This window comes from Salvelinus namaycush, chromosome 28 (assembly GCF_016432855.1).
Source record: "Salvelinus namaycush isolate Seneca chromosome 28, SaNama_1.0, whole genome shotgun sequence".
NCBI classification, from domain to species: domain Eukaryota; kingdom Metazoa; phylum Chordata; class Actinopteri; order Salmoniformes; family Salmonidae; genus Salvelinus; species Salvelinus namaycush.
In genome coordinates this window covers 12,253,522-12,397,700 of record NC_052334.1, presented here as the reverse complement: position 1 = coordinate 12,397,700, position 144,179 = coordinate 12,253,522, and the positions used below count along the sequence as shown (strand labels likewise).

The following is a 144,179-nucleotide window of genomic DNA, read 5'->3' as shown; positions in this document are numbered from 1 at the left end:
GTTGAATATCGCGGGAACTATTCGATGCTAGTGCAGTCCGCCACAGGATGTTTTTGTGCTGGTCGAGGGCAGTCAGGTCTGGAGTGAACCAAGGGCTATATCTGTTCTTAGTTCAATTTTTTTTTGAAAGGGGCATGCTTATTGTGTCAGCTGGAGTGGTGTAAAGCTCGCTGCCATTGGAGTCTGGAGCAGTGGAAACACGTCCTCTGGAGTTATGAATCACATTTCACCATCTGGCAGTCCATCAGACGAATCTGGGTTTGGCGGATACCAGGAGAACGCTACCTGCCCCAATGCATAGTGCCAACTATAAAGTTTGGTGGAGGAAGAATACTGGTCTATGGCTGTTTTTCATGGTTCAGGCTAGGCCTCTTAGTTCCAGTGAAGGGAAATCTTAACTCTTCAGCATACAATGATACTAGACGATTCTGTGCTTCCAACTTTGTGGCAACAGTACGGGGAAGGCCCTTTCCTGTTTCAGCATGACAATGCCCTTGTGCACAAAGCGAGGTCCATACAGAAATGGTTTGTTGAGATTGGTGTGGAAGAACTTGACCGGCCTGCACAGAGCTCTGACCTCAACCCCATCAAACACCTTTAGGATGAATTGGAATGCCGACTGCGAGCCAGGCAAATCGCCCAACATCAGTGCCTGACCTCATTAATACTCTTGTGGCTGAATGGAAGAAATTCCCCGCAGCAATGTTCCAACATCTAGTGAAAAGCCTTCCCAGAAGAGTGGAGGCTGTTATAGCAGCAAAGGGGGCACCAACTCAATATTAATGGCCATAATTTTGGAATGAGATGCTCGAGTAGGTGTCCACATACTTTTGGGCATGTAGTGTAAATCCGAGGCCCCCCAGCTTAGTCAGGGCACGTTGTGAGAGAGATTAGTCAAACACAGTAATCTGGGAAGCGTATGACCTGCTTCATTTGTCCCATAAAACCCTTGCGAGGAAGTTAGTGAAGTCTCAAACAGTTAAGCTGAACTGGTCTGGGGTGCTTTTCTTAGAACAGAATGCATGGAACCCAGAGGAGATTCTAACATTGTAATTTGTTAATTCTAATTAATTCCAAGGGAGAGTTGCTGCTCTGAGAGAGAAGAGGAACTCAGTCTGTCATGGACACACAGCAAGGAACTCAAGCTCTCTCGTTGATATGTACAAAGGTGAATAAAAACAGTCTACTCTGTATTCTGGTTATTAAGCTGCTGTTACACATCAGATACTATTTCCTCTGTAGTTATTGTTGACTTTTTGTGAGGGTGGATGTGTAGCAGTTGTATCAGAATGTTCAAGTAGGATAAACCAGGCTAGAAACTATGCAATATGTTGATTTATGCATATTAAATTGTTGTTAAGATGAGGTGTAAGACAACCAGAGTGTTTATAGTGAGTCCACTCCATAAGGGAGTCAAGAACACATTCGGAAGTTGTTATGAATAAATTCAAATGATTTATATGTTTAATGACTAAATGATTTATACGTTTAAAGTACAATAACTAGCAGTATTCTACCCTGTCTCTGTATAATGGCTTAAATGTTTGTGCATAGGAAAAGAGGAACTGTTAACAGACAGCTTGTGACAGACAACTTGTGACCACTGTGAAACTGATAACAGGAAGAAAGTCTCCCCACCCAGGGAGGGGAGAAACCGTTAGGCTTGCAGTAGATTATGTAATATGTTGCAGAATATGATAAGCAATGTATGTGTTGGAATAAACTTGGAAACTGCATTGTCATTGTTAGAGAGGAGGAGGGACATTTATGACGAAATGTGAGATATATAAACCTATGGGCATGGTATGATTTCCAGAGCTCTTCGAGAATAAACGCTATTGGCTAAGTAGAGGACTGGTCTCTGTCTATTTCATGTAAATAAGAACCTTACAAATTCTTAGAAACGGACAGAGCGTTTTAATTGAATTGGTTAATGAACACATAGGAACTAAATTCCTCTAACAGAAGTGTAGCCTAATAAGACCTCAACTCAGCCAATGTGCATTTTGTATTTCACCACTGAGTTTCAAAGACTCCTGACGATGCCATACTTTCCGTTTTACACTAGAGACCAATTTGAGTAAGAATTGTATCTTGTGTGGCTGTTTTTGGTGTTTTGGTGTAATTCATTCAGAAGAGAGTGTGATGGGGTTGGAAGGAATGACTAAAAAGCAGTTTTAGAGAAAAAATAAATGTATTTGAAATGTTAGGCCTAAATCTCTCCTCAAGAGGGCGCACTTGCCTTTTCAAAAGAATAAATAGAACATGTTTTCTATCATCACTGAGGGTGACTGACAGGTTTTACTGAACTGGCCTATTGCATTCATCAACAATTATATAAACTCTCTCTACAAACAGGAAAACCTTGCATTGTCCTTGATTTGCTGCTAATCTTTAAAATAAATGTAATTGAAACTGGGAGCCCATTGGTTCATAGGCAGTTACTTTGAACTTCTTAACAAATAGGTTTGCCAAAAACATGAATTTATTACCATTTATTTGACTTAATTTTAATATTTTTCCAAACTTATTTTAATCATTATTGCAGATTGTATTAATCCATAGAGATGTGATAGTGGTGGTAGAGTCCTCCTTTAACAGTGTGACGTGTTTAACAAGGTAATTTGAATAATTAAATGTATTTCTTAAGAGATGAAACCATCAGTGGTTGTCACGCATAGGGGATTGCTGCATGGCAGATGGTGACAAAAACAGGTATTAGATATTGCAGCAATCAAGAACTGTGACCAGGTATGCGTTTACCTTGTAACAGTGGAGGCTACAGCGGAATATGGCAATTCCCAACAGTATCCACTCTGTTAATTTGAGTTGCCTCAGTCTACCAGCGTGTTTGTTGTGTTAGTGACATGCGGATGTATCCTGCTCCAACTCTGCTTGTTCTACCACATCCTAGTGCAGGAGGGTGGAGCCCAATGACTGGAGCAGGATGTAGCGGCTCACATATCCTTATATTAGCTAATATAAAGAGGAGGACGGTGTCAGCTTGTCTGTAACAGGCACCTTGTCTAGAGTACACATGGAGGCATCGTAGCTCACATTAATGTCAGCTGTCTGTCAGTCCTGAGCCCCTGCGGGTACCCAGTCACACCCCCCAGACCCTGGTGGACATAGAGTGAACACACACGGCAGACAGGAAGATTTGCTCCTAGGTCCCAGCCTCTTCAACCTCTGAGACATCACACTGTCTCAATCAAGTCTAATCTGGCTTTGAGTTCATTTAATCTTTAGTTAGTAACCTTTTCTACAGAGTCTGTGTCTGCAAGCCGTGATGAGCTCTGTCAGATCATACTGGCAGCCGTTGGTCATCAGTAAGCCTACGATCAAGTCCCCAATTCTCTTTAAAAAACAAGAAGTGCTTTGCAGGCGTGGTGTCTGCATTTGTCTGACTCACTTTAATGAGGCTGACTCACGCAGGTGGTAGAATAGGTGTCAAATATCCTAACTTGTCTGAATGTTGGGACATGAATATGCTTTGAGGATTATCCTGTGTTCTATTCAAATGATTGTGTCCATCCATAGTTAAGCAACAGTCAGAAATAATGAAGACTGGTTCCTACGTGTCCAAAAAAGTTTAACTTAACGTGTTCTGTTTTGCAAATGGTGAGAATCTGCTGTATAAATACTGCAATAGAAGTCATATGGTTTATCAGAGATCAAAATAATTGTGACTTAAAGATATGTATGCTGCTTAGGGTAGACCTATTTATTATTATATGTAAATTGATTTAATATTTGTTTGCCTTGACCACTAAAAACTGGATGTTCAATATGAAATCATAGCTCTGTCTATTCATTTGAGTGGTTCATTTCCCAACGAAGCAGCTAGTCTGTTCTGTTCCATATAAAGTGTCAGGGCTACTGTTGCATTGGGCTGAAATTGTGATAGATTGTGGCTTTAACACACAGAATCCAAAAGACAGCTTTTAGAACTCTGGTCTGGTATGTTTAATTCCTGGGTAAATTGATTGATGAACCATCGAGTCTGCTGACTTTTATTTTATTTTTTTTCACCAGAGAATTCAAAGTACCTTCAAGAACAGGCCAAATAACAAACAATGTAAAGTTTCCTAGGGAGTTGAATTGAACAGGGAGAGAAAAGCTACAGTCCCAGAGAGCTTTGTTCTTAGCAGGTGGATTGACCTTTGCCCTAAACCTTACTCCCTCCTACTCCCTCACTCTTAGCATCAGTCTCACAGGCAGGAAATGTAGTGGCAGTGATACTAACAGAAGAAACATGGGCTCTAGTCTTCCCCCATCACTCCTGACCCTCTGCGAGGTCCCTCCAACACCCAGCCAGCCTCTCACTAACTCACCCGCTCCACTGGGGCACTTCACAGGGACAAGAGGCAGGCTATCAGCACTTTTGGGCTTCCATGTGGGTCTGATTGAAGTCCTGAAATCCTTGGAATTGAGTGTGGTGTGGCCTAACAGTCCATCCCACTCCCTAAGTGGGTGGTCTCACTCTGAGCAGTAGACAGGCACACAGGCACAGGGATTCCTCAGCCTCTGTCCCTCTTTGTCTCCCTGTGTTGGTTTAGGGAATAGACACAGGGTGGGCACTGTTAAAACGTGACTGGGGTGATTATTCTGATCTGGGAGAGACCACAACACACAGACAGACGCTCTCACACACACACACAGACAGACAGACAGACAGACAGACAGACAGACAGACAGACAGACAGACAGACAGACAGACACAGACAGACACAGACAGACACAGACAGACACAGACAGACAGACAGACAGACAGACAGACAGACAGACAGACAGACAGACAGACAGACAGACAGACAGACCAGACCAGACCAGACCAGACCAGACCAGACCAGACCAGACCAGACCAGACCAGACTCTCTCTCTCTCTCTCTCTCTCTCTCTCTCTCTCTCTCTCTCTCTCTCTCTCTCTCTCTCTCTCTCTCTCTCTCTCTCTCTCTCTCTCTCTCTCTCTCTCTCTCTCTCTCACTCTCTCTCTCACTCTCACACTCTCTCTCTCACACACTCTCTCTCTCTCTCTCACACACTCTCACACTCACACTCCAATGCCCTGTGAAGGAGTTGGAAGAAATTCACCAAGCAAGCGGCCTATTGTTTAGTCCCTACTGGGTCTCTCAATAACATTGCAGCAGTATTGTGCAAATTCTGCATTGCAAGTCAACCCCAACCGCCAGCAACCCTGGGTTGGGGTTTCTGGCGATACACCCGATGACAGCCTATGAACCATCGAGCAAAACAAACAGGGCTGGCCATGCACTGAACCACAGATGCTTTGAGAACTGTTTGAACAGGGGAGCAATTAAAATGGTCACTGCTGTGGCCCATGCTCAAACATCAAGTGCTAATGAGAACCGCTTGGTTATGCTGCTGCTGTCGGACCTGGGTTCAAATAGTATTGGTTTTCTTTCACATACTTACTGTAGTTGATTAAGCTTGCCTGAAGTACCAGAATGAATGTGTTTACATTTTTGGGACTATTCCATTCTGTCAGGCTAGCTCAATCAAGCAATGTGAAGTTAAAATCAATACTATTTGAACCCAGGTGGGATTGGTTGGTTGTGCTAGATGTGATCACCCCCTAGCCCAGTGGTTCCCAACCAGGGGTACTAGGGACCCCTGGGGGTACTTGGCCAATCCATAGGAGGTACTTGAGAACACTCATGATACCAAAGGCCTACTGGTAAAATACATAAGGGGGTACTACTGGCAGAGCAAAATTCAGTTGGTACGGTAACTGAAAAAGGTTGGAAACAACTGCCCTAGCCCTCAGACACGTTCACCCCCCAGAGGAGCCCTGCAAAGAACAATGGTTCTGCAAGGCAGCTTATTTAATGTCTTCAAATCCATACAACTTTGAAAACGTTTGTAAACCTTAACCCACCTCCCTAAATCTCTTTCACACTTATTAGCTACAACTTATAGCAAGGCATCTTAGTCACTGAAACGTTTTTCCTATAGAAAGAAGCCTGGAATGTTTGAGGTTGAGCGTCCCAAATGGCACCCTATTCCCTACATAATGGACTACCCTATGGTCCCTGGTCAAAAGTAGTGCACTAAATAGGTAATAGGGTGCCGTTTGGGACGAAGACTGTGTGTTGACTCTAGAGCTGGGCAACTTGTCTCCTGCTGGTCGTTCTAAAGGACAGGTCGATGCCAGAGCATCGCTCATCCTTTGCGAAGCGCTTCATTTTGGATTCAGTCCTAGCGCATAGCAAAAGTTAATGTTTAAAAGCATGTTAGTAGAGGGATTTTCTCATCAAAAAACAACACCCCAGTATAGAGTCCTCCTTAACACTAAAATAATAATTGCGTGCGTGTGTGTACACATTGTGAATCCTCACATTGAAATGTAGTACCTAATGGATTCTGGGCCTAAAAGCAGATGAGTTAGGCTAAAACTTGTATAGTCTGAATTATGTTCAATTAGGGTGCTGCTGACTTTGTCCTTCACTACTGAGTAGCCTAACAGTTACATAAAGAAGACTGTGTACGGTTACATGCACACAATAATGTGATTATTGTGGATAATCAGATTAATATAATAGTTTGATTTAACTTTTACATGCTTTGCAATAACATTTTCCCTAATAGTCACGTTTACATGGACACATCTGAAATCAGTGCATGTAAACATACTCACTGAGTATGTTTACACGCACACTAATAATTCGATATTAAACTCATTATGTCAGTAGGCAGATTATGCAATAAACAGAGTAAGGGGTTTAAATGACTATCTTAATCGGCGTACGGTCAAAATCGAAGTAAGCATACGCCGATTAAACACCTGGTTTTCTGAGCAACCTTTCGAATTATTAGAACACGTAAACACCTTAATCGGCGTTCCGAACTCAGAATTAAATACCAGTCTCAACGTCAACAGTGAAGAGGCAACTCCGAGATGCTGGCCTTCTAGGTAGAGTTCCTCTGTCCAGTGTCTGTGTTCTTTTTCCCATCTTAATCTTTTCTTTTTATTGGCCAGTCTGAGATATGGCTTTTTCTTTGCAACTCTGCCTATAAGGCCAGCATCCCGGAGTCGCCTCTTCACTGTTGACGTTGAGACTGGTGTTTTGCCTGTACTATTTAATGAAGCTGCCAGTTGAGGACTTGTGAGGCGTCTGTTTCTCAAACTAGACACTCTAATGTACTTGTCCTCTTGCTCAGTTGTGCACCGGGGCCTCCCAATCATCTTTCTATTCTGGTTAGAGCCAGTTTACGCTGTTCTGTGAAGGGAGTAGTACACAGCATTGTACGAGATCTTCAGTTTCTTGGCAATTTCTCGAAAAAAAATTGTCCATTAAAATAACATAAATTTATCAGAAATACAGTGTTGACATTGTTAATGTTGTAAATGACTACTGTGGCTTTTCTTTCAAAAACAAGGACATTTCTAAGTGACCCCAAACTTTTGAACGGTAGTGTATAATATCAGATTCCATATTGATTTTGATTATTCAATTCATTAATTACGCGAAACAAGCAGTCTAATACGGTATGTGAAGGAAAAATGACATTTTCTTTTCCAAACAAGAACTAATGTAGCCAAATATGCCTGAACTTATTATTTACTTAGGGATGAGCCGAGGTTGGTCTCCTCCTGTGGAAAAATAATTGGAAGATTACAATATTATTCATCATTTGTATAGGATGCTAAACAAACAACTGTCTTATAACTGAAATAATTTAACATGTTGCATAGAACAGTATGCAGTTGATTTGAATGCGTAGTAAGTTCTGATATAAGGAGGAGAGGAATACAGAGTGAGTTGGTTAGGGGGATACCTAGTCAGTTGTACAACTGAATTCCTTCAACTGAAATGTGTCTTCCGCATTTAACCCAACCCCTCTGAATCAGAGAGGTGCAGGGGGGCTGCCTTAATCGACATCCACGTCTTCAGCGCCCGGGGAACAGTGGGTTAACTGCCTTGCTCAGGGGCAGAATGACAGATTTGTACCTTGTCAGTTCAGGGGTTCGATCCAGCCACCTTCCGGTTACTGGCCCAACACTCTAACCACTAGGCTAGCTGCCGCTCCTTACTGCAGCGTTCTTCAACCTCTGGTCCCCAAGCTGGCACCGGTCCCTGGGATGTTGCTGACCAGTCCCTCAGTTGGTTAGCTGACACAGATTTAGTCCGTCTTGCAGTGCTAGTGTTAATATAATGAAGGATGGATGAGGGGTGTCCCAAATGTCACCATATTCCCCTTAAAATACATAACTTTTGACAAGAGCCCAAGTCAAAAGTACACGCTTAGAAAAAAAAGGTGCTATTTAGAACCTAAAAGGATTCTTCGGCTGTCCCCATAAGAGAACCCTTTTGAAAAAACGTTTGGTTCCAGGTAGAACCCTTTACACAGAGGGTTCTACCTGGAACCAAAAAGGGTTCTACCTGGAACCAAAAAGGGTTATACCTGGAACCAAAAAGGGCTCTCCTGTAGGGACAGCCAACTAACCCTTTTGGAACCCTTTTTAGTAGTGCACTATAATGTGAATATGGTACCATTTGTAAAGCTGGTTTGCAGGTTTCTGGAATAAAAGAGTGAGCAATCCTGGGTTACTAGATCGGGACATAGAAGGGAGTGTATCTGTCTGCTGATGAGTAGTTAGCCCTCTGGTTGATAGATCCAGTCATTATTCAGGCATTACATTCCCATTAAAGCCTCTGTTAAACTCAAAGCATTGGCTGTATAATTGCATGATCGCTTTAATTCAGAGATAGTATATTGGATGATGTGAGTGACACTAATTAGAAATCTGATTATATGCACTGTATTTGCTCTCTTGTTTGCTTAGCTGATAAAGATTTGTCATCTCTATTCATCCAACATTATTAAGAATTAAAACAATTCCTTTATAGTGACTAAGGCCATACACATTGTGAGGGGTTGTTTTACAGGTACTTTTAGCCAAGCTTAATTCACTTTGTAAACGGTGTGTTTGGATAAATGGTGTTAGACAGCACTACTGTAGTACAAACAGGTTTGACATTCAAAATGCAACCGCTTTAACCAATATATTTTTTGAGTACTGGTAAAGCGGTGACTATTTTCACTGTTACTCAAATAGATTTGATTTGAAATTGTAGCTATTCATATAGATAGCCATACTTTTACATTTCAATTTACCATCTGTGTGATTCCACAAAAACTCTGTAACTCTTAGTTAGGCCTAATGTACAGTGCCTTTGGAAAGTACACATTTTGTTACGTTACGGCCTAATTCTAAAATAGATTTTTTTTAAATTATCTTCAGCAATCTACACACAGTACCCCATAATGACAAAGCCAAAACAGGTTGTAAAATGTTTTGCAAATGTATTAAAATGTAAAAACGGATACCTTATTTACATAAGTATTCAGACCCTTTGCTGTGAGACTTGAAACATCCTTGAGATGTTTCTACAACTTGGTTGGAGTCCACCTGTGCTAAGTTCAATTGATTGGACATGATTTGGAAAGGCACACACCTGTCTATATAAGGTCACACAGTTGACCAGTGTATGTTAGAGCAAAAAGATTTATGAGGTTGAAGAAATTGTCCGTAGAGCTCCGAGACAGGATTGTGTCGAGGCAAAGATCTGGTGAAGGGTACCAAAAAATGTCTACAGCATTGAAAATACCCAAGAACACAGTGGCCTCCATCATTCTTAAATGGAAGAAGTTTGATACCACCAAGAGTCTTCCCAGAGCTGGCCGCCCAGACAAACTGAGCAACCGGGGGAGAAGGGCCTTGGTCAGGGAGGTGACCAAGAACCCGATGGTCACTCTGACAGAGCTCTAGAGTTCCTCTGTGGAGATGGGAGAACCTTCCAGAAGGACAATCATCTCTGCAGCACTCCCCCAATCAGGCCTTTATGGTAGAGTGACCAGACGGAAGCCACTCCTCAGTAAAAGGCACATGACAGCCCGCTTGGAGTTTGCCAAAAGGCACCTAAAGACTCTCCGACCATGAGAAACAAGATTCTCTGGTCTGATGAAACCAAGATTGAACTCTTTGGCCTGAATGCCAAGCGTCATGTCTGGTGGAAACCTGGCTCCATCCCTACGGTGAAGCATGGTGGTGGCAGCATCATGCTGTGGGGGTATTTTTCAGCGGCAGGGAGTGGGAGTCTAGTCAGGATTGAGGCAAAGATGAACGGAGCAAAGTACAGAGAGATCCTTGATGAAAACCTGCTCCAGAGCATTCAGGACCCTAAGCACACAGCCAATGCAGGAGTGGCTTCGGGACAAGTCTCAATGTCCTTGAGTGGCCCAGCCAGAGCCCGGACTTGAACCCGATCGAACATCTCTGTAGAGACCTGAAAATAGCTGTGCAGCAACATTCCCTGTCCAACCTGACAGAGCTTGGGAGGATCTGCAGAGAAGAATGGGAGAAACTCTCCAAATACAGGTGCGCCAAGCTTGTAGAGTCATACCCAAGAAGGTTTGAGGCTCTAATTGCTGCCTAAGGTGCTTTTTATAAATTAGCAAAACATTTCTAAAAACCTGTTTTTGCTTCGTCATTATGGGGTATCGTGTGTAGATTGGTGAGGGGAAAAAAACATTTAATCAATTTAATAATAAGGCTGTAAACTAACAATGTGGAAAAAGTCAAGGGGTCTGAATACTTTCCGACGGCACTGTACATATTGAGGCTATGCATCATTTTGAAAAGGGGTTTACTAAAAGTGCTTGTGAAAAGGTGTTTACTATTTCTCCTAGTCACTTTATTTGCAGAGGATTTGGAATCACAACTACTTTTTCAAACAGGGATATTATCATTTATATCCTGATTAACAATAGAAGCAATGCAGCAAGTAAAATCACATTTTTTTTCTCCTGAGTGTGATAAGATATTCAGGGGTTTATCTAGCAGAGTCTGTGAGAGGGCTTCATGCTCTAAGTTATTCGCTCTGCACAGCTGTCACACCTCCAAGGGATTGGGAAGGGTGGGCTTGCTTTCTACACAGCTGTCACACCTACAAGGGATTGGGAAGGGTGGTCTTGCTTCCCTTGGCTCTCCACAAGCCTCCCGGCTGCTGGCTTTTCCTCGCCGAAAGTTTGCTGGATCTTTCTGAAAATGAGGCACTCATGCCAGCTGATTCTACAGGTCATTCCTCCTGGCCCCCCCTTAATGCTGGGAGATCAGAGCTACTAGTCCTGATGACAGACAGACTGCAACCCAGAAGGGATCCACCCAACAGAGGATCTGCAGTGGTGCAGCTTTCACCATGCTTTCTCCTCTTCCCCAGGGCTCAATTCAATGATCAATATCACTGAGGCTGAGCCTCCGATAGTTAGAGATCTCATGGTCCAATTCCTCCCTCTCAGGGCTCCCAGTCTCCCATCAGAAAGGCACTAAGTCCAAGTATAGACCTAATCAAGGTGAAGGCACACATTCACCGACCATGATAATGCCACTTTTAAGAATGTTTACATATCTCGCATTACTCATCTCATATCTGTGTACTGTATCCTTCACTATCTATTCTTTACTATCTATTGCATCTCAGCCGGTCTGTCACTGTTCATCCATATATTTTATACTTACACTACTGTTCAAAAGTTTGGGTTCACTTAGAAATTTCCTTGTACCCGCAAAACATCAGTCTCAACGTCAACAGTGAAGAGGCGACTCCGGGATACTGGCCTTCTAGGCAGAGTTGCAAAGAAAAAGCCATATCTCAGACTGGCCAATAAAAATAAAAGATTAAGATGGGCAAAAGAACACAGACACTGGACAGAGGAACTCTGCCTAGAAGGCCAGCATCCCGGGATCGCCTCTTCACTGTTGACGTTGAGACTGGTGTTTTGAGTGTACTACTTAATGAAGCTGCCAGTTGAGGACTTGTGAGGCGTCTGTTTCTCAAACTAGACACTCTAATGTACTTGTCCTCTTGCTCAGTTGTGCACCGGGGCCTCCCAATCATCTTTCTATTCTGGTTAGAGACAGTTTACGCTGTTCTGTGAAGGGAGTAGTACACAGCATTGTACGAGATCTTCAGTTTCTTGGCAATTTCTCGCATGGAAAACCTTCATTTCTCAGAACAAGAATAGACTGATGAGTTTCAGAAGAAAGTTCTTTGTTTCTGACCATTTTGAGCCTGTAATCGAACCTACAAATGCTGATGCTCCAGATACTCAACTAGTCTAAAGAAGGCCAGTTTTATTGTTTCTTTAATTAGCTAACATAATTGCAAAAGGGTTTTCTAATGCTCAATTAGCCTTTTTAAAATGATAAACTTGGATTAGCTAACACAACATGCCATTAGAACACAGGAGTGATGGTTGCTGATAATGGACCTATGTACGCCTATGTAGATATTCCATAAAAAATCTACCGTTTCCAGCTACAATAGTCATTTACAACATTAACCATGTCTACACTGTATTTCTGATCAATTTGATGTTAATTTAATGGACAAAAATTAGCTTTTCTTTAAAAAACAAGGACATTTGTGAACCCAAACTTTTGAACGGTAGTGTATATATTCTCATTCCTTTAGTAGATTGTGTGTATTAGGTTTTGTTGTGGAATTGTTAGATATTACCTTTTTAGATACTGCTGCTCTATTTCACTAGTCTGGCCTTTGAAACCCTTGAGATTAAGTTTATCATGAGTTGATGAGCTATGATATGACCTGTCTCTGCCTTCACCATGGTAGTGATGTCTGAGGTTTACATTTCTTTGTCAACTTTGCAAATATGCATTGTCCTCCAAGTGGTGTCATCACTCCTATGCGACACTCCCTCAAACGAAGTTACGATGTCTGACGTAAGACAATGTTGAATCAGTATTTTGCTCGGCAATCATTGGTTCTCTGTCTAGCGTAAAACAGTTTGTTTTCAATTGTAAACATAGCAGTTCGAGCCCTGAATGCTGATTGGCTGAAAGCTTTGGTATACCACAGGTATGACAAAACATTACTTTTTACTGTTCTAATTACGTTGGTAACCAGTTTATGATAGCAGTAAGGCACCCCGGGGGTTTGTGATATATGGCCAATCTATCCTCGTTGCATCGTACCTAACAACATCCCTTAGACGTTGTATATTGGCCACATACCACACCCCCTCCGGCCTTATTGCTTAAAGGTATGTCACTTAAAACATAATACATTTTCCCTATTGAACAAGTATAGCTAGCTATGTCACAGTCTCAGGCAGGACACTGGGCGGCTGTCACCTATTGTGGCTGAGAAATGACTTTCACAAAGCTCTGCGTCACTCCTTATGGCCGGCCTTTGTTTTCCCTCTTTGATCCTCTCACACACCTCCTGCTCCCTCTTTGCCCTCCATTTATAATGGTTAATGTTACACGCAGATCAATATTTGTCCCTTCAGAGGTATTTTTGCCTGTCTATTCAGCATTTTGTCAGTTTTGACGCTGAATGAAATATGGAACAGAAAAGTGCAAAGTTCAGTTATTGTACAAAGGCTGAAATGTGTCCTGGCTGGCTCTATGCTCCATAGATTTAATGTAATGGAATTCAACCCCGTACACACCTTTCTTTTAAAAGATTTGATTTGAAATACCCTTTAGAAATTATCTGTTTGCTTTCTTTTATGAATAGCACCATGTCCAAAAAAGTAGCACTGGCATGTAAAACTAGGCTATGTAAGAAGCCTCTGTGGACAAGTTTGTGTGTAATGTTGTTGAAAGTATGTCTCAGAAAGAATCAGTTGGCGGTGACTTATTTGGGAATGGTAAACATGAAACTTGTGATTCCATATCAGTTGATTCAAATAAGAAATGTTGTTACTACTTTTTAGCAGTAATAATACATGTTATTACAATGTTACCACACTGTTATTGCAATAGTCGAACCAATAAACTACAAATGAACGTGTAATAAACTTAATAAAGCAATTCCACGTGCCATAGGTGGGCCTTTTGTGGAGCAACGTAGGAACAATGTATCCAAATCTTTTGATCCTAGTCAAGTCCCTCCCACGCCTTCCAACAGGCAACCAATGACAATCATCTGTCTCAGCAGGTGCCCTCTCCAGGTGTTAGTGTTTCATCCCGTAAGATGTCTGTTTACCTAAACCACCAAATAGGCCTACATCCTCCATCCATCTGCATTTTACTGGACGGAAAACCATAAGCACGCCGCCACACAATTAAACCTGCTTTAAGTTCCTCTCCAGATTAATGTCCGTATCAAAATTCATAAAGAATAGTGAGAAGATGTGAGGCCTGAGCTGGAAGATTCACAGGGATTTTGTATGAAGCCCATTTAATCAGGATAACGCTGTTATTAATATTCATCAAGTCAGCTGGAATACCAATGACAAGACTGTGGAATCTGGAAACTTTTACTGCAGTAAATGTATTAAATGCAGCTTAAAAAATGTATGGAATTTTGTTTATATTAGGGGGTGGGTGGGGGGATGCAAAACCCGGTATTGGTCGACTGAGATTGGGTTTAGATATTTCCTTTTGAAGAATTCCATCTTTGACAGACTTCAAAAGAATTTTCAATGAATGCGACGCATGACTGGTCACTTAAAAGGATTTAAAGACATTACACTGCAATAATTGTACATTAATAATAAGTAGCCCACAGAGGCAATTAGCTCAAAGTCTACAATGAAAGAATATGAAGATCACAGAAAGACAGTAAAGGACAAAGAAAAGTTTGAAATGAGGGATAAAGCAGGTTTCATAGTTCAATTGTCATTGATTTTAGTTGAGATCATTTTATTAGGCTACTGATTTTTTTTAAACAGCCCTCACAATTGTTTCCATTGTTGCATCATCTGTTTCTCTTGAAATAATAGTTTATGATTTCTAGGGTTCTCTTGAAATGCATCCAATTAGGTTCTGTTAACAATACCAGTCTCTTGTAGCATGATTGATCAGCATGCATACTATTTATGAAAGCCAGACAGTGCCCAACTTTCCTTGTGGGAAGTAATGATCTTGACAAAGAATGACAAAAATATAACGGCCAATCACCATGAATGGATTTACTGTGGTGGTTATAGGGTGATTGGATTGATTGGTTCACATGTATTCATTGATAAGCAAGTCTGTATTTCCCTCAAATTGCAACTTGAAGATTTGAAAGAGCAACTCCCTGACTTTCATGTCGTGGTGCCAAACTTCAATGAAAGGAGATAAATAAAGCATATTTTTGGGGGGATGGATTATTGGATCATATTCATTTTATTAGGCCTAAGTCGTTGATGATTAACTGTGTGGAAACCCACGTCAATCAATGTGTAAAATGTTTATTTTGTCGTCATGTGCCCTTTCTTGTTCCAATCCCATCTCAGTTCCTTCCTCCCTCTAAATAAAAATGATCAGAACATCAAAAGGTCAGGTTTATATGCTGTGTTTTTCTGCTTTTCCTTTATCAAAGCTACTTTCTCATGTTCACGTTAAAGGATTACCAATCTGGTGAGCCATATCTACCACTGCTACCATACCTACCAGCTCAAAAGTCCCTCTCTTTCGATCAAATCCTCCCCCAAAACACTAGCTTTTGCCCAGAGTCTATCACTGGGATTAATGGAGCCCCGTGGTTTCTCCCACAAAAAGCCAGTTGTCCGTTCACGCCTCACTGTGTCAGAGCTGAATAGCCTGTGAGCAGTGTGTGAGCAGTGTGTGCTGGCTTACAACTCAGGGATAACGTTCCACTGGCATCTGCCCTAGAGGGCACCCACCCGCCTAGCACCCAACCTCCCAAGCGCTTTCTTCTCCTCCTTCTCACTCGCTCAATCTCTATTTCTCCCTCTTCTCCTGGGCCTGTCTCTAGGTCTCCTTCACCCAAACTCTTGGTTGTATGTGGATCCACAAACTTCCTCCTAACCCAAAGCTTTTTTGTAACAGCTGAAATGTTACATACAATTGTTTATTTCTGTCCTTCAAAAAACATAGCCCTCTTCTAGAAACATTGTTTGTGCCATCTGTATACCCAAAAGCGAAAGAGAGAGACACTTCTGCTTTCAATAGCCCTTTCTGGAGATTCTTAATTGATTGTATCTCAATTAGGCTAATTGTTAGTAAGACATAACCTTATCTATATGGCTCAAACAATAGAAACCACAGTGTGCCTCTGAAGTTACCCCACCTTCAGAATGCTAAACCAGTTCCCACACTGCATCTGGTAGTGTTCTGTTCAAGTCGCTTGCTGCAGTCAGTGTGTATTCTAATAGTCTTTTGTCTTAGCCCCTTCACCACTAGATGGTAGCCCTCTCCTACAGTACATACACACACACACACACACACACACACATACACATACACATACACACACTGCCTTAGAGCAACAGGCTCTTTTCTGCTCCCTCCGCCTGACAGTGAATGTCAATGTTTCCCTTAATTGCTTCCAGTCAGTGTATTTGTTGCTTGCTTATGAATTAACTTGCATTTATGGGAACCAATTTAGCAGCCATCATTTAATTACACCTTAGTAGAGGCTGAACTTTAATTGGTTGGGCTTCCTAACGAGTAAGGAGGATCTGATATGGGGCTTGAGCAGTATTAAACGCCTGTTTACTTTCCTCATAGCTAAAAGCATTAAATTATATCTGCGTGACAGGATTATGATTTGTTAATTGCCGGTATTCATTAGGCCCTGATCAACTGTTAGGTAGAGTAATGGTACACGGTGGAGTGATCAGGGGATAGGTGAGATGACATATGACTTAAATAAAGCACCATTTCCCTCTGCAAATTAAGCTTCCGGTCTTGTTTTGCTATACTCAGGGAGGTTATTAAAGATCCTCTTTCTGCCTCTGAGGTTCCCCTGAGATCATATTGACAGGCTATAATTAATACTAACCTTTCCTCTAGGCTAACGTACTGGAAAGTGCCTTTTCTCACTGCTTCCACCTAAATGCATTTTTCCTTTGAAATGGGTAAATTAATGAAAAATTAATCATATATTTTTCTATATTATTTTCAGCTAATCCTAAAGTCAATGAGGACTGGGGAGTACTGCACCAAAGCTCAGAGACCATGCTGCTGCCACAAGTTGGGTAAAGATGCCTTTGAATTATTGTCATCCGCTCATACGTGCTTACATTGTATGGCTTTTCACCCCCATGTGACAATTAAAAATGAGTTGTAATATAATGGGACGTTTATCACTGTAATAATGACTTATTCTTTGAGTTGTGCATTGTAAATCCTAAGCGAATGTTATCTACAATGGTTAAAAGTTAAATGCAAAAACTAAATTGGCTACGAATACAATTACGTGGATTGTGTACACTGTACACTATGTCAATGTGTATTTTTTTCATCGCAACAAAGGGCATTTTATTTAACATAGTTCTTTCATCCCTCATTCAGACTCAAATCTGTTTTTAATTGGCTAGAAATAGACCTACCATGTCCTATCAAATTACGCTATGAGCCTTTTTCCAGTTAAAAGATGGTTGAAAAGTTAACAGTTGCTTGGTTTAGCACTGGAGAGGTCATGCTGCTGTGACAGGCTGCCCTGACCCACGACTCACCTGTCAAATCCCTAGCTGTGTCAAATGCTTACTTACCCGCCCTTAACCAAAAATGCAGTTCAAGAAATGAGTTAAGAAAATATTTACTAAATTGCCTAAAGTAATTTTTTTTTAAAAAGGTAACACAAGAAAATTACATAGCATAATTATATAACAATAACGGCATCTCTGTATACCCGTCGCAAGACCCACTGGTTGATGCTTATTTATAAAACCCTTTTAGGCCTCACTCCTCCTATCTGAGATACCTACTGCAGCCCTCATCCTCCACATACAACACCCGTTCTGCCAGTCACATTCTGTTCAAGGTTCCCAAAGCACACACATCCCACATCTTTTCAGTTCGCTGCAGCTAGGGACTGGAACGAGATGCAAAACACACTCAAACTGGACCGTTTTATCTCCATCTCTTCATTCAAAGACTCGATCATGGACACTCTTACTGACAGTTGTGGCTGCTTTGTGTGATGTATTGTTGTCTCTACCATCTTGCCCTCTGTGCTGTTGTCTGTGCCCAATAATGTTTGTACCATGTTTTGTGCTGCTACCATGTTGTGCTTCTGCCATGTTGTGTTGATACCATGTTGTTGTCATATTGTGTTGCTACCATGCTATGTTGATGTCTTAGGTCTCACTTCATGTAGTGTTGTGGTGTGTGTTTTGTCATATATATAATATTATTATTTCTTTATATATATATATACATCCCACCACACGTCCCCGCAGGAGGCCTTTTGCCTTTTGGTAGGCCGTCATTGTAAATAAGAATTTGTTCTTAACTGACTTGTCTAGTTAAATAAATAATAAAAAAAAATTTTTTTTATAAAAGGCTATATACAGGGTGTACCGGCACCGAGTCAATGTGCGGGGGTACAGGTTAGTCAAGGTAATTTGTAAAGTGACTATGCATAGATAATAAACAGCGAGTAGCAGCAGTGTAAAATCAAAGGGGGTGGTCAATGTAAATAGTCCCGGTGGCCATTTGATTCATTGTTCAGCAGTCTTATGGCTTGGGGATAGAAGCTGTTAAGGAGCTTGGTCCTAGACGTGGCGCTCCGATACCGCTTGCCATGCTGTAGCAAAGAGAACAGTCTATGACTTGGGTGACTGGAGTCTTTGACATTTTTTGGGCCTTCCTCTGACACCGCCTAATATAGGTCCTGGATATCAGGAAGCTTGGCCCCTAATATAAAAAGGTGCTTTTATCTCATATCACTACCCTCTGTAGCGAGCAGTTGCCATACCAGGCGGTGATGCAACCGGTCAGGATGCTCTCGATGGTGCAGCTGTAGAACCTTTTGAGGATCTGAGGACTCATGCCATCTTTTCAGTCTTTTGAGGAAGAAAAGGTGTTGTCATCGCCTCTTCACAACTGTCTTGCTGTGTTTGGACCATGATAGTTTGTTGGTGATGTGGACACCAAGGAACTTGAAACTCTCGACCTGCTCCACTTCAGCCCCGTCAATGTTAATGGGGGCCTGTTCGGCCCTCCTTTTCCTATAGTCCACAATCAGTTCCTTTGTCTTGCACACATTGAGGGAGAGGTTGTTGTCCTGGCACCACAGTGCCAGGTCTCTGACCTCCTCCCTATAGACTGTCTTGTCGGTGATCAGACCTACCACTGTTGTGTCGTCAGCAAACTTAATGAAGTTGTTGGAGTCTTGCTTGGCCACGCAGTCGTGGGTGAACAGGGAGTACTGGAGGGGACTAAACACGCATCCCTGAGGATCAGCGTGGCAGATGTGTTGTTACCTACCCTTACCACCTGGGGGGGTGGCCCGTTAGGAAGTTCAGGATCCAGTTGCAGAGGGAGGTGTTTGGTTCCAGAGTCCTTAGCTTAGTGATGAGCTTTGAGGGCACTATGGTGTTGAACGCTGAGCTGTAGTCAATGAACAGCATTCTCACATAGGTGTTCTTTTTGTCCAGGTGGGAAAGGGCAGTGTGGAGTGCGATTGAGCATCTGAGCTCAGGCCACACTCAACTATAGACTCACTACCAAACCCATCCATGCACTGTAATATAAATGGATTTTATCAGTAGATTCTAAATCATGTTGAATTCATTTGAGTTAATGTTGAATTTATGTGAAATATTTCATGGAATTTTCAGTTGTCCAAATTGTCAATAAGTTCCTTTCGTTTTTATGTTACTTTATTTCAGTACTGACTCGGCAGCCATTTTGGGAACAACATCAAATAATTTTGTACCAGAGGTGCCAGACAAAGACTAGCCATAAGGTATCTGATGTCTTGAATTTGATTATTCATCTTCCAGTCTTCCTGTCTGTCAAGACATACGATAATAGATATACATTTTTTGAATGGATATCTTTCTTCAGTGCTCGAGTACTGGGCTGGCTGTACGTACATTGTTGTAATAGCACATGATAGGCCTTTCTTGTCCACTGGCACTTCAATATTTGGCAGCCTGTGTAAATGACTGCAGAAATCCAAGTGGCCGGGTCACTCTGCCTGTTTACACGCTTGCTTTAGTGTAAATGCTGTTCCATGCGATACATAAACATTTATCTACGTGTGTAAATCACCTCCAGCCATGGTGTCACTCTGCCATCTAATAACCGATACCTAGACCGTACGCAATCATATGGCACTGCCACTATTTAGATAAACTGGTTGGAATGACAATGACAGATAAGCAGAGTATTTACTCACCCTTCACCAAACACTGATATATAAATGTATTCAGCTCCTCTGCTCAAATATACATTTGGGCTGTAGCTAAAACACTTCAAACCCTGCCAGCCAAACGGCTACTAATGACGGTTATTAGCAGATTACATTTGACGGCGAGCAGAGTTGTGTTTTGCTGTGATATCAGCAGCGAGCTGGGAGGAACTCCAAAAGGATAGCTTTTTGCAAGCAAGAGCCCCGCCCCTCCTCATCATATGTCTTCTTGACTTTTCCACTATATACCAGATAAAACACATCTACTCCTTTCCGTCCAGTCTTTTTGAGTTGATATTGCTCTGGCTTGAAAGGAGAATCTTCCTCAGGTTTTCTCATAGGAAATGGACCAGGGCCATCCACTGTCAGATTAAAAAACACCGTCCCTCATGATTTCTTTAAGTGGAACAATATTGTCATGGACGGTGTTGAGGATGCACTTTGATGTTTTATCTATTCACACGCCGCTAATGTTTGTCCGTTTTCTTTTCTTACCACATGTAATTTAATCAGTGAATGAAATTCTACCTTAAACAGACGGTTATACTTGGTATGGGCAGTTATCTTTGTGGGGGGGGGGGGGGGGGGGTTTCAAGAAGCAACCCAGGTTTAGGACCAATGTATCCCGAAAAGTCCCATATTTGCAGTGCGACAAAGGGGTTATATAACCTCATTTGGTGTTATTATTCATGGTTGAATTTACTGTTTGCATTGGTGAGTCTTAAAGAGAATACTCATAATTGTCTGCAACAATCCAGGGAGAAGGACCCTAGCAACAGAGCTACAACGAGGAGGCAGACCTCCCTGTTCCTGACTTCAAAACCTGACCTTTCACAAAATAATTGTCACTGCTAAGCTGTAGCTTCTTTTGGACATAGTGGTAGACTGGCGGGGCAATGCTGCGGCCCGGGATCCTTCATCACAACGCATGCTTTTAAAAAAGAAAAACATTTGATGCAACATTTGATGCTCTTTAAACCAGTTTATTTTGTATTCGACGCCATTTGAATTGCATTGATGCTAAAGCAATCAATCTGTTTTATTCTTTAATGTATATTTCATAATAGTAAAGAGAGGTAATTTGTCATGCAACACTTGTAGCTTGTAAGGCAATCATACTTTAAAGAGGTTTCTTTGACGTTATGTAAAGCTGACAATCACAAATTGACCTCTTGTAATATGACTTTTAAATAAAATCATTTTAGCTTATCTTTTTATGGCTGCAGGGGCAGTATTGAGTAGCTCTGATTAAGGGTGCCCATTTCAAACGGCCTCGTACTCAATTCTTGCTCGTACAATATGCATATTATTATTATTATTGGATAGAAAACACTCTCTAGTTTCTATAGCCGTTGGAATTTTGTCTCTGAGTGAAACACAGCTCCTTCTACAGCACTTTTCCTGACAGGGAGTCAGATTTCAGAAATCTTGGCCCCTGATCTGGGGTCGGTTTTAAGGTCCCTGTAAATGCTATGAGGATACAAACACTGCTTACGTCTTCCCCTGGATGTCAGTACGTGGTGACGCTTTGAATGGAGTCGATTGCGCAATCATGGCCTGTATAAAACAAGAAATACCGGAAGTACCGTTCTTTTCCTGCTGCGCCTGACGCACGATGTACGTTGGACCTGCTCTCTTTCCAAGCTTGGGTTTAGCCAGTAATATTTCGCCGGTCATGTTTTTACTCGTTAGAGGTGTTAAAAACATCATAAGGTAGTTAATTTAAACCGTTTTATAGCAATTTATATCCGTTTAGTGCGATTTTGAGGCAGTTCTATGTGATGCTCTTTGAAGCTTTGGGCACGTTTCGGGGTCCCGGTCGAACGTTAGTGGGCATTTCGACGGACAGAGGACATCTTTCGACCAAAAGAAGATTAGACCCAAGAAAGGATACATTGCCCAAGATTCTGATGGAAGATCACCTCACAGTAAGAAATATTTAATATGATAAATCGTTGTTCTGTCGAAAAATTTTAAACGCATATTCCGCCATTTTGTTTGGTATAGCTTCGCTTGGCGAACCCTGTATTGCACAGTAAGGATAATTTTAGAAATGTAATTCAGCGATTGCATTAAGAACTAATTTGTCTTTCGATTCCTGTCAACCCTGTATTTTTTAGTCAAGTATATGATTAGCTATTGATTAAACTAGATCACTCTGAAAGATGGCGACCGACATTTCCAGGCTTGTTTTGCTACTATTTTCATTGTATAACCACGGTTTTTTATGGCTAAATATGCACATTTTCGAACAAACTCTATATGTATGTTGTAATATGATGTTACAGGAGTGTCATCGGAAGAATTCTGAGAAGGTTAGTGAAAAAATTAATATATTTTGGCGATGATAACGATATCGCTCTCTTTGGCTTGAATTCATGCTGGGGTAACGTTTGCATATGTGGTATGCTAATATAACGATTTATTGTGTTTTCGCTGTAAAACACTTAGAACATCTGAAATATTGTCTGAATTCACAAGATCTGTGTCTTTCCATTGCTGTGAGCTGTATATTTTTATGAAATGTTTTATGATGAGTAAATTGGTAAAACACGTTGCTCTCTGTAGTAATTCTAGTTGAGTTGTGATGGTGGGTGCAATTGTAAACTATGATTTCTACCTGAAATATGCACATTTTTCTAACAAAACCTATCCTATACAATAAATATGTTATCAGACTGTCATCTGATGAGGTTTTTTCTTGGTTAGTGGCTATCAATATCTTTATTTGGCCGAATTGGTGATAGCTAGTGGTGGAGAGAAAAAATGGTGGACAAAGAAAAATGGTGTATTTTGCTAACGTGGTTAGCTAATAGATTTACATATTGTGTCTTCCCTGTAAAACATTTTAAAAAACAGAAATGATGGGTTTATTCACAAGATCTGTATCTTTCTTCTGGTGTCTTGGACTTGTGATTTAATGATATTTAGATGCTACTATTTAATTGTGACGCTATGCTAGCGATGCTAATCAGTGTGGGGGGGGTGGGGGGATGTTGTCATAGGTGTACCGATATCGGGCTTGCAGCCATAACAGGTTATTTTCCATCAGGCTTGGGAATTAGAATTTGACTTGAAAGCATTGATTGTTACTTTACCATGCTGGTTACTGAACAGTTACTTGTGATCACTAGCCTAAAGATCCTAGCAGACCGGCCCTAGTATTTGTCTGATGCATACACTGTATGTTACTCTCTCTCTCTTTGTTCTTTCTCTCCCTCTTCCCTCTCTCCCCCTGCCTCTGTTTTCTTTCTCTGTTCTCTCTCTCTCTTCTCCCCTTTCTCTCTGTTCTCTCTCTCATCTCTCCCTCTCTCTCTGGCTCAGCTCTCAACGGAAACATTGACAGAGCATCATGTAGTTCTCTGCCAGCACCAGTCACTCAGCTTCTCTGCATTCCCTTGTGGAAGATAGCCAGCCCGTTTCCTCAAGAAGCCCCCTCACCCCTCCCCAAAAGAACAGAAAAGAGCTATTCCACCAGCTCATAATTCACTGGGACTTTAAGTGGAACAATATTGTCATGGACGGTGTTGAGGATGCGCTTTGATGTTTTATTTCTATTCAAACGCCGCTAATGTTTGTCCGTTTTTCTTTTCTTACCACATGTAATTTAAACATTTTATCGTAATTTGCAGTGGACTGTCACGCCCTGACCATAGAGAGCCCTCGGGGTTCTCTATGGTGCTTTAGGTCAGGGCGTGACTTGGGGGTGTTCTAGTCGTTATATTTCTATGTTGGTGTTTTAGTATGGTTCCCAATTAGAGGCAGCTGATTATCGTTGTCTCTAATTGGGGATCATACTTAAGTTGTGTCTAAGTGTGCTCTATACTGGACGTTCGTTTATTCTTTGTTGGTTTTTTGAAGTTTCACTTTGTACTAAAGTATGTGGAACTCTACGCACGCTGCGCCTTGGTCCGCTCCTTTCGACGAACGTGACATGGACAATGTGTTACCATTTTCCCACAACTTGCGAAAGCTATTGAACCAGAAGTGGCCCAACATTACTTGTATTTTCAGCATTTGTACCCTATTAGCTTCATGGTTCTGTCATCTCGTTAACTTTAGTCCTACAGTATTTAAGACCCATAGTGGAACAGAGTCGGACATCCACATCACCATCACCTCAGACTCACCACAGGAGATCTCCTTCACCCCAGGCCCACCACAGGAGATCTCCTTCACCCCAGGCCCACCACAGGAGATCTCCTTCACCCCAGGCCCACCACAGGAGATCTCCTTCACCCCAGGCCCACCACAGGAGATCTGCTTCACCCCAGGCCCACCACAGGAGATCTGCTTCACCCCAGGACCTCCACAGGAGATCTCCTTCACCCCAGGACCTCCACAGGAGATCTCCTTCACCCCAGGACCACCACAGGAGATCTCCTTCACCCCATGCCCACCACAGGAGATCTGCTTCACCCCATGCCCACCACAGGAGATCTAATGTGGCCTCTTTGTGTGTGTGTGTGTGGGGGGGGGTCTGGTAACGAGCGGTTCCAGACTGATTTACCTATTTCTACAACATAAAGATGTACCACTGTGTCTTTGTCCTCTTGTCAAGATCTTCAGTTATGGTCACATGATATGGCATCAGATCTGACAGTCTTATGATAGATAGATAGATAGATAGATAGATAGATAGATAGATAGATAGATAGATAGATAGATAGATAGATAGATAGATAGATAAAGGGTATAATACATTATGAGGCATTGCTGCATTCTCAGCTTTAATAAGAACTGAATCATACTCCTGGCTACAAGAGGGAAGTAATTTACATGGCAATACACTTCCGTAATAACTTAATATTACCTTAAAGGTCAACTGCATGATTTGCCTAATATAACTAAGTAAATAAAGACACTTTAATATGCCTGAAAGAGGGGAAGTTGCATCCCCTGTGTATTTCATAATTGAGTGTCTGTTTCGTAGGAGACGAGGCTAAAACTCATTTGTGTTGCTGTTCACTCAAGTTTTAATACTGTTGTTTCTCTCTAATCACATGTTCTATCTCATAATGCAGTATGCAAGAGGACCACGGAAACACTAACGTTAACAGCAGTTCCTTTGACTCCAAAAAGCAAAGCCTCGTCCTGGACAGAGAGAAGAATATTACCTTCCTGCTGAAGGAGCTGGATTCACTCAGAGATCTCCAATAAGAAGGTAAGCAGAAATGTACAAGGATTCTTGCCCAGCTAGGTACAGGTCCTAGCTAAATGCAAAACATTTTGCATAGTTTTTTCCCAGTTTTTACTGGGAAACAAATATCCTTTGTCTGATGTTCTGTATTTCCTCAGTATAAAGTACACAAATTGATTTCACACAAGGAAATATCTTGGAGTATGAAAACCCTCAATTTCAAGACTATTTAGCTCTTTGGAAAGCTAAATTAATTGGAAAAATGCTGCTTTCATAGCCCAGTTAGTTCTGACATCACATTAGCCTTGTATGTTCTCCTGGTTCCTGTATTAGGTAGGTACTCCTGCTCTCCTCTTCCTCCTCTTTAAATATATTATTGTGTTGTCTGTCACAGCTTCCAACTACTGAGTGTCCACTCCTCTTGTCTGTCCACAAGCTTTTTCACAACACCACCACTGTTTCCATGTCCAAGGCACAGGCCTATGACTAGCTGGTTATTGCTGTCCTTTCCTGTGTTTGGTCTGGAGCGTGCTGAGTGTCCCTCTGTGCACAGTCTCCTCTGCAGCTGAGCGGCTGTTAGAGAGGCTGTAGCCACAGAGAGGCCCTCTGAAACGGCTATAATTGATGCCTTTGGTTTGCAAGTAGCTGTGACTTCTGACAGAAAGTCAGGAACATTTCCCAAGGGTCTGTTTTTGCTGGCAGAGCCGTGAGAGCCGACTCTGAGGACTGTGAGGCATGTTTTCAAAGTGTGGGGGGCAGGGGAAACAACAACTCAGATTTAAATATTTTGCTCCATCACTATCACTAAACCTTGTAAAATATCACTCCCACAAGATTTATAGGAGTTCAATAGCATCTGGCATCTGAAATATTGGCATCTAAAATAATGTCATGTAGAGGCTCCATTGTATAATTTGTTACGAAATGCCTGAGAGATCATATAATCTATATACTATTTATATTTATCACCGCCCAGGAAACTGCCCGGGAAACCACAACAGTTATTTAGTATGTCGTCAAGAATACAGGATGGAGTCAGGTGTCTATCGGGTGTTTTGCATGAGGTTTCTGCTACTGTCTGTGCGTGAGGATAGTTAGTGAATATGTCTGGACACGTACTGACAGGCACGTCTCAGCATTGGTTGGGGTTTTTTCCATTTTCAATTCATTAAACCAATTCATGAATGCAAAAATTGTAGGTGACAAGATATTTTTAAATTCATGAATGTGAATTTAAAATTATACTTAGCATAGAAATGACCCTGGCCAACTTTGGTGTATGGCTTCTCCGGGAGCTCCAGGACAAGTTGGTCATGAGGGAGAAGGAGCGGGAGAACAGGTTGGTGAACGCTGAACTGCTGGAGACTGAACTGGAGGCCCGGCCTGTGAGAAGGCCGGAGGTACGGTATGGAGGGGGGAGAGGCTAGGAGAGGGACAAACCCCAGGCCTGAGAGAAGGCTGGAGGTACGTTATGGAGGGGGGACAAACCCCAGGCCTGCGAGAAGGCTGGAGGTACGTTATGGAGGGGGGACAAACCCCAGGCCTGAGAGAAGGCTGAGGGTACAGAATGGGGGTGCAACAAACCCCAGGCCTGAGAGAAGGCTGGAGGTACGTTATGGAGGGGGGACAAACCCCAGGCCTGAGAGAAGGCTGGAGGTACGTTATGGAGGGGGTACAAACCCCAGGCCCGAGAGAAGGCTGGAGGTACGTTATGGAGGGGGGACAAACCCCAGGCCTGAGAGAAGGCTGAGGGTACAGAATGGGGGTGCGACAAACCCCAGGCCTGAGAGAAGGCTGGAGGTACGTTATGGAGGGGGGACAAACCCCAGGCCTGAAAGAAGGCTGAGGGTACAGAATGGGGGTGCGACAAACCCCAGGCCTGAGAGAAGGCTGGAGGTACGTTATGGAGGGGGGACAAACCCCAGGCCTGCGAGAAGGCTGGAGGTAGGAGTGGTCAGGGTGAAGAGGCTAGGGGAGAGGAATGACAAATGATGGGTCATTCAGTACAGACAATACAGTACAGACAGTGAGGATGAAAGCGTCTCAAAGAAAGCCTATTATCTGATCATTGATTGTCATTTTAACCCTGATGAACTTGTTATTAAAAAACGAAGATATTGACTGTGGCAAGCAATTATCAATTTGTTTTACATGCAACTTGAGTATCAAAACGAATTAGATTACATTGTAACGAACAAATCCTATTTGTTAATGTGATTTAACTGTTCCCAGCCTTCACAGAACAAATATTTGAATTTTGCTCAGCAAACTTTTTTTGACAATTGTTTTTTGGGGGGGGTGAGAGTCCTCTCCTCAACCCACCTAATAATTAAAGAAAATAGCAGACGTATATCGAGCAACAAGTCCAGCAGCCCCAATTGCATTTAATAAAATGTACTTGTGTGTTGTGTAGCCTATTTGCCATCCTCATTTCAATATGATTTGCATGGCTCAGGGAAGGGGATGTTTAATGAGCAAATTCCAGCTAAAATGCTATATTGATTTTCTTACTGAACTTTGTAATGGCTTATGGCGAGGCTCACTGTTTATCATTAAGCCATCTCAGTGAGAGAAGAGAGGAATTAGCTGTTGATGGATCTCTGGGCTCCTTCGTAGTGGGATTAACAAAGGGATCTGAAGACAGTGGTAACCCCACAATCTGCTGGTTTTCAGTCAGACAGCATACAGCGCAGGAATGTAGGATCCTGGGTCAGGTGTAAAATGAAAGAAAATCTGTCCCTGCCAGTCTACAGAGTCTGTGTCAATAAGAAAAGTTGTATCTTCAACAGTGGGACAGACAGAATTACACAGTCATCATAAAAGCACTCATGGATGGCCAATTTTTATTTTTTTATTCGGTATGATGTAGGGCTGACCCAATTTAGTCAACTGGTCGATGTTTGGGCGATAGGCTGTTGGTCGATCGATAATTCTTTAGGCGAGCAGCTGCAATTAAAAAAAAAAAAAATGTATGGCACGTCTTGTTAACGCTTGTCTCAGTGGAGTAATCCATTGCAGAGGCCACGAGGGTGGCACACCAGTATTACCAGTAGTACATTTACCTTAATTCCCATCATTTCTAATCTACAATGTTTGTTTGGTTACCGTAATTTCTGTTAATGCATATTTTTATTCCAGTCTTTTACAGTTCTCATTGTCGGAGTGGACACTTTGCTTGCAGAGAGCACAACCTAGGCTACACTTCTGACAAACAAGTTTTGGATTTAATTAAATGAACAAGTTGTCAATTTAGTTATTGTCTTTTGTTTGGAGCGCTCCTATCAATGTTGAGTAAGGACCTGATGACGCATAGAAGTAGGCCTACGGGCCTCCCGGGTGGCGCAGTGGTCTAGGGCACTGCATCACAGCGCTAGCTGCGCCACCAGAGTCTCTGGGTTCGCGCCCAGGCTCTGTCGCAGCCGGCCGCGACCGGGAGGTCCGTGGGGCGACGCACAATTGGCCTAGCGTCGTCCGGGTTAGGGAGGGTTTGGCCGGTAGGGATATCCTTGTCTCATCGCGCTCCAGCGACTCCTGTGGCGGGCCGGGCACAGTGCGCGCTAACCGAGGGGGCCAGGTGCATGGTGTTTCCTCCGCCACATTGGTGTGGCTGGCTTCCGGGTTGGAGGCGAGCTGTGTTAAGAAGCAGTGCGGCTTGGTTGGGTTGTGCTTCGGAGGACGCATGGCTTTTGACCTTCGTCTCTCCCGAGCCCGTACGGGAGTTGTAGCGATAAGACAAGATAGTAATTACTAGCGATTGGATACCACGAAAATTGGGGAGAAAAGGGGGTAAAAATGTAAAAAATACCTGGCTACCTGGCCTGCGCGCAAATGTAGGCCTGTAAATGTGTCCATTTGGGGATCTGATAGTATTTCTGATTGTCTTAACTCACTACCACTAATGAGCAGTGGAGCTTCTCAAAGTAATTTTTCTTCACCTCAAACAGCAAGTTAACAAAGTCTGTTTTTACATCCATTGAGAATTACACAAGTTTCTCAATGTAGCCTATTTGATAAATCTTTCCAGCTCTCTCGATTTCTACCTGCAGGCTGCAATGTTTGTATTTGTTGGCTTTATGTAGGCTATTTTTACATAGTTGGCAATGGAAATATAAATTACTTTTACATTTGTACAATTTAGATTTAGATATAATTTTTATTAATCACATGTCAATGATTTTGAGATACAAAGACTTTATTATAAAAGAAATTAAACGAAAAATTGCGACCAGTCGACTCTTGGTCGAGCAATATTTTTTGGGGGTCGGGGACAGCCCTAGTATGATGTAATCAAAACTCATACTCATTTTGGCAACACATTAGACAAATCATTTCTCAGCTCACTCTCAATAAAACCTGTCCAGTTTTCAAACATTACAAGAACACAATGTGTTTTGGCTTGAAAAGGTTTGTTCACCCTTGTATTGAGTTAGGGTTAAGGACCGGCCAATCTCTTAACCATTCTAAGATGATAAGTACTTGGTAATGTGACAAAATGTAAACTGTTTCTTTATTGCTTGGGGCACCTATATGTCTAGCATGTGTGGAGACCACCACTTCACTTCCCCACTAAATGAGTTTGACTGGAGTTAATACCAGTGCCGATGTGTATCAGTGGCAATAACCTCCTTCCACAAGGAGCTTAGCATTGTTATTGAGCAGAAACTAATAACAATGCTTCCTCTTTCTATCTCTCGCTTTCACTTTCCCTCCCTCTCTCTCTCTTTCTCTCCCTCTATCTCTATTTCTTTCTTACAATTTTTTTCTGTCTTTCTATTACTATTTCTCTCTCACTTTCTCTTCCCCCCACCATCTCCTCTCGCTCTCTCTCTTCATCCCTCAGCCCTAGTGGAGGAGATCTACCAGTCTCAGAGGGATAGGGACCAGGCGGCGATGGCCTGGCTGTGTCTGTCAAATGAAGAGCGGGACGAGGCCCTGCACCGGGCCAAGCGGCTGCAGCAGGCGGCAGCTGAGTAGTACGTACTAAATCACCCCAACACACCACAACATAGCATACCCTAACAGACCACAGAACAGAGTTGGGGTCGATTCCGTGTCAATTCAGGAATTAAACATAAATTACATTTTCACGTTTCTTCTTTCCTCAGCCCTGGCACAGAAACCCATTCTGCTTAACTAACTCGCCATTCTCTCTCCCTCTTCTCTGACTGCATTTCAATTCAGTCAATTTAGAATGTAATTTACATTTCAATTCCAAATTGCAATTGCTTTTCAATAAGGAAAATTGGCATTGATTTCCTGAAATTAATGAATTAAAACGGCATGGTTGACCCCAACCCTGCCACACAGAGCCACTCTGATTAGCTAACAGACCTCTCTCCCTCTGCTCTCACGGTCACTCACAACATCAGCAGTATGTAGAAAAGTTGGGAAATAGATTGTAGAAGTGAGTAGCATTCAATAAGCATTTTCAATGAGATGCCTGTGAAAAGCATTCCATTCTCTCTCTCTGCTAAACTGTTATTTCCTCACTCTTTCCCCTTTTTCTTCTTCTTCCCTTTCTATGGAAATGGTGATGGAGAATTTTCTGACATCTATAATGGTCCAGTTTGTTTACTTGCCATTGCTTAGGCAACTCCGCTTTGTTCTTCAGGCTGGTCGACAAGGTGAATGAATGGAATGGAATGGGGGTGGTTGTAAAACCGGCAGGGGGGATGACAAAAAATCCAATATCCAATGGTTTGGAAATATATTGGAGAGTCCCCTCGCCCTCCGTGCGAGGTTGTCAGTCAAGAGTTGCACTGTATAGGAAATCAATCAAGTCCTTCAGACCAGCAGATATTTACCTGCCTGTCTGAAGAGGGCTAATTAATGTGATTTTTGTTTTGTTTAGGTGGTTGTTGGATGGGGGTTGGTTGGGTGGTGGGGTCAGTTCTTAACTACCAGAACCTTTCAAATGAAAACTGCATTGTCCACTAGGATGGAGGCAGGCAGGCAATATTTGCTGGTGAAGTTTAGAAGTAATTACATTTCTACTTAAGGGAATATCTAACTTTCTGTCGGAAGCAAATCTATATTTCAATAAGCCTTGGTATGTTGGTTGGTGTGAACTCCACACTCCACTTGAAAAATAAATTCTGTTGTTTTTTGTTTCCAATGCATTTTTTACTATAAAACGTTTGTCAAACAAATGTTTTTATCTTATTATATTTATTTGATATGACCTTTTATTCTAATTATTTAAATTGTTTAAATTGACTGGACTTATTGGTTGGCATGAAGAGCATTCAGTTAGCCTTGTTTTATGCCAAATAGCCTGGCAATCTAATTAGAAAAACATCCCCTTTCATCTCTTCATGCTTTTCAAGGCGCCGCCCAGCTTTCCTCTTAGTAAGGAAAGGGTAATTGATAGCCAAGCACAATCCCATTATCTGAGCTGGAATATGGAAAGGCATGTTCTGAACCTTTATTTTCCCAGGCAGGCAGGTCAGTGGCAGGCCCACTATGATTGAGTATGTACCTTTATAATGGGAGGTGATCCGTGTAATGCCTTTGTCAATGAGCTGAGGAGTTGTTGTGTTTTCCCTGAGAGGAGAAGACTGACTGACTGGCTGGCTGCTGGGGAAATCACAAGATGTGCATACCAAATGCCACCCTAACCCTATATTAGTAAAAGTAGTACACTATATAGGGAATAGGATTACCTTTGGGACCCATCTATTGGCACTTTAAGGAGAATGACAGGGGTTGAGAGAGCGCCAAAATGTGTTATTTTAGTACCTAACTGAAGATTCCACTTCACCTAGATTTAACAAGCGATATCAGTTCATTGTGGGAGGGAGAGGGAGAGCGAGAGAGACTGGCTTGATATCCATGAATCTCGTCACACACTGCTGTAATTACAGTAGTCTTTTCTCTGTAAAGGTGCTCAATCCTGCTACACACCTACAGATGATTCAACCCCTCACCTCAGCACATATGGACAATTGATCCCAGTAGTTATATATAGCAGTAAACATTAATAACTTAACAGTCCTCCTCCCTCCGTGGCAAATATACTGGGTATTATCGGGGGAATAATGGCTGGGGTCTGGTGGCACTTTTAATATGTCGAGGGTGTCTTCTGTTCTTGATCATCGACTCTGAAAACCCCCAGAACAGAACGCAATTATTGGATGTGAGGAAGATTTGGGAAGTGATCTCATTTTGCCGTTCTAAGGAAAGGAAACTGATGGAGCTAACCGGCATGTATTTTTTCTCTCCCTCAATTCCCTATTTCTCTCTCCTCCTCCTCTCTCTGTCTGTCTGTCCTCTCTCCATCTCTCTCTCTCTCTCTTTCCCCTCTTCTTAGGCGAGATAATATTAACCCTGAAGGAGGTGATATGGTAAGCCCCCCTAGGAGCTCATGTGGGCTCACATTTCTCTCACCAGAATTTCCTCAATTAAAAGGTATCAGGAAACAAAGGAACAAAGGACAGCTAAGCACATTTCAACACTATGATTATTTTAAGGAGGTTGATATCATCTCCTTAAAAAAACGATTAAAAGAAAGATATTGCTATTACTAATATTCAGATCTATCCTATACACATGTGCACCACTTATGTGAATGTGAGAACTGATATATTTGGTACACATCACCTGCAGCATCTGCATATTGCTTTGTTTTGTGTTTTGTGTGTTTTTCATATTCATACAGTACCAGTGAAAAAGTTTGGACACACCTACTCATTCAAGGGTTTTTCTTTATTTTTACTATTTTCTACATTGTAGAATCATAGTGAAGACATCAAAACTATGAAATAACACATATGGAATCATGTAGTAACCAAAAAAGTGTTGAACAAATTTAGATTCTTCAAAGTAGCCCCCCTTTGCCTTGATGACAGCTTTGCACACTCTTGGCATTCTCTCAACCAGCTTCGTGAGGGATTTTAGCTTTCATTCTTTGAATATTCTTAAACGTAATATTATATTTACTGTGGTAAATGAAATGGCTTCGAGAGCACGCATAGCTTTATAGCTGAATGGTCAAAGTATGTACAGTTGAAGTCTGAAGTTTACATACACTTAGGTTGGAGTCATTAAAACTCATTTTTCAACCACTCCACAAATTTTTTGTTAACAACTATAGTTTTGGCAGTCGGTAAGGACATCTACTTTGTGCATGACGCAAGTAATTTTTCCAACAATTGTTTACAGACAGATTATTTCACTGATAATTCACTGTATCACAATTCCAGTGGGTCAGAAGTTTACACACACTAAGTTGACTGTGCCTTTAAACAGCTTGGAAAATTCCAGAAAATGATGTCATGGCTTTAGAAGCTTCTGATAGGCTAATTGACATCATTTGAGTGAATTGGAGGTGTACCTGTGGATGTATTTCAAGGCCTACCTTCAAACTCAGTGTCTCTTTGCTTGACATCATGGGAAAATCCAAAGAAATCAGCCAAGACCTCAGAAAATAAATTGTAGACCTCCACAAGTCTGGTTCATCCTTGGGAGCAATTTCTAAATGCCTGAAGGTATCGCGTTCATCTGTACAAACAATAGTACGCAAGTATAAACACCATGGGACCACGCAGCCGTCATACCGCTCAGGAAGGAGATGCGTTCTTTCTCCTAGAGATGAACGTACTTTGGTGCGAAAAGTGCAAATCAATCCCAGAACAACAGCAAAGGACCTTGTGAAGATGCTGGAGGAAACCGGTACAAAAGTATCTATATCCACAGTAAAAATGAGTCCTATATCGACATAACCTGAAAGGCCGCTCAGCAAGGAAGAAGCCTCTGCTCCAAAACCGCCATTAAAAAAGCCAGACTACGGTTTGAAACTGCACATGGGGAGAAAGATTGTGCTTTTTGGAGAAATGTCCTCTGGTCTGATGATTTTTTTTTTTGAATTGTTCGGCCATAATAACCATTGTTATGTTTGGAGGAAAAATTGGGAGGCTTGCAAGCCGAAGAACACCATCCCAACCGTGATGCACGGGGGTGGCAGCATCATGTTGTGGGGGTGCTTTGCTGCAGGAGGGACTGGTGCACTTCACAAAATAGATGGCATAATGAGGAAGGAAAATTGTGGATATATTCAAGCAACATCTCAAGACATCAGTCAGGAAGTTAAAGCTTGGTCGCAAATGGGTCTTCCAAATGGACAATGACCCCAAGCATACTTTCAAAGTTGCGGCAAAATGGCTTAAGGGCAACAAAGTCAAGGTATTTGAGTGGCCATCACAAAGCCCTGACCTCAATCCTATAGAAAATGTGTGGGCAGAACTGAAAAAGTGTGTGCGAGCAAGGAGGCCTACAAACCTGACTCAGTTACACCAGCTCTGTCAGGAGGAATGGGCCAAAATTCACCCAACTTATTGTGGGAAGCTTGTGGAAGGCTACCCAAAACGTTTGACCCAAGTTATACAATTTAAAGGCAATGCTACCAAATACTAATTGAGTGTATGTAAACTTCTGACCCACTGGGAATGTGATGAAAGAAATAAAAGCTGAAATAAATAATTCTCTCTACTATTATTCCGACATTTCACATTCTTAAAATAAAGTGGTGATCCTAACTGACCTAAGACAGATAATTTTTACTAGGATTAAATGTCAGGAATTGTGAAAAACTAAGTTTAAATGTATTTGTTTAAGGTGTATGTAAACTTCCGACTTCAGCTGTATGTATGAGATGAGTAATGTAAGATATGTAAGCATTATTAAAGTGCCATTATTTAGAGGCATTGTATAACGTGACTAGTGATCAAATCATTAAAGTGGCCAGTGAATCCGAGCAAGGGTTGCCTTCCAGAGAGACATCAGAGACTGCAACGTTCTTTGTTTCATGGAAACATGGCTCACTCGAGACACGCAATCAGAGTCGGTACAGCCACCTGGTTTCTTCACGCATCACGCCGACAGAAACAAGCATCTCTCTGGTAATAAGAAGGGAGGGGGTGTATGCCTTATGATTAACGAGACGTGGTGTGATCATAACAACATACAGTGGGGCAAAAAAGTATTTAGTCAGCCACCAATTGTGCAAGTTCTCCCACTTAAAAAGATGAGAGAGGCCTGTAATTTTCATCATAGGTACACTTCAACTATGACAGACAAAATGAGAAAAGAAAATCCAGAAAATCACATTGTAGGATTTTTAATGAATTTATTTGCAAATTATGGTGGAAAATAAGTATTTGGTCAATAACAAAAGTTTCTCTCAATACTTTGTTATATACCCTTTGTTGGCAATGACAGAGGTCAAACGTTTTTTGTAAGTCTTCACAAGGTTTTCACACACTGTTGCTGGTATTTTGGCCCATTCCTCCATGCAGATCTCCTCTAGAGCAGTGATGTTTTGGGGCTGTTGCTGGGCAACACGGACTTTCAACTCCCTCCAAAGATGTTCTATGGGGTTGAGATCTGGAGACTGGCTAGGCCACTCCAGGACCTTGAAATGCTTCTTACGAAGCCACTCCTTCGTTGCGCGGGCGGTGTGTTTGGGATCATTGTCATGCTGAAAGACCCAGCCACGTTTCATCTTCAATGCCCTTGCTGATGGAAGGAGGTTTTCACTCAAAATCTCCATTCATTCTTTCCTTTACACGGATCAGTCGTCCTGGTCCCTTTGCAGAAAAACAGCCCCAAAGCATGATGTTTCCACCCCCATGCTTCACAGTAGGTATGGTGTTCTTTGGATGCAACTCAGCATTCTTTGTCCTCCAAACACGACGAGTTGAGTTTTTACCAAAAAATTATATTTTGGTTTCATCTGACCATATGACATTCTCCCAATCTTCTTCTGGATAATCCAAATGCTCTCTAGCAAACTTCAGACGGGCCTGGACATGTACTGGCTTAAGCAGGGGGACACGTCTGTCACTGCAGGATTTGAGTCCCTGGCGGCGTAGTGTGTTACTGATGGTAGGCTTTGTTACTTTGGTCCCAGCTCTCTGCAGGTCATTCACTAGGTCCCCCCGTGTGGTTCTGGTATTTTTGCTCACCGTTCTTGTGATCATTTTGACCCCACGGGGTGAGATCTTGCGTGGGGCCCCAGATCGAGGGAGATTATCAGTGGTCTTGTATGTCTTCCATTTACTAATAATTGCTCCCACAGTTGATTTCTTCAAACCAAGCTGCTTACCTATTGCAGATTCAGTCTTCCCAGCCTGGTGCAGGTCTACAATTTTGTTTCTGGTGTCCTTTGACAGCTCTTTGGTCTTGGCCATAGTGGAGTTTGGAGTGTGACTGTTTGAGGTTGTGGACAGGTGTCTTTTATACTGATAACAAGTTCAAACAGGTGCCATTAATACAGGTAACGAGTGGAGGACAGAGGAGCCTCTTAAAGAAGAAGTTACAGGTCTGTGAGAGCCAGAAATCTTGCTTGTTTGTAGGTGACCAAATACTTATTTCCCACCATAATTTGTAAATAAATTCATTAAAAATCCTACAATGTGATTTTCTGGAATTTTTTTTCTCATTTTGTCTGTCATAGTTGAAGTGTACCTATGATGAAAATTACAGGCCTCTCTCATCTTTTTAAGTGGGAGAACTTGCACAATTGGTGGCTGACTAAATACTTTTTTGCCCCACTGTACAGGAACTCAAGTCCTTTTGTTCACCTGACTTAGAATTCCTCACAATCAAATGCCGACCGCATTATCTACCAAGAGAATTCTCTTCGATCATAATCATGTCGTGTATATTCTCCCCCAAGCAGACACATCGACGGCCCTCAAAGAACTTCATTTGACTCTATGTAAACTGGAAACCACATATCCTGAGGCTGCATTTATTGTAGCTGGGGATTTTAACAAGGCTAATCTGAAAACAAGGCTCCCTAAATTTTATCAGCATATTGATTGCGCGACCCGGGCTGGCAAAACCCTGGATCATTGTTATTCTAACTTCCACGGCGCAAAAAAGGCCCTCCCCCGCCCTCCTTTCGGAAAAGCTGACCACGACTCCATTTTGTTGCGCCCAGCCTATACACAGAAACTAAAACAGGAAGCACCCGTGCTCAGGTCTGTTCAACGCTGGTCCGACCAATCGGATTCTACACTGATTCGGTGAGCGAGGTTATTAGCAAGTGCATCGGTGATGTTGTACCCACAGCGTCTATTAAAACATTCCCCAACCAGAAACCGTGAATTGATGGCAGCATTCGCGCAAAACTGAAAGTGTGAACCACTGCTTTTAATCAGGGCAAGGTGACCGGAAACATGACCGAATACAAACAGTGTAGCTATTCCCTCCGCAAGGCAATTAAACAAGCTAAGCATCAGTATAGAAACAAAGTAGAGTCGCAATTCATTGCCTCCGACACGAGAGGTATGTGGCAGGGTCTACAGTCAATCACGGACTACAAAAGAAAAACCAGCCCCGTCGCGGACCACGATGTCTTGCTCCCAGACAGACTAAACAACTTCTTTGCTCGCTTTGAGGACAATACAGTGCCACTGACACGGCCCGCTACCAAAACCTGCGGGCTCTCCTTCACTGCATCCAACGTGAGTCAAACATTTAAACGTGTTAACCCTCGCAGGGCTGCAGGCCCAGACGGCATCCCCAGCCGCCTCCTCAGATCATGCGCAGAACAGCTGGCTGGTGTGTTTACGGACATATTCAATCAATCCTTATCCCAGTCTGCTGTTCTCACATGCTTCAAGTGGGCCACCATTGTTCCTGTTCCCAAGAAAGCTAAGGTAACTGAGCTAAATGACTACCGCCCCGTAGCACTCACTTCCGTCATCATGAAGTGCTTTGAGAGACTAGTCAAGGACCATATCACCTCCACCCTACCTGACACCCTAGACCCACTCCAATTTGCTTACCGCCCCAATAGGTCCACAGACGACGCAATCGCAATCAAATTGCACACTGCCCTAACCCATCTGGACAAGAAGAATATCTATGTAAGAATGCTGTTCATCGACTACAGCTCAGCATTTAACACCATAGGTCCCTCCAAACTCGTCATTAAGCTCGAGACCCTGGGTCTCGACCCCGCACTGTGCAACTGGGTCCTGGACTTCCTGATGGGCCGCCCCCAGGTGGTGAGGGTAGGTAACAACATCTCCACCCCGCTGATCCTCAACACTGGGGCCCCACAAGGGTGCTTTCTCAGCCCTCTCCTGTATTCCCTGTTCACCCATGACTGCCTGGCCATGCACGCCTCCAACTCAATCATCAAGTTTGCAGACGACACTACAGTGGTAGGCTTGATTACCAACAAAGACGAGATGGCCTACAGGGAGGAGGTGAGGGCCCTCGGAGTGTGGTGTCAGGAAAATAACCTCACACTCAATGTCAACAAAACAAAGATGATCGTGAACTTCAGGAAACAGCAGAGGGAGCAGCCCCCTATCCACATCGACGGGACAGTTATGGAGAGGGTGGAAAGTTTTAAGTTCTTCGGCGTACACCTCACGGACAAACTTAAATGGTCCACCCACACAGACAGCGTGGTGAAGAAGGCGCAGCAGCGCCAAAACCTGCGGGCTCTCACCTCCTCCCTGAAGTCCACGATCATCTCCTTTGTTTTGTTGACATTGAGTGTGAGGTACCTATACTGACCTCGCCTTTTGGATGGTAGCGGTGTGAACAGGCAGTGGCTCGGGTGGTTGATGTCCTTGATGATCTTTTTGGCCTTCCTGTGACATCGGGTGGTGTAGGTGTCCTGGAGGGCAGGTAGTTTGCCCCCGGTGATGCGTTGTGCAGACCTCACTACCCTCTGGAGAGCCTTGCGGTTGAGGGCGGTGCAGTTGCCGCACCAGGCTGTGATACAGCCCGACAGGATGCTCTCGATTGTGCATCTGTAAAAGTTTGTCAGGGTTTTGAGTGACAAGCCAAGTTTCTTCATTCTCCTGAGGTTGAAGAGGCGCTTTTTACGCCTTCTTCACCACACAATCTGTAACTTATAACTTATAACTTTCCACACAGAAGTGAGTGCTACGGGGCGGTAGTCATTTAGTTCAGGTGTCTTTGCCTTCTTGGGTACATGAACAATGGTAGCAATCTTGAAGCATGTGGGGACAGCGGACTGGGCGGGCAATGATGGTGTTTAGTTTGTATGGAAGCGTGACGTCTGTCTCCGTGACGTGGCTGGTTTTCTTTTTGTAGTCCATGATTTCCTGTAGACCCTGCTACATGCGTCTTGTGTCTGAGGCATTGAATTGCGACTCCACCTTGTCCCTGTACCGGCATTTCGCTTGTTTGATTTCCTTGCAGAGGGAATAACTACACTGTTTATATTCAGTCATATTCCCAGACCTCTTTCCATGGTTAAATGCGGTGGATCGTGTTTTGCGCGAATGCCGCCATCCATCCACGGTTTCTGGTTAGGGTAGGTTTTAATAGTCACAGTGGGTACAACATCTTCAATGCACTTCTTTATAAACGCACTCACCGAGTCAGGGTATACGTCGATGTTATTGTCTGAGGCTGACCGGAACACATTCCAGTCCAGGTGATCAAAACAATCCTGTAGCGTGGCTTCCAATTGGTCGGACCAGCGTTGAATGGTTCTTGTCACTGGTACATCCTGCTTGAGTTTCTGCCTATAAGACGGTAGGAGCAAGATGGCATCGTGGTCGGATTTGCAGAAGGGGAGGTCTTTGTATGCATTGCGGATATTAGAGTAGCAGTGGTCAAGGGTATTGCACATGCGTGTAGTGCTATCAATATGCTGGTAGAATTTAGCCTTCTCAAATTTGCTTTGTTAAAATCCCCAGGTACAATAAATGCAGCCTCAGGATATATGGTTTCCAGTTTGCCCTTTGATCGAAAGTCTGTTTAGTCACACACAAACACACACCGTGAATTTGTCTGAAGCTATCTGTTTGATTTAGTAAACCAACAAACTACTTGATTTGCATTTGAGCTTATGGTAGCATAACCTCAAATATTTGATACATAAATCTTACGTAAATATGTTCAACGATTTAAAAATAAACAAGCAGTCGGACAAATATTGGCATCCAGATATTATACCTCTACATTAAAAAGTGGGCCCAGTATTTGCTTGGAAACCTGGGTTTTGATATAGACTTGAAGCTCTCATGTAGCGATTTGTTAGTGTCCGGTTTTACAACTGGGTTTGTTTGAGGAGAGTTATGCAGACAGGCCAACATCTTGTGCCGATGTGCAAAACAGATCCATGTATTAGAATATGTTCATAGGAGAGAGTGTCACAGCCCCACAGTATTAGTGTTGACCAAATGATCACTTTAGGGAAAGGTTAATAGTTGAAGTTCACTTATTCTATCTGTATTTTAGCCATTTAGTCACAACCCTTTTGCTAATTGTTTCAGATATAATGATATTTACTGGATGTTTGATTAATACAGACGGTAACATTGCCCAATATATTCTTATTTAGCTTTCACATATGCCTTTCCTGGTCTGCATAAAGAAAATCTGCACATTTTCAGTGGTGTTTCTACCAAACGGACTTGTTGTGGATACAAATTAGAGCATGATGGTGTAGTGCGCACACATACTTTTTCACGTAAGTTTTCATGTACCAAATAAAAATCTCAAGTTCGATGTGTTTCCATCGCATTGTCAACTCTACCAATAGTTTTGTCACAAAGACTGTTGCATTAAATAGCAAATGTGCCTACTTTGGTCTTGGTGTCACGACTTCCACCGAAGGTGGCTCCTTTTCGTCACCGGTCTACTAGCTGCCACCGATCGATCCCCTTTTCCTTTTCTGTTGGTTTTGTCTTATTGGTTACACCTGTTTCTTGTTTGGGGTTTGTTTAGGGCTATTTAAGCCGGTTATGCCTGCCTGCTTTTGTACGGGCTTGTTTCTCTGTTCGGTTTTGTGGATGTGTTATTTTTGTATTTCTCCGGACTGTTTGTGTCCTGTTTTTGGGCCGGTCATTTTATGCGCCTGGTGTTTTGGCGTGGCCTGACTCCGCACCCACTACTCCTAGTCACGTAACACTTGGCACCTGCGCTTTAGCCAACAGCTGGCAGATAGTGCGGGTATACTAGTCTACATGATGAGATTATTATGGATAAGAGTGAGAATATTTTGTTGTTGTTGTCAAACACCAGTCGAGCATCAATCATCATGTCACCAGAATAAGACCCTCAATATTTATTGGAAAAGCAGCATCAATTTCATCACTGTTCACTTTCACCAACCTGTGAAGTTCATCATCATTTATTTCAAATGTAGCCTAGTAAACTGCATGGTTTCCGAAGTCGTAGCGGGAGGACTAGGGCTGTTGCGGTGACCATATTATACAGTATTATGAGTCATGACCGCAGTAAAATTCCAGGTGACCTTTGAGTCATGTTAATCTCTTCTTATGCACTCTGCACATGTGTTGGTAGTACCCAACTCACTAACGAGCATCAGGTTCTAATGGCCTGGTACTCAGGGCTCTATTGTCCCTCCATCAGGTTCTAATGGCCTGGTACTCAGGGCTCTATTGTCCCTCCATCAGGTCCTAATGACCTGGTACTCAGGGCTCTATTGTTCCTCTAACCACTCTGACATCAATGCAAATGCTATGGAAAATCACATTAAACACTTATCGTCAACAGTATCACACTTTTAATACTCACCTCACTGTGATGACCCATTAGAATAAAGCAGTTCAACAGCAGGTTGAAACTGAGTAGAAAACATGGTCATTGTGGATGTTGTTTCAAAGCCAAACACAATGAAATGGACAGCACTTTCTAAGGTGAATAATTATTCATAACACCCATATGCATATTAGAGCTTATGTATATGTATAGGTTTATGAGCCCAAGCCTGGAAAAAAAACATGAATAAAAATGAATATGGTGCTGTTATACAATAAAATAGCCTACCGCATAGTACGCAAGACAGAAAAACATAAAACAAAACTGATTTAAGATGTCTTTTACACATAATTGGTCTAACTCCAAAATGAAACAAATTCGAGTAATTTCCTTTGAGTGTGGACTGTATTATTATGCATACTGGATTGCATATTTTACCTTATGCTATGCTCCAATATGTCTATCTATGAGTCTAGGAGAGAACGTGATTCTGTTAGTTCATTGATTGTGCAGGACAGCTTACAGTTAGCCTACAATTATAGTGAATTTGATTTTGAATAGCCTAATAATAGGGAATTGTATATATTTTCTTAATTAATTGGGTTATGTCGTGGACAATCGGTTCAAATATAACGCTGACAAGAACTTGTGAAATCAATTAGGCTTTTAATACAAAGTATATCAAAGCCGGAATGGTCCGCGGAACACACACCCCGCTTCCCAGCCCCGCCTCCAGCATTTATACCCATATAGCATATGGGTCCAACCCATATGCAAATAAACATTATTCCCCTAATTTCTCTGCCACTATTATCTTTTTAGTTCAGGCTTCCTGCTTGTTCACGCCTACTAACGCCCATATCTGCTTTCAGTTAGATTATAATGGTGGTCAGACCCTTGCTTGTCCTAAAAATAATATATGTCTATCTATCCTATAGGCCTACGTCTTTTTAGAAGCAGCTGACTATGGGTCCCTCTATCATTAGTGTGTCAGCAGACCATGTGTCTCTTCCTTTCATTAATGTGTCAATGTACTCTTTGTTTGGTTTGCCTTTATAGGAATCAGCAGACTCTGTGTTTCCCCTATCCTTAGTGTGTCCAATTGTTTTAGGCGCCTATGTGTCTCCCTGTCTTCCTGTGGTCTGTTTTTAATGATCAGCTGTCCTATACGTCTATGTGTTATATATGTGTCTCATTTACTCCTACAAATCCCTCCTCTGGGGCTAATTAGCCACATAAATTATGCAAATATGACTTTGGAATGGTAAATGAGAATACCTATGATGGACAATAAAATAAACAAACAAAGTAAAGCATATAAACCAACTGGACCAAACATCTCCAACTTGTTAATGTTAAATAGGAGTAAAAGATCCAATCAGAAACATTAAAGAAAACCTAACTAGACCAAACATTTCAACATTATCCTCCCTTGCAGACACCTACCAACCTTTGTTAGATGATTAAAGACATGGTCCGTAGACACTTGTAACCGGAATACCCTCTGTCACCTAGCATGTTTTTGAAATTAACCTAGTTTTTAGAAGGCAAAACAAAATTTCATTAAAAGAAAACATATATATTCATCAATATATATATCTAAAAATTCAATCAGACAAACAAAAAACACAAAGCATTAGGCAAAATAAAAATGCTAAAACCACATTATCTAGGAGCACAGTCCTCATCCTTACAAATAAGACAATCTCCTCTTTGACACTTGGCACAGAAAAAAGGTTCCGGGTGATGGTTATGACCATCCTCATGAATTTTTGTACACCACTTGCAATTGTGACGCAAATGACACTTTTTGTGGACATGTATAAGTAAACATTCATCTGAACTGGGTAATTGAACATATACATGGAAACCATCCTTACGAAAATCGTGACACGCATGACCACCCCCCCCCCCCCCCCCCCCCCAATCACTTCATAGAGACAGTTAGGGTTACCAAAGGGACAGTCAAGAGGTCCTCCAACCGCATTGCAAGGCTTTCCATACTTATTGGTATAATTGCCTGGGCTTCCCGGTACAGGATCAATCACCACAGGAGGGTCATCTCTCCTTACAGACATCTTTTTAACTGTTGTCTGAACCACAATTGACTTTACCAGGGGTATAACACAACAAAATGCAATACCCAGAGCCAATAACCCTCCTCCCAACATGATGGCCATCCTAGCAAACATGGCTCCCCACTTTCCTAACGCTAGGTCCAACCAATCCCATACATGAGAGTCTAAACCAGCATTAGCCTTTACTTCTGCTCGTAATCCTTTGAGTTTGGCCATAGCAATATTGGGAATAAAGGTGCAACAGTCATCCCCAAACATGACACAAACTCCACCCTTCTCCGCTAAGAGCCAATTGAGAGCCTGTCTATTTTGCCAAGTCATTTTACTGGTAGCCTGTACCTGTTCCCCCAACGCCGTTAGATCCGAGTCAGTATAGTTAATGAATCTCTGTTGGTTGTAGTATATATAATTAATCCACTCTAAGTTCTTATTTGGTGTTATCCACAAGAATATAGATTCAAATCCTGATTTAACCTCATCTCTGGCCTTGTAATCCCGAGGTACACCTCTAAGCAGTCCAATGGCATTAAGGTATACCTCAGGATCCTTCTCATAAGCCCTTTTAACTCTAGGTTTAACATAGTCATCATGGGGTGATTTAATAATAGTAACCTATTTAATTGCTCTAACTAAGGCACAAAGACCAATCCATTCATCAGACAATACATTCAACAGTTAGTTTCTGGATGTGTGGAAAGAACAATCAGCAATACCTCTGTCTTGATTTTTCAACATAGTAAGAGATGGCGCAACCTGAGTTATGTGACCACACAACCCTTTTCTATTCATAATCAACCCTTTATCATTACTTTTACGAACTCCCACATTCTCTAACACCCAAATAGTATCACATTCTACAGTGGTGTTTCCTACATCAATTCCTTCGGTGTGGTGTCTGTAAAAACATTCATATTTTCCTTTAACCACGGTACTTCTGTCTAATTGAGGTCCATTTGATTCAGTTCTAATGTTATAGACAGCACAATCATTGTCTCCCAGCATGGTCTCATTCAACATATTTTTACCCCTAGTGCTTACCCAGAGCAATCCTACATTTTATGTCACACAAGGGAATAGAATACTTTCTATTGGTACAATGGTCATTTTTCCAACTTACACAGTTTTTAAATGATGCTGGTTCAGAGACTATTAAAAGATCAGACAAAGGTGATTTTCTACACAAAACACAATTGTCCATTCTGTGTTTGTTTGCCATATACTTAGGCCATTCGTATCACTCGTTCGTCACTCCTTCTCGTGTGGTGTCCTTGAGTGGTTCTGATTCTGATATATCTAATTCTGTTGCTTTTTCAATGTTCTTATCTTGAGGTAGATCATTAGAGTTTATCAGAAAGTTCCAAATGTCAGTAAAAAACTCTCCTGACTGATGTCTCAGGTTGCTTTGTGGGTACGGTGGTCTGCTTGGTAAGGGAGGTCGATGTCATCTTAGTGGTAGCTACTGTGGTCGTCACAGCAGCCGCCACCCTTGTTGTTGTCACAGGTTCTTCCTGTTCAGGTGCAGGGGTAGGATCAATCTTAATGACCGTGGTGCTACTCCCTTCGGTCACTGTTGTTCTTGTTATTTCAACTATTAATTCTTCACCTTCAACTGGTTCAATCTGATTCATGATGAGCACCCTCTCGTCTTTTTCTTTGATTTATGTCAGGTCACATCCTTTCGGATCCCAAACGACTTGTCCCTTTGTTTGGTGATGTGTCCATCCACAGAGTGCCATCTCCGGTAAGGGTTTGATCCTTATGATTGAGATAGACTTCAGTTCTCCTGCTTCTGTTTTGAGGTGGAACAGAGATTCTAACCTTGTCAGTCTTTTTGGATTGTTCGGCTGATTCCTTTCTTCTCTTCCTGCTTCCACCATACGTCTTGATTGTGCGTGAGTCTGTTGTTTCTATACTAGCATTCACTGTTACTTCTGTTATGTCAATGTCATTATTCTTTTGTTGTTCTAACTTCAATTGTCTGTAAAGGAGACCATTCAAGAGTTGAAAAGTCAATTGTGGGGAAATCCCCATTTTCTTCAGCTTGCGGGACTTTTCCTCCTCTTTCTTCACCTGAGGCTCCCTCCTCAGGCTGGACTTAGCTTCCATCTGGAAGGGTTTCAATTTTAGGGAAGAGATGTTCTCATTCTGTTCCTTGTGAGGCCTCTCCTCCTCTTCTGGGTGCATTAGTCGGTGCGCCTGTCACATTTTGGCTTTCACTTGATTTGCTGTTTTCTTGGCTCCTCCCTGGTGAATCAGCATCCTCTGTGTCCTCATCTCTATATGGTTGTGTCCTTCTCTCTGTTGGGACTCAGGTGCAGTGGTTCAGATGGTACCACGTCTGGCTTCCTTTCACTTGGACGGCCGTTCTTGTTGCTTTGGCCACCTCATAGGGTCCTTCTCTCCTCGGTTGATCCCACTTCCTCCGGAACACTCGAACGTGGACTAGATCTCCTGGTGTCACTGGGAGAGGTCCTTCTGGTCCCCTTGGATCATCAGACGCGGAACCTCTCGTCCTGGTTCAGGTTTCTGCCTTCTTTCTGTGAGGCATTCATACTTAGAGACTTATGGCCTCTGTTCTATGATTGCACCATACATCCTCTTACTTCCATCACTCATCACACAACAAACTGACATTCCAGCTGAAGCTGGCGAACCCATCTCCTTCTTGTTTCCTAAACATAAGACTTGGAAAACAACAGACAAAGCATAACAGTATTGACAATGTTATGTGTTATGCATAAATATATTCATGAAAACTGAAATCTGAGACCATGACAATTCCCACTCTCTCTTCACCTGACTCTATGCCTCCAGGATACTTTTCTGCTGGACTCCACAAAAATAAAAGCCCTAAAAAGCTTCCTCATGCTTCCACCCAGTCTTCCCCTTTTGGCCCCAGGTTCTAAGAGGTGTTCCCAAATCATGTCATTTTTTACTTAGTTTCCCATCTGCTCCATTTCAACTGATAATCATGTGCATAACCTTAATCAACATTATCTCTTCTTGACGTAATTCAACACTGTATATGCTTTCACATCAATTCCTTTAACATGTTTGTTTAGAGTATAATATCCTATCATCTATTCTTTTTCACATGATGCATTAAAAAATGAAACAAGTAGCCCCCAAACTCAACCCAGTATGTCTATAGTGGAATCTAGTCTCTCTCTCTCTCTCTCTCTCTCTCTGTTCCACGTCCTCTGTCATGGTGTTTTCAAGCTCACCCATTATTCAGCTGGACCTCACTTCTCGTGAGACTTATGCACCCACCAAAGAGAGACATGAAGATCTTTACCACTGCAGTGTTGTAAGAAGTATACCACCAGCCTGGTGTATCTTGATGTACACTCAGTCTCCAGAATGCAGCCCAAGCCCTTCCATTTCTGGCTGTTTTTTCCTGAGGACATACACACTAACACATGGGTTATTTCCTGACAACAGACTTTCTTCTTATAGCAAGATCACTAAATCTTAATTTTTAATAACAGCCCTATGTAAACATTCTGCCTCAAATACCTGGCCTCCTGCCACAGAAATATTCATAATGATAGTCAAATGATGGTCCCTACAGCAACTGCTGTAAAATAACATATAATCAGTCAAGTGTCTTCCAGTTGGATTAATATCCAATCCTAACAAAATTAAGTCATAAGTTTCTTAAACTTTTGCTCTAGTGTTCAAAATGCCACCACTTATTATTTTTACCATACTTTAGGTATGTGAATTGTTCTATTTACTTTAGAATTGTCCCTATATTTTACACAGCCAGCTGTCTTTCCTTTTCTGTGAATTATCTCTATTTTTATACATAGTTTCTAGAAATAACACCCCTTCACTACCATTACCTTAATTTATGAGTCCCCTCATATCCCCAATGTAGTCACAGTTTTTCTAACCCATAACAGCCATTGTTTGATACATACTTAAAACATTCTTAAATCAATTTATATATCATTTATATCAGTATCAGTCCCTCCTCAGGAACATATACACAACCTTATGTTCCTCAAAACAAAAATAAATTGACCAAACGAGAAATAAAAAAATAAAAAAATTATAATAATTGCACATTTGCAATATTACCACTATTTGTAATGTAATTAAACCTGGGGAAAACGTCCATCTGTTTCATTCTATGCCAATGTTATTGTTGGTCTCTTTCTTCTTCATCCTTGGGTATCATCGCACAACAGACTACCTTTTTATTCAATTATATTATTACATTTTTTCATTACAATTCCAATGACATTATAAAACAAAAGAAACAAAAAACCTTTAATCTAATATTCTGTAAGTTTTGTCAACCTCCTTGTCTCAGGATTAGTTTCCAGAGCTTCCCTAGGCCTATTAAATTTAAACAGTTCTATATCCAAATAACTAAACAGTTCTTTTTTAAATACATTTTCCAACCCAATATTCAGGATAACAGTCCTTAGTGTTTACTTTAACTCAAATTTGACCTTATCTATTCAATACACATCATCCCTTTAATAATTAACATTTATACTAAACACTTTTATTACCAGTATTATCTATTTTCCCAATAGCCCTTTTGTCTCAGTTTTTCTCTCATGAGTAGCCTGGTAATAAAAGGTCAGTACCCCAAGTCCTCTAAGTCATTATTCTCCCAACAAATATAATTTCAGCATGTCTATTTTTAGATACAGTTCACAGGTCATCAGACACAGTTGTCCCTCACTATTCAGTCGGTTAGGGTGGGTTTGAGCTCCACACCCACTTGTGGTGATATTCTCTCCCATGCCTTAAAGCATTCTGACGTCACCTTCCATGATAACTCCCTTATTCTACTGGTGATCTCTCAGATGAATTACAGATGATGTATCTATCAACATAACCCTCACAGAGACCCACACTCCAATAAACCCTTTGGAGTAACTTTCATCACTTTTTATATGCAGAATGAACAAAGCACATTTGTGTATTTACTCAAAGACCATAACCCCAGGGAACTGATATTTTTTCAAAGTAATTATACACTTTGAATAGAGTCTGGTGTTTCTTAATTATTTTATAATTAAATCCCACCTGTTCCAACAATTTCTAGTGAAGGTGATCAGTCTTTCACAGGAAATTCTTAGGATTCAGGGCATTTTGACACCATTCAAATGTTTCCACTCCCCTTTCTTTAGAAACAACTTAAATACATTTTTCAAAAAACATTTCCATCCTTCTGCATACCCAATTTGAAACTGAATTGGAAAATACCCTTCCAATAAATCTACTAATGCATATTCATTCCCAGTATATGGTGTACTTACTAGTGAACCATAGGCCAATAACACAAAGGGACTGGACTCACTTATCCAGAACTCCATTTTTAGCCTTATCCAGATATTTTTATTTTTAAAGCGGCTGACTTTAACTAACTGCTTTCCACAGTAATGCAGTCTCCAATGACATTTTGACCAGAGAAGATTAAAACCCTTTTTTTTCTTATTCTTTCTGGAAAAGAAAGTGTACATATCGTTAATATTCACAATGTTACCTTTTATTCAGCAAACCAATAGTATTACTTATACATAGATTTTATTCTAAAGGCGTCTTAACCGTTCCAAAGAATGGCGGTATAGAATATCTAACAATTAAAATTCCATCGGTACTCTAATAGAAGTTAGGTAAAAACATGATCTAATACTTTTTTCATCACATATAAACTGTAATCTCTATGAACCACTCATTGATCAATCAGAGACTATACACCGCCAAGTGAAAATTCCATACCTACTAACCTCAAACCAATTATTTGTTTGTTATTTTGACAAAGATACAAACTCTTGTATAGCGGCATTTCCTGCTATTGCACTAAGTTCTAGTGTCACCTTACACTAATTTTCCCCATACCCGCTATACCCATATCCAAAACAGGGAGCTATTTTCTTATTTGTTCTTAGATATTGTCAATAGTTCTGCTAATCACCCGCACGTCTGCGAGGACGAGTGGAACCACATTTGTCTTTTATAGTAATGTATTTTCTGATGATAGAATGTTACCGGGTAATGGCGTCCCCCATTATCCAGTTTTTTCATATTCAATCCGAATTCGGTAGAACTAATGTGCGCTTCTTTCAGTGACTCCATGGCTTTTTTTTAAATCCCTCATCTCTCTATGCTATGGAGAAACAGTCCTTTTGTTTTCATGCCACTATTTATTTATTTATTTTTCCTAAATACTCCCATGTATTATACACCTTTTATTTACTATTTTTCCGAGGTAGAGCTAATCCCCTTTCCAATTAATAATTCATTTGTCACATCACTTAATTTCTCTTCTCAAAGCCTACTCTATATAGTACAGACATTATTTCTGAATACTACATATGACTTAATGTCTTATTCTAGTACAGTACTTCAAATATCACTGTGTTTTTCCCTTTACAGATATCATTATTTATTCATTTTATTCGTTTGGTTTGTTCTGTTATTACAGTTCTAATCAATTTTTAAGATCTCTATCTAACGTCTGACTTTTACCTTTATTTATTTATATTGTCTATACTTTCTTACCTCTACTCTATATTCTTATTGTTTGATCCTATGGTCAATTTACTAGTGAGGCAAGCCTCAGTATTTTTTACACCCCTCTCTGTCCTTCAGACTATTTTTAGACCGTAGTTTCTGTGACCACAGCGTGACTAGCGCCTGTTTTTTCCCCTTACTCTGTTTACACTGTTTATGAATTCTTAATGTGTCCTGGATTTTACCTATTTATCACTCTTTATCTTAGCTAACCTAGATTCGTTTTAACGTTATAGTACAATTTCAGTTTATTGGCGATTCTGTTTTCTCTTTTGTTACCCACTGCTCTATCCGTATTATACTATTCGGTTAACGCCTTTTTAAGTATTTTTATTTATTATTTGTTTTGACACCTTTTTGTTATTCTTACCGCGGTCTCTTACCACTTTATCACATCATTGTTTTTATCCTTGCTTATAGCTTATTTTACTTCGATGTTTCTTAACTTCGTTCCCTCTGCCTAATAGCAGTTAACAGCACCCTTCTTCAATTTCTATACTCTATTCACAGGAGGGCTGCGCGCTCCCTCTTCTGGACGTTCTGCCTACACACACACAACCTGTCCTTTCTTTCTTTTTAATGTTCTATTTTTACACAGATCTACTCATTTCTTACAACATTCTCATTAATCCTTTTATTTTTCATCCGTTCATTCAATCCCTTTGTTTTTACCTCAAAACAACTTACAGTCTTTCTTTATTGACTTAATTCACTTCCTCCACATAAGCCTAGACTGCTAGGATTTCTACAATATGACGAGACTACTGTCTAATCGGATCAGCCTGTCTTCATATCATATTCACCCACCCCGTACTGATCTCTATTTTATATTAGAGCAATATCGTGGCGTGACCTACTGAATTACAAACCCCCGTTTAGCTAGACGGAGCGGTTTTTTATTCGTAGGATTTCGCTTGCAGTTGAACGCCGCACAATCGGGCCAACGTTCTTCCTGCCTTCTAAATATTAATCCGTTCAGTCCCCCTGTTTGGGGCGGTAGCCATGAAATATTTATTTACTAAATATTCACCCACAGACCCTTCTGCCGTGAATATCCCACCCAAGCAGACCCCTTTAAAAATGTTCCTTTTTAAAGGGCGGTATCGTGGCTTCCTAACTACTTATTTATGCAGTTCTCTATTATTTTTAGAGCCGTTATTCATAAGTAACCTGTCCAAGCATTCCTTCTACTAATTTTATTGAAGAGGTATCACAGGATTTTCTACCTACATTATCTGTTTTGACCGTATGGGCTGTCCCACATTATAGCCAGCCATCTCAGCCAGATAGCGCAAACAACCGCATTATTTAAGCTACACATTCGAACGATCCGATCAGAACGAGCACCTGCCCGCTCCGTTAAACACCCAACACAAGCAAAGTTCACAGCGCCTATTCACTCAGTCTCTATACATGCGCATACATTTATATTTAATACAATTCCCCAAATTACACATACATGCAAATTCATTGAATTCAAAAGTTCTTTAGTATTTACTGGTTTCTTTTTAGGAAATTTGAAAGAGAGACTTACATGGCGCCCCTCTCGCTGAGACAGGATCTCTGAAGCAATCCATACAAACATTTCAACTATGTAAGAACAAGCTTACCTTTTTATAGTTGTGGCCATATTGTTTGCAAGATTGTCCAAAGAAACTATCTCCAGCCCTGAACGCCATTCCGCAGTCCCTGTCCCTCCTGGCTAAGCTCGCCAAATTATGTCGTGGACAATCGGTTCAAATATAACGCTGACAAGAACTTGTGAAATCAATTAGGCTTTTAATACAAAGTATATCAAAGCCGGAATGGTCCGCGGAACACACACCCCGCTTCCCAGCCCCGGCTCCAGCATTTATACCCATATAGCATATGGGTCCAACCCATATGCAAATAAACATTATTCCCCTAATTTCTCTGCCACTATTATCTTTTTAGTTCAGGCTTCCTGCTTGTTCACGCCTACTAACGCCCATATCTGCTTTCAGTTAGATTATAATGGTGGTCAGACCCTTGCTTGTCCTAAAAATAATATATGTCTATCTATCCTATAGGCCTACGTCTTTTTAGAAGCAGCTGACTATGGGTCCCTCTATCATTAGTGTGTCAGCAGACCATGTGTCTCTTCCTTTCATTAATGTGTCAATGTACTCTTTGTTTGGTTTGCCTTTATAGGAATCAGCAGACTCTGTGTTTCCCCTATCCTTAGTGTGTCCAATTGTTTTAGGCGCCTATGTGTCTCCCTGTCTTCCTGTGGTCTGTTTTTAATGATCAGCTGTCCTATACGTCTATGTGTTATATATGTGTCTCATTTACTCCTACAGTTACACGTTACCTTTACCTATACAGAATATCTCACCACCATGCGTTTCCATCACCTCGCTCTCCTTTTTTCCAGAGGGGCTGTCCACAGTTTAGTGAAATATGTTTTGTTGCGAAAACATATTACTATTGATGTTCCCAAACAGATTTCACTTGGTTTCCCAAATGAAGCACTGGGAAGCTGCAGAAAAAGAGTTGGAGAGCCCATGGCATACGGAGTTTGTTCAGAATATCTCCTGTCGGGCAGCGAGTGCATGCTCCTCAAGCAGTGGTTTGATGTCTGGAGTGAAATAAGTGTTGTTTTTATTTCTCAGCTGCTCATATTAAGCACATGCTCCGCCAGAAGACTGAAGTAGCCTACCAGGCATCATTGAAAACTGGACCGACGGGATAGCGCACAGCTTCCACTCGCTATTGGAGTGCATACGGATGAAAATATTAAATTGAGAATAGTCTGATGGGTGAAAATATGATCACTTGATGAGAGAACAGCTGAGCACCCTGAGGCAAGGAACAGAGCAAGCTCTCTTTGCTACTTTCTAAAAATAGCCTGTAGTCGCATCATGCAGACCATATATGTTTTGATTTCTAAGACATTCTAAGGTTTGTATCATTCACAACTAAAGTTGCCAAATAACTCTAAATCTAGTGTATAGGATCTATTCAAATGATCACTTTTACGCTCAACATAGCCACTTCATATGCACACTCTCTCCAGAATGGGGAAACTATCCTAGCTATTTTATTCAGCTAAGTTCAATTATATTATTCTTGCTATAAAATAATATAGAATAATGGCACGTGACTTATAAGCATATCTTGTCAGCGAAATGAAAAAGCCTATAGCATGGAGCATAGCCAGATAACATACAGTGGCAAGAAAAAGTATGTGAACCCTTTGTAGTTACCTGGATTTCTGCATAAGTTGGTAATCAAATTTGATCTGATCTTCATCTAAGTCACAACAATAGACAAACACAGTCTGCTTAAACTAATAACACAAACAAATATGCGTTTTCATGTCTTTATTGAACACAACGTGTAAACATTCACAGTGAAGGGTGGGAAAGTATGTGAAACCTTGGATTTAATAACTGGTTGACCCTCCTTTTTGGCAGCAATAACCTCAACCAAACGTTTTCTGCACAACGGTCAGGAGGTATTTTGAACCATTCGTCTTTACAAAACTGTTTCAGTTCAGCAATATTCTTGGGATGTCTGGTGTGAACCGCTCTCGAGGTCATGCCACAGCATCTCAATCGGGTTGAGGTCAGGACTCTGACTGGGCCACTCCAGAAGGCATATTTTCTTCTGTTGAAGCCATTCTGTTGTTGATTTACTTCTGTGTTTTGGGTCGTTGTCCTGTTGCATCACCCAACTTCTGTTGAGCTTCAATTGGTGGACAGATAGCCTTACATTCTCCTGCAAAATGTCTTGATAAACTTGGGAATTCATTTTTCTGTTGATGGTAGCAAGCTGTCCAGGCCCTGAGGCAGCAAAGCAGCACCAAACAATGATGCTCCCGCCACCATACTTTATAGTTGGGATGAGGTTTTGATGTCGGTGGGCTGTGCCTTTTTTTCTCCACACATAGTGCTGTGTATTCCTTCCTATTAAACAACTCTACTTTAGTTTAATCTGTCCACAGAATATTTTGGCAGTAGCTCTGTGGAACATCCAGGTACTCTTTTGCGAACTTCAGACGTGCAGCAATGTTTTTTTGGACAGCAGTGGCTTCTTCCGTGGTGTCCTCCCATGAACACCATTCTTGTTTAGTGTTTTACGTATCGTAGACTCGTCAATAGAGATGTTAGCATGTTCCAGAGATTTCTGTAAGTCTTTAGCTGACACTAGGATTCTTCTTAACCTCATTGGGCATTCTGCGCTGTGCTCTTGCAGTCATCTTTGCAGGACAGCCACTCCTAGGGAGAGTAGCAACAGTGCTGAACTTTCTCCATTTATAGACAATTTGTCTTACTTTGGTATGATGAACATCAAGGTTTTTAGAGATAATTTTGTAACCCTTTCCAGCTTTATGCAAGTCAACAATTCTTAATCTTAGGTCTTCTGAGATCTCTTTTGTTCGAGGCATGGTTCACATCAGGCAATGCTTCTTGTGAACAGCAAACTCAAATTTTGTGAGTGTTTTTTTATAGGGCAGGGCAGCTCTAACCAACATCTTCAATCTGGTCTCATTTATTGGACTCCAGGTTAGCTGACTCCTGACTCCAATTAGCTTTTGTAGAAGTCATTAGCCTATGGGTTATTAGTTTAAGCACACTGTGTTTGTCTATTGTTATGACTTAGATGAAGATCAGATCACATTTTATGACCAATTTATGCAGAAATCCAGGTAATTCCAAAGGGTTCACATACTTTTTCTTGCCACTGTACAGCAGGCCAACTCATATTCTGTTCTTTTAAAATAAATGCTGTTCATATCATAATGTTTATTTTGACCTGACTAAAATAAATAATGAATTTATTGTGATGGTGTATATAAAACTGCTTGATTATACTTTTTTAAATGTAGATGTTCCAAAGGCCAGCTTCAGCAGCTTTTATGCGTGGAGGCTTGGAGATGCTAAACTTGTTTATGTTAATTAACGGTCATTTACCTTGAAACCGGCAGTCTTTTTCATTACAATAACCCACTGACAAAAAGTCATGACCGCCACAGCTATACGGAGGAACACACACCATATCATCATGTGACTCCAAATTACTTCGATATGATGGTTATTATATCAATATTTGCGATTAAAGGTGTTTCCACCAGCATTTTGCGCATAATTAATTTGACCGACACAAAAAGATCCCACCATGTCGAACTAACAAATTATCTATCTGCATTTATTAAATTACACCGAAAATTCCTGTTTCCATCACAGCTGTTGTGATTTTTTTAATCCAATATGACTTTACTGTGGATGGAAACATGGTTACTCACTCCTCTCCTAGGAAGGTGTGGAAAGAATGTCAATCATAGCCCAGTCTTCATCAGGAAGCTACTGTGCAGGGAGTCATACATTCATCTGGATGGGTGGTCGTAGACAGAGCTACAAACTGTTTCTCTCTGGAGTTTGAAATGTGTTCTCTGTAGCCTGGATTTACCAGGCATAGTTATGATTGGGATGCTTCCTTTCTGCTTCCCTCCCTGTGGGTGAGCTGCATGGATCTCTGTCCCGTTCAGCCCGACGCCAGGCCATTAAAAGGCAGGCATCAGACGTGTGGAGAAGAAAGGCCTCCACAACTCCACTATGCCTGCGTCTCAAATGGCACCCCATTTCCCTATATTGTGTACTACTTTTGACTAGGGCCCATAGGGCTCTGGTCAGAAGTAGTCCACTATATAGGGAATAGAGGACCATTAAGGACTCACTCTATATCTATAGTGAACAAATGGCACCACATGGATCTCACGCTGCTCTGGAGCAACACCTCCGACTGGTCTAGAGCCAGTCTAGTTTCACATGCCTGTAGACTATCTCTGTGAAGAAGACGTATTGGTTTATAGGGCTGTTTACAGTGCTGATTCCATTATTTTTTTTAAAATAGGATCTCTAATGGGTCAATTTAGTCCCTGGGATGTGGATAAATGTGTATTAAAGGGGTATTTCCAGTAACTTCGGAAAAAAAATATCTCCACAAAACCCTTGGCTAACACCACATTCACATCTCCTGGAAAAATATTTCCTCCGGCTTTTTGTGGAGAGCAACAATTTCATCTTTGGGGCAATTTTAAAAGTATGTTGCAAATGCCTCTTCCTAATCCCTGTGAGGCAGGGATGGTCTCCACACTCTATCCTGAAGGATTTCTGCGTCCCCTGCTGCTCTTCCTATCCCTCTCTTCATCCTGAAGGGATTAGCCCACTGTGACAACCAGAGGACCGCCACATCCATCAGCCTGCTGGGAGGAGGGAGGAACACATCTATTTTATCCTATTCTCTATACCACTGAATGATTATTATTAACTGGTATATGAAAAGCTGGAAAAGTGTTAGGAGGAGGAACATAGAGAACACTATTCTATTTTCCATACATACTCTTGTTCTTTTCTGTCTATAAAGTGAATGCAGAGAGAGCACAGGTTCTTGATTGTCTGGGTCCCCCCCGGTACGTTACAGTGAATATTGTTCCCTGGTAGACCAGTGTGTATGTTAACACTGAGAGCCGAGGTGATTGGTTGTGTCCCCCCCGGTACGTTACAGTGAATATTGTTCCCTGGTAGACCAGTGTGTATGTTAACACTGAGAGCCGAGGTGATTGGTTGTGTCCCCCCCGGTACGTTACAGTGAATATTGTTCCCTGGTAGACCAGTGTGTATGTTAACACTGAGAGCCGAGGTGATTGGTTGTGTCCCCCCCGGTACGTTACAGTGAATATTGTTCCCTGGTAGACCAGTGTGTATGTTAACACTGAGAGCCGAGGTGATTGGTTGTGTCCCCCCCCCCCCCCCCCCAGTACGTTACAGTGAATATTGTTCCATGGTAGACCAGTGTGTATGTTAACACTGAGAGCCGAGGTGATTGGTTGTGTGTGTGTGTCCCCCCCCCCCCCCCCCCAGTACGTTACAGTGAATATTGTTCCATGGTAGACCAGTGTGTATGTTAACACTGAGAGCCGAGGTGATTGGTTGTGTGTGTGTGTCCCCCCCCCCCCCCCCCCCCCAGTACGTTACAGTGAATATTGTTGCATGGTAGACCAGTGTGTATGTTAACACTGAGAGCCGAGGTGATTGGTTGTGTCCCCCCCCCCCCCCCCCCAGTACGTTACAGTGAATATTGTTCCATGGTAGACCAGTGTGTATGTTAACACTGAGAGCCGAGGTGATTGGTTGTGTCCCCCCCCCCCCCCAGTACGTTACAGTGAATATTGTTCCATGGTAGACCAGTGTGTATGTTAACACTGAGAGCCGAGGTGATTGGTTGTTCTGATGTCTTGGTGAGTTGTCTTTCATTACCAGATCCAGATATTTTCCAAGTATTGATTATGTGCAATTGAATGACGAGCCTTTGATATAACTGACAGTGTGATGTAAGTGTGTTTTCAGACATTATGCACCAAACATAGCCGATGACGATTTAAGGCAGCCCCCCGCACATCTCTGATTCAGAGTGGTTGGGTTAAATGTGGAAGACACATTTCAGTTGATTGCATTCAGTTGTACAGCTGACTAGCTATCCCCCTTTCCCTTTCCCTTCCCATATGTAACATTAGGTAATTATTGTCTGCTCCGTGCTCCATGTGTTCCATTTTTGGGCGTCGTACTGTAGCCAGGTGGCCTGCCTAGCCTGCCTGGGTCGAGTAGAGAGGTGCACTCCCACTCTCGGTGCTCTGATTTTAAATGATTTTAGTCCAAAACATCTGTTGCCTGAAAGCCATAACTCACCATGACACTAAAGAGAAGCTTTGTGTTTTGCCTGGATGAGGGAACTGTTATTCCAGACTGCAGAGGAAGGCGACGGGAGCTGGGAGAGCTGGACTCCTAGGTTTTGCCCGCCTGCTCTTGTTTGCGGGAGGTTTTTTAGGCAGCTGGATGTCGAAACATTGTGACTTGTCAGGGAGAGAGGGATGGTTTACATTCCTGCTAACTGTCCTTTAGTCTTGGAATGTGCACATAAAGAAGAGCACATATGGACTGGTATAAAACAACTCTGTCTTACAATAACACTGAGGCCTTCTGACTGAGCCGCGGTCGGTGCTACTGCTGGGGTGTTTATACTGTCTGTCTGTCTGTCTGTCTGTCTGTCTGTCTGTCTGTCTGTCTGTCTGTCTAAATCAGGGTAATTGCTGACATCAAGGTAGAAAACAACCACATAATATGTAGTAATTAATGTTGTCTGTGTATGGTATTCAAAAAATTATCTTCTCTTCCTCTGGCTTTTCTTCCATAGTGCAAGTGGCTGGAGCAAGATCTCCTGCAGACGAGAGACTTCAGCAAACAAGCCAGACTTCAGCAAACAACTGAAGACACCTGACGGCCAAAAACAATGAAGAACGTGCTCAAAAGGTAAATCTAACCCCTCCTCTTCGCCCCTCTCGCCGAAGAATCCCTGCACATTAAGACTACAAGCAGCACAGGTTACCCTTCTCTATGGGTGCGTTCCAATGGCACCCTTTTCCTTATACAGTGGGGAGAACAAGTATTTGATACTCTGCCGATTTTGCAGGTTTTCCTACTTACAAAGCATGTAGGGGTCTGTAATTTTTATCATAGGTACACTTCAGCTGTGAGAGACGGAATCTAAAACAAAAATCCAGAAAATCACATTGTATGATTTTTAAGTAATTAATTTGCATTTTATTGCATGACATAAGTATTTGATCACCTACTAACCAGTAAGAATTCCGGCTCTCACAGACCTGTTCGTTTTTCTTTAAGAAGCCCTCCTGTTCTCCACTCATTACCTGTATTAACTGCACCTGTTTGAACTCGTTACCTGTATAAAAGACACCTGTCCACACACTCAATCAAACAGACTCCAACCTCTCCACAATGGCCAAGACCAGAGAGATGTGTAAGGACATCAGGGATAAAATTGTAGACCTGCACAAGGCTGGGATGGGCTACAGGACAATAGGCAAGCAGCTTGTTGAGAAGGCAACAAATGTTGGCGCAATTATTAGAAAATGGAAGAAGTTCAAGATGACGGTCAATCACCCTCGGTCTGGGGCTCCATGCAAGATCTCACCTCATGGGGCATCAATGATCATGAGGAAGGTGAGGGATCAGCCCAGAACTACACGGCAGGACCTGGTCAATGACCTGAAGAGAGCTGGGACCACAGTCTCAAAGAAAACCATTAGTAACACACTACGCCGTCATGGATTAAAATCCTGCAGCGCACGCAAGGTCATTTAAAATGATCAACTTGGATTAGCTAACACAATGTGCCATTGGAACACAGTAGTGATGCTTTCTGATAATGGGCCTCTGTACGTCTATGTAGATATTCCATAAAAAATCAGCCATTTTCAGCTACAATAGTCATTTACAACATTAACAATGTCTACACTGTATTTCTGATCAATTTGAGCTCAGCTCAGTGCTGCTGTTTGCCAACAACTCCGTCTTTAAATATGGCCCCACTCCTACTACAGTATGCTGGGCTATTATTTAGATACCAACCCCTTAACCGAAACCCGCCCTGCCCCGACACACACCACATTTCCATTTTAGTCACAGGTATAATTGTATTGTTTATTCAACCACTCACTGTTTGCTTGTCTCCGAGCCTTGTTATCTAGTCTGGTGATCTAAAGCAATAGAGCTGTTAGTAGTAGTGGAGGTGGTAGTAGTGATGGTGGTGGTGTTGGTAGTGGTGGTTGGTGGTGGTGGTGATGGTAGTACTGATGGTGATGGTAGTACTGATGGTGGTGGTAGTAGTAGTAGTTGGTGGTGGTAGTGATGGTAGTACTGATGGTGGTGGTGGTAGTAGTGGTGGTAGTAGTGGTGGTGGTGGTGGTAGTGATGGTAGTACTGATGGTGATAGTAATACTGATGGTGGTGGTAGTAGTGGTTGGTGGTGGTGGTAGTGATGGTAGTACAGATGGTGGTAGTGGTGGTGGTGGTGGTGGTAGTGATGGTGAAAGTAGTTGTTGGTGGTGGTGGTAGTACTGATGGTGGTGGTGGTGGTAGTAGTAGTGGTTGGTGATGGTAGTACTGATGGTGGTGGTGATGGTGGTAGTACTGATGATGGTGGTAGTAGTAGTAGTTGGTGGTGGTAGTGATGGTAGTACTGATGGTGATGGTAGTACTGGTGGTGGTAGTAGTAGTTGGTGGTGATAGTGATGGTAGTACTGATGGTGGTGGTGGTGGTAGTAGTGGTGATGGAGATGGTGGTAGTGGTGGTGGTAGTAGTTGGTGGTGGTAGTAGTTGTTGTTGGTGGTGGTGGTAGTGATGGTGGTGGTAGTAGTACTGATGGTGGTAGTAGTAGTGGTTGGTGGTGGTAATACTGATGGTGATGGTGGTAGTGGTGGTGGTAGTAGTAGTGGGTGGTGGTGGTAGTGATGGTAGTACTGATGGTAGTGGTGGTAGTGATGGTAGTACTGATGGTGGTGGTTGTGGTAGTGATGGTAGTACTGATGGTGGTGGTTGTGGTAGTGATGGTAGTACTGATGGTGGTGGTAGTGGTGTTGGTGATGGTAGTACTGATAGTGGTGGTGGTAGTAGTAGTTTGTGGTGGTAGTGATGGTAGTACTGATGGTGGTGGTAGTACTGATAGTGGTGGTGGTAGTAGTAGTTTGTGGTGGTAGTGATGGTAGTACTGATGGTGGTGGTAGTAGTGGTGATGGAGATGGTGGTGGTGGTGGTGTTAGTACTGATGGTGGTAGTGGTGGTAGTATTAGTGGTTGGTGGTGGTGGTGGTAGTAGTTGGTGGTGGTGGTGGTAGTAGTAGTTGGTGGTGGTGGTGGTGGTAGTAGTGATGGTGTTATTAGTGGTGGTGGTGGTAGTCGTGGTGGTGGTAGTGATGGTAGTACTGGTGATGGTGGTAGTAGTAGTAGTAGTTGGTGGTGGTGGTGGTAGTAGTGATGATGGTGGTGGTAGTAATAGTAGTTGGTGATGGTAGTACTGATGATGGTGGTGGTAGTGATGGTAGTACTGATGATGGTGGTGGTAGTAGTGGTGATGGAGATGGTGGTAGTGGTGGTGGTAGTAGTTGTTGGTGGTGGTGGTGGTGGTAGTAGTACTGATGGTGGTGGTAGTAGTGGTTGGTGGTGGTAATACTGATGGTGATGGTGGTAGTGGTGGTGGTAGTAGTAGTGGATGGTGGTGGTAGTGATGGTAGTACTGATGGTGGTGGTAGTAGTGGTTGTGGTAGTGATGGTAGTACTGATGGTGGTGGTAGTGGTGGTAGTGATGGTAGTACTGATGGTGATGGTAGTACTGACGGTGATGGTAGTACTGATAGTGGTGGTGGTAGTAGTAGTTGGTGATGGTAGTACTGATGGTGGTGGTAGTAGTGGTGATGGAGATGGTGGTGGTGGGGATAGTAGTAGTTGGTGGTGGTGGTGTTAGTACTGATGGTGGTAGTGGTGGTAGTATTAGTGGTTGGTGGTGGTGGTGGTGGTGGTAGTACTGATGGTGGTGGTAGTAGTAGTGGTTGGTGGTGGTAGTGATGGTGTTATTAGTCGTGGTGGTGGTAGTGATGGTAGTACTGATGATGGTGGTAGTAGTAGTGGTTGGTGGTGGTGGTGGTGGTAGTAGTTGGTGGTGGTGGTAGTAGTTGTTGGTGGTGGTGGTAGTACTGATGATGGTGGTAGTAGTAGTAGTAGTTGGTGGTGGTGGTAGTAGTGATGATGGTGGTGGTAGTAATAGTAGTTGGTGATGGTAGTACTGATGATGGTGGTGGTAGTGATGGTAGTGATAGTAATAATGATGGTGGTGGTAGTAGTTGGTAGTGGTTGTGGTAGTGATACAATCATTTATATGTTTAAAGATAATGATTTAATAATTCCACTCTGAAACCATATAATAGTAAGAAATGTATTAGAATCATGAAACTATAATCTGACGATGTGTGAAGTTTTAGTCAGAATTAGAACAAGGACCTTTTGTCCCTTGTTAGTATGTAAGCAGGGTGCAAGTGGGAAACAAATGATAAGAGGAGCTATCGACAGACAAGTTGTACTACTGTGTTCCTTACAGGACATTCTGTCGCCACCCGTGGGGGGGAGAAACTGTTAGGCTTGCAGAAGATTATGAAACATGTTGCAGATTAAACAATGTATCTGTGTAGTGGAAAAACACAGACTGTCTAAGCAAGGTGTATCTTAAGATTTGAACTTGTTTGTGTGTTATAAAAGACTGGGTTTGTATAATGGACTTCAGAGTACTCTCGTGAATAAACATTTTGACTATTGTAAACTGGGACTCTTGTCTGTTTCATTTAAACCAGAACCTTACAAACTCTGAGTTGCAGACTGAGTAGATTAATTGAAGTTTCTGAACATTGATAACAAAATTCTCATAACAATTTGGTCCTTCGAGCCGGATTCCAATACCTGTCTCTGTCGTCCGAAGGTAACACGCCGAAAACCGTGCACGGGCGGGTCGTTGACCTGTAAAATAAAGACCTGTTCCCTGACATTGGGGTTCCATAACAGGCCGGTATATATCTAAGGTCGACAGAGACAGTGACGGAATCCAACCGACATTGCTTTCCCCAGCCTACAAGATAAGGTCAGTAAATCATTCACGAATTTGGGGGAATATTCTAAGACATCTTGGACTTGATATTCTAAACACCTAGAATTAATCAAGTATAGGAACTTAGGTATTCTAAACAGATTCACTGAGACGGTTTTTACTTTGTGTATTAACGATATCGATAAGGGATCGGGTCCGCGAAGACCTGAGGTACATGTGCACTACCATAAATAAAACTAGCTTAATAATTGAGGTCTGTGATAAAAGGCCGAGAGGTTATTAACAAGGGATATAAAATAGGTGCTGTGTGATAGGACGGTGATTTTGTGCAAATAGGATAACTTAAATGGTTAATTAACATGTGGTAAATTAACCATAGATCCGATTCAAAAGACAATACTGAAATAAAGTCCAAAAAGGAAGAAAGGAAAAGAAGGGAAGCCTAATATAGCGGGTTGAGATACGAGATATTAACGTGTCAAAAGTCACAGAGAACAACAGAAAAATAGGCTGCTAACTAGGGCCTTACGACCCCTGGAAAATAGCTTATAGTTTTGACGTGTGAGACCTAATGTCCGATCGAAAGACACCTCTATAGATAAAGTTTCAAGAAAGGAAATGCACACATAGGTTTAGAGATACACATAGATTGTGAGCATATAGTGGGAGCACACACATAGGGAATAGTGACATACACATCAATTGTGAGACACATAGATTGTGAGAAGAGATCAGAGTTTTAAAAGCACATACACATAGATCGTGAGAAGAAGCAGAATAACAAGGAAAGGTAATTGAATAACATGGGTAGTAAATCCTCAAAGGAGGTCCCGGAATTAACCGGGGATGAGAGGTAAATCTAATGCCCAAAATAGAGAAAGAAGTACGAATTTGAGAGACGTCTAGATGTAGAAAAATTTGAATTAATGATAAAGTAGATACATAAGACGTGTGTAGATAGTCAAGGGAAACAGCAGGTCGAGGGTTAGATACCTGGCTGTCTGAAGCCCGGAAAAGAAGGTAAGAAGGCAAGTGTTCGAGAAAGGGTGAGAGAAAGTTACAAGAAGGATATCAGCAGGGGAAAAATTATGTGCGTGTGAGACCTAATAACTTATTAAAAGTCACAATAGTAATTATTCCTAAATTCTGAGTAGGAGATAGAGAGAGTGACAAAAGTCAAGAGAGGAAAGGAAAAGGGAAGATAAGGGGACATGCAGAGAGAAAGAGAGAGGCAGAGACAACGAGAGAGAGAGGAAGGAGAATCATCACCGGAGAAATGCTTGGGCCTTTAAATTAGGGCTATTTTCTGGGAATTGTCTCGGTAGTATGTGCCTGGTTTTACGACTACAGACAATTATAAATAGGGTTATTTGCGAGGAGTCTTCATCATTTCAATAGCTTTGGTGGTCCAGGGGTATAATTCTCGCCTACCATGTGGTAGACCCGGGTTCGTATCCCAGCCTATGCACCAATTGACTAAAATCTGGGTTTCTGATTGTAATTCAACTATTGGTATGTTTTGCCTGGAAAGATATGGTTGTTAGTGTTTGTTTAAGATATAAACTGAACGTTTTAATAGCTTGTTTAGGTTCAATTGAAAGACTAATTCATTCTAAATAATAGCGAGGCGATTTTGATGTAATCCGTTGTCTGTTGCCTAAATGGTCTGCTGGAATAACGTATTGAGAATGGAGTCATATTTAAATTACTGATTCATAGAAGAGACAGTTACCTAAATCTAATGAATTCTAAATAATAGCGGAGAGATAATTGCGATAGAGTTGTGCCCACCGAAATGTGTTTTCTATTCTTATGGATTGACTGATGTAGGTTACAAATTTTGGCAATTTACATGTTACTTTTAAGTCTTGGACATTTCATAAGGGTGAAAGAGAAGGAAGAGTTGTAAAGTTTGGTTTTACTCTTACGATAGAGGTAAGGCAGAACGTTGTTTGAGTAGGGGTTATATTTTCGCCTACTGGGAAGGATAGGTGAGTTAGTTTATATTTGGCTGTAAGGGATTCAGGTCTGAATAGTTAAAACTCTTACGATTCGTGATAGTTTCTGATTATTGTTTTTTTGTTTTATTGTTTAGGTAATACCAGTGAATTTGAGCAGGAAGTTAATGTATTCTAACATTATAATCGTTTTCCATTACGTAGAACAAAAGCAGATTGACTGAAGGTGCTTTCCCTTAAGGGAAAACAGTCATCTCTCATGGCGGACCTTGTGGATCTGCTGCCATAAGGTTTAGGTTTTCTGTTCAACAAAACTAATGATTGGAGGGAGTACAATGGAATTATCATTATTATTAGGTTTTGTTTGTGGTCAACGTTTGGGTTTCTGAATCGGTGTAGTATAATGAAACGCTGACCAAGTGGTTGTATTTTTTTCTGAGAAAAGGAGTGTTTCATTGTCTTATTTGGAAATGTTTTCTGGGGGCTGTAATCTTGAAGGGAGCGAGTGAGATAGAGGCATATTTCTACTAAATTGAAAAGGTCTGGAAATGTTTTGTTTGTTTTTAACCTAGGGGGTTGAGGAGATCTCCATTTTTCCTAGAGAGATGATATCTTAAAGGGGTACACACACACATGGAATATTAGAAGTTTTATTTTCTGAGTTTTAATTAAACACGTGAATTCTTTCGAGAAGGGAATGTTCTGGGAACCTGGGATACAACATGTAGAAAATGTTTGACGGTTTTTCTTTAATTTGTCTAATATAGTAAGAAACACTTCTTTGAAAGGGTGGTATGACTTTTGACCTCTATCGTGGCTTTCCTTTGTGGTCTGATCAGCCTCATGGGAGGGCCATTTGGATAATGAATTTAAGGTCATTTGTAATACTGATTTTAAGGTAATTTGTGTAATTGATAATTATGATGGAGTTTATAGTTCTTTGACATATTTGTAATTTGAACCAATAAGAAGAAAGAAAGAGCATAACCTTTGACTAAGAGTAGACTTCCTTAAGTCTCTCTTCCTATGGCCATAAGGGTACAATAATGTTTCGTTGTGGAGGGTTTCAGAGTAGTGATTGTGATCTGATTATGTTATTTGAAACTTTGTTTTATCTTTTGACCAGTAGTAGTATTTTTTATACAATACTCTCATGGAGAATTATGGGTTAAAAATGTGGCGAAGGTGGGTTTATAAAAAACTGTCATAAGGTTATTTTGAAACTCCCACTATTTTGGCTTAAGTAATGGTTAGTAATCTAGCAAAGTTTTATTTTCCCTTAGGTAGTCAGCTGTTGTTGTATGCAGTGTAAGAAATGTAACACAACAAGGCTGTGAAATTGATATAATAGTATTATTATATTTTGTTGTTGAACACGGTTATAAAGTTAGCAAGAATAAGTTTAATAATGGTAGACTTATATTAAGTATTTAGGACATATTCTAAGCCAACAGAACAGGGATATATGACATCTGTGGTGATTCAGGATCATTGAGAGGATCGAGAAACTTTATCAACTAGGTAATAATCTTAGAGATTACTACCATAGATAGACATGTTGATTTTTTAAAAAAATCCATGAGTGCAGACAGGGAGACAGTGACATTTAGTCAATATTTGGAAACAACCCATATTTGAAAGACCGACAGACAGATAGTAGAAAAGGCAGACGGAGAAGGGCTCCCCCGCCCTATGCTGGGTCCTAAGGTGACCTTGATGGTTTGGGAGTATTAGGAGGAGGAGGGGGGGGGGGGTCAGGAAGTGAGCAAGATAGAGAGAGAGCAGAAGGAATTTGAGGAGAATTAAAGGGAGAGACTGGGAGTGAGGAGCAGGAGACCTGGAGCGTTACGAAGGTTAGAATCTCATAATAAGCCAGGATTGAGAGAAGATAGAAGTGACACAGAATGGGTAAATAACAGTTACTGAGTGGAGACCAGCATAGTTAAAATATTAACAGGATTAGATGGCAGAGTGTAAGGCTCTCCCGAGAAATGGGGGACAGAAATAATATCGTGACAGACAGAAAAGACCAGAATAAGAATAAAAGGGGAAGAGAATTTGGTTCGCTTAGCTTTAGGATCTTAATTCATGGGGAGACTGTCAGCTCCATTTGGTTTTAAAGATATGAAAAGTTAGGAGGGGAGGCAGGTATTTTAGTTTTTATTTTAAGTGGATGGTTAGTAAATTCACTAGGAAGAGATATGATGATTTTGTTGAAAGTAGTTGTTACCCTAACTAAAAGGGGAATGAAAGCTTAGTTGGTTTCAGGAACTAAGGTGTTAGACACTGAAACATTGCCCAGAAATTATTCTGCACAGCAGGCCGAAATAGTAGCATTGACTAGAGCCTGCGAAATAAGAAAGGAGAGAAAGGTTACTATTTACATAGACAGCACATATATACATTTAAAACCATACAAAGCAGCACAGATAAATCTTAAAAGTAGATAAGACACTTGACAGAGAATTGTTACAGGATAGCCAAGAACGAACGCCCCAGGGAAAATTGGACATGTGGAAAATGAAAGGGGCGATCCTACAAGATAATGTCATACAAGGAGAATTTACTAATCTTATTAATCTTTACTAATCTAAAGTCATTGTTTAGATATGCAGCAAAATTGACACATGGGCAGAGCCATGTGCCAACAGGGAGGAAGGTGGTAGAACAGGTTAGGAACCACCAGGTGGTAGAGCAGGTTAGGAAACACCAGGTGGTAGAGCAGGTTAGGAAACACCAGGTGGTAGAGCAGGTTAGGAAACACCAGGTGGTAGAGCAGGTTAGGAAACACCAGGTGGTAGAGCAGGTTAGGAAACACCAGGTGGTAGAGCAGGTTAGGAAACACCAGGTGGTAGAGCAGGTTAGGAAACACCAAGTGGTAGAGCAGGTTAGGAAACACCAAGTGGTAGAGCAGGTTAGGAAACACCAGGTGGTAGAGCAGGTTAGGAAACACCAGGTGGTAGAGCAGGTTAGGAAACACCTAGTGGTAGAGCAGGTTAGGAAACACCAGGTGGTAGAGCAGGTTAGGAAACACCAGGTGGTAGAGCAGGTTAGGAAACACCAGGTGGTAGAGCAGGTTAGGAAACACCAGGTGGTAGAGCAGGTTAGGAAACACCAGGTGGTAGAGCAGGTTAGGAAACACCAGGTGGTAGAGCAGGTTAGGAAACACCAGGTGGTAGAGCAGGTTAGGAAACACCAAGTGGTAGAGCAGGTTAGGAAACACCAGGTGGTAGAGCAGGTTAGGAAACACCAGGTGGTAGAGCAGGTTAGGAAACACCAGGTGGTAGAGCAGGTTAGGAAACACCAGGTGGTAGAGCAGGTTAGGAAACACCAGGTGGTAGAGCAGGTTAGGAAACACCAGGTGGTAGAGCAGGTTAGGAAACACCAGGTGGTAGAGCAGGTTAGGAAACACCAGGTGGTAGAGCAGGTTAGGAAACACCAGGTGGTAGAGCAGGTTAGGAAACACCAGGTGGTAGAGCAGGTTAGGAAACACCAGGTGGTAGAGCAGGTTAGGAAACACCAGGTGGTAGAGCAGGTTAGGAAACACCAGGTGGTAGAGCAGGTTAGGAAACACCAGGTGGTAGAGCAGGTTAGGAAACACCAGGTGGTAGAGCAGGTTAGGAAACACCAGGTGGTAGAGCAGGTTAGGAAACACCAGGTGGTAGAGCAGGTTAGGAAACACCAGGTGGTAGAGCAGGTTAGGAAACACCAGGTGGTAGAGCAGGTTAGGAAACACCAGGTGGTAGAGCAGGTTAGGAAACACCAGGTGGTAGAGCAGGTTAGGAAACACCAGGTGGTAGAGCAGGTTAGGAAACACCAGGTGGTAGAGCAGGTTAGGAAACACCAGGTGGTAGAGCAGGTTAGGAAACACCAGGTGGTAGAGCAGGTTAGGAAACACCAAGTGGTAGAGCAGGTTAGGAAACACCAGGTGGTAGAGCAGGTTAGGAAACACCAGGTGGTAGAGCAGGTTAGGAAACACCAGGTGGTAGAGCAGGTTAGGAAACTCCAGGTGGTAGAGCAGGTTAGGAAACACCAGGTGGTAGAGCAGGTTAGGAAACACCAGGTGGTAGAGCAGGTTAGGAAACACCAGGTGGTAGAGCAGGTTAGGAAACACCAGGTGGTAGAGCAGGTTAGGAAACACCAGGTGGTAGAGCAGGTTAGGAAACACCAAGTGGTAGAGCAGGTTAGGAAACACCTGGTGGTAGAACAGGTTAGGAAACACCAGGTGGTAGAACAGGTTAGGAAACACCAGGTGGTAGAGCAGGTTAGGAAACACCAGGTGGTAGAGCAGGTTAGGAAACACCAGGTGGTAGAGCAGGTTAGGAAACACCAGGTGGTAGAGCAGGTTAGGAAACACCAGGTGGTAGAGCAGGTTAGGAAACACCAGGTGGTAGAGCAGGTTAGGAAACACCAGGTGGTAGAGCAGGTTAGGAAACACCAGGTGGTAGAGCAGGTTAGGAAACACCAGGTGGTAGAGCAGGTTAGGAAACACCAGGTGGTAGAGCAGGTTAGGAAACACCAGGTGGTAGAGCAGGTTAGGAAACACCAGGTGGTAGAGCAGGTTAGGAAACACCAGGTGGTAGAGCAGGTTAGGAAACACCAGGTGGTAGAGCAGGTTAGGAAACACCAAGTGGTAGAGCAGGTTAGGAAACACCAGGTGGTAGAGCAGGTTAGGAAACACCAGGTGGTAGAGCAGGTTAGGAAACACCAGGTGGTAGAGCAGGTTAGGAAACACCAGGTGGTAGAGCAGGTTAGGAAACACCAGGTGGTAGAGCAGGTTAAGAAACACCAGGTGGTAGAGCAGGTTAGGAAACACCAGGTGGTAGAACAGGTTAGGAAACACCTGGTGGTAGAGCAGGTTAGGAAACACCAGGTGGTAGAGCAGGTTAGGAAACACCAGGTGGTAGAGCAGGTTAGGAAACACCAAGTGGTAGAGCAGGTTAGGAAACACCAAGTGGTAGAGCAGGTTAGGAAACACCTGGTGGTAGAGCAGGTTAGGAAACACCAGGTGGTAGAGCAGGTTAGGAAACACCAGGTGGTAGAGCAGGTTAGGAAACACCAGGTGGTAGAGCAGGTTAGGAAACACTGCAGGTGGTAGAGCAGGTTAGGAAACACTGCAGGTTAGGAAAGACTTAGTGGCCTAGAGGATAACTACTTAAAACATTTTTTTTATTTTTTATAATAATAATAATTTTTGGTAGAATATCCACTCCAACATTTGGAAATGGACTTCATTGAACTATTCCGAAGTGAGGGAAAGAAAGGGTGTTTAACAATAATAGAGAAGTATATTAAATGGGTAAAAGCGTTCCCAACATACTTGGCAGACACGATTATGGTAGCTAAAATATTAGGTCCAGATATTATCCCTAGAGTTGGTTTACTAGGATCTATTTCTTTAAACAATGGATTAAATTTGAACTAATCAGGTAGAACAAATAGAATGCCAGAGTTAGGGACCAGAACAGGTAGACATAGAAGTTGAAGATATACTAGCAGAACACGAGAAGACTGTTTGTTAACCAAACCCGTATGTCCAAGATTTTGTGTCCAACAGGTGAATTACAGGAGAAGGTGATTCACTCAATCCAACCAGGAGAATGGGTGTGGATCCAGTCCCTGAGGAGAATAGACGGGAAGCAGCCCCGTTGGGAAGGCCCATACCAGGTTCTGTTAAACCACCGCCTTTGCCATTAGAATAGCTGAGAGAGTCACTTGGGTCCACGTTACCCACTGCAAAAGGGTATGTACACATACAAAGCACTGCTGCTCACACACAGAGTTAGGAGAAGAACCGAGTACCAACACCGTCCGGGGGTCACCTCCTTAACGAAGATTCCCTATCCCGACCGTTCATTACTGTGGGTGCTCCTAGAGGTGTGAGTATGGGGTGGTACCTAGCAGACCGACTAAGGGCAGGAGAGGGTTGGCAGTTTTTGGGAAGAGTAGGGACTCTGAGCTGCATCATAGTCTTGTTAACCTTTCAGATCCACCACCTTCCGGTACTAATTATATGACGCCATTGTCATTGATAAGAAGTAAAAGATAAACTATATAATTCACTGATGAGTGACTTACAGAATAAGGAGTCAAAGAAGATCAAGATGTAGGATTTAAGGTAAACATTAAACAATTCCCTAGGAAAGCAAATAACTTTACAGGGATTGGGTTGGCCAGATTGTGGTACTCGGCCAACCCACCTCGGTTCTCTTTAACTCCTGATGAGTACCAGTGTTATAGATACAAGAATGGCACCGAGAACTTAGATGATTCTAAGGGCTGATGTTAATGTGACTAACTTAGGTTTGGAAGTACAGGAGAAAATTCTTAACTTCACAGCACCTATAACTGATGTAGGGTGGGCTCGTACCAGCAAAGGACGCATACGACAGAAACTACCAAAAAGGGTGGTTAGGAACTTGCTCCACGGTGTTATTGGTCCAACCAGTTCGAGTTAGTCATCAGAGACCAGTTATAGGAGGCTAAAGTAGGCACAGGAGGAGTTTTGACCAGGATGGGAGTAGCTTTGTCTAGATGGATGCTATTGGCATCCTCAGGGAAGTTCCAGATGAATACAAAGCTATGAATCAAATAGGTGAAGGCTTTACCACTACATTATTTTGGTGGTTGACAATAAATAAAAATGTGGATTGGATTAATGACATCTATTATAATCAACAGAGATTCGTGAATGATACTGAGGAGGCAGTAAAGGGATTCTCTGACCAATTATCCGCCACCTCCCTCATGACCTGGTAAAATAGACTGGCTCTTGCTATGTTATTGGCAGAAAAGGGTGGGGTATGTAGAATGATTGGGGTTCATTGCTGTATGTTTATTTTTTAATAACACAGTTCCAGATGGATCAGTGACCAAGGCCCTGGCAGGTTTGACCACATTAGCTCACGAATTAGCAGAGAACTCTGGGGTGGATAATTCTCTAACAAATTGGTTTGGGAAATGGAAAAATTTCATAATCACTGTGTTATGGGCAACCTTCACCTGTATGACTGTGTTGGTATTATGTGGCTGTTTGATTCCGTGTATGTGAGGTCTCATTTCCAGGACTCTGGAGAGGTCGATTACGCAACAGATGGTGAGATACGGACCGATTTCGAGCTCTGGCCAGTGGGATGATGAATACATGCCTCCAAACCTAGTAGATGATTCTGGTTCCTTCACTTACGAGGAGCCCATGTTGGAAGAGACCATTTTTAATGTGGAGACTGTTTTTTAAGGAAGATTATGATGAAAATCCTAACAGGAAGAGTTATAATTGGAGATAGGTCTAGAACAGTCATTGAGGAGTATCGAATGTAAATACAGGTATTGGTTTGGTTTATTATTGTATAGCATTTATGTTTCCATATAGTGTTTGATATATCAGTGTGTATTATTTAGTCATTAAGGGTGGATTGATAAAATAATTTATATGTTTAAAGATAATGATTAAATAATTCCACTCTGAAACCATATAATTGTACGAAATGTATTAGAATCCTAAAACTATAATCTGATGATGTGTGTAGTTTTAGTCAGAATTAGAACAAGGACCTTTTGTTCCTTGTTAGTATGTAAGCAGGGTGCAAGTGGGAAACAAATGATAAGAGGAGCTATCGACAGACGAGTTGTACTACTGTGTTCCTTACAGGACATTCTGTCTCCACCCGTGGGGGGGAGAAACTGTTAGGCTTGCAGAAGATTATGAAACATGTTGCAGATTAAACAATGTATCTGTGTAGTGGAAAAACACAGACTGTCTAAGCAAGGCGTAGCTTAAGATTTGAACTTGTTTGTGTGTTATAAAAGACTGGGTTTGTATAATGGACTTCAGAGTACTCTCGTGAATAAACATTTTGACTATTGTAAGCTGGGACTCTTGTCTGTTTCATTTAAACCTTACAAACTCTGAGTTGCAGACTGAGTAGATTAATTGAAGTTTCTGAACATTGATAACAAAACTCTCATAACAGGTGATGGTAGGATTGATGGTGGGGGTAGTAGTGGTAGTGGTGGTAGTAGTAATAGTAGTTGGTGGTGGTGGTAGTGATGGTAGGATTGATGGTGGGGGTAGTAGTGGTGGTGGTAGTGATGGTAGTACTGATGGTGGTGGTAGTGATGGTAGTACTGGTGGTGGTAGTACTGATGGTGGTGGTAGTACTGATGGTGGTGGTAGTAGTAGTTGGTGGTAGTGGTGGTGGTGGTAGTGGTGGTGGTGGTAGTAGTGGTGGTGGTGGTTGTAGTGGTGGTAGTAATGGTAGTACTGATGGTGGTGGTAGTAGTGATGGTAGTACTGGTGGTGGTAGTAGTAGTAGTTGGTGGTGGTAGTGATGGTAGTACTGATGGTGGTGGTGGTGGTAGTAGTAGTAGTAGTAGTAGTAGTAGTAGTAGTAGTTGGTGGTGGTAGTAGTGGTGGTAGTACTGGTGGTGGTGGTGGTGGTAGTAGTTGGTGGTGGTAGTAGTGGTGGTAGTACTGATGGTGGTGGTGGTAGTACTGGTGGTGTTGGTAGTAGTGGTGGTAGTGATGGTAGTATTAGTGGTTGGTGGTAGTAGTTGTGGTAGTACTGATGGTGGTGGTAGTAGTAGTAGTTGGTGGTGGTAGTAGTGGTGGTAGTACTGATGGTGATGGTAGTAGTAGTGGTGGTAGTTGGTGGTGGTGGTAGTAGTAGTGGTGGTAGTGATGGTAGTAGTAGTGGTTGGTGGTGGTAGTTTATTTAAAGGGACCATGTGCAATTTAAAAAAACATTCAGAGAGTGAAATATGATGTTTGCACCAGAGTTAGCTAAACAGCTCATTTTCATAATCCGCAGTCCCTAACTAAACATAACTAACTAAATACACATCAGTAGTATAGTAGTACTGTGGTATAGTAGTATGGCAGTATAGTAGTATAGTAGTACGGTAGTATAGTGTATAGTAACATACAATAAATACACGACACATCATAATACATCAAAAGACATTGAGACTTGAGTGCATTGTGTGTCCCGGCCACGTATTTGATGGGATTTAGAATGACATCATCACAATGTCACAGTGTCACTGACATCATCAACAATGTCACCCTCCAGTGAGGTACAGGGTAAACACGAGCCTATTTGTTTTTCTCCATTTATGGGAGAGAGGGAGAGAGAGGGAGAGAGACCTGTACAGCTCTTTTATTGTTGTCATTTTCTCCATGCATTTTTCTGTCAGACAAACATTTGCATTTTTATTTTCAGATTACTACTCTCTCTGATTGTGATTGCAACAGTTTGAATCCTATATTTCATTAATAGAATCCATGATCATGAATTTTTCGGCAACTTTTTTAGGCGGTAACGGTGAAACAGACACATCAGAATGTTTGTTGATGAAATCAGTTAACAAGTTTGTGACTAGTTGGTGGTTTATGAGGATGACTAGTTTAGAGGATTAGAATGATTTGTTCTGTTTCAACTGAACTAAGAGAACCTCCGTCCAGTCTTCTTCTGCTCTTTCTAAAGGCTGCTGTCTGAAAGTATTTGTACTCTTCTACTTTATTTCTTAGAAGGTTTCTTCAATCTCCACTGGTGGCTTATTAAGAAATATATTACATTTTGTTATTAATGTAGCACTTGGTTTTTCTATAAATCCCCTTAATTATAGATTGGCTCCTGGGATTACAGAGCGGGGTTTTTAATTTAAAATGAAATGGGAACAGCTGTCGTAAAATTAGTCAGCAGTGCCAGGAACAGATCCAAAAAACAATTGAAAACCTCACAGGTCTTTGATTCATCAATTGACATTTTACTTTCAAGAAACCAGCTAAGAGAAGATGACTGGGATTATTTAAACATAGAAAGGTCGGTGTCAGACAGTCCTCCCCTGCTGAAGTTCATCTTGACGTGAAGAGAATGTACTGATTTTAAATAATAAAAATTTTCTATGACTGCACACAATTACTCTTTGAATAGTCATAACGTTACTGGTTTATTTAGTAAAGAATTATAAAATCATGGCCAACCCAACATTCCCAATTTGTTTACATTTTAAGATCCCTAGATTTGCATTTGATCATGCACCTTTTAACTGATCATATACTTTGTGTCCTTCCAAATTAGACATGCAAAATCCTTTACCATCATGTCAAGTAGAAGTATTATGGAAGAGCAGGCTGAATCTGAGCTGCTAGGGCCAGAGGAGGGAGCAGTCGTAATGATTAACTGCGTCAGCGAGCCAAGGAGAGGAGCATTGCAGTGCCATCACTCTGGGCTGTCAGTGCTTGAAGGAAAAGCTGGTGTGCAAACACAGGTGGTTCAGGGCTAGGGCAGCCACTACAACAGATCACTTGAGATGACCTGAGCAATGAGAATCCCTCAACCCCTGGCCCTCTCCTCTCCACCCCTGCCATTTCAGAGGGCACTAAAGTCACAGACAGCTACTCCGCTCAAGCCACGCACACCCACACAGAGACACACACACACACACACACACGGACAGAGCTTTAGGACCCACTTATAGAGCCTCCTTGAGAAGACTGCAGAACTGGTTCTCTCACAGGCATTCACAGATAAAAGGCCATAAAACAGTGTGTTAAACGCTTCAAATGGGATCTGATTCCCACAGCTTGATACTACTATTTGGTGAAAACATTATCATGAAGGCACAGTCATCATAGACTTGCTCATTAACTATGCCTCAGTTTAATGTGCATGCAGGTGTGTTACTTGTCGCTACGGTCTAGTGTGTCAAGGGCTTAGTTGCCAGGTGTGGTCTTTGACTGTTACTCTCTTGAATGGATGTCCATTATCATTAACAGGTGATCTCTTTGATCAATGTACATTTAATATTAACAGATGATCTCTTTGATGACTATTATCATTAACAGGTGATGTCTTTGATTGATTTCCATTAACATGAACAGCTGATATCTTTGATTGATATCCATCCTTTGATTCCCAATATGGCCCTCATACTTTCATGGCCACCTAATCATCCCCAGTTTCCAATGGGCTCGTTTATCCCCCTTCCTCTCCCCTGTAACTATTCCACAGGTCGTTGCTGTAAATGAGAATGTGTTCTCAGTCAACTTACCTGGTAAAATAAGGGTTAAAAAAAACATTAACAGGAGATTCAGACTTGAGGACACAAGAAGGAAAGGCGGTGCAATTTGACCCTAGTTTAAAGGAAAGTTTAAATAAAATTATTCTAATGAAATGGTCACTACAGATAAATAAGATATTATTAAATATTTATTTACATTGATCAACAAAATTCAACATCAGTCAATAGTTTGTGTGTCATAACAGATGCATCTTTTCATAGATTGATATTCCCAGTTCCCACAGAGTGAGAAATGCCAGCCAGTCCCTGCTGCCAATCTGTTGCACTTTGGCCCCACCAGCCGACCACTGGATGTCTGCCCTGCAACCTCCTGTACTATACCTTTAAAAGGTCACGCTAGTTATTCTCCTTCACAGTACTGCCTTCATCATCACAACAGGTTAACCCGCTACTCTGTCAAACTCATTTGGATATTATTCTAATGAATGCTGATATAATGCATATGATTAAAAGAAACAGGCTTTGAAGTCGAGCTCTCCTCTCTGTTGGAGAAAAGTACATATTGACTTTAGAGGTTGGCCTCTTTTTGATGTTCTCTTTGACTTGGGAGACCTTGGTGCCAGTAATTAGAAGTATAGTTCTGGAGAACAGAGGGGAAGCTGCATGTACTTATTTAGGCCAAAGGTGTTGATAGCAGCAGATCAGACCCCAGCCCAGTGCTCATATGGTTTCATCTCAGATGGTGACCAAATTTAAAATACCCAAATGCGGGACAACAGGATGATTTTGCTGGACATTTGCGGGACAGTGTACATGAAAAAAACATTTGGGCAGCAATCACCCCCACATACACACACGCAAATCCCCCTCCCGATGCACTGAGCGAGCTAATTGAAGCACACCAAGCCTATTCTTTTGACTTAGCCACAACATTTGGTGATGCAGAAAAGTGAGATCACATGCATGGCTGTTTTATGAAAATTTGTTTGTGGAAACATATCTGGTTGGTCTCAGGGAATGTAAAACTGTAAGGAAGTGAGACTTTTAAAACGAGATTGAGTGAAGTAGCAGAAAATATGTTGAATGAACAACTAATGATCATGGAGAGCCTCACAAGTTTGAAATTACCTCATCCTTCAGTCTAATCTGTCAATTTGGTTAACTTTTGTAGCTCTTCGTTAGAAACAGCTGGAATTTAGCCCGAAATGCTTTGACAAATGTGATTGGTTGACGATACGAATTGGCCCACGTCTCGTCTTACCCTGCGCAGAACATCAGATCTCACAACGATTGGAGAGGTGTTTACATCACCAGTAGCCTACTATAGACTTATGATATATGTCTTGTCATAAGCGTAACGTGACTGCAAAAGAGACAGGTTGGAATGTTAATTCTCATCAAATCAATGAGAAGTCTGACTGAAACATGGGACAAAAAAAAGAAGAAGTAAATTGGTGTTTTAATTTGTTGATAAAATGCGGAACATGATTGTTTGTTTATGGGACGGGGGACAAGGAGCCAAAATGCATGACTGTCCCGTAAAACCCGGGGCAGTTGGTCACCCTATTTCAGCCACTATCCAACCAAGTCATAGAAGTCCCCAAAAAAGATGGTGCTTACCATTCTGCAGTTAAACAAAAAATACGCTAATTTCTAAATAGAGCTTGGGTCGTGTTCAGCAGTGAGAAAACGTTTTGAAAAGGAGTGAGGTACTACATGAATTTGTCCAATAAGAACACATATTTTCCTTTTTCCCGTGCCCTTACTGAACACGACTCTGCTAATCCAATCCTCTCTCCTGTCACTGTTAAGACAAAAGCCCTCCTAGGTTCTCTCTCTCTCTCCCCCTTCTTCCCTTCTCATCACAGAGGCTATAGATTGCGGCCATGTACAGTATGGCCCTGCTCCCCTTGTTTATTTAGACCTCCTCCATTGTTCCCTCCTCTCTTAGCTGTTGAGACCATCAATACATCTGTTTCAACGGCTGCTAATTAGCAGGGCATTTATTGTGGGCCAGGTTTAACCACAGGGTTGCCCAGCACTCTCACACAAAACCACACACAACCACACACTCACACACACTGTTTACCCAGCATCCCCTGCTCCCACCCACCGCCGTGATCAGGCCAGCCGGCCTCCCTTCCCTTGTCCCTTTGAACGGTAGTCCCTCTGAGTAGGTGCTGAGTGGGGAGACAATAGCGTGAATGGGATCCCCTCAGAGCAGCCTCATTGTGTTAGAGGCTCCCTGTGTGCTTCTGGGACTGCTGGTGCTCTACATGAGCTGAATTAAAACGCTGTTAAAAGACATACGCTGCAGACATGGATAGTTCTCTGTGGTGTGAGAGGAATCAATGACATTACGCCTCCTCCGCCTCAGTAGGAAAACCACTGTGAGAAGCGGAAAAGATGTGAAACTTCAGCTGCGTTTTAACGTGTTTGTGAACTGATTTATTACAAGTACCGTTACTTGATTTTGAGTAAAAAAAATAATAATCCAGTGTTCAAAATGGAATGCATAATATGTCACATCAAAAGTGTAAAACTATTGATAAATCTGAAGTATCACGGCAATTGAAATGGTCACAATACAATTTATTCTCACATGGAAACACACGGATAAATAATATTAATTAAGCCACCCAAGCACAATGTCATTCAGCTCCATGTCCTGTAACAGTAGCTACTAGCTGTGCTTTTCGAACTGTGATGTGATCTGACTGTCTGTTGTGTTCACAGGAGGAGCTGGAGATAGAAATATATTGTATAGAACAGATATGAATTGTGAAACGTGTTCAATCTATTCATTACATTTCTATCTGCATCGTTCTGAACCGTCTGTCTTTCTGTCTGTTGTTTTGTGTTGTTACCAGGAGGACGTGGAGGTGGTCCAGAGAGAGAGAGAGACAGGGCCCTGGAGCACAGCCAACAGCTGGAGGAGGAAATACAAACACTATGCACGTACCACAGGTGACACACACACATACACTTCCTCTTTAAGATGTCTGTATCTGCATAGTGAAGGTTCTCCGATAACAGGAATATATGGTTTAGGGTTGCTTGGTACATTGGGATAATTTCTGCTAGGGTTATACAGCTCCAAATAGCGGAGATTTAAAGGCACAATAGTGAAATATGATAAGACTCATATTAGACTTTGATGTGACTTAGAATCTTAGTGGAAAGTAATTTATGTAATCAAATAAACCTGCTCACTCACCCGTGCATTTTTCCAATAGTACATTGTTATACCATTGGTTTAGGGGACACAATTTAGTTAAACAAAAAAGTATCCCGTCATCATTATTGTAATAATTGTAAAATACTGAACCTAGTAATAAAGTATGTTATTCCTGGGTACTTTCTGATCCCATTCTGCACAAATACTACTAGCCACAGAGCAAGAACTACACATTCATAGGACCACAGATCATTTCCATTTCATTTGGTTGAAAGGGTCGGGTAGCTATGATCGCACCCCATTCTAACTTCTTAATAAAAAATGGCTGCACAGCAAGACAGCTCATTGCTCTCCCGCTTATTAAAAATGGCTGAGAAACATGTTTTCGCCAGCTCTCCCTCCAACCTACTCATATTAAGAACTAAAACTAATCCTCATATGCATCGTTTTGCTCTAATTTGAGATATCTAAAGTAATTACACCCTAATTATAATATTAATCCATGGGAATTAACTATTAGAGGTTTTGGAAAATACAGAAAAAGGGTGCTTTTTATTTGTCTTTAGATTTAATTGTCCGCCAATGACATTTTTTGTTGTTGTAATTAGTCATTCAATGAAATAAATTGTGTGACAACACCTTAAAAATAGAAGAGAAACCCGTACAGCAGTGTAGCTAGCATGTCCTACCATCTATTTTCTGTTGGCTCAGAAAGTAGCCAATCTAGTTTGGTAACCTGCATCCTGTTCTTAATGTGTGTCATATCCTGATAGTTAGTTTTCTCTGCATCTCATCTGTCACGTTGTGGAGTGTTAGTCTGGCATTGGTCACCACAGAGTGACAGGGATCCCTGAGAACGCTAGTAGGTTTTTATGAAGTGGCCCACCCCACCCTGGCTTTGCTCTGAGGAGTCTAAGGATAGCATTGTATTCTCCTCTTCTAAGACAATTTGCATTGTGTGAGAGCGGGAGCAAGAGAGAGAGAGAAAGAGAGAGAGTCTATTTCACTTGCTTTGGCAATGTAAACATATGTTTGCCAATTGAATTGATAGGGAGAAAGAAAGAAAGATAGATAGAGGGAGGTAGCCTAGTACTACGTCTTATCAGTGGTCCTGTAGACCTTTATGTGGCGAACCGTCCTTCCAGCCCCAACAAAGCGGAGAAGAGAAGCTGGCTCTGCTCTGTGTGTCTGTTTGAGGATTCACTGGCTCTCTCCATTGTGTCTCCTGGATAATACACACAACCAATCACAGACATGCTAGCTACACTGCTGTACGGTTTTCTCTTCTATTTTTAAGGTGTTGTCACACAATTTCTTCCATTGAATGACTAATGACAAAAAAAATGTATTTGGCGGATGGTTAAAGCTAAAGACAAATAAAAAGCACCTTTTTCAGTATTTTCCAAAACCTCTAATAATGAATTCCCATGGATTAATATTATAATTGGGGTGTAAGTACTTTAGATATCTCAAATTATAGCCAAACGATGCATATGAGGACTAGTTTTAGCTCTTAATATGAATAGGTTGGAGCCATATGGGCCCTAGTCAAAAGTAGTGGGAAGAGGGTGCCATTTGGGACTCAACACAAGGAGGCTGGACGGAGTCAGTCAGGCCAAGCAGGGCATGTATTAACACTCCGGATGGACATGAAACTCCCTGGGGAAGGCTGATCATCACGGAGGTTGAGTGGGTCGAACTTTAACGCCTACAAACTCAATAGTGATTAGCTAGGCTAGCAGAGGGAAACAAGACAGGCTGGCTGCCTGGGGTTTCTCTCAGTAATTATTTTTAGTACCTTATGTTCCTATCTACATAGTGATCTACACAGAACCCTGATTCCATGTTGGTTTTAACAATAAAGAAGCATTTATCAACGTCCACTGTCCCCCAAGAGTTGCTGAATTTCCTCTTCACTTTCATGGGACTTGTTTGAAAAGACTTGCCTGTGGATTTTGAATATCTAGGAGGACATTTTAGGTTGTTAATATTTACGTTTTTTGTTTTATTTAACCTTTATTTAACTAGGCAATTCAATTAAGAACATATTCTTATTTACAATGACGGCCTACGCCGGCCAAACTCGGACAACGCTGGGCCAATTGTGCTCCTCGAGGCATTGGAAATTTGAAATTCACTGCTCGACTGAGGGACCTTACAGATAATTGTATGTGTGGGGTACAGAGATGAGGTAGTCATTATAAATCATGTTAAACACTATTGCACACAGAGTGAGGTCATGCAACTTATGTGACTTGTTAAACAAGTTTTTACTCCTGAACATATTTAGGCTTGCCATAACAAAGGGGTTGAATACTTATTGACTCAAGACATTTCAGCTTTTCATTTTTTATTAATTGGTAAAAATGTCAAAAAACATAATTCCACTTAGTCATTATGGGGTATTCTGTGTAGGCTGGTGACTAAAAAAATCTAAATGTAATCAATTTTAAATGTAGGCTGCAACACAACAGAATGTGGAAAAAGTCAATGGGTGTGAATACTTTCTGAAGGCGCTTTACGTCACCATCAACCCTGACTGAGAAAGAACAAGGAAAAGTGAACCAGTGCCTCAAACTCAGGGTTAGCCCTTACTTTTCAATCTGTGCTCCCCAATACATTTGGTGGATTGTCTAGGAGCCCTCTCAGCAGGCTAGACTCCGCCGGAATAGAGATGGAGGAAGTTATTCAAAATGCTCAGCAGCACCCCTGCAAACCACTGAACCCCAAGCCCAAATTGGTTTGTACATCATTCGTACATCACAGAGGCAGGTGATAAAAATATGTGATTAAGCAAGAAGTCACTCACTGTTAATTACATTTTTTTTATAAGGTAGTAGGAGCTAAGGTAGCCTGAACCCAGATCAATTTGTGCTGTCTTGCCAAATCCTATCGTCTTTCATTTGTTGTCATGCCAAACTCCGATGCCATCATAGGAGTTGGCTATTCAGCAGAAACAGATCTGGGACCAGGCTAGAGCCAAAATACTGTAGGTGGATATTCTCCCCAGTAATTGTGGCTTGGCTTGGGATACCTGTGTGATAAAAGGTGAGGTGACCTGGCTGCTTCTCAGAGGTGCCATGGTAGGAAGGCGACAAATGGTCATCCTGTCCTGTATGTAGCTTGGTGTACCAGTCTGTCTGGTAACAGGTGAGCTCTGTGACCTGGCTGTAGCTTGGTGTACCCGTCTGTCTGGTAACAGGTGAGCTCTGTGACCTGGCTGTAGCTTGGTGTACCAGTCTGTCTGGTAACATGTGAGCTCTGTGACCTGGCTGTAGCTTGGTGTACCAGTCTGTCTGGTAACAGGTGAGCTCTGTGACCTGGCTGTAGCTTGGTGTACCAGTCTGTCTGGTAACAGGTGAGCTCTGTGACCTGGCTGTAGCTTAGTGTACCAGTCTGTCTGGTAACAGGTGAGCTCTGTGACCTGGTTGTCTCAGGCCTGGAGTCCTTGTTTATTTGTTTGAAGCCCAGAGAGATAAGTCTCTATTAAAGGGTATTTTACATACCCTGCCCCTGATAACAATCCTCCTTCACACTAAGCATTAATCAAATATGCATCCCAAATGGCACCCCAGGCCTCCCGGGTGGCGCAGTGGTCTAGGGCACTGCATCGCAGCGCTAGCTGTGCCACCAGAGACTCTGGGTTCGCGCCCAGGCTCTGTTGCAGCCGGACGCGACCGGGAGGTCCGTGGGGCGACGCACAATTGGCCTAGCGTCGTCCGGGTTAGGGAGGGTTTGGCCGGTAGGGATATCCTTGTCTCATCGCGCTCCAGCGACTCCTGTGGCGGGCTGAGCGCAGTGCGAGCTAACCAAGGTCGCCAGGTGCACGGTGTTTCCTCCGACACATTGGTGCGGCTGGCTTCCGGGTTTGATGCGCGTTGTGTTAAGAAGCAGTGCGGCTTGGTTGGGTTGTGTTTCGGAGGACGCATGGCTTTCGACCTTCGTCTCTCCCGAGCCCGTATGGGAGTTGTAGCGATGAGACAAGATAGTAACTACTAACAATTGGATACCACGAAATTGGGGAGAAAAAGGGGGTCAAATTCAAAAACAAACAAAAAAATGTTTTAAAAAATGGCACCCTTTTATAATGCACTACTTTTGACCAAGGCCCAAAGGGTTACCATTTGAGACACACCCCATCACTAGAATTAGAGGGCAGGTTCGTTGAGCTCTAGCATCTGTGCTGCTGGGTTATCTGATTAGGGGAGTTAATCATTAACTGTTCTGCATTGCAGACTGAAGCCCTTCTATTCTCTGTTCTGGAGGTCACTGGCAGAAACTACAGCAGTAAGCCACCATGTTCAGAAACTCAGAATTCACAGTCATAAACATTCTATAGATAGACACACAGACGCACAAGAGCAGGTGGGAAGATAAGAATGAGGATTCTGGAGCGGAGCATCACTTGTTGTAATTACCGTACTTTATGATAATCAGGTCATGGCAGCTTAGCTTACTAGGCCTGTTTCTCACTCCAGTTAGGTGTTTGGATGAAACGCAGATGGATGAAACGCAGATGGATGAAACTTGATCAGATCAGTACAACAGGAGCAGACACTCGTCCTCATGAATGGTACGTGATCAGCTCCAACAGTACATGCATGGCCTTGTGCTTTTGTTTTTGTTGTTCCAGGGAGTACTTCCCATGGAAGTTGTCAGCACTATCAAAATACAGCTTAAAATCACCTCTTTCCTGGTTTGTGTTGAAACACACCCTCTCAATAGGTAGCTCTCTTTCTCTCCCTCCCTGCTTCCTTCCTTCGCTCTCTCGCTCTCCCAGGAAATGAATTTGAATAGTTTGAGGACAGTGTTTTTCTCTCCTCTTGATTGGTTTCCATGAATATGTGTTGTAAAGGGAGGTTGTAGTGTAGCTCTGGGGGTTGAGGTGGGGGGGAGGGGGGGGGGGGGGGGTCGAGGTGATGTAGGCAGGGTCAGATAAAATAATCTATAGTGAAGCAACGCTCCCCTCCTCTGTTCTCTCTCCTCTGCCCTCCCCTCCTTTCCTGTGCTCTGCCCTTGTTTGTCACAGTCATCGGACCTTCGGACCCAGTATGTTTGCATTTAATTAAACAAAGCACACAAACTTTACATCACTCCCATACCTGTCAATAGCACATCTGAATTGATTATCCTCAGCTCTGAAACAGAAGAGGAAGCATAAAACAGGAACTTCACCTTCCCCCCTCTGAAACTCATTAAGGGGACGACAGGCCAGAATGAGCCATATGATTTTAAAGCTACAGTATGTACACTCCTAGCTGGGATGGAGGCAGAGGCCTCAGGTCATTAATCTATACTGAACAAAAATATAGATGCATATAGATACAACAATTTCAACGATTTTACTGAGTTACAGTTCATATAAGGAAATCAGTCAATTTAAATATATTCCTTAGGCCCTAATCTATGGGTTTCACATGACTGGGCAGGGGCACAGCCTAGGGTGGGCCTGGGAGGGCATCGGCCCACCCACTGGAGAGCCAGGCTCAGCCAATCACAATAGGTTTTTCCCCACAAAAGGGCTTTATTACAGAAATAATTACTCCTCCATTTAATCAGCTGTCCGGGTGGCTGGTCTCAGATGATCCCGCAGGTGAAGAAGCCGGATGTGGAGGTCCTGGGCTGTCGTGGCTTTTTGTGCGGCTGGAACATTTCTGGAATCTTTTATTTCATCTGATGAAACATGAGACCAACACTTTACATGTTGCGTTTACATTTTTATTCAGTATAGATTAGGTTGTCAGTAGTCGGTGGGCAACTGACTATAATGTTGCTCATAGAGTTGATGGAGGAAAGAAGGGTGATGTTATCTAATCATACCTTGTTATTTAGTTCATTACCAGCCCCCTGTTGTTTAGCTTAGAATTTATGTTTAGCACTGCTGAGGTAAAAAAAAAAAAAATGTATCAAGCAAAATATGGAACATTTACAATATAAATATTTCCGTTATTGAAATACTCACCAGACAGTTAATTAGGTACACCCATCCAGTACCAGGTCGGACCACCCTTTTCCTCCAGAACAGCCTAAATTATTTGTGGGCATTCTACAAGGTGTCGGAAACGTTCCACAGGGATGTTGGTCCATACTGATGCGATGGCATCACGCAGTTGCTGCAGATTGGACACTGGTACATTCATGCTGCGACCCGCCCGTCTCGTCCCAAAGATACTCTATTGGTTTGAGGTCTGGGGACTGAGCAGGCCACTCAAATAAACTGAACTCGCTGTCATGATCCAGGCGATGTGTTTCCACTCAATTGTCCAGTGTTGGCGATTGTGTGCCCACTGGAGCTGCTTCTTCTTGTTTTTAGCTGATAGGAGTGGAACACGGTGTGGTCGTCTGCTGCAATAGCCCACTATTGTACTGTGCTGTTATTTGTCTGTTTGTGGCCCTCCTGTTAGCTTGCACGATTCTTGCCATTCTCCATCAACCTCTCTCATCAACAAGCTGTTTTTGCCCACAGAACTGCTGCTGACTGGATGTTATTGGTTTGTCGCACCATTCTCGGTAAACCCTAGACACTGTCGTGCGTGAAAAGCAGAGGATGGCGGCAGTTTCTGAGATACTGGATCCGGCGCGCCTGACACCGACGGTCATACCACACTTAAAGTCGCTTAGGTGACTCGTTTTGCCCATTCTAACGTTCAATCGAACAGTTACTGAATGCCTCGATGCCTGTCTGCCTGATTTTTATAGCAAGCCACGACCACGTGACTCACTGTCTGTAGAAGCAAACCATTTTTGTGAATGGGGTTGTGTATCTAATTAACTGGCCGGTGAGTGTAGAATGCCCTGCGGTTATTGCATGCATACTTATATTGCAAGCCAAAGATTGTCATCCAATGGCCTCCACCCGATTCTTCAGTGATCTTGGTTATTATTACTGCTATTTGATCTCTGTGGGTCAATAACAGTGACATGAAACTAGGGTTGCAAAATGCCGTGAACTTTCAATAAATTCCCTGGTTTTCCAGAAATCCTTGTTGGAGGATTCTGGATTCCTTGCTTATTCCCTCCTGATTCCCGGAAACTTCCAACCAGGAAATGTATGAAAAGTTCCCGGAATTTTGCAACCCAGCATGCAACTTTTGTTGGGGCTAAATTAAGGTCTGTGGCGAGAGGGAGAGTAAAAAACTAATTTTCCAATCTCATTTTTAATCATTGTTATACTGCGACCATGTGTATAGGCTGCAAGTACATTGAAATTAAATTGTTTTCTTTTCAACTTTCACTTTCAACTAAAACCAAACTTATATTGTATGTCGGGCATAATCTTATTTTCAATGACATTTTGCTAGGTGGGATAGCCCCAATGTCACAGTTTTAACGTGTCCAAATCAATAGAAATGCAGAAAAAGTTTGTGATAAATTGAAATCCTAAACATAAAATGTACTATCTACACAACCATCTGCCACAATAATCATATTACTTGAATTTACTTATACAAGCATAACGTGAGATGTATTTTCAAATATATTTTTTTGAATTGGGTTGTTATGTCAAACAATATGCATTGGAATTGGTTTGGGTTAACAACTGAACTGGGGAAAGGCAAGGTTATTGTTCCATAGTTCCTATGCTGTAATGGAGTCGCAAATAGAACAGCAAAGCTGTAATAGGTTGTGTCCCAGTGCACTATATAGGGAATAGGGTGACATTTGGAATGCATACAAACAGATTTACGATCTTAATTTGATCACCCTATTGTTGCAGGACATGCAAACTTGTGTATTTAAGGTTTAAAAAGCCCACCAAAAAGGTCCATTAATTATAATCCACACAATAATTCCCATTTTCTGTTGCTGCAGGATTATTTTCCTGCTGTGAGAAACTGGTCAAAAGTAAGACTCTGTAGTCAGAGTTAGCATCAATGTTTTGGTTTCCTCTCCTCCCCGATAGATAATGGGTTTAGTTAGCCCTATACTCAAGCGAAGAATACCCCACCCTACCAAGCTGAAAATATAACCACACTACTGTTTACCTCAATCTCTCTCTTTTGAGAGCAGCACTCTCTCCCTCTCGCATCTCATTGGAAAACACCTGTCTGCTTTTACCTTGAGCTCCACTCTGTCAGTTTGATGTTCTCAGTAATTCAGTCAGTCCCGTCAGTAATGTACGGTAATATATTCCACTGACATTCTGCCGCATTATTGCCTCCAGATATTGTCTCTTGTAGTGACATAGCATTTGAATATTAAACTTGTCTCTTTGCCACGGGGTGTTGATACAGAATAACGTACCCTACTGTCAGGTAAACTGCAGGCATGCTTTCATTGCTTAAGGTCAAGTTTCTGTCGGTTTGTGATAGAAGTGTGGCCAGCGGCACTTTCACTGCAGAGTAAAAACCAGAGAGTAGAGGAGACCTGTTGGTTGGAAGCCTGTTCAGTGCATCATCCGTGTACTGCACCTTTCATCTACAAGACCTACTATAGTATCCTTGCAGTGCTTCCCATCCTTCTTTTGTCTACAACTTGTTGTTTTCAGAAATTGAGATATCCCTCTTTGCTGTTCTGTCAACCACCTTTGACAGTACTGATGGCCAGTATGTCAAAATATTTTCCTCACACCAAATTCAAAACCAAAGGACCATATCAATGTGTCAATCAAATACAATGAAAACAACTGTTTTAGAGTGGCTTGTTAAAAGTCACGGTTGTTAGCTGACACATCCTGTAACTCCCTCAGGTACCGGTGTATTGTGATGCAAGGCTAAATTCAATTAAGTATAATCTCCCCCCCCCCCCCCCCCCCCAATAACTCCTGCTGCAACCCAGCCCCACCCTCTGAACATTTTACCAGCAAAGTGGACAAGTTGAGGAATGCTATGATTCCAACTGATGGCTCCATGTCATACACCCTTATAAAATATTGTCTCATGAAGGAGAGGCAATGCAGGTTCAAATTTCAACATGTAGAACGGGAAGAGGTAGAAAGGATGCTGTTGTCTCTTTCGGATGACAAGTCACCTGGTACAGATAATCTTGACACCAAATTGCTTAGAGTTACAGCTAACCAAATATCTACCACAATCTCTCATAATTGTAATAAGTGCTTGATGTACAGTGCTTTGCAAAATTATTCATCCCCCTTGGCGTTTTTCCTATTTTGTTGCATTACAACCTGTAATTTGAATTAATTTGTATTTGAATTTCATGTAATGGGCACACAAAATAGTCCAAATTGGTGAAGTGAAATGAAAAAAAACACAGAAAAGTGGTGCGTGCTTATGTATTCACCCCCTTTGCTATGAAGCCCCTAAATAAGATCTGGTGCTACCAATTACCTTCAGAAGTCACATAATTAGTTAAATAAAGTCCACCTGTGTGCAATCTAAGTGTCACATGATATCAGTATATTTACACCTGTTCTGAAAGGCCCCAGAGTCTGCAACACCACTAAGCAAGGGGCACCACCAAGCAAGTGGCACCATGAAGACCAAGGAGCTCTCCAAACAGGTCAGGGACAAAGTTGTGGAGAAGTACAGATCAGGGTTGGGTTATAAAAAAATATCAGAAACTTTGAACATCCCACGGAGCACCATTAAATCCATGAGAAAGAAATGGAAAGAATATGGCACCACAACAAACCTGCTAAGTGAGGGCCGCCAACCAAAACTCACAGACCAGGCAAAGAGTGCATTAATCAGAGAGGCAACAAAGAGACCAAAGATAACTCTGAAGGAGCTGCAAAGCTCCACAGCAGAGATTTGAGTATCTGTCCATAGGACCACTTTAAGCCGTACATTCCACAGAGCTGGGCTTTACGGAAGAGTGTCCAGAAAAAAGCCATTGATTAAAGAAAAAAATAAGCAAACACGTTTGGTGTTCGCCAAAAGGCATGAGGGAGACTCCCCAAACATATGGAAGAAGGTACTCTGGTCAGATGAGACTAAAATGTAGCTTTTTGGCCATCAAGGAAAACGCTATGTCTGGCGCAAACCCAACACCTCATCACCCCGAGAACACTATCCCCACAGTGAAGCATGGTGGTGGCAGCATCATGCTGTGTAGATGTTTTTCATCGGCAGGGACTTTGGAAACTGGTCAGAATTGAAGGAATACAGGGAAATTCTTGAGGGAAACCTGTTTGTCTTCCAGAGATTTGAGACTGGGACAGGGGTTCACCTTCCAGCAGGACAATGACCCTAAGCATACTGCTAAAGCAGCACTCAAGGTTTAAGGGAAACATTTAAATGTATTGGAATGGCCTAGTCAAAGCCCAGACCTCAATCCAATTGAGAATCTGTGGTACGACCAAAAGATTGCTGTACACCAGTGGAACCCATCCAACTTGAAGGAGCTGGAGCAGTTTTCCCTTGAAGAATGGGCAAAAATCCCAGTGGCTAGATGTGCCAAGCTTATAGAGACATACCCCAACAGACTATAACTGTAATTGCTGCAAAAGGTGCCTCTACAAAGTATTGACTTTGGGGGGTGAATAGTTATGCATGCTCAAGTTTTGAGTTTTTTTGTCTTATTTCTTGTTTGTTTCACAAAAAAAATATTTTGCATCTTCAAAGTGGTAGGCATGTTATGTAAATCAAATGATACAAACCCCCCAAAAATCTATTTTAATTCCAGGTTGTAAGGCAACAAAATAGGAAAAAGGCAACAAAATAGGAAAAATGCCAAGGGGGGTGAATACTTTCGCAAGCCACTGTATGGAGTGTGCCCAGAAGTCTGGAAAGAGTCAAAGGTTATTCCACTACCTACCTTAGATAAATCTGCATTCACTGGTCCTAATAGTCGTCCTATTAACTTGCTGCCTGTGTTACGTAAATTATATCTGTACAAATCAAGGATTATTTCTCATGTAATGGTCTGATAACGGGTTTCCAGCATGCATACAAAGAAGGGCATTCTATGAGTACGGCCTTAGCACAAATAACAGATTATTGGTTAAAGAGTATGGATGACAGGAAGTTAGTTGGTGCAGTGTTGCTAGATTTCAGTGCTGCTTTTGATGTAATTGATCATGAACTGTTACTAGGTAAACTCAAATGTTATACTTTTAAGTCTGCAGCTCTATTGTGGATGGAAAGCTATCTATCCAGGAGAAGGCAAAAAGTGTTCTTTAATGGTAGCTTTTCAAACAGTAAAGAACAAAGTGGTGTTCCTCAAGGAAGCTGCCTAGGCCCACTTCTCTACTCTTTCTTTACTAATGATTTACCTTCAGTATTGAACAATGCAAGAGTGGTAATGTATGCTGATGACTATACAATGTATAGCGCAGCATCAGAATGTAATGAGCTAACAGATGTACTGAGTAGTGAACTAAGAATGGTGTCTGAGTGGCTTGATATGAGCAAATTGGTGCTGAACATTTCTAAAATGAAATGTATTGTATTTGGTTCACGATATATGCTTGCTGATGATCTCCAATTGAATTTGTCGATGAATAGAATGCATGTGGAGCAAGTGAAAAAAACAAAACTACTAGGTGTCATATTGGACGCAGCTTTATCATGTCAGAACACATAGATAATATTGTTATTAAGATGGGTAAGGGAATTGCTCTTACAAGAAAATGTTCAGAGTATGTAACATCTAGCACTCTGAATCAGGTATTCAGTCCCTGGTCTTATCACACTTAGGACCAGGGATTGACCATATAACTGGACAGTACTCTATCACACTTAGAGTACTGTCCAGTTATATGGTCAATCCCTGGTCCTATCACACTTAGAGTACTGTCCAGTTACATGGTCAATCCCTGGTCCTATCACACTTAGAGTACTGTCCAGTTATATGGTCAATCCCTGGTCCTATCACACTTAGAATACTGTCCAGTTACATGGTCAATCCCTGGTCCTATCACACTTAGAGTACTGTCCAGTTATATGGTCATCAGCAGCAAAGATATAAAAAAGCTCCAAATGGCTCAAAACAGGGGTGCCAGATTAGCTCTTCATTGCTCTATCTATATGAATATTATCCAAATGCATCACATGGCTTCACGTTGAAAACAAATTACTATCCAGTCTTCTGATTTTCTTAGGAATGTTATATTTTTCAGACCAATTAGTACATACTAGCAACACGCATAACCAACAAACCAGACAGGTAAATTCAGGGCATCTAAGACAACCCAAGCACAGGACAAATCGCCTTAAATCTACATTTTTATGTAGAGCCATAGCTGAATGGAACTCTTTACCAATACATATTTCTCAGGCAAAAAGTAAATCCACCTTCAAGAAAAATAAAATAACATCTAATGCTATAGACCATATGACTGGACAGGAAATAGAAAGAACATCTAATGCTATAGACCATATGACTGGACAGGAAATAGAAAGAACATCTAATGCTATAGACCATATGACTGGACAGGAAATAGAAAGAATATCTAATGCTATAGACCATATGACTGGACAGGAAATAGAAAGAACATCTAATGCTATAGACCATATGACTGGACAGGAAATAGAAAGAACATCTAATGCTATAGACCATATGACTGGACAGGAAATAGAAAGAACATCTAATGCTATAGACCATATGACTGGACAGGAAATAGAAAGAACATCTAATGCTATAGACCATATGACTGGACAGGAAATAGAAAGAACATCTAATGCTATAGACCATATGACTGGACAGGAAATAGAAAGAACATCTAATGCTATAGACCATATGACTGGACAGGAAATAGAAAGAACATCTAATGCTATAGACCATGTGACTGGACAGGAAATAGAAAGCATCAACAGAATGTTAAATGTGTTTCCTGTCATGTATTTTAATTGTCTGTATTGTCTACTTGTTAAATGTTTGTAAAGTCTTAATTTGTAATGTCTTATTAATTGGTGTTGGACCCCAGTAAGATTAGCTAACTTTACAGCGTTAGCTAATGGGGATCCTAATAAAAATTTACAAATTCTCTTGGCCTGTGCTGGTGGTCTCCATGCTGATAGACGACTGGTTACTGGTTGTCTGTGAGTCCTTCTCTCCCCAGTCCCAGCCTGGTTTTTGCTGCTCCTGCTCCCTCCCAGTCACATTGGACCTACCCGCTCCCCGCTAAACAAACAGTTGCCCGCTCATCTATTTGCCTGGCGAATTAACAGGGGGGTTAGGGGGGGTGACAGTTCTCAGTGCTGGGAAGGCCCCACCCCCCACAGATTGAGAGGGAGAAAAGAGGGCATTCTAGTTGGTATTGTGTTTAAACCATCCTCACTGGAGGGCCTCCATTTTACTTGGGAGATAACAGCTTCTTCTCCAAATCCAATGTTATTTGTCATATGCTTCGTAGACAACAGGTGTAGACTAACAGTGAAATGCTTACTGACAGGTCCTTTTCCAACAATGCAGAGTTAAAGATAAAATAGAGATAATGACACACACTTTGTTCCAACAGTAAAAACTAACGCACAACCCAATTCCCCCATGAGCGTGACATTTTCACTCTTGGAATCGTTTGTAATACTGCAGCTTGCAAGTGCTTCCCATGCATTGCATATATGCACTGAAGTCCATAGTACTGTTGCTGATGATTTGCACTTTTATCAAGTGACTCCTGGCTCCTAGTGGAGGCCAACAAGACAGAGTTGACAGTTTCAGAGCCTGGTCAGTCAGCATGGTCTGGGACATCCTTCAGTCTGATCCTTTCCCAGAAAGAGGCCTGTCGGGGTTAGATGTGTCAAGGTGTGGAGGGGCGGGGTTAGATGTGGAGGGGCGGGGTTAGATCTGTCAAGGTGTGGAGGGGCGGGGTTAGATGTGTCAAGGTGTGGAGGGGCGGGGTTAGATGTGTCAAGGTGTGGAGGGGCGGGGTTAGATGTGTCAAGGTGTGGAGGGGCGGGGTTAGATGTGGAGGGGCGGGGTTAGATCTGTCAAGGTGTGGAGGGGCGGGGTTAGATGTGTCATGGTGTGGAGGGGCGGGGTTAGATGTGTCATGATGTGGAGGGGCGGGGTTAGATGTGTCAAGGTGTGGAGGGGCGGGGTTAGATGTGGAGGGGCGGGGTTAGATGTGTCAAGGTGTGGAGGGGCGGGGTTAGATGTGTCAAGGTGTGGAGGGGCGGGGTTAGATGTGTCAAGGTGTGGAGGGGCGGGGTTAGATGTGTCCAGGTGTGGAGGGGCGGGGTTAGATGTGTGGAGGGGCGGGGTTAGATGTGTCCAGGTGTGGAGGGGCGGGTTAGATGTGTCAAGGTGTGGAGAGGCGGGGTTAGATGTGTCCAGGTGTGGAGGGGCGGGGTTAGATGTGTCCAGGTGTGGAGGGGATAGACTGCAGCCCACGGCCAGGAGCAGAAATAGCAGCAGTAGTAGGATCTGAAGACAGTCACACCCCACCGTTAGCTGACCTCTAGATGGATGGATGGCCCTGGCCCTGCTGGAACGCATCCCAAATGGCACCCTATTTCCTATTGTGCACTAGGGCTCATGTCAAAATAAGTGCACTATATAGGGATTAGGGTGGCATTTGGGACCCAGTGCTGGTTGTGGTGGTGTGGGAGGCAGGGTGAAGCAGCTCTGACGCAGGCCCCATCGCACAGAAGTGAGAAGAATGCAGGGGGAGCCAAGTTACACCCCATCACCCCCCAGAGCACACTGCTTGCCAGAGGAAACAGAGGTGGCCCAGAATCTGGCACCTGGGTGGAGTCTGATGGGGCTGATGGGACCTGACGGGGCTGATGGGACCTGACTGTGGGGTGATGGGACCTGACGGGGATGACTGAGCCTGAAGGGGCTGACAGGCTGACTGGGCCTGATGGGGACTGACGTGGCCTGAGCAGAATGTGAAATGACCTATCTGGAGCTGCCTGCTGAAGCAGACTTGGCCATAGAGGAGACGAGAGGACACAAAGATCCTTTTCATTAGGAGGTGATGGTGGTCTTGGCCCTCTAGTAACGACACACTGCTTACTGGTGGTGTCTGTCTGTCTGTCTCATCATCATGATCTGTCAGACCTGATACTCTCCTGTGGCCTGAGTACAGAGCAGCAGAGTACCTAGCTTCTTCCTCCATACGCTTATTATGATGATTTGGTGTTATGTTACTTTCATATGATTCATGGTTGTAAATGTTGGAAATTGTATTTTCTGTGTAATTTGAAACTGTATAAATTATTATGAATTATATATTACAATATTTTAAATACTTTCTGAGCTCCTCTTTAAAAAATGCCATTAAGGGCCTACCCAGTGGTGCAACGGTCTAAGGCACTGCATCGCAGTGCTACAGGCATTACTACAGACCCGGGTTCATTCCCGGGCTGTGCCACAACCGGCTGTGGAAGGGAGTCCCATAGGACGGCGCACAATTGGCCCAGCGTCGTCCGGGTTAGGGGAGGGTTTGGCTGGTGGGGCTATACTTGGCTCATTTCACTCTAGCGATTCCTTGTGGCAGGCCTGTAGCCTGCAGTCTGACCCTGGTCGCCAGTTGAACAGTGTTTCCGCTGACACATTGGTGTGGCTGGCTTCCGGGTTAAGCTGGTGGGTGTTAAGAAGCGATGTTTGGGCGGGTCATGTTTCGGAGGAAGCATGATTCCACCTTTGCCTCTCCCAAGCCCATTGGGGAGTTGCAGCGATGAGACAAGATCGAAAATTGAGTAAAATAGAAGGAAAAAAATAAAGAAATGCCATTAAACACTAACATGTGCATCTAGGCTGTCCATCCAGCACAATGCCCACTGAAACACTGCTAGATATACTTCACTGCTCTACTGCAGAAAGCATAGGCAGAAAGATTCTGATTCTGGGTTGTTTAGAATGAATGTGAGGAGCTGAGTGTTTACTTGGTCTTATTCCAGCTATAATTGTTGGTTTTGCGACACTGTGAATTCTTAATCAGGCATTATATTTTCTCTGGCTCCTCTCCTGTGTGTGTTTGGGTTTACTGACCACCCTCTGTAAACAGTGTTGTTCCCAATCCCCCACCGCCACACCAGTACACCTTGGACAGACAAGCGCACTACCTGGAACTGTCTTATTGTGCAAACGTGACAGAGAGGCTAATGTTAGATTTAAAATACAACAAGGGATTGCCCCAAGAGATTCCTTGCCTTGTGCACTCGTCTACATTTGAACTAGTTAGGTGAGCCTTGTTTGTGTGTTGGTCTGTGACATGGCCTGTATAGTGCGTGTGTGCTTGTGCGTGTGTGTGTGTGTGTGTGTGTGTGTGTGTGTGTGTGTGTGTGTGTGTGTGTGTGTGTGTGTGTGTGTGTGTGTGTGTGTGTGTGTGTGTGTGTGTGTGTGTGTGTGTGTGTGTGTGTGTGTGTGTGTGTGTGTGTGTGTGTCGCGTGTTCACTATGCCGTATATCCAGTCACGGGCTGATGAATACAGCCAGGTTCGTAGTGATGATGAATCACCATGTTGAGGGGAACAGGTGGAGAATAACTTCCAGACAGTACCTGGCTCAGACCACTCCCAGATGCTGCCTGATTACCAGTCAGTCAGTACAAACCCTGGGCAGGCAGACAGACAGACAGACAGACAGACAGACAGACAGACAGACAGACAGACAGACAGACAGACAGACAGACAGACAGACAGACAGACAGACAGACAGACAGACAGACAGACAGACAGACAGACAGACAGACAGACAGACACAGCTTAGACAGCTTCGCTCCCAGGCAGGCAGCGTGACTCTCTGGCTGTATCCCAAATTGCACACTAGTCCCACTCCCTTTGTAGTACACTGCTTTTTACCATGGCCCACAGGGCTCTGGGTAAGGTAGTGTACTAGGGAATAGGGTGTAATTTGGGCCACAGCCTCTGTCTGGCTGTCTTCAGATCATTACAACTGGACTGCTTAAGGAAAATAATCAATGCAGCGTGTTTGAAACGGGAGAAGACCGCACTACTTCGAAAATATCCAACATGTGTCTTCTGTGTAAACGTGTTTGTTATTTCTGGTCTGTGTGTGTGTAGTGTAACTCATGCACAGTATCAGGAATTCAAAAAAACTTTATCAGCATCCACTACCCACTTATGAGTCAACGTTACAATTAAAAGATAACTTTGATATAATGGCCAGCATATGATTAGCTAGTTGTTTAATAACAACAAGACTAAAGATGTATCTTGTGATATGGTTTATCTGAAAAATCGAAGTGAAATGTTTTGCGGGAGAACTGTTGCACAACTACAGGAATGGTGTTGCCTGCCTATGTGAAGCCTTTCCACTTGTCACATTGTATTATTTCCATATCAGCTATATCACGGTGAGGACGGGATAAGATGTTCGTGGAAAGAGCTTAAATCCTCCCTCTATAACAAAAAGCTTGCTGTATTTCAGGGTTCACTCACGGCTTTCTATTCTAATTTCATTCACAGTGGGAGCTTTTCCCTGTATAAGTGCTCCCAAAGTTTTGAATTTTAAGGAAGAACGTTTTCATTTGAAGAAATCTTCCATTACCTTTTTATTAATCTTTATTTAACTAGGCAAGTTTGTATTTATATTAACATTTATTTAACTAGGCAAGTTTTTATTTATATTAACATTTATTTAACTAGGCAAGTTTTTATTTATATTAACATTTATTTAACTAGGCAAGTTTGTATTTATATTAACATTTATTTAACTAGGCAAGTTTGTATTTATTTATTGTTATTAACCTTTATTTAACTGGGCAAGCCAGTTAAGAACAAATTCTTATTTACAATGACAGCCTACCAGGGAACAGTGAACGGTGCCTTGTTCACGGGCAGAACGACAGATTTTTACATCGTCAGCTCGGGGATTCGATCCAGCAACCTTTCGGTTACTGGCCCAACGCTTTAACCACTAGGCTACCTACCTGCCGCCCCAGCCTCAGTTAGGAACAAATTCTTATTTTACAATGACTGCCTACTCCGGCAAAACCCTCCCCTAACCCGGACGATGCTGGGCTCATTGGGCTTTATTCGATTCCCTTTAGTGATATTAGTACCATGGAATTATATTATAATTGAACAAGATAAAAATCTCTCAAGTCCTGTGAAATGTGTTCCTATTTGAAAAGACACACAAAAAGACAATTTCCCGACATCTTAACGTTTGACCTTAACATAATTTCCAGTTGGATGCTTTTGAACTGAATAGCTAGGAATATTATTATTGACTCTATTTAGTAACAGACCCATAATAGTCTGTTTAGGTTCAAATTAGATATGTGACGACTGTGCATGTTTTGGCCAGCCTCTCATGTCTCCTTTCTACAGAGCCAAAAAAGCTATGTTATGTTTCCTCCCTCTCAAACCCAGCTTCTCACTCCAAAAGCATTCCTCTCCTCTCTCGCACATCAATTCACTGGGATTTTCATCCTATCTGAGAATCATTTGCTTTTATTTTCACCCATAAGGGCACCGTGATTGTCCTTCCCCTCAGCCAGGGAAAAATACTAGATCCTGTCAACGAGAGATGGAGAGAGAGACAGAGAGGAAAGAGTCAGTGTATTTTAAGGATTTGTACATTGGGTTTGGTTTGGGTGGTGTCTGACTAGCTACCCACTTAAAGAAGTGTCTACATCCTGCCCCAGTTTACCCTGTAACAAGTGTGTCCTTGTGTTAGAGTGCTGTGCACCACCGCACCAGGAACGATGCATTCATTCCTCACATCCCGTCTCCATCTCTTCCTCACCCTCTCCCCCTCTTCCTCCTTCTGTCTCCCCCTCCCTCACCCTCTCTCCCCTCCTCCCTTCCCCTCTCCCCCTTTCCTTACCCTGTTTCCCCCTGTACGTGTCTTTGGGTCATTATAAAGTGCTCTATAAAACACATAACTCATGTTATTATTCTCTATGTCAGCATGCAGGTTGGAGCGGCTGGTGGAAGTGCTGAGGAACAAGCTGGGGAAAGGCAGCGTCCGGAAGGTCATCTGACGGAGACAGACACAGAAGGTCAACAGCAGTCTGTCCACTCTGTTCCTTGTTTTGTCCCAAATGGCACCCTATTCCCTATATAGTGCACTACTTTTGCGCATAGCCCTATATCCCTATAGGTGCCAGTTGAAAGTAGTGCACTGTAAAGGGAATAGGGTGCCAGTTGCGACACAGCACATCGCTGCACTGTCCGAACTGGAGCTACCTGACCCACCGGCTAGTGGAACAGCCACATCTGGTCACCAGGCTTCCTCCCTGCCTGCCCAGGCCCAGGCTGCTGCTGTTTAACGCTGTGTAAACACAACCAAGCCTTAACTGGGCAAACAGTTGTTAGAAGTGCTGCACTCCAAAGCCTCATTCCAGTCTAGGCTCAAACTGAATAGTAAATGTTTACCCACTTGGGTTGTTGGTTTGTTGCTGCCCACTTCTCTCATTCTCTCTCTCTGTTTCTTTCTTAAATTGTACATTTTACTTTACTGACCATCTTGTTTCGATTTTTTTTTGTCAACACATTTTGGTATTGATGTTTGTGTTGCTGCCTATCTACAGTGAGCTCCAGAAGTATTGTGACAGTGACAAATGTGTTGTTTTGGCTCTGTACTCCAGCACCTTGGATTTCAAATGCCACACACTTCTACATTAGTGTGGATGCTACCATGATTACGGATTGTTCTGAATGAATAATGATGAGTGAGAAAGTTAGACACACATCATACCACCACAAAAATGCTAACCTCCTGTTATTTTGATGGTGAGAGGTTAGCATGTCTTGGGGCTATGATATTTGTGCATCTGTAACTTTCTCACTCATCATTATTCACGATTCATTCAGGACTACCCGTAATCCTGGTAGCATCCACATTCATGTTGAAGTGTTTAGAAACATATTCTATTCTTATTTACAATAAAAGTGACTCCAAAATGACACAATATATTATTTACCATTCATTTCTATTGGGCACAAAATAATCTGAAACAACCAAAACAAACAGCATATGCATCCAACAAATCTGTAGAGTTACAAGCTTGATGTAATCATTGCGTGCTATGAGCATGGGACCAAATACTAAACTTTTGACTACTTTAATAGACATATAAGTGAATTTGTCCTAATACTGATGGTCCCCTAAAATGGTGGGACCATGTACAAAAAGTGCTGTAATTTCTAAACGGTTCATCCGATATGGATGAAAATACCCTCAAATAATTAAAGCTGACAGTCTGCACTTTAACCTGATAATCATTGTATCATTACAAATCCAAAGTGCTGGAGTACAGAGCCAAAACAACACAAAACGTGTCACTGTCCCAATACTTTTAGAGCTCACTGTATCTCTCTGTTACAAGGGAAATGCCTGTATGTATTACTGCACTATTTTATTGATAAATGATATATTATCTTTGATATCCCACATCAATACAGTGTCCTGACATGTACAGTATTTCATTGAAAAGTGCTGTATTGTAAAGGTTGTTGGTGCTGCCTGGATTTGACATTGACACTGCCTTGGGCCAGATAACATGTGATTTGTTTGGTCAACTCCATCATGCTCTCATATTAAATCATTCATGGAATTTGTGATATGAAGAACATCACCTATAACTCAACAGTATTCACTATTCTCAAAGGCTAAATCTGTGACATTCGTGTCGACCAAATATAGTTTTATTGTAAGCGATTTTTTTTCCTAAATGTTTATAAAGGTGCAGTACATATTCAACTCAGTCTTTCACAACCATTATATCCCTATGGAATGACAGTGACTTCTAATTGAAGATAAAACTCTGTTTTAACACTTCTGTTTATCTAAGGTCTGACTCCGAGTGTGGTAATGTGGAACAGGTCTTAAAGAGTAAAAAATAAATAAACCCACTACCTCTGATATTAACTTTGTTAAATCAATATGACACATTTCTCTAAATTACACAACTTTTTTATTTGTTCTCTGTTATTGACTAAATGGTTTCATGAAGCAATATTCACTTGTTAGAAGTATTCAAAGTAGGTCAAAGTATAGAGAGAGGGATATATTTAGGTAACTCCAATAGTCCATGCATATCCATTTCATGGAACTTGAACTTCTAGCTTTATAGATTTCAATCATATAATGTCTTAATTGTAATACATTGGTATTTAATCCCTTGGCACTATTATGTTGGCTATTGTCATAATATCCTAATTGGCCAGATTTTGGCAAAGACATTATTGACTTATAAATAAATATATGTTGTGGTTCAGAGAGAGGTGCAACGAGAGAGCAGAGACACTTTCCATGGATGTATTGCTCATGTATTTATTTTCCTGCACCAAAAATCTCTCTCGCTCTCTTGCTCTCTGTATACTGATAGTTTATCAACATAAGAGGGCAAAAGAGATCCGGCGACCTGTACTACAGACTACACACCAAGCAATTACATCCACATCGTGTACGTTTCCTTTTTCTCTTATTGATGGGTTGACCCGCATGAGCTCTACTTTCCTCCCGGTGTCCACCGATAGAACAGCTAGGGCAGTGGTGAGACGTGTGTACCCATATATGATCGATTATGTACTCGATGGTTGGATGCACCGTTGCCCTCAAGTTGCAATCCAAAGACAGGAGGGGTAGGGGAGGGCCTGTCTATTTGGACGCGAGCGCTGCTGTGTTGTAACCCTCCGCTCAGATAATGCTCGAGCGACACTATGACAAGCTTCTCGATTTCTCCTCTGGTAACCGTGGAGATCGCACAACTTGGGTGTCCCCACTCTTAATCCCACAAGATCCTCCCAATGTATGTTTATCCGTCAGATAATCAGCCTTGTTGTAAATACGGAGGCTAAATCTTTCACTTTGTTGAAATCTGATAACGTTTGATATTCCTGGTTATCCCCAAGTCGGCAACGCATCATTCTGATCATACACTCGCAGAAATAAAATGCCTCGTGTAGCCTCTATGGCCTACATTTTTTATATATATTTCAACTTTATTTAACTAGGCAAGTCAGTTAAGAAAAAAATATTATTTTACAATGATGGCCTAAGAACAGTGGGTTAACTGCCTTGTTCAGGGGCAGAACGACAGATATTTGACCTTGTCAGCTCGGGGATTCGATCCCTACATTTGTATTATGGTTCAGTTCCCAATCTATCTTGACTAGACTTATAGAAGCAGTTTTTATTTATTTTGTTATGTTATTTCGGAGTGTGTGATGCTTGATTCCTTTTGGTAATTTTTCTCTCTTGGTCTTGGTGGAAAAGGATTGCGCACGGGCGCATCAAAAAGAAAGGGGATCCCCATTCCCGATTACCCCAATCACACGATGACATGACTACAAAAACTTTTTATACGCTTTAATTAAAAACGTGTTCTGACAGCCCAGTGGTGAATGGCCTTCAGAGAAAAGCGTGACTGATCCTGTTGCTATAACGACACCAAATATTTCCAGTATTTCCTTTCACTTTAACGCATTCCATCCATGTATTTGTTGTGGACACTCTTTTCTACTAACACTGTATGGAACTTGAGGCTCATTGACAATACAAATGTTAATTAAGCACATTTTATAAAGCCTAGGACTATGTCTAAAGCATGCAATTTGGGGTAAAATGTGGTAATTGCACAATGATTAAAAGTGGGCTATCCTGGCTATCGTTGTTTACAGTGTTGCGTTATGTGCCTAGCTGTTCTTTCGATCGGGTTAGACTTTGCGTGTTTCACTTGTTTGACTATAGATTATTTGAGCGTTCCCTATTACATTGCCAAATGGTTTAACATTTAGTCTTTGTTTTCAGTTATATAGCAAATACTGTTTGTTTATAGGGCCACATTATATTTATTTAACAGACTGGTATCATAGTATTTAATATTTTGAAATCTGGTATAGGCATACATTTTGAATCATTTCCATTTGTCTTCGTCCTCTGCAAAACCTGGTAGGCTAATGCATTTGTTTGTTAAAACTTTTTCCGTCACCCTGCAAAAACAGCAACCAACAAAACAACCCAATTGGGTTGTCCCTTATTGTGGCCTCCAATGGATGAATGAAGACACAAAACATCATGGTGGCAGGGAGGCAGGCCGAGGGACCACCAACCTGACATAGTCGGTCCATATTAGGAGGACACAAAGCCCTAATAAACTTCTTCCGTATAATTTTTAATGGAAAACCAGCTGCTTCTAAAGCTGATTTCGGATAGAGCTCTCTCCCTCTTCCCCCTCGGCCTTTTGAAAGGTTCTTTTCTTTCGTCTGTGAATCTGAAGGGGTATTGCTTTGCTCTTTTCGTTGGCCAAGCACAATTGTGTTATTGGAGATAATTAATTCAATCCCCATCAAAAGGTATTAGAAGCGCTTTGGCCCTGTAGTGGCTTTCTAAACTCAGAATGAAAAGACTGAGAAGAAAGATCTATGGGTAGGCTCGCTGATGGTCGCTTTTGAAGTAAAGGGGTCTGCGCATTGTTGTCTACATTTTTGTCCATAAGGCTGAAAAAAGCTCCAGGATTTTTGATGCGGTAACGAGAAATACCACGTAAATTGGAAAACAAGGTGCTGGTTTAAATCTTTATGCTGGACACTGCCTGCTGATAACATATGTCACACTGTACTTAAGATTTAATTACTTCATTAAAAGTTTCCAATGTGCTGCATGGGAGAAATATAGCATACGCCCAGGGCAATTTAAAACTATTAATAATAGTAATATTATTATTAGGGGCCTAATAATGATAATGATGATAGTAATAATAGATAAACGTGTTGCCATATTGTAACGATCTATTTGTATGCTATAATTCGGATAATAAACCTTATCTGCGTTAATAATTAGGTCTACTAAATTGACCCACAAAAGTGATTAATTCACCTTGCTATCTTGTGGGCATAAAGATGTTGCTATGCCAACAACATATGTCTTGGGTTAGCTTTATCAAATATCCTACTAAAGCGAACACTAATGTATGGGTCTCAACGTGATGTGCTCGAACTGTAAATTATACATGTTGTATCATAGCTTTCAAAAAAGCATTTCATTGCCTCTTTCACAGGCAAATATATAAATTGAATATCTCTATTTGCCCGTTGAGTTATGACTCAATCATCAATATAAAGCATTATATATATAACGATTAAAATCTAATAAGCAAATATCAATCAAAAGTTTGCTCTGTATTTGTTCTTTCACTTTTCCATACTGAATCACACACTGCAAAGCTTTTTTTCCAACAGCTGGGTAAACTAATGAACAAGATCTGTCCAAAGTTCAAAGATTGCTTATGGAAACGAGTAGTCATTTTTGCCACAAACTGGGGTTTATGTTATTGTAATCTGCAAAGAACACTTTGTAATAGAGGTTTAATTAACAGAGGAGGAGAAATAAATGAATTACTTGGTGCATTTTGGGCTTATCTGCTGGGGTTGATATTTGTATTCAGCCCCTAATACTGACCAGTACCATATGATTGTTGAATAAGATAGGCCTACTGCCTCAAATGATACACATTCAAATGCAGTAGGCCTGAACAAGGTTGTAACTGTCCCATCAAGTAATGCCGGTGGGGACCTTGATCCAAACGTCTTCCAATTAAATATTGATCTGATTATGAACACAAATAATTGAGATCATATCTGGAGCTAGGATTGTTTCTCCAGTAAATTCATTGAATTTGTGGTCCATACCCTCTTTGATATGCTCGTAGTTGATTAAATGAGCACTGTCATTATGGAGAAATTACTGTAATTGCATATATCACAATCATTTTATTGACGAAATCATGTATCTTGAGGTGAAAATAACAAAAATACAATATTAACCTAGGCCTAAATTATTCAGGAGAAATATCCAATCGTTGTAGAACTATACCATTTTTATTAGTCACCATTTAGGATATTATCGTCCAATTGATTTGAATATAATAACATTTAAATATAAAAGAACAATACAAGAATAAAATGTATTGTAAAAATTTTGGTTTTTAGACTTAATATTGTTAATATGAATGTGAGTTCATCTGGAGTAAATGTAACGACTCGAGCATGAGCAACTCATGCGCAGACACGCGTTTCAGTAGTTCCAAATACACTTGTTTTAGATGTATTGTCTAAATAAACATGGCTTCTTAAAATGTTTTAATATTTATATTAAAATAAGTAGGCCTAAACTTGAATATGTCCGACTGGAAATATAATCTGGTAAAAGCACAGAGCACAAGCCTAGTCCATATAACTCCTCGATATTTTCACGACGCTCAATTCAATTATCTATGTTATTTGCGCATCGGAGGGCAATTACATGATAATTAAACACGTTTCACGGTTACTCAGCCAAAATGTGTGTCTACAAAATACCATGATCAAAGTAAAATCTGTTCAGGTTCATGAGCCGCATCATGTAGGGTTACGGTTCACAAAAAGATGCTTTGGCCTTTCCGTGAGATTGTTAAAAATCCATCTACAACACGCCCGAATCCTTTATGAGGTAAAGCTCTGTGGCTGTATTTCTGTTAGAGTTGGCTTTAGCTTTGCTCATTGATCAACAACCTGCGGTGCGTCAACCGAAGCGCGACCATCAATAGGGTACAGTTAACGTTTTTAACTTTACGGGGATATTATGCACTTTAGATGTTTTGATCAATGGTTATAACCCGCATTTCATATGGAGTTACATTCATGATATAAGATTTGACGCATTAGTTTACAAGATTGAACAATAACGCTGGCTATATGCCACTGACTGAAGATCTAGGCCCTATAATTAAAAACATTACAATTGTAAAGGGAATGTATTAAGGCATAATTTTACCTAAAAGACGTAATAATGTTCCTAAATTATTTGGATATGCATAAAGTTGGAACAGTTGCGTAATTGAATGGTAGGCTACATTTTACGCGTCATACACAGCTTCTTCAAATTAAGATAATAAATTACAACAATCAGTGAATAAATCGTATTTGTTTTATTTGGAAATTAACAAGAAATAAGTTAAGCACATGCAGAGACATCCAAAAAACAGAGAAAGACAAAACGCTGACATTAAGCTGCACATAATCACCCATTTTCTGGTTTGAAAAATACCACAAAAAAGACTGGAATTTTGCTGTAGCCTATAAAGAATAACATTTTATTTATAATTCATTTCCACTTGAAATTTAAGATCGTATTACAAGATTGCGTAGAAAATATGTTTGTCAGATATTTAGCAAATGAAACCAAAGCAATGCGTAAAATGACAACATCCATTCAAAAAAGTAGGCTGTATCTGTAACAGACAGGTGTTTTGCGCTTCACCTGCGTCACGCGTTCCACGAGACCTTATTGACTGACCTTCATTCATGCAAATTGTAACACATGGACATATTAATTGTGGGGACTACAAGTTTTGGGAATACAACATTATTTTACAAGCTCGAAATTGTTTTAAATACACTAGCAATGATTTACAGCTGGATATACAATCATTCAATTGGAAACACTTTACAGGACTGTTGTATTTTACTCATACATATTCTTATACATTGAAGTAACAGTTCTTATGCACCAGGTGCATGCAAAAATAAGATAAATGTTTTCTGTTGTCCTTTTGTCGAGCACTATAAAAATGAGAAGATACTAAGAAGTGTTGAGGACCGGTCTGGAATACACACCTTGATAGTATGACGCCTCTATTGCGGATGGGTCCATGGCTCTGCCTACCATGGACGCGCTGCCGAGGGGTAGACTGGAGGACATACCTGAGCCGTAGGAGGAGTATTGCAAAGCTTGCTCGTAGGCTTTCAAGTCCAGTTTGTGCTGTTGCTCTGAGGATGACATTAAATTATTTATTGAAAAGGGGTGGTTGAATGAGTAATGGGGATCCCCTTTTAGGTGCAGCTGGGACTCGTGCGCCATCGAGTGCGGAGGTAAAGGGAGAGAGGACAGGGAAGTGACGGAGCTGGCCACAGGGTGGAGAGGTGGCCCGCTGCTCTTTAGTTCAGAGGCGCTGCTACTGCTCCTGCGGTCCATGATGTGAGGGCTGGAGGACTGGTTGCAGGTGGAGAGGGAGTTGGGGTCCACATGTCCAGTCTTGCTGTTGTCGCTCGAAGGTGACCCAGAACCAGACTGGTCTTTCCTTCCATCTCCTTTACTTGAAGATAGCTTTCTATTTTCGCATTTAAAGCGCTTTTGTCTGCGGAGATAACAACCGTTCTCGAACATATTTCCAGAATCTGGGTGCAGGGCCCAGTATGAGCCTTTGCCTGGCTTATCCGGTGACCTAGACACTTTGATGAAGCAATCATTAAAAGACAAGGAATGGCGAATAGAGTTCTGCCACCTCTGTTGGTTCTGTCTGTAGTATGGAAATAGGTCCATTATCCATTGGTAGATTTCGCTAAGCGTGAGCATCTTGCTTGGTGCTTGCTGAATGGCCATGGTTATCAGGGATATGTATGAATACGGAGGCTTTGCGTGCGGGTAGCTTCTCCTGAACGACTTGTTGTCCCTTGCTCGGTTCAGGTTGGACTGATTATAGGACATGTGGCTCATTGTAGGGCTCATGCTGGCGTATGGATTCAGAGCGTTCATGGAAGCCTGCTGAGCCGACATTGCGCCCATGTTCGAGGGGCTAAGGGCAGTGCCCATTGACGATACCCCGCCGCACATTCCATTCATGGACGTGCTCGGAGGCATCCCTGCCATTGTACCGGGGCTTATTCCGGCTCCCAGGCCAGGGTTCGCGTAGGACATGTTGAAAGAACCGGAGGTCATATTTCCACTGGTAGACATACTCATGTAACTGTTCATACTGTTCATGGAACTCAGTCCTGCATTCATGCCGCTGTTTGCCATGGGTGAATATACCTGGAATAACATGAGATAAAATGTGATCACAACAATGCATGCTTTAGTCTTCCCCACACTCAAAGTGCTTGAGTTAAAAAAATATATATATATTCTGTTGAAATTGACTGTTTAATGTACATCCAATCATAATTAATAATGGTTAACACAAAATATTTCGAAACGAAACTTATTTAATAATTCGATTTGACAAGAAAACATGGGATTCCTTTTGAGAACCTCTAAACAACAGCATGAAAACAGTCCATCATATTATGAATCTCGAACTCGATATTGTTCCACTGTATTAGGCCATATCAAGCAATTATATAAAATTTTTAAAAAAAATTGACATTTCAATTGACATGTTATGTAAGCTTATTATGCACAAACAAAATGAGGTCAAGCAAAGTGTATTACGCTGTTTTATTATTGGTGTCAAACAAACTAATTAAAATGGAGTTCTAACATTCCATGCACTGACTGCAACTTTTTTTTCCGAATAGCATGATTTGAAAAACATATGCCATGATGTCTGGTAAATATTCAGTTCCAAATCCTAACTTATTATCGGAGTGCATAACCAACTGATGTAATGGGTTTTTACTTATTGCAAATATCTCAAGTCAGCATTTGGCCCTCTGACTAACATGCACTCGTTCTTTATATACATCAGGTTGCATTTAGTGACATCTATACCAAAAACAGCCCAATACTCCATAAACAACAACACAGTGACTTTAATTGAACAATTTGAGGGAAACTAACTCAATGCAGAAAACATTCATTGCAAAAACGGAAAAATTGGGAATCAGTTAACACTTGTATTCTATAGGGAATCAGTTAACACTTTATTCTATAACCTAAATCGAAAACTTAGACACATACCTCTTGTGCGTCATTGTAATAGCTGCTCCAATCTGGTGTTTCGTGACCTTCCATTTTCACTGTTCCCAACATTATGGTAGAAATCCACAAATCGTAAACATGCAGTTCCTCAGACTGAAGTTTTGGGGAAATGTATCCTAGGAAATGGTGTGCTGTAATTGGCTGGATGTTGCAGGAGGGCTAGAGTAAAGAAGTGAAGAGATGTTGAATGCGGTGTGAACTGAGTGTAGATCTTCCCCTATTACGAAGACGGTATAACACACCCACTTTTTTGTGTTCATTTTCCTGGCTCATTTTCCCTCACTGTAGTCACACATCCCCTGCCCACAATTCTTCTGCGTCTTTACAGAGACAAACAGCCCAGTCAAAAAAGTTATTTTCACCCTCATAAGGTGTGTAAACATTCGATCGGCTGGAAAGCAGGGTTTGAAAGAAAGCCGAGCATGGCATTCCTTGTTGACAATTACGCACTTGAAATGTTCCACAAATAGCCTAAATACATTTCATACGTCATGGAGAACGGCAGGCATATACCAAATAGACTGGAAACTAGCATTACAAACCTAGTCTTTTAGACCTGTATTATGATACACCATAAAGGAAATTTTAATGCAATAAAAACACAACAAAAACGTCACTGTTTATGACTAATTTCAAAATGTCCATTATGTACACATGGGCGCCCGCACCCTACAATGTCATGACAATATTTGCTCTGGCTCACAGACAGTGGGCTATAGGAATCCAATTGTTAAATTCTGCGAGAAATGAGAAGGCGTGAGCACTGAGGATATTGGATATTCCGATACAAATAATTCACTGATATGCATTCTTCTGTCAGGTTTAGTTTAGTGTTTTGCCATATGATGCGATGCATATTTATTTAATTCATTTTTCATCTATGCCCATATAGTATTTAATTTTAGCCCACGTAGGCCTATGTTAAAATTAATGTTATTGTCGCTGGGCAATGGAGAGAAGAGGGAACTTGTCAACATCCATATACAGTGGGGAGAACAAGTATTTGAAACACTGCCGATTTTGCAGGTTTTCCTACTTACAAAGCATGTAGAGGTCTGTAATGTTTATCATAGGTACACTTCAACTGTGAGAGACGGAATCTAAAACAAAAATCCAGAAAATCACATTGTATGATTTTTAAGTAATTAATTTGCATTTTATTGCATGTCATAAGTATTTGATCACCTACCAACCAGTAAGAGTTCCAGCTCTCACAGACCTGTTCGTTTTTCTTTAAGAAGCCCTCCTGTTCTCCACTCATTACCTGTATTAACTGCACCTGTTTGAACTCGTTACCTGTATAAAAGACACCTGTCCACACACTCAATCAAACAGACTCCAACCTCTCCACAATGGCCAAGACCAGAGAGCTGTGTAAGGACATCAGGGATAAAAGTTATACAGGTAACGAGTTCAAACAGATGCAGTTAATACAGGTAGAGTGGAGAACAGGAGGGCTTCTTTAATAAAAACTAACATGTCTGTGAGAGCCGGAATTCTTACTGGTTGGTAGGTGATCAAATACTTATGTCATGCAATAAAATGCAAATTAGTTACTTAAAAATCATACAATGTGATTTTCTGGATTTTTGTTTTAGATTCCGTCTCTCACAGTTGAAGTGTACCTATGATAAAAATTACAGACCTCTACGTGCTTTCTAAGTAGGAAAACCTGCAAAATCGGCAGTGTTTCAAATACTTGTTCTCCCCACTGTATATGCGTGAAAAGACCTTCATAGCCCTCTGCTCTGCTGTACGGTACAAGGGGTTACAGCCAGGTCCTTCGGTTTTAAACCCGTTAATGGGCGAATAACAGCGATACTTATCCCCTTACATTGGATTATCTCAGGGTGATCACTAATACCGTTAGGGAGAGAAAATCGATTAGTTCAGGCCGGATTAAAAACCTCCCATAATGCTTACTGCTGGATTTGAATTCTGTCACGGGAGATATAGCCAGGCCATCAAAGGCCTACAGATTAACATGGTTGTTTTATAGATAGGGCCTAATTAGACTCATCGATTGCTTCATTCTATGACACTAGTTATTATGATCATCTTGCTGTTTATTATGGCACAGCAAAAACATTTTTTTAAAGACTATAAATTGCCCCAAAGAAACGCCAATTGCTACCATCATCACCACATGAGGAAGGAATTATATTCCACAGTTGAATAGGCTAGTAAAGGCTACTAATTAATACAGAATTTTATGACAATACAGGTTAATATTTCCTGAAGTCCTTCAGTACAGAATAAAAACAATATGGCAAAATTGAAATTCTACTTCTGTTGCTGAGAGCAACCTGTGCTTTGCATGGAGCATTATTATAGTCATGTAGGCTAACTCTTTCTATTTAGTTCCGTTCTCGAAGCTCGTCCCGGTTCTGCACCCACGTGGAGTCTGTTTTGTCCTGCCCAGTTGTCTGGTGGTTGCTAGGAGATCCTCCCAGCCACCAGGAAGAAATATTACAAAAAGATAGTCAACTTTTAACTGGCTCTCTATTTTGCCAACGTGTTTATGAGAACACGCTGGTGGATGTTCAGATAACGTACATTTTAAAAATTAGTGTCAAAAGTTACGTCAAAGTATCGTCAATGTCAGCAAAGAGCTGTGACTTATCACTTCACTATTTTAGAAAAAGGTAACGTTAACTGTTGGAATTTTCTAATGTGTTAAAGCTAGATAGCAACTAGCTAATTTATTGTAAGGCCTGGGTGTCGGAGTGTGGAGTCAAAACGCAGGAAACAGCAGGTGCCAATACAAAATGTTCTTTAATGAACACGGGCAAACTAGGCCACCCTACTAACACACTGGGTGTACTATTTAACCAACCCCAGACACGGGGAAAAGGAACACAGTCCAGAAAACACGTAGCACAAAACCAACACCACTACTTACAAACAAACAAAATAACAAAATGTGGCAAACCGAAACAGTCCTATCTGGTGCAGAATACAAACACAGAGACAGGAAACAACCACCCACAATCCCCAACACAAAACAAGCCACCAACGATTGACAGCTGTCTCTGATTGAGAACCATATTAGGCTGAACACAGAAACAGACGAACTAGACACACAACATAGAATTCCCACCCAGCTCACGTCCTGACCAACACTAAACAAGCAAAACACATAAGAACTCTGGTCAGGACGTTACAGTACCCCCCCCCCCCCCCCGAGGTGTGGACTCCGAACGCACCCCTAAAACTCAAGGGGAGGGTCTGGGTGGGCATCTGTCCGCGGTGGCGGCTCCGGCGGTGGACGAGGACACCACTCCACCACTGTCTTTGTCCCCCTCCTTAGCGTCCTTTGAGTGGCGGCCCTCGCCCACGACCTTGGCCTAAGAATCCTCCCCAAGGCCCCCACATGATTTAGGAGGTAGCTCAGGACAGAGAGGTAGCTCAGGACAGAGAGGTAACTCAGGACAAAGAGGTAGCTCAGGACAGAGGGGCAACTCCGGACAGAGAGGCAGCTCATGACTGAATGGCAGCTCATGACTGTAGGGCAGCTCATGACTGTAGGGCGGCTCATGACTGTAGGGCGGCTCATGACTGTAGGGCGGCTCATGACTGTAGGGCGGCTCATGACTGGAGGGCGGCTCATGACTGGAGGGCGGCTCATGACTGGAGGGCGGCTCATGACTGGAGGGCGGCTCATGACTGGAGAGCGGCTCATGACTGGCTGGCGGCTCTGGCAGTTCCTGACTGGCTGGCGGCTCTGGCAGTTCCTGACTGGCTGGCGGCTCTGGCAGTTCCTGACTGGCTGGCGGCTCTGGCAGTTCCTGACTGGCTGGCGGCTCTGGCAGCTCCTGACTGACGGACGGCTCTAGCGGCTCCTGACTGACGAACGGCTCTGACGGCTCGGGACAGACGGGCGGCTTTAATGGCTCGGGACAGACGGAAGGCTCAGATGGCGCTGGGCAGACGGATGGCTCAGATGGCGCTGGGCAGACGGATGGCTCAGATGGCGCTGGGCAGACGGATGGCTCAGATGGCGCTGGGCAGACGGATGGCTCAGATGGCGCTGGGCAGACGGATGGCTCAGACGGCGCTGGGCAGGCAGGCAGCTCAGACGGCGCTGGGCAGACGAGCAGTGCAGGCGGCGTTGAGCAGACGAGCAGTGCAGGCGGCGTTGAGCAGACGAGCAGTGCAGGCGGCGTTGGACAGACGACCGACTCTGACCTGCTGAGGCGCACAGTAGGCCTGGTGCGTGGTGCCGGAACTGGTGGTACCGGACTGAGGGCACGCACCTCAGGGCGAGTGCGGGGAGAAGGAACAGTGCGTACAGGGCTCTGGAGACGCACAGGAGGCTTGGTGCGTGGTGCCAGAACTGGAGGTACTGGGCTGGAGACACGCACCACAGGGAGAGTGCGTGGAGGAGGAACAGGGCTCTGGAGACGCACAGGAAGCCTAGTGCGTGGTGTAGGCACTGATGGTACTGGGCTGGGGCGGGAAGGTGGCGCCGGATATACCGGACCGTGCAGGCGTACTGGCTCCCTTGAGCACTGAGCCTGCCCAACCTTACCTGGTTGAATGCTCCCCGTAGCCCGACCAATGCGGGGAGGTGGAATAACCCGCACTGGGCTGTGTAGGCGAACCGGGGACACCATGCGTAAGGCTGGTGCCATGTACACCGGCCCGAGGAGACGTACTGGAGGCCAGATATGTTGAGCCGGCTTCATGGCACTTGGCTCAATGCTCAATTTAGCCCGGCCAGTGCGGGGAGGTGGAATAACCCGCACCGGGCTATGCACACGTACAGGAGACACCGTGCGCTCTTCCGCATAACACGGTGTCTGCCCGTACTCCCGCTCTCCACGGTAAGCATGGGAAGTGGGCGCAGGTCTCCTACCTGACTTCGCCACACTATCCTTTAGCCCCCCCCCCCCCCCCCCCCCCAATAATTTTTTTGGGGTTTCTTCACGGGCTTCTTACCGCGTCGTCGTGCTAACCTCATTCGCCGGTATCCCTCTGCACATTGCTCCATCGAATCCCAGGCGGGCTCCGGCACTCTCCCTGGGTCAACCGACCACCTGTCTATTTCCTCCCAAGTGGTGTAACCCAGATCCGGCTCCTGCTGCCGAGCTAGCTCCTCGAAACGCCGCCTCTCTGCTTTTGCTGCCTCCAGCTCTGCTTTGGGGCGGCGATACTCCTCTGGCTCTGCCCAGGGTCCTTTTCCGTCCAGCTCGTCCTCCCATGTCCATTTCTCCTGGTCCCGCTGCTGCTGCTGCTGCCGCTGCTGCCCGTTGCTACGCTGCTTGGTCCGAGTTTGGTGCTGACTCACCTGGGGTGATCGAGAAGCGTTCCGCCTGCCATCTCGACTCCCAGACGGACCCCCCCAGCACCGATCGGCCGTGTGTCCTCTCCGACCACAGCTGGTGCAGGGAGAGCCTCCTCCTCCGGTATCCCTCGGCCCAGCCCCTCCCAACTCCATCGGAATAGGAGCGGAGGGGCTGGGTGGTGGAACGTACAGGACCCTCTCAGAACGCCCGCGGGCAGCCAGCAGATTGTCCAGACGGATGGACATGTCAATCAGCTCATCCAGAGAAAGAGCGGTGTCCCGACATGCTAGCTCCCTGCGGACGTCCTCCCGGAGACTACACCGGTAGTGATCAATAAGGGCCCTGTCGTTCCACCCAGATCCTGCAGCCAGGGTCCGGAACTCCAGCGCGTAATCCTGGGCGCTCCTCTTCTCCTGCCTAAGGTGGAACAGTCGTTCTCCCGCCGCTCGGCCCTCTGGAGGATGGTCAAATATGGCCCGAAAACGGCGGGTGAACTCTGGGTAATGCTCCTCGGCCGAGTCTGGGCCATTCCAGACTGCGTTGGCCCACTCCAGAGCACGACCCGTGAGGCAGGAGACGAGGACACTCACCCTCTCCGCTCCCGAGGGAGTGGGTCTTACGGCGGCAAGGTACAGTTCCAGTTGGAGTAGGAACCCCTGGCACCCCGCCGCCGATCCATCATAATCCCTCGGGAGTGTCAGACGGAGAGAGCTGGAGCCGAGGAATGGAGAGTCCTGGGCTGGAGGAGCCGAAGGTGGAGAGAGGAAACCACTCCTCTCCCATCGGTCCATTCGCTCCATCATCGAATCCATCGCTGATCCAATACGGTGGAGAACAGTGGTATGCTGGAGCACCCGTTCCTCCATCGATGGGAGAGGGTTGGCCGCTGCTCCTGCTGACTCCATTCGGGTGCGGGATTCTGTAAGGCCTGGGTGTCGGAGGGTGGAGTCAAAACGCAGGAAACAGCAGGTGCCAATACAAAATGTTCTTTAATGAACACGGGCAAACTAGGCCACCCTACTAACACACTGGGTGTACTATTTAACCAACCCCAGACACGGGGAAAAGGAACACAGTCCAGAAAACACGTAGCACAAAACCAACACCACTACTTACAAACAAACAAAATAACAAAATGTGGCAAACCGAAACAGTCCTATCTGGTGCAGAATACAAACACAGAGACAGGAAACAACCACCCACAATCCCCAACACAAAACAAGCCACCAACGATTGACAGCTGTCTCTGATTGAGAACCATATTAGGCTGAACACAGAAACAGACGAACTAGACACACAACATAGAATTCCCACCCAGCTCACGTCCTGACCAACACTAAACAAGCAAAACACATAAGAACTCTGGTCAGGACGTTACATTTATTCTAGAAGCTTAAAGGATAGGTAGCATAAACGTAACATATGGATTTGCATCAGAATATCCCAATGCAAAGTTACACCAAATTTTTCAAGTTATTACTAAAACTGATCAGAATTCTGAAGAATGCTGAACTGAAGTCCTACTGGAAAATGTTTTTGCAAGGTGTGACATAATATGGAGGACCAGGCATGCCAGCATATTCCCTATAGTATAAACCCCAACAGAATGAACTTCAAATGTATAACTTTAAATTAAACCAAATCGTTTGCACTCATGACTACTGGTTTCAATTGAATTTTCCACCAATTTACAAGCAAATACTTTATGAATGTATTGTTACAAATCAGCTTGCAAGGTTGCTAGCCAACTACCCTACCATCACTGCGCGAGTCAGCTAGTTGCTATCAACACCTAGCTTACAGCTACATTAAAGTAAACCAACGTTTTGGTATACATAACGCCATCTAATCAGTCATCAAACAATGTTACCGGTAAATGCAATTACCTTAGCCAGCAAGCCAGCCAGCTAAAGTTAATTATTTTAGCCTTGTAGCTAGCCTAGCCTGCAAACTAGCCTAGCTAGCCAACCACCATTGTCGACATAGCTAAGTAGTAAGCCAGAGAACAACTAGTCTAGCACAGGCAGGAACCCACAGAACACAACAAAAAAAGCCTGCAAATAAAGTAGAGGGAGCGGAAACTTACTGATTGACGGCTGAGTTAGCTACCAAAGTCAAAGAAGAACCAAGGAGAGGCCTTCAGAGGAAGAGGCCGTTTCACCGGCCTAGGCAAGGGAGAGTCAGCTATGTAGCTAATCTAATAGCGATATAGTGAGGTAAATCCACATTGAACTTACTCAGTTTATCTCCATCACTGCTGACACTCGTGATGTACTGTACCGGTAGGTCGGTAGGAAATAGAGGTTGAAGGCTTCACATTCAAGCTCGGTTTCAGTCAGTATAACCAGTGGAAGGCAGAATGAGACTAAGTCATCAAAGTCCTCTGGGGTGAAATGAGCAGTGCATACAGTAGACATGCGCACGATTCCTATACTCCAATCCACTCGCTTCGACCGGACACACCGCTACCACTTCAAAGCTTGCATCTCATTTTTGGGACACAAATGAGTCGTAACCCGTTCCTTGTGGGTATTACTGCACTAGCTACAAACAACGTAAAACTACTACAATGCTCGCTCGACTACCAAACACACAGCAGAAGAGGTGTTGCAGTTCACATTCATTTATATGGTTTCTACATATTTGGTTTCTACATAGTTGCTCACCAGCACCAACACTTGGTTTGGAAAGTAATTACATGCTAGCATGGCTAGTAGTTAATGTTAGCCAGCTGGAACTAGCTAGTTAACACCGGTTCTCCATGTGACTTTGAGAAATAGTGCATTGTGGGTAGTCCCGAAGACATACGGAAATAAGTTAATAAATATGTAAAAACGCTAAAACATAACTGTTTGTAATTATAGTTAACCAGATCGTGACTACAACTAAGTTAAAGTATTTGACCACACTGTGTTGTTACTTTGGTGAGTAAAAACGTATGCTTCCTACCTTTTTAAAGTGGTTCACTGGCAACATTATAGCTAACTGGGCATTTGACATCTTTCAAACTTCATTACCAACTAAATATACACTATGAAGCTGTTGGTTAGTGTAAGAAATTGTATTAGATATTGGTAACTTGTTTTAACAACTTCTCAACATTAGCTATAGTTGACACAACATACACACCCCCTCTTTCTCTTGGACATATGCTGGACTCATTAGACATATACACGATACCCACAACTCCCCTCCCCCATGACAATCACACAGACACACACAACTCATGCTTGGAGCTCAGGACAAAGAACTATCTCAGGAACCAATGGAACGTGGACACCAGGCCTGTTCAGGACTACCCAAGACCCAGATCGACCAATCGGAAGGCCAGACTCGCAGATCTACCTACTTTGCTTGTTGTCTATATAATACTGTACGGTTCTTGAAACTATCTCTTTTCCGGACGATTCAATAAGAATCAGACAGAAAGAGCCTTGCTGCAAGATTTTACTAAGATATCTTTACATGTGATTAAACGGCCTTATTATAAAATGATCCACCTCGTCCTATTGTCTCCTCTTGTTCTCCTGTCAACAGTAAACGTTTTACTAACATTAGGCTGACAGTGCTCCTACTTTGTAGCACAGTAACAACAATCTTAACATCAACAGCTTGATCATCAATTATTGAGTAATCCCATAGAGAAGAAGCATAATTAGTGACAGAGATATACCAATCATTTTAGATTATTTTATTATTGCTGTTTTTTTTAACTCATTTTAATTGATGTTTCATTATCACCCATTGAAAAATATTTCATCTTCAGTACTGTACTTTTTTTTTTTTTTACATGTTTCACTTTCCAACACTTGGTCATGTTAGACACAGGGCAACATACTGAGAAATAAGAAGATCGGAGCCACAGAGGAGCTGAAGCTGAAGGAAGAGTTAGAGGCTCTACGCAAGAGTCCCAGTGTGACTTCCTAAAAATGAATCAGCTGTTTTTCAACTCCCACGCAACGACAGCACAATAGCCCAGCCAGCAGACTCTCCCCACACACTGGAGTCATGAGGACTGATAGAAGAGGCTAGAGGGACGTCGGACGCACCCCAAAACAAGACCTCAACAATGTCTGCAGGGTCAGACGTTGGAGTTCCATGCAGATCTGCTACAATCCCCACCTGCAACCTTACCACAGAGCGCACTACTACCAGACATCCCTTAAAGGAAGTCAGAGGTGAGCAAGAGTCAAGGGATAACACACATGTAAGGAATCAGTGGAGAGAGAGAGATGTCAGCAATGCTATTGATTCAGTTCATTTGGTACTGTGTCCTCCAGAGCACAAACCTGCCTCGAAGCCGGCCATACCTCAGCTAGCAGGCACTACCAAAGTGGTGTCCATGTCCATGAGGCCACAGTCTCCTTAAAAGCCCAGGACCAGAGGCCAACAACAGGGACCAGGATGTGTATATACAAGAGCAAGAAGGAGTCAGAGCAGGTGTCTATCTTGGAGAAGGATGCGGCTGAGAGGCGCGTCCGGAGATCAAACTTCCTCAGCAGATGTCAGGCTCTGAGCTTGGACAGCACGGATGAGAGAAGGAACAGTGAGGACTCGGGTTCCGACCAATCCCACGGGAGCTCCTCTGCGGAAGATCAAAAAAAAGAAAATTAGGAAACCGAAAGATAGGTCTACACCTACACCAAGGACTTCCACTGACAACAGCATCTGTACTGTCAAGTTCACAACAGAGCAGCTTCATGAGGCCCGGGGGATCATAGGGGCTGAGGAAGAGAGCCAGGAGGACACAGACTCCCAGCAGAAGACCCAGAGGAGTCAGTGGCCACGGCTATGGGGCTTGGCAGAGGCAGAGAGAGGATGGTGGATGAGATTATTGCTTCCCTACAGAGAGAAGGCAGTGATATGTCGTCCGCCTCAGACAAGATGATCAAGGGGCTGAAGGGGAGAGTGCTGGGGGACCATAGAATGAATTCATTCTATTTCTATGTGGGGGACAGCTACAATGCAGACAATTAGGTGACAATAGGATAACAATAGGTTAACAATTGAGAATATGCTGAATTGTCACAAAAACTAAAAGGTGACCTTCATACTTTTGGTAGAGATATTAAATAAGCCCAGTGATAGTTACATAATAATAATAATTGTATTAGTTATTTTAAAAAGGTCTAAAATGCTCATAACAATTACACTTTATTATTTAATGATCAGTTTTTGTTTTCAATCATTTTTTAAAGGAAGCGAAAACAGCGCAATCAAAATCGGAGGATTCAGAACAGGAGATAGAAGATAATATTAGCCCTGTACAAACAGGTCATGGAGAGACTACAGGCAGTGTATTTAGATTTATCGCATTTGACTTGCCTTGGCTTGTGACATTGAAAAATTGCCTCTCAGAGCATTTGAGAACATTTTAAGTGTTGAGCTTTCTGTTATTAAGGTTGTATAATGTTTGTATGATAGTTAACAGACATCTTATGCTGATTTTCCAGAGTACTCCTCAGATGTCCCCGGTTCCACAGCGGATGTTGTGGGTTAAGAGGGAGACACCAACCCCTCCAAGACCTGTTGAGTTCCCTAAAGTCACATCGGGTCTACAAGATGGCTGGCTCACTGTCTGAGAGAATCAGGGGTCTACAAGATGGCCGACTCACTGAGAGAATCAGGGGTCTACAAGATGGCCGACTCACTGAGAGAATCAGGGGTCTACAAGATGGCCGACTCACTGTCTGAGAGTGACAGACCGACAACAACAACTGCTCTATGGCCTCTGCTCTCCCACAGAAGGTACTACTTGGATTTATTTGGTTGTCATTGTTTTTAGTTCAGTAGGTGTTCTACCCTGATCAACACTTCAACTGTACTATCAGTTTAGTATTTTCTTCTGTCAAAGGTGACTTATACAGATGTAATGACAGCTCGAAGAGATGCCATAGCTCCTTCTCAGAGACCAACGAGGGTGTATTTACAAAATAAAACCAATCAAGGCCTTTCACTTGTAGCAACATGGGCCCCAAAGCACCATAATACTCTTGTATTCCCTGTCTGTCTGGTTGATCATGAGAGTTGTGAGTTGTTGTTACAAACAGATTTTGAGTGTGATCATTGAGGTTAAACTACTACTATTACAAGTGTGTGTAACACATGGGATACAACATGAAGTGATGCAACACAGACCTAGCCTGTGTTAGCTTCCACCAACACAGAACTGTAGTAAAAAAAATAAAATCAGGTTGCTTGCAACCCTGTCATAGGCTAGTTATAGGTAGCCGTGACTGCTGCTTGTGTTGTAGGAAGTCGTTTCCCAACGACCTCTTCAACTCACTATCATGGTAACCATCTGCAACCTTGACTTTAATGGCTGGGGCGGGGATGGTCTTGGACGGAGGTAAACTCAGTTCCAGGGAGTCTATAAGCGAAGTGACTAGGCTATCATCAAAACTCCTCCACCCCATTCTCAGAGACCCATTGACAAAGAGATTAATTATTATGCTCCCGGCCTAACACTCTCTTACGACTGCTCTCAGTCTGTCTGGTGCCTAGTGCACCCACACACTTCCTTATCACTGACTGCTTACTCACCCAAAGATACCAGATTTACTGCCTCCTATTGCAAGCGCAGAGTTGGAATTGTGCCACTCACTCCCTTTCCACTCCCTCCTTTCCCCATTCATGATTTTTTTTTTATACCAAAACAAGTGCCATTTAATTAGGTAGGGGTTTCAGAGCTTTGGTTCACTGAAAGGTTTCTGCTGGATATGGATGGGAGGCTTTATAAGGGGGCCAGGCTGCCAGCCTGCCTGTCTGCCAATGGTAGATGGATTAGAGTTAGATCGACAGCAAGTCTAAAGACAGGCAGCGCTCAGGTTGGCTCCAATCCACAGTTATAGAATTCTCATTTCATTGAAAACAAGGCGAATGACTCTGGTTGACCTTACAGGTTTTTTGCTCCGCTCACTGAGCTGAGGCATACCTACCTACCCCAGAGTTCCAGAGAGATGATTCATCTCAGGAGTGGCAGGCCGTAGTGAACATGCTATCCTCCAATAAATTGTCCAGTGTCTGTCAGGTTAGAAGCCCTAGTCAAGTGGTGGATGGAGGCCAGACCTTTCCCTCCCAGCACTAAACGGCCACACAGAGTCGCAAGTTCAAAGAGTGATGAGAAGTTATGGCAGGGATGATCTGAGCAAATACACCTCCAGCTCATCTGCTTACGCAACAGAGAATGTTTCATCTGTTGGGACAAGTCACAAGACCACCGTATGGATTGTAGAGGTTTCAAATATGTGGATTGTTGTTGAATCATTGACATTATTCAATGTAACAAACCAGTGGGGTTTTGGTTCAAAGCTACATTTACATAATCCCTTTACCTTACATGATAAAATGGTGTGTTATATGACCTGTGTCATTACAGACTAGGTACAGATGTCAGAAATTATGTTCAATTTAGATATACAGGCAAGTAAGCATTAGCTTGGTCCTAGATGTATTTATGCTATTGCCAACTCAATTGTTGTCATTGTCAAGCCAGTGACAAGGAGTTGGATGATGACACGAACAGACTGGCTAAGTAAGCATATCACAACATTTTACTCATTACTGTTGTATTGCTCTCCCACAGTGCAAATTAATACAATACCATTCACCATCTTTGTACAACCGCAGTCAGCCAGGCCCTGCCTCTGGAGCTGACTTCCCTGGTCTGTCACACCTCCAGTCAACTCACTGCACCACCACTGTTTCACCAACAGAGGGTAGCACTACAACACATTCCTACCCAGCCTGACAGACACAGGTACAATTAAATCTCTCCTAGGCTCTGCTTCATAGGATGTTTTCTGTCCAAAACTTGGATGTTATAGCTAAATGTGGAATTTAAGTGATATATATATATATATATATATAGTTGAAGTCGGAAGTTTACATACACTAAGTTGACTGTGCCTTTAAACAGCTTGGAACATTCCAGAAAATGGCATGACTTTAGAAGCTTCTGATAGGCTAATTGACGTCAGTTGGAGGTGTACCTGTGGATGTATTTCAAGGCCTACCTTCAAACTCAGTGCCTCTTTGCTTGACATCATGGGAAAATCAAAAGAAATCAGCCAAGACCTCCACAAAAATTGTAGACCTCCACAAGTCTGGTTCATCCTTGGGCGCAATTTCCAAACGCCTGAAGTTACCACGTTCATCTGTACAAAACAATAGTACGCAAGTATAAACACCATTGGACCACGCAGCCGTCATACCGCTCAGGAAGGAGGCGCGTTCTGTCTCCTAGAGATGAACATACCTTGGTGCGAAAAGTGCAAATCAATCCCAGAACAACAGTAAAGGACCTTGTGAAGATGCTGGACGAAACAGGTACAAAAGTATCTATATCCACAGTAAAACGAGTTCTATATCGACATAACCTGAAAGGCCGCTCAGCAAGGAAGAAGCCACTGCTCCAAAACCGCCATAAAAAAGCCAGACTACGGTTTGCAACTGCACATGGGGACAAAGATTGTACTTTTTGGAGAAATGTCTTCTGGTCCGATGAATCAAAATAGAACTGTTGGTCATAATGACCATCGTTATGTTTGGAGGAAAAAGGGGGAGGCTTGCAAGCCGGACACCATACCAATCGTGAAGCAAGGGGGTGGCAGCATCATGTTGTGGGGGTGCTTTGCTGCAGGAGGGACTAGTGCACTTCACAAAATAGATGGCATCATGACGAAGGAAAATTATGTGGATATCTTGAAGCAACATCTCAAGACATCAGTCAGGAAGTTAAAGCTCGGTCACAAATGGGTCTTCCAAATGGACAATGACCCCAAGCATACTTCCAAAGTTGCGGCAAAATGGCTTAAGGACAACAAAGTCAAGGTATTGGAGTGGTCATCACAAAGCCCTGACCTCAAACCTATAGGAAATTTGTGGGCTGAACTGAAAAAGCGTGTGCGAGCATGGAGGCCTACAAACCTGACTCAGTTACACCAGCTCTGTCAGGAGGAATGGGCCAAAATTCACCCAACTTATTGTGGGCAGCTTGTGGAAGGCTACCTGAAACGTTTGACCCAAGTTAAACAATTTAAAGGCAATGCTACCAAATACTAATTGAGTGTATGTAAACTTCTGACCCACTGGGAATGTGATGAAAGAAATTTAAGCTGAAATAAATCATTCTCTACTATTATTCTGACATTTCACATTCTTAAAGGAAAGTGGTGATCCTAACTGACCAAAGACAGGGAATTTTTACTAGGATTAAATGTCAGGAATTGTGAAAAACTGAGTTTAAATGTATTTGGTTAAGGTGTATGTAAACTTCCGACTTCAACTGTGTGTGTGTATATTTATATTTTTAAAGATTTGGTCATCCTCTCCACTTTCTCTCCCACTACCTTCTGCACTTGACTTCATATATACAAACTTTGCATGTCAGGAGTATCATTACAACATGTAAAAAAAATATACCTTTAAATTGCAATTTGCCATTTCTAGGACTCAAAGCTCTATTCCAGATATATCAAAGATATTTGATATTCAAAAATATTCTATTTCACTAGGTTAAAATGGCATGATCAATTTGTCCTTGTAAATGTCATCTAACTGTCAGAGTAGTAAGGCGTAATGTAATGATCAAAGAGCATCTCCAATGTTCCCCATCACGTCTCAACTAAAACACTGAACAGATGGAGATTTCTGCAGTTAAGTCTGCCTGTAACTGTTCCAGTGGACTGACTGTGTCTGGCAGGGAAGTAGCCTGTCCATCTGTAAACATCAGAGGCTCAGTACAACACTACCTGGTACTTGGCTCAGTACTACACTACCTAGTACTTGGCTCAGTACTACACTACCTGGTACTTGGCTCAGTACTACACTACCTGGTACTTGGCTCAGTAATACACTACCTGGTACTTGGCTCAGTAATACACTACCTGGTACTTGGCTCAGTAATACACTACCTGGTACTTGGCTCAGTACTACACTACCTGGTACTTGGCTCAGTACTACACTACCTGGAACTTGGCTCAGTACTACACTACCTGGAACTTGGCTCAGTACTACACTACCTGGTACTTGGCTCAGTACTACACTACCTGGAACTTGGCTCAGTACTACACTACCTGGTACTTGGCTCAGTACTACACTACCTGGAACTTGGCTCAGTACTACACTACCTGGAAAGAGTTTGTGTTTGATGAAGGCATGAAAGCAGCTGAATTTGGGAGGCACTGGGTGCCAGAATATCTTCAGCTCGTTGGAACACAGATGAGAAACACACTTTAGGACAGGGAAGTTGAGGGAACTAATTTAAACCAATTAAATGACTCCTTTAAAACAAGCAAAACAATATATTGAGAGATTCAACAGTGTTGAGTAGTTAGTGTTCAGTGAATGTATAATTGTGCCTTACGTTAGAGCAACATCTTTCAAGCAACCTGCTGAATCTAATGAGTTGCAAATGTGTTTGGTGCCACCTAGTGGATAATTGTTTTGGGAAAAAACTTCTCTACGTAATATCCAGTGATCCTTTGCCAGTCAGCCAGGCAGGCTGAGTCCTTAGGGAGGGGTCACACAGTCCTTTACATCAGACTCAGTCACATCCACACAGGGCACGCCTTCATTTACTATACTGCAAAGAGATTAACCAGTTAACCATACCTCACCAATGTGATCTCACCCTATATATCCTACTGCTGTGTTTCTATGGTGTTTGTTACTTAGGCAATCCGGAATGACCAGTGAGGAGCTCTATGGTGATCTGCAGGACCTGAAGGAATCAGCCTGTGACCTGACAGAGATGGAGCCAACCAACTCATTGGTCAGTGTGGTGTTCAGTACCCCCCACCCCCCCTACCCAAATGTAAATGTTATGTAATTCCCAACGCTCACCCCCCATTTCAGACTATAAATATCTTTAATTAAAATATATGCTGACTTGAAAAGTAGTAGCGATATTATCTTACAGTAACCCCCACAATCTGAGCTTTTTAGGCTATTATTATATGTTCCTTTGTGTGCTGAACTGAAGTGTTATGTTATACAGTACTGTGAGCACTACAGAGATACAGTGTTCTATTTAATTGTGTGCCACCAGTGCTCAACAATGACAGCCATGGGAACCTGAGTGCCTTCCTGGGGCCTGCTCTACACTGAGAAACGGCAGTGGCAACAAGCCATGTCCGACTTTGAAGCGGGATCAAACTCGACAGGTAATACCACTGGGCCTCTCGCTGTGACAGAGTCTGGATCCTTTCTTCTGAAAAGAGCAACGGGGCTTTGAGTAAGAGAGAGGGGAGAGAGGGGGGGGGGGGGTGTTGGAGCGAATAAGAGTTCCACGATGTATAAGAATGTTTCATGTTTAGAACTAGAATCTTGCTTGAAGTGTAATGACTGGTAATGAGAATGTTGTAGAATACCTTGGAGATGGAGATTGAGAAATTACACTTTGTTCAATATTTTTCTCTTTATGATGATTTCTTGTTTCTCTCATGTCTGTAGCACTGGCCCACGTGAACCTGGCTTGCTGAAGATCAGGGTGGGAAAATATCCGCAGTGGTTGGTGGATACTCACATTTTACCAGCCCCCCCAATTTTTTTCCAGGCCCATTTTTTCTTCTATGCTGTACCCCGTCCCGCTTTCACCTCTGTAGCGTTCAGATTGTTTCTTCTAGAGCTGAAACACACACTAAAATAAATATTAATGTACCAGCCAATGCCAAAATCTACCAGCATTTGGCTAGTGGCTTGTGTTCATTTCCCACCCTGCTGAAGATGGGTCAGAATTATGTAGCCATCAGAATGTTCAGCAATGCCTTAAGGGTGGACCCCACCTACATCAGAGGATACAGGTAGCCTAGTGGTTAGAGCGTTGGGCCAGTAACGAAAGGTTGGTGGATCGAATCCCCGAGCTGACAAGGTAAAAATCAGTTGTTCTGCGCCTGAACAAGGCAGTTAACCCACTGTTTCTAGGCCATCATTGTAAATAAGAATTTGTTCTTAACTGGCTTGCCTAGTTAAATAAAGGTTCAATTTAAAAAAAGAAATACATCTGCTGGACCCAAGCCCATCACAATGTAAACACGATCACGTCACCATGTTTTTTGATTTATAAACTTATTTTACATTTGTGGTTCATGTACTGCATCTTATTTGTATCTAAACAGGTCAATGATCTGAAGAGAGAAAATCTTACAACTCACATGAAACCAGGTGCACAACACTTCTATATCATGAGGTAAAGGACCTTTCTGTCACATACATAAAAACGATTGTCCTTGACTTACAGGTGTCTTTTTGTTGTATAAATGTTATATTTCTCAAGTAAGATACTGTACCAGGCTTGAGTTTACTGTAAGTCTATAGAAGTGACTTCAACCATTATTTTAGAGTACATGCTCTCTCTGTTCCAGAGGACAGTATATGTGTGACATGGAACAGTTTGACCTGACCACATTTTGTATCAAATACACTGCTAAGATGAACAAAGGTACAAATATTCTATGCATAAAGGAAGCACAATATGAGCTCCCTGACTGACAAGCCATTGCTATCTCTCAGACAGACGCTATATGGCAGAACTCACTGTGTGTCCAAAATGATATCCTAATCCCTACATAGTGCACTACTTATGATCAGAGCCCATAGGGCTCTAGTCAAAAGTAATGCACTACAGTATATAGTGAATAGGGGGCCGTTTAGGACTCAACAACTGTCTTATACGGACCAAACAGACTGTGATATTTATATTGGCCCTTCCCCACCACCAGCTTTGGGGTCATTTCCTATCCAGCAGGCTGCAGTCCAGTCTTTCCTGGGGAATGATGCCAAAGCCATTGCCTGTCTAGAGGCAGCCACCAACAACCGACCCTCACATCCCATCTTCATTCTGCTGGGCAAGACTCAGATGAAGGCAAGCAGGTTGCTGTTGCTATGTTGTTGCTATGTTATGGGTTACCATACCTTGACATGTTTCATCCATTAACTCAGGGTTTCCCAAACTCGGGCCTGGGTGCACGTTTTGGTTTTGGCCCTAGCACTACACAACTGATTCAAATAATCAAAGCTTGATGATGAGTTGGTTATTTGAGTCAGCTGTGTAGCGCTAGGGCAAAAACAAAAAGGTGCACCCAGGGAGGCCCCGATTATCTAACAGTCACACTTAACTTTTTTTCTACTAGCGGCGACTTTACCGACAGCTACTTTATTGAAGAAAAAATGTACTTACTATATGACTGAGATGTGGTTGTCCCACCTAGCTATATTAATATGAATGCACTAACTGTAAGTTGCCTGGATAAGAGCGTCTGCTAAAAGACCAAAATGTAAATGGATTTTTCTATCATATCCTCTCTTCTGCGTTTAACTTGGTTGTCGAGTGTCCACTTTTGTTTTCAGTGCGCCCACTGTATGTTTTATTTCAGCCACATCTTCGCCCACTTTGGCAATTTTCTCTTCAAGATTTTTGTTCATTTTGCAAATCTCCTTTAGAACTGGGTCATCAGGCTGTTCTTCTCTGCCATTTTCCTTGCTAGCAGCAGGTGCAGGTAGAGACGACATTTGTGTTTTCGTCAAAAGTGTCTGCTTTTGTGCATTTGGAAGTCATTTTCCATGTAACCGATATCTTGGATAATTAGTTCAAATGTGTTACTAGGGGTTGAATAATGAGTTAAAATGGGGTTGGAGCTACACAGACTCTTTAGTTAGCTGCTGATCGTCACCGGAAGTAGGTGGTTGGCCATTCTTGATATACACAGGAAACTTTTGAGCATGAAACTCAGCAGCGTTGCAGTTCTTGACACAACCCAGTTTGCCTGGAACCTATTACCATACCCCGTTCAAAGGCACTTAAATATTTTGTCTTGCCCATTCACCCTCAATGGCACACATACACAATCCATGTCTTAAGGTTAAAATCATTCTTTAATGTCTCCTCGCCTTCATCTACACTGATTGAAATGGATTTAAAAAGCGATCATAGCTTTCAACTGGTCAGTCTGTCATGGAAAAAGCCTGTATACACTGGGTGTAGGCTACTGCATACATGAACAAGGCAACAGTAAACATGTTGTCCCCACGAATGATGCAGCGCCCCCCATTGAGCCAATTGAGATATCGCGTCCCCTTTGAGCCAATTGAGACATCATGTTTGACTAAAACATTTCAGTTAACTCGCCATGGGCCAATAAGTGTCATTTTGTAAATGTCAGATCACTATGGCAAGAAGCATCATTCACTGAAGTTTTGTCAAAATCTGGCCAGCACTGTTTGAGATATCACATGTGACTAACATACGAACCACAGTCCCCTCGCAGGAGTGTCACTACAAACGTTTACGTTAGAGGAAAAAAAAAAGTGCACATGCATGAGTGTGAGACACTGTCAAGAGTAAAATGAAAGCAATCAATCCAGCGAGATTTAAGTGACAAGTGGATTTTGCACCCAAATAAATGGCTGAAAAGGAGAGATCCTCAGGTGGGCGGGGCATGCGAGTTGCTACTCAATGTGTTCACTGTTCAGTAGTTTCTCAGTCCACTGTGCACCAGGTATTGTACAGAGATTTGTCATAAGTTACAAGGTAAGATGGTTGTATTGTAAACTTTTTTTAATAAGTAGTTTGTGTTTAGGTCTGTTAAATCAATCTGTCTTAAGGATATGTGGTTCAGTGCATTGTATTGTTGCGTTGTAGGCAATGTGGTAATGAATCAAACCCAGAACTCTGCCATTCCAGGCTCCGTGCTTCAAACCCAGAACTCTGCCATTCCAGGCTCCGTGCTTCAAACCCAGAACTCTGCCATTCCAGGCTCCGTGCTTCAAACCCAGAACTCTGCCATTCCAGGCTCCGTGCTTCAAACCCAGAAGTCTGCCATTCCAGGCTCCGTGCTCCAAACCCAGAAGTCTGCCATTCCAGGCTCCGTGCTCCAAACCCAGAACTCTGCCATTCCAGGCTCCGTGCTTCAAACCCAGAACTCTGCCATTGCAGGCTCCATGCTCCAAACCCAGAACTCTGCCATTGCAGGCTCCATGCTCCAAACCCAGAACTCTGCCATTGCAGGCTCCATGCTCCAAACCCAGAACTCTGCCATTGCAGGCTCCATGCTCCAAACCCAGAACTCTGCCATTGCAGGCTCCATGCTCCAGCCAATGAGCCTTATTTCCCTAATGACTTGTGATTGGTCTGCCAGATTAGATTCACCAATTGTGGCCAAGGATTTTAATTAAACATGGGTGATGAATGTGTGACCCGGCAGGCCAGGTGCTATGACAGCCATCCTGTTGTTCTGTCAGCAGGGCTGCTATGTTTCATACACTGCTGTTGGGTCTCTGTCTGATACCAATATTTTGTACATTTATTGTAATTCAGTTCCACTAATTTAATGAATGAATGTGTTTAGGTGCTTTTTCAGACTTGATTGTATTGTTGATAGTTGCATGGAACTGAATCATATTTAATTTGATTGTTTTAGCATAGACCAAGCCCATTCATAAGGTGTATGTGGAGAATCCAAGTGTTATGACTTTAAAAACTATAGTTAGCTATGAATAGACAGCCTCAAACTGTCTGGTCTTGGTTTTACTCTGTGTGTATGTCTCTTCTCCTCCGGCCCAACGATGCCCTGGTCTACAAGCGGTGGAGGACTACAGAACAGAAGTTGAACTCAGAGAGGCACCTGAGGGCTGAGATGAGCCATCCCCATAGTAGTGGTACTGTACAGTCTGTCTTCATATGATGCTACTCAAATCAAAGTGTTTGTATTAAGTACTTGATGTGTTTAGGCCTGTTAAATCACTCAACCAGTAGGTCTGAACCTGACATAATGGTTGACAGTAAAGATACTGTCAATCAAAATTGATACATAGGAATCTTTTTTTTTTGTCATGTGTTTAATGTAACTTTCATGACATTGCATTTGAGTGTTTCAAGAGTCATGTGATGTGCAATCATATCTTAAGTGCTGGTGCATTTACTGTGGTTGTTTTGAAAAAAATATTTTTGTGCCAAGTTCAAGATCTACCTTCATGAATCCCCATTGAGTCATTGGAAACAGTTTGCAGTTCCCAACAAACAAATATTGTATTTCTCTGGCTTTGGAGCTCTTTCCCAGTGAAATAACTGGTTTATTTCTTGCCCATCCAAATCAGTTGAGTCAGTCTTTATAAAACAGGAGCTAGAGAGATGAGTGGGAGACCTATGGAGTATGAAAAACACCTGCCAAATGAACCGGCGTGCATCCAGGAGGGAGATAGGAGTGTGAACACAACCATCTGTTCCACTCACATACTGAGACTGTGTGTGTGTGTGGCTTGTTGCATTTCAAGGACAATCATTCTCTCAAAACAATTCTAGCAAAAATGATATGGCTGACCCAGCTGAATGCAGTGTTTCTTATTGAGGCAATTCTTCTGTTTTCCAATCCAACATTGTTTGTTGCATTCTAATGGAACATGTTTATTTTACTTCAATCAACTTCAACTTCATGAGCCCTTAGAATTATACAATTAAGTCAAAGGCCTTTCTCTCTTGAGCTGAGGAAATCTAAAATGTTTTAGTTTAGTTATTGCTCACCAAACACTACTTATGTTTAATTTAGTCTGTTTACTGCCCACTGGGCACAGACCTCAGTTCCTCGTTTTGATTTACTTCTGATTGAGTTAAACTTGAATTCAACGTGAAATCAACAACAATTGAACCATGTCATTGGATTTAGATTAAAAGTTTGGTGAAAAAAAGCATACCAGTTTGTGCCCAGTGGGTAGAATCTAATGTCATTTGGCCAGTTCTGATAGATTAAAAGTTGTCACATAAGACCCAGAAACTGCTCGCCTATCCAACTTTGTCAACACAGATATTGCATTTGGCTTTCCTCATGAAACTGTATTTACTTAGATTTTCAGTCTCTAGAGCAGGGAGTGTCGCAAGTACTGCACGATTTTGCACCATACCCGACCCACTGAGATAATTAATCAGCTCAGTGATTGACTAATTTCAACACACCTGGTCTTCCAGGTCGGTTTTAATCAAAAACATGAAGCGCATGCAGCACTACAGGATCAGGGTTTCCTACCCCGGCTCTAGAGTGAATCTCTAATATGTTTTTGTACCATACTGTGATTTGAATATGACGATTGACTTTACTAATTAAACATAAATTAAAAAATAACACTGGGACTTATTTGAAATTCTCAGTGACATTCCCACCTGATGTGGATATTATTTGTGATTGTGTCGTCTGTAATAATTATAGTTGGTATGACAGCTCACTTATTTCAAAATAAAGACGATCTTTGTGCTCTGTTGCCTACACATGCCAGGTATGCTTTTTGATTGTCATTTTAAGATGAAAATCCAAGGAAGATTATTAAATTAAAGATGATAAATATCACAATATGACAAAACACAATTTATGCAGTTGTATTAGTCTCATAAATGTCCAATTGTGTTGACTGTGTGTTTTAATGAAATTGTAAAATTGCTGATACGACGAAAACTATTGTGCGTCGGCTCTGCAGCAATTTACCAATCAATCAGTTGAAATTGAATGTGTGTTTTGACGTTCAACGACATTTCTATTTCAGATTACAGTGGTGTATATCGATTAGGACCTAGCCTAGGCCCCACCGCAACGTAATTTTACAACGTCTGAAGCTGCGTCTCTCAAATGACTACAACATTCGTAGCTATCCATGGTCCTGAAACGCAACGTCTGCGCGCTGTACCATCGATCAACTGCCGTGAGGAGATGGGTTCTCTGGACAGTACTGTTTGAGAAGGGTTATTTAAGACATACTTTTTTTTTTAGAAAAAACTGCCAAAATGCTCATCAACAGCTCTATCAGGAATCTAACACTGGAGGACGTTTTTTCCCTAATTAACAACTCGTCTGGGAACGGAACGGACAACGAGTCTCACGGCAGCGCTATCCTCATCTCCTTCATTTACTCGGTTGTCTGTTTGGTCGGACTGTGCGGGAACTCTATGGTTATCTATGTCATTTTTAGATATGCCAAAATGAAAACGGCAACAAATATTTACATTCTGAATTTGGCCATCGCGGACGAGTTACTTATGCTGAGTGTCCCCTTCTTGGTGACATCTTCACTCCTTCATCACTGGCCTTTCGGCTCCCTTCTCTGCCGACTTGTTCTGAGTGTTGATGCTATTAATATGTTTACGAGTATTTACTGCCTAACTGTACTTAGCATAGACCGATATATTGCGGTTGTACACCCCATCAAAGCCTCCCGGTACCGGAGGCCCACAATAGCTAAAATAGTCAACTTTGGGGTTTGGATGTTTTCTATCCTGGTAATTTTACCCATTATTATATTTTCCACGACCGTTCCAAACTTGGACGGTTCGCTCGCTTGCAACATTCAGATGCCAGAGCCAGTGAACCAGTGGATGGCTGTGTTTGTGATTTATGCCTTTCTCATGGGCTTTCTGTTCCCAGTCATTGCTATCTGTATGTGTTACATCCTCATCATCGCCAAGATGAGAGTGGTGGCAATGAAGGCAGGCTGGCAGCAGCGTAAGAAATCGGAGAGAAAGATCACTCTGATGGTGTTGATGGTGGTGACCGTGTTTGTCATCTGTTGGATGCCCTTTCACATTGTACAGCTCGTTAATGTCTTTGTGAAGCACCATAACGCGACATTCATGCAACTCGCAGTGATTTTGGGGTACGCAAACAGCTGCGCCAACCCTATACTGTATGGATTTTTATCAGACAATTTCAAACGTTCGTTCCAAAGAATTTGGTGCTTGCGGTGGATGGACAATGCAACGGAGGAACCAATAGATTACTATGCCACGGCTCTGAAAAGTCGTGGTTACAGTGCGGATGAATTTCAACCAGACAACATGGAATGTGACAGCACTTATAGAAATGGAATCTGCACTTCGAGGACAACGACACTGTAACCTAGCATATGGACATAAAGTGATGAAACGATATGAACAAAATCATAAATTTGACCACTGAGTGTTTTGTTCATTAGGCCTACTAGGCTGTTACTTCGGTATTTATTAGTTTGGTTTACTTGCAACTATTTATATGAACTCAATTAAAAAGTTGACTAATCAGAATGTCTTATTATTGTTTGAATCATTGCAATATGGATCCAGGTGGCACTGTGCGTAAAAGTCCTCCAATTATGACAAGTAGCCTACAGAGCAGAAACAGACTGGCACTACTAGAGGCTGCCGGTGTGCAGTGTAGTTATACTATTTCCACTGTGTGAGCCAGAGTGTGGACTCGAGTCACAAGACTTGGACTCGAGTCTGACTTGAGTCACACATTTGATCACCTGAGACTCGACTTGATAGAAAATAAAATAACTTGAGACTTGACTCGAAACGCACACTCGGCACTCTCTCTGATTGGACCAACTGTCAATCAACACAGGTCGGATGAGCTAGCGCAGTGAGAATATTTTCGGGGGTCGCTAGTGCGAAAGCTGAATGGGAAAATATGTATATTTTTTTAATACATATTTTAATAGGCTACATGTAGCCTGCCATTTTAATTTTATAACAATACCTTTGCTTATTTGATCTGGTCACTAACATGATAGGCCTACAGCATTGCAACAAATGGTTGTTTCTAAAACATTCTAAACTATGCTTCAGAACCAAAAAGTTGTGCATCTTGACTGTTGACCAGTCATTACCATTGGCGCGCAAAGATGGGCTCACACATCCAGATTAGTGACCAGAAATCGCTTGTTTAATTTTCTCCGGTTTTGCTAGGCAAAAATAGAGTAGCCTGCCTAAGTTAATATTATCCAGTGGAGATGCGTCATTCATGGCAGGTGGGGCAGAGCTCCATCTGTTTTGAGCCCCACCTGTTTAGAAAAAATATATATTTTCAGTTTTGCATGTTATTTTGGCATCAATAGGTGTGACATATCCGTTTGCAAACAATGTAAAAAAAATGTTGCGTTAATAAAGCTGCATACAAACATGGTCTCTTTTTTTGCTTTCTTGAGTAAGGCAGCTCCAAAATGCACGTGTTTCAGCCTAGCTCAGTGCTTTTTGTGGTAGTGGGTCAGCCAGCGGAAAATATGGAGAGTAGGGGTTGGTAATGTTCTCTAGTTGCGCCATGATTGGCTCAGTATTCTGTCATTCATGGGGACACTACCTCACCACAAAATCTACGGCTGGAGCTCGAAAATTCAAGCCCCCTAGGTGCTGCCATAGACTTACATTAGAAGTGCCCATCCAAGAAGGCTCAAGGTCATTGGCCACAGATAAAATGACGTCAAATCATGTCATATCTACCTTAGCTTTGATTGGATTTATCATGTCAACGTCATACTTTCAACATCTTAGCTAGCAGGCTAGACAAGCAATCATCATCATGCATCAAGTCAACAATCTACTGGCAAATCCTTTCAATCCTTGTCATATGAATAGAAATTATAGATAAAACGTAACGGTGCTCATCAGCCGTTTGACATAAACATTACACAACAAGTTGGAAATCGCAAATTCAACAATGAGTGCTAAGGCGCCACTGCAGCCCCGGGTTCGATCCCAGGCTGTATCATAACCGGCTGCGCCCGGGAGACCCATGGGACGGTGCACAATTGTCCCAGCGTCATCCGGGTTAGGGGAGGGTTTGGCCGGCTGGGATGTCCTTGTCTCATCATGGTCTAGCGACTCCTTGTGGTGGGCCAGTCGGTCGACTTCGGTGTGTCAAGAAGCAGTGCGGCTTGGTTCTCGACCTTCGCCGAGTCAATAGGGGAATTGCAGTGATGAGACAAGATTGTAACTACCCCTGAAAAAGGGGGTAACACCATGGGCCAGAAAAGTTTGAATACATTGGCCATGCTATTAATCCGGCATGACTTCTGCCGAGTTCAAAACTGGAAATTCGGACCTGGGAAATCTCAGACTTCAGTGAGTTCAAGACAACTGGAAACTCTGAAAAAACGAACTCCAATTGTGAAAATACGGAAAATAATTTTGAACTGTCATCCAACTTTCTAGAGCCCACAAGAGGGCCACCTTCTTGTTCAAGTGAGCACAGCACGACAAGTCCAAAAATGTTTTGTATGCTGCTGCATAAATTATGTAATATGCTAGGGAGATAGTATTACCTTCTTAGCTACAGAATGTTGTGTAGTAAGCTGTTAGTAGACCATGTGCCTTACCTAAATAATTTGGTCCCTTTTCCCCTCATAATTAGCCTACTGTTCTAACTTGGTGGGGCACATGTAGCCAATAGCCAGTTGTAGAGAAATGTCATCGTCAAATATTGTAACAGTTCTGACTTGGTGTACAGGGAGAATACTGTAAGAACGGCCCATGTTCTGAATTCTATCACCATACATTTCAAAAGTGCTGAACAAATAGTTATATTGACTACGTCCATCCTAGGTCGCTCATTAATGTCTTAATCAAAAATACGGATTGCCTCTTATCCGCTCCTCTTCCCCTTATGCCATAGTTTGTACATCTCAGCTGTCAGTAGAAACCATATTTGTTTAGCAAGTCAGGCATATCAGCTATGTTTTTTTTAAAGGCAGTAAATGAGGCTGAATGAACTGTTTCGCTGCCAGACAAGGCTCCACTGATAGCCAGGTGTAGCAGTGGTAAGGACAGCTTTATGTAAGCCCTATTAGTTTGTATGCACCATTTGTAACCATTATAGTGGAATTATTGTTTAGTATTGTGTAGTGGCTTTGCTGGCATGCATCTAAAAAAAAATATTTTTGTTTGCCCCACCAACATTTACATGCTAAAATCGCCACTGATAGCATGTCATACTATTTCTGTACTGACAGCATCAGTTACATGGGCACGCATAGAGGGGCTCTGTTTCGTTCGCTCGAATGCTTTCTCCAGTGATATAGTTTCAGCAGAGAGGAAGAGGCGAAGCAAGAGGGTTTAGTCTCTCCTATATCCCTGGTAAGCAATCACTGGGCTAGTTGATACAATGTGACAAGTTCGTTAGGGACAGCTTTGGGGCAGACCCTGTGAAGATTTAATAAGATGTTGAACTTCACTAGCAATAGCTCAAGTCAAGACAGATAGAAAGGCAGGCAGATAGGCGGAGAAGAGAGATTAATGTGATTGAACGAACTGGCATTTATCAGGATACTTTCAACTGTTTTTATTTGTTGGCTTTAGGCATATGTATTTTACTTAGTTGATGATGGTGACAACATCATTACTTTAAGATTTATGACAGTGTTTTTTTGTTCCTTGTGTGCCATTATTGCTGGCTAGATTAGCCTAGACCAGTGGTTCCGAACCAGGGGTACTAGGACCTCTGTATGTACTTGGTCTATCCACAGGGGGTACTTGAGAAGACTCAAGTACCCCTACAGTAGGCCAACTGGTAAAAGACACATGAGGGGGTACTTCTGGGGTACTCCGGCAGAGCAAAATTTAGTTGGCGGTACAGTAAGTGAAAAAGGTTGGGAACCACTGGCCTAGACCATACTTAGAGTGAGATGGCAAAGACGTCTTGTGATTGGTTCGTCTAGATTTGTTCAGGCTTGTGATTGTATTGCAGATATAACTTTATAGTGCCAAGTTCTAATGGGTTAATGCCAATAGAACTATCTAGTTTTTCATTTCTTTCACTTAAAATGTACTTCTAATTTCACAGACATATGAAGAACCATTTAAAGATGTATTATATCTGACTAACTCATTTTTGACAAAAATATCAGATAGAACGTTTAGTCCCACGGTCTCGATTTGTAGTTGCATGTATCGATTTTTTCCACTTGACTTGAACTTGTGACTTGCTCTTAAAATGTATGACTTGGACTTGATTCAAGACTTGACCCATTCTATTTGAAACTCGGACCTTGTGACTTGAGACTTGCTTGTGACTTGAATAATAGTGACTTGGTCCCACCTCTGGTGTGAGCACATACAAAAAAGTGTTGAACCCTGCTGCCTATGATTAATTTATTCCAGATTTCTTGAAGAGTAAAAGGAGATTGATGCAGAGTTTAAGTTGAGATTTATGCTCAGTCTCTATGATTCATTATTCATTGTGTAAGTTCAAGTTAAAACAGCAGCAGTGATTTTTGCTTTTACATCTCTCAGGCAGACAGCAACAGGAAAACTTGTTTACCATTGGCAAAACGACCACATCCTGGTCCGGATAGAGCAGCCAAGTCATCTCTTATCAGCAGTCCTCTCTTTGGTGCATATTTACTCGGGCTTCTGTAGGCTAGAAGATAAACCTACCCATAGTGTCTGTTTGCTCATAATTCATTCAACCTTTATTTTCGATTATAATAAAATCATTGCTTTTAAAATCAGTTGATCTATTGACAAGATAGGCTCTTTCTTTTGAACTGAGAAAGAACTAGCTAGGTTAATATGGGCTCAACATTTTAAGCCATGGGCAGAGACTGTGATCCTTTATATCAGGACTAGAAACTTCCAAAATACTGAAGCATCAAATTCATCTTCATATGTTACATGATGCCTTATATATACACACAAACCACATACAGTATATACAACTAAACAACAACTAAATAAACATAAAGGCCTAGCAAATACTATGAAGAAATGTGAGCCCACATACACATCCTCAAAATAAAATAATATCCAAAGCTTTCATTTTCACTACTGCAGTGAAAATTAACATTGTATTGTCTAAGTAGTGGTCAATCCTTTCTATGAAGAAATGTTATTCAAGTGCTTATTGACAACTAACTGTAAGGTAGTGATGAGTATGAACTGAAATAAGTCTTATATATTGTCAGTTTAAATCTTCAGGTTGTCTGAGTCTGCTGTGACCTCCGTTCACACTTCTGCTTAAGTTGCCTCCTTCTCATTTGTGTTTTCCAGGGAGTATTTTTCCTTCGAGGCCTCTGCCCTCTTTACTGCCATTTTCTCTGCAGTGTTCATGGCCAGTTTCTGCGATCGCCTCCTGAGACAGCACTTCACAGTAGCCAACACCACGACCACCAGAACGACCAAGGTCATCACTGCTATCAGCACAGTTATGAAGATTTTGGCTTGTTCTCCACTCTTGTCCACTATCTCAATGTCATCTGTAGGGGAAGTGGGAGTAGGTTGGTCTGGCAGAAAGATGATAAGAGACCCCTCCTGAATTGTTGGCTTGGGAGTGGGAGTGTGGTCTTGGACCAAATAGGTGTCACTTCCTTCAGGAGTAAAGGTAGCTACTGGTAGTTCATTGCATGACACTGAGCCCTCGTCTTGAAGATTTCCATTTTTATCACGGCATTTACAGAGGTAAGAACCCTCAGTGTTGACACACTGGCCTTTGCAGGGCTGATCTCTGCATTCATCATTGTCCACACAGTTTCCAGACCCATCTCTCACATAACCTGCTTTGCACGAAGCACAAATGCCATCTATAGCCGATCCATCATCACGTTTCCATTTCAGAGTTGTTGCAGAGCAAGTCAGTTTAAACAATTGCCCAGACAAACATTCTAGATCCAGTTTATGAGGATTATTTGGGTCTGGCCTGAGTGGTCGGGCCTCCAGTATGTGTGGGGTAAGACACTGGTCCATGAAAGGCATATTTTCATCACGTTGTTTACAAATGAATGGACGATTTGTCTTACAGGTACTGGGAACAAACCCCCAGTTCACTATCTCAGTTCCATTAAACTCACCTGAGAGAAATACACAGTGTATAACCGTGCAGGTTGGTATGGGCAAAGACTTCCACTGATCCAGTTTTGTGTCACTGCTGCTATCCACTGTCCATTTAAAACCTTTCAGAGGTGTGTCATTTTTCACACAATCCAACTTTTCTTTCCTCAAACCCACCCAAAACTCAAATGTACCTTCTGTGGATGGCATGTTCGCGATGACTTTCAAAATCTTCGTGGCTTCCTCCATACTGGCCACTTTAGTTAGGAAACTGGCAGGCAGACAGGCTTCTAAAGCTTTGTCGAAGTTGAGAGGATTCATATGAAGAGTATAGTGTTCATCATCAGGAACACACAGACCCACCCCCAAGACGCTCCACAGGCATATCCAGTAGTACTCCATTCTCCCCGCTTGCACCAATCGATCTGATGACAGTGGTGCTCAGTCAGACTGATGATGGTCCTCCTGCTAGCCTCCCCTGTAATGGACTGGCTGACGATGCAAATTTTCCTGCTACTTTCTTAGCTTACCCTGAGAGGTCCTCCCAAGACAACAAGCACAGGAAGCGTGCTTAGACTTGATACATCCATCCACTTCCTCTGCAGAGGGGGTGGTGGCACATCCAAACATTAGCAACTTTTAAACACATTATCGTTGTCATAAAAGTATACAGCAGCCTAAGATTCAAGGACTGGCAGATGAGTTGTGAGAAAAATACACTAATGTACTCTAGTCATATCAGCATAATAACTCCAGTAATTTAAATGATTTAGCGCTTTGATAATATTTCCCCATGAGATCACCAGGCGAGCTTCACTTTTTGTTGTGGGAGATGCAGGAAGTTTTCCTTCACAGAAAAGGCTTGCAAAATAAAGAAAAGAACCAGTGTCACAAATAGGTGCTGAGATCCAACTTGAAACTTGTGAGAGGATATGCCAGCCTGCTGATACTGTCCTGGTATCAGGATGTGATGATAAAAAGCAGACTTATGATTAATTCCCTCAGGGAATAGATCCTCGCTAATGTGTGCTTTGATTTTTATCAACCCTAAAACACGAAACTCAGAAAGTCATTGTGTCATTGTATAGCAACTTGACTTAGTGAGGCATTCAGTGGGGACCCCATTTGGGATATACAGAGTATTCATTGTCTACTAAGTAAATTACTATTATTTAGGTTCTGCGGCAGTGTTTCTTTGTCAGAGAAAAGCAGATGCTTCCTGGGGAAGTGCCAGAGAATGGCAGGAAGAGAGGCTGAGGTGGAGTGCATTTCTACAACTCAGATAGGAGAGGACCTTGTCCACAGCACATCTCAGACAGGAGAGGACCTTGTCCACAGCACATCTCAGACAGGAGAGGACCTTGTCCACAGCACAATTCAGACAGGAGAGGACCTTGTCCACAGCACAACTCAGACAGGAGAGGACCTTGTCCACAGCACATCTCAGACAGGAGAGGACCTTGTCCACAGCACATCTCAGACAGGTGAGGACCTTGTCCACAGCACATCTCAGACAGGAGAGGACCTTGTCCACAGCACATCTCAGACAGGAGCAATCCAAGGGACACAGAGGGAAGGGTCCGGGGTCGGGGAACCAAAGGAAATGGAATTCTAAGTGCACAGGAAAAGAAGTCCCCCCCCAAAAGCCATCAGAGAACAAAGGAACAAGGGAGTGAAGTCACACTTCCTTTTGTCTACTTACTGTGAAAATGTATGTGAACTCTACTCATGTTTTAATGAATGCTTTCCATTTAAGACAGAAGAAATAAACAACCCTGTATTGTACCCCAGACTGTATGGTTTCAGTGTGATTGCAAAGGATTGTGGGTAGAGGATTTGTATCATCATTTGCATTCCCACTCCCTACAGTGACCAACCACACAGTCCTTCAGGTGAGGAGGCAACTGTCTCTGCCGTGGTGGATGGAAATCTGCCACGGTACCACTACTAAACATAATCCGGTCGAAGGACCATGAAAAAGGAACCCAAGATATTTAACTGGTTGGATAGATGTCACCAGGTGTACTCTGCTCATGTCAGAGAGCAAGCAGACGACAGAGAGGACCGGTGGTTGGATATGGTAAAGGTGTGTGATTCTGCAACAAAGGAGAGGCATCATGTCAGGTCCATAACATAAAAGGTCATGTTGATAAGGATAAAGCTATTAAAACATATCTCAAATGATGAAAATGACATTGTTAGGTAACTACAATAAACATGGAAAATAGGAAACAAACTTACTCTTAACTTGAACGCACACAACTGGAAATGTAGGAATTGCTTGCCAGGATTTAAATACAAAAGGTGTGAATGAGACTATCTGGGCAGTCCTGATAATTAGTGACAAGTTTGTGCCATTGAGAGAGTCAACAAGTTCCTTCTCAGCAGTATGCTGCGCCACTGAGCGCTTTTGTACAATACCAATAACAACCTTTGGAGTATTGAGTGTCAGTGCAATGTGCTTCATCTTATCATCCTAAAAGCCAATGTATGCTTGATCTGGAAATGTGGTCGGAGGCTTCGTATGGAGAGTGTGACGCAATTGCGGAGCCTCCAGAGGCATGCAGAGGCCAAATCAAGCTCCTTACCGCATCGCTGTGCACCTCTCAAATTTTGCAACAATGCAGAGGGCTCCTTAAAGCCTCGCATTTGCATGATTGGTTGACGGTAGGTGGGGGCGGGAGGTCCTGTATAAACACAAACTCACTTCGCAAGAAGTATGAAAACTCTGACTGAGTGGTTGAATTATTCAGTACCACAGTACCAATTTGTTTTCAGGTTGTTTCATTTTTCAATGTTTATTCAAGAAAACATACAGTACACTTGATGGTTGCTCCAAACTGTCCACCTATTTTTTAGTACCCCCCATGAACACTGTTAAAGATTTAGTCTGCTTGTTTTCCTCCTCAGTTTAGTTTGTTCTTAAACTACTGTGCCTCCCTTCAGTTTCCTGTCGTACCTCATCAATGTAAACACAACCGTTCTCGATGCACTAACTTATTTCCTCTACCCTGTCATCCATTTTCCTTTGCTATGATTTCTAATGATATATTAGGGCCTGATGACAGTCTTATAACATTGTTGCCACGGTGCCTTTTTCAATTTGAATTACCCCTCTGCATGTCCTGAATTGTAAATTAAGTGTTTTGCTCAGTCAGTCAGTTAGTCAGGCATAACTCTCCTTATGTAACACAGTGAAACTTTGCTGTGATGTGCTGGGTGGGTGGTGTGTACCAACATGGAGGCTTTATGCATCTCTCCCACAAACCGCCCTGACTGATACAAACGGGTTGTGAAATGACAAAAAAAAAATGTATTCAGTGATTCTAAGCTACCTGTCGAAAAACGAATATATTGATAACATTCTTTTGACGGACCATAAGCTTTTAATGTCAATGTCCATCAAAAACAGCTTTCTATTCAGAATGAATAGGAAGTATTATGCCATCTGCCAAACATACAGCAATGAATGAATTTCACGGCCAACTGAACCTTTCAAATAAGATTTTATAGGAAAAATAGTATATTTTTCTTCCAACACTATCTATAGAGTCTATAGTAGGACAGCCTGACAGTCGGCTGTGTGAAGGCTGATTGTGGTGAGGTCCTGCAGGGCCTCTCTAAGTATGAATAGATATCCAGTGATACATGAAGATGGATATATTGTGTGGGAGGGTGGGAGGCAGCCCAGTCATTATACATACAGAGCCTTCAGAAAGTATTCACACCCCTTTACTTTTTCCACATCTTGTTGTGTTATAGCCTGAATTTAAAATGAATTAAACTTAGATTTTTGGTCACTGGCCTAAACACAATACCCCATAATGTGAAAGTGGAATTATGTTTTAGACATTTTTACAAATGAATTAAAAATGAAAAGCTCAAATGTCTTGAGACAATAATTATTCCCTTTGTTATAGCAAGCCTAAATACGTTCAGGAGTAAAAATGTGCTTAACAAGTCACATAATAAGTTGCATTGACTCTGTGTGCGATAATAGTGCTTAACATGATTTTTTTATGACTACCTCATCTCTGTACCCCACACATACAATTATCTAAGGTCCCTCAGTCGAGCAGTGAATTTCAAAAACACAGATTCAACCACAAAGACCAGGGAGGTTTTCCAATGCCTCGCAAAGAAGGGCACCTGTTGGTAGATGGGTAAAAATAAAGAAGCATAAACAACCTGAAAACAAGTTGGTCAACCCTTGTGTTAATCTGAGTAGAATAATGAAAAAATCCCCATCAAAATCAGTTTCAGCTAGAGACATCCTGAAAATCGATAACGCTGATGTGCCAACTTCTGTCTCTAGTGTCTGAACCGTTTGGGCTACAAACTAATATGTCGAAAGGGGAGACTCTCACAAACACCATGTTGTTCCCCATTTTTCTCTACGATCTACAGAAGTGTCACGGGACTCGTCTGAAGGTAACCCATTCAAATTAATGGAAGTTTGGAGGAACGGGAGTTTTGTGCCAACAAAAATAAGGGGTTAAATATGTGTCCAAAAAAACACAAATATTTCCTTAGCTTTCTTACATCTCCTAGATTTTCGGACAGACACTTCAAAACGTTATTCCTGATGATTTATTTTTTATGAATGTGTTATTCAATGTGTTTCAATAGGCTATAGTAGTAAAGGCCAAATTCAATATTTTATCAAATTATATTTTTATATTTTTTGGGGATACCTAAAGGGGTCCTAAAATTCCAAATCAAATAGCTAAAAGATCCATGGTATGACCATCTTAAACCAATTCCGTATATTATCTTACACTTTGAGGTTTTAATCCATTTTGAATTCAGGCTGTAACACAACAAAATGTAGAATAAGTCAAGGGGTATGAATACTTTCTAAAGGCACTGTAGAGATGAATTCACACTGAGCCCATCAATACCTTGTGGTCCCAAGATCCCTGACATTTTCTCTCAATAAGTCCCTGACATTTACTCTCAATAAGTCCCTGACATTTACTCTCAATAAGTCCCTGACATTTACTCTTAATAAGTCCCTGACATTTACTCTTAATAAGTCCCTGACATTTACTCTTAATAAGTCCCTGACATTTACTCTCAATAAGTCCCTGACATTTACTCTCAATAAGTCCCTGACATTTACTCTCAATAAGTCCCTGACATTTACTCTCAATAAGTTCCTGACATTTACTCTCAATAAGTCCCTGACATTTACTCTCAATAAGTCCCTGACATTTACTCCCAATAAGTCCCTGACATTTACTCTCAAGAAGTCACTGCAAATATGAAATATTCTATACAAATGGAAGAGAGAAATAATGTACTCTTTATGAACATGATGACATGGTTCGATGTGTGTGTTGTCACGCCCTGACCTTAGAGATCATTTTTATGTCTCTATTTTGGTTTGGTCAGGGCGTGAGTTGGGGTGGGCATTCTATGTTTTGTGTTTCTATGATTTTCTATTTCTATATTTTGGCCGGGTATGGTTCTCAATCAGGGACAGCTGTCTATCGTTGTCTCTGATTTGGAACCATACTTAGGTAGCTCTTTTTTCCACCTGTCTTTGTGGGAAGTTGACTTTTGTTTAGGGCACATAGCCTGTAGCTTCACGGTTTGTTTTTGTAGTGTTTGTTTTTGTTCGGCCTGTCTCTCCACTCCAGAGACGGTCTCCAGTCCGCATCCAGAGACGTTCTCCAGCCCGGAGCCTCCAGAGACATTCTCCAGCCCGGAGTCTCCAGAGACGGTCTCCAGCCAGGAGCCTCTAGAGACGGACTCCAGTCCGGAGCCTCCAGCGACGGCCTCCAGTCCGGAGCCTCCAATGACGGCCTCCAGTCCGGAGCCTCCAGCGATGTTCTACAGTCCGGAGCCTCCAGCGACGTTCTCCAGTTCGGAGCCTCTAGCGACGTTCTCCAGTCCGGAGCCTCCAGCGACGGCCTCCAGTCCGGAGCCCTCAGCGAGGGTGCCCTATCCGGGGCCCGCAGCGAGGGTGCCCAGTCCGGGGCCCGCAGCGAGGGTGCCCAGTCCGGGGCCCACAGCGTGGGTGCCCAGTCCGAGGCCCGCAGCGAGGCTGCCCAGTCCGGGGCCCGCAACGAGGGTGCCCAGTCCGGGGCCCACTACGAGGGTCCCCAGTCTGGGGCCCATTACGAGGGTCCCCAGTCCGGGGCCCATTACGAGGGTCCCCAGTCCGGGGCCCATTACGAGGGTCCCCAGTCCGGGGCCCATTACGAGGGTCCCCAGTCCAGGGTCGGCGGCGAGGGTCCCCGCACCAGACGTAGACCCCGCAGGGACGTAGACCCCGCAGTGGAGCGGGGTCTACGTCCCGCACCTGAGCCGCCGCCGTGGTTAGATGCCCACCCAGACCCTCCCCTATAGGTTTAGGTTTTGCGGCCGGAGTCCGCACCTTTGGGTGGGGGTACTGTCACGCCCTGACCTTAGAGATCCTTTTTATGTCTCTATTTTGGTTTGGTCAGGGCGTGAGTTGGGGTGGGCATTCTATGTTTTGTGTTTCTATGATTTTCTATTTCTATATTTTGGCCGGGTATGGTTCTCAATCAGGAACAGCTGTCTATCGTTGTCTCTGATTGGGAACCATACTTTTCGCATTTCGCTCCACAGGTAGTATTACAGGTAGTATTACATTTAATTTCATTTCATCACAGTACAACGGTTTGATTTGTTTGATCTTAGCACTTTTTTCTTAGCTAGCTACATAGCCGTCTTTGTATCAAAGATAATTGTGTAGTTTAGATTATTATCGAATTATCGAATCTTCTAACGTTGTCAACACTGCTAGCTAGCCAGCTAGCCAACTTCTACC

The 144,179-nt window shown here is 42.4% G+C and overlaps 3 protein-coding genes and 2 long non-coding RNA genes across 5 annotated transcripts; 3 read left to right on the top strand and 2 right to left on the bottom strand.

The window, feature by feature from the left end:
- The first annotated feature begins 83,304 nt into the window (after positions 1 to 83,304).
- Positions 83,305 to 98,568, top strand: LOC120023586. The gene is made up of 3 exons (XR_005472713.1): positions 83,305 to 83,402; positions 83,516 to 83,610; positions 97,765 to 98,568. It is a non-coding gene; the product is annotated as an uncharacterized LOC120023586 (long non-coding RNA).
- A 6,181-nt stretch (positions 98,569 to 104,749) lies between these two features.
- LOC120023420 (hepatocyte nuclear factor 3-alpha-like) lies at positions 104,750 to 107,896 on the bottom strand. Its single transcript, XM_038967438.1, has 2 exons — positions 107,519 to 107,896; positions 104,750 to 106,651 (listed from the first exon to the last, which is right to left on the bottom strand). Exons 1-2 carry the CDS (start codon positions 107,588 to 107,590, stop codon positions 105,422 to 105,424), a joined length of 1,302 nt encoding a protein of 433 aa, XP_038823366.1. The 5' UTR covers positions 107,591 to 107,896; the 3' UTR covers positions 104,750 to 105,421.
- Positions 107,897 to 120,511: 12,615 nt separating this feature from the next.
- Positions 120,512 to 124,685, top strand: LOC120023104. The gene is made up of 4 exons (XR_005472670.1): positions 120,512 to 120,586; positions 123,505 to 123,601; positions 123,878 to 123,992; positions 124,282 to 124,685. It is a non-coding gene; the product is annotated as an uncharacterized LOC120023104 (long non-coding RNA).
- Positions 124,686 to 130,594: 5,909 nt separating this feature from the next.
- Positions 130,595 to 131,701, top strand: LOC120023728 (somatostatin receptor type 1-like). Its single transcript, XM_038967799.1, has one exon. The coding sequence runs from the start codon at positions 130,595 to 130,597 to the stop codon at positions 131,699 to 131,701; it is 1,107 nt and encodes a 368-aa protein (XP_038823727.1).
- A 4,306-nt stretch (positions 131,702 to 136,007) lies between these two features.
- On the bottom strand, positions 136,008 to 137,885 carry LOC120023427 (complement component C1q receptor-like). The gene has a single exon (XM_038967442.1). It carries the CDS (start codon positions 137,780 to 137,782, stop codon positions 136,571 to 136,573), a length of 1,212 nt encoding a protein of 403 aa, XP_038823370.1. The 5' UTR covers positions 137,783 to 137,885; the 3' UTR covers positions 136,008 to 136,570.
- Positions 137,886 to 144,179: the final 6,294 nt, after the last annotated feature.

Bases quoted from the DNA above. Each gene is read 5' to 3' on its own strand.
- LOC120023420 (XM_038967438.1), bottom strand. From the start codon at position 107,590: ATGTTGGGAACAGTGAAAATGGAAGGTCACGAAACACCAGATTGGAGC. The intron at 106,652-107,518 runs GTATGTGTCTAA...ATGTTATTCCAG, and splicing joins ATTACAATGACGCACAAGAG to GTATATTCACCCATGGCAAA.
- LOC120023728 (XM_038967799.1), top strand. From the start codon at position 130,595: ATGCTCATCAACAGCTCTATCAGGAATCTAACACTGGAGGACGTTTTT.
- LOC120023427 (XM_038967442.1), bottom strand. From the start codon at position 137,782: ATGGAGTACTACTGGATATGCCTGTGGAGCGTCTTGGGGGTGGGTCTG.